Raw genomic sequence first — 132,928 nt, 5'->3', positions numbered from 1 at the left:
TGATTATCTGACAGCCGTTGGAAATGTGACATCACTCCCTATATCTGAAAGGTTGGAAGCAGCAAGACCAGAACAACAAATCTAAACCGATCAATATTGCGAATTGAGAGCTTAGTGTGAAAAACTGAGGCCCGAATTTACAAAGGAGGTTTGTCGACAAACCTTGGTTTTCGTGCGTCATATGACGCGCTTCGACGCGTTTTTACAAACCAGGTTTGTAAAAGAAAACGCGTCAAAACGCGTCATATGACGTACATAAACCTCGGTTTGTCGACAAACCTCCTTTGTGAATTCGGGCCTGAAGGTTTGTTTCCCTAGCTATGAATAACTGACGGTCCAGCGTGGTTGACGAGCAAGGAGATAAACTGTTTGCTCCCACATATGTTATTTTGTCTCTGATCTATTTTTTCCGTTTAATTTTTTCCCATATCGATTACTAGTATTTGTATGTTCTGTTGACGTAATTGCTCGACTTATCTGAAAAACAACTTTTTTCTTGCAAATGGCAGCGTAACCATACACACCACCCCTCCCCATTCAAACTTATCAGTTTAAAATATGTATAAATATATGATAAACATTTCATATATTATGCTAGTGCGTGGAAATGAATTAATGGACTTGGGTCATACAGCTTTATAGTCAAATATTGATACATCGCCATACAAGTGAGGTATAAAGCATGACAGCATTTTCAACTTTCAAAATCGTTATTTTTTACGCTTTTTACCCAAGGGAAAAAAGAAGGAAGCTCTAGCTGTAACCAATCAATTCGTATTTTGTCAGAGTGTTGAAAGCATTAGTTTGCACTTTCTTCCTATATTCGGGAGCAATGTTGACAACGTCCTGATGAAATTTCGAGCCTTGGAAACAAGGGTTATAATTTCTTCGAATGTTACACCCCTGTCATCAATGCACTATATCTTACATATTAAAGGGAAGGAGGGCAAAGTCTTGAAACAAACATTAAGTAAGGGAGCAAAGCGAACGAGTTATAGAATAGCTTCGCATTTTAAACCCTTGAAAACACTATTCTATCATGCATGTTGCACTGTATTGGGAATTCATATAATCTTTCAGGACTATGTTTTTCCCCTTTTTGCCTTATTCTTTCTCTTGTTTGCGATTGTTGTCATCCATTCAAGTGCCCCTAGGTGCAAATGCCCCCTACTCCTAGATATGCCACTTGACATAATTTTGTTCCTACAACATCTTTAATCTGCATTTTTATACAAAAGAATGTTACGTTCACAAAATCGTTCAAACATGGGGAGGGGGGGGGGGGGACTCAGATTTAGTTTGGACAAGGGTGTGTCGCTCAAGCCTCGGAACCACTACCCATTATTAGGGGTCATTTTTCTAGAAAAAATGACCCATTTTCAACAATTTTCGGGCGGGTGTTCTTCGGTTGTTTTTCGGGGGCATTGCATGTTTAACACCCGAAAAATGTTGACATTTAACAAAAAATGGACCCATTTTTAATGGTATTTTTGTTAAAAGTGGGACTCATGTTTCAGGATTTTTTTGTGAAAAAGTCACCCATGCGAGCGGCACACCTCCGTATGTCCTAATATATGAGTACCCCCCCCCCCCCCCGGAGAGTGGTGGCGGTGGTGGGGGGGGGGGGTTGACCCCTTCGCAGTGTGAACGGTCTCCACTCCTCTAGGGAGTATTCCTAACACAAATGGCTACCATGATGAGGGCATATGTCAATTACTAACACAAAGGCTTTCGTAATCATACCCAGGTCCCCATTTCACTTTCCTAGGTATGGATTGAAAAATAAAGGCGACAAAGTCAAGCTTGTGTATGACTAGGCTGTTCTTGATTATCATCTGCTAAAAGTGGTATTTTTCACAAGTTCAGTTCAAATGATATACCCCATATATGTGGGATTAAGCAAAATTTCACCTATGTAGGAATAATTCCTGAATAGATTTTACCTTCGAAAACATATATTTCACTGATATCATTTTCTTCTGGTACACTAAATTTAGTGGGAATATGTATGAAGCAGTCTGCTGTAAAAATGAGAAACAATCCGCTTTACAAGAACCAGGTCATAAAAATAACACCCAACTTGTTCGTGTCACAGATGACTGTAAACTGTGTTGAATTTGTCAGCTTTCTTTAGTTTGTTTGAATATTTCCGGAATTAAAGATATTGAGCAGATGTTTGATCGGATCTGTCACGTTCGAGTCTCCCAGTGCACGTATCTCTGAAGGCCTATCGGTTCAAGGGCTAGCTAATTAGGAGTGTGTCATGTATGTCCAATCTGTGAAATTTAAACGTTAGCAGTGGCGTAATATTGAAATTGTGTCAGGATCCCCGTCTACTAGCTAGACTTCACTGTCAGACAGTCTTGGTAATAGCATACATAACATGAGCTGTAAAGGGTACATGAGCATTTGTCTACATCAATAACCCATTTTTTGTTATGGCTAAAGTTAAAATGATTGAATCTTTGCACCGCACAAAACGTACTATCATTAGATACAAGCGTCTAAAAATCGAAATCAGGCCATTAATTAAAAATTTGCGCTTATATTCTCCTCGGTGTCTGTCTTGTTTCATAGTCTACCCCCAACGCCTCTTTTCCGGCCCAACACAGTCTCTCCCTCTTTCTTTCTATCTCTGACTCTGTTCTGTCTCTCTCCCTCTCGGCTCTGTCTATCTCTGTCACTCTCTCATTTACTCTCTCTCTCTCTCTCTCTCTCTCTCTCTCTCCCTCCCTTCCACCTTTACATCCTTTAATAGGAACCATAGAGCTCTGCCGCCTGTAGGCCTACCCGTATTTTGTCTGACTCGTTTACGCTGTCGATTCCACTTTACAACTTAAAGCCCCATTGCACTACTTATAGCTACTTGCGCCCTCTATATAGCTAAACAATGCCTAATCGGTGCCTGTTGGTCCCCCATGATTCTCTTTTTCTTATGTTCTTATGTTAATTGAGCGCTGATATGATGAGATAACCACCTGTCAGTGACCTTGTAGGGAGGTATAATCCCCCTGGCCAATCTAGTGCAGACGGGCTTAAGAAGTATATCTAAAAGTATATTGTGTAGACATATACATCTATTTATGTAAATGATATGTAATTTTTAACTCGAATTGTCATTGCCTTATCCTGTGCATATTTATGCATTGAGTCTTCCTTACTCTGAGCATTAATGAATGTTAAGATTAAAAGAAATATTACGAAAAACGTCAAACTCTATAAATAGTCTTCATTTTATGTCGCGTTTTGATTTTTTTCTTTCTTATCGTCCAAAATACTAGACCGTTTGGTTGGAATTCATTAAACGTGATTTAAACCTAAAGCGTGGTCTTAACCAAGCACCAATTAAACCATGGGCGGCCAAAAGGAGAAACATGGAGAAGAAGAAGAAGAAGAAGAAGAAGTAAAACAACCATCTCAGACATTTAAGATATGTTTTAAAATGAAGGATAAATCACTTTTTAGTACGTACTTTTCAGAAAACAAGATATTTTCTCAAAACACATTAATTTGCCTTTTTGCCGCTCAGAATAAATTGGTGGTTTACACCAGTAAGTCCAAGATTAGACCACGGTTTTGGATTAAATCATCTTTGTGTGTGAATTCAGCCTTTATTTCCCCCTGTCCCCCCTTCCTTATAATGTTGGGTTTATTTACCTTTCTTTCTCTTTCTTTCTCACTCTCTCTCTCTCTCTTTATATATATATATAGCTATTCCTCGCTTTCTCTCTTTCTCTCTCTTTCACTCTCTTTATCCCCCTCTCCCTCTCTTTCCTCCCTCGCTCTCTCCACACCTCACTATCTCTCTCAAGTTCTCTTTTTGTCTCTCCCTTTCTCTTTTGTTTCTCTCTCTCTCTCTCTCTCTCTTCTGCTCATCCTACCCTGTCATGTATATCTCCCTGTTTTCCTCCTCTACATCATACTGTAACACTCCTTACATCCTTCATTCCAAGCTGATTCATATCGCTCTGCTTCTCATATCCCCATCTATCTTTTTCCCTATATTTCTCATATGAAATAGATATTTGTTATTAAAATCCTTTTTTTACATAACAAATGGTACATCACATTTTGGTTTTCATACATTTATTAAATAATTTTTCTATGTAGGGGAACTCGGGGTAAAGTGGAACGCGGGGTATTGTGAAACACGCCCGGTAAATTTGTGTTTATGCTGCCATCTATCTAAGTTCATGTGCCAATAACACTGCAACGAGGATGCATCTTTTGTGACCGGTGTTGCGCGAACACATCATTTATGTGTACTTTTTTTAAAAGGAAAATATCCGTTTTTCATACAAAAAACTATAATTAATATAAGTTTATTATCTGCTAACATACTGTGTTTATGCCGATTTATCACGCAAGCCATAGTAATGATGGATGGGCTTAAGCTTAACTTTATACTTCGTAGCACCGCTAGTAATCATTGGACAACGTGAAGTAATGCATGTCTGTATTTCACTTGTTCGGGGTATAGTGGCATGTGTTATACAGCGGGGCAAAATGGATTTTTAATATTTTCCTAGCGTTACTCATTTGCCCCGGAATATTGTTTTCAAGTTCATAGCATTTAATAAAACTGATTATTTGAGAAACATTGTTAGTGTCATTTGTTAGTGGTAGTCCTAAGGTCAAAGTATAAACATAATGTTTTGCTTTACTTTGCTTTGTAATCCTGTTCTGGTTGTTCAATTTCTTTTGGTCCACTTTGCCCCGGGTTCCCCTACACGTTGTTTGAAGTTTCCTTTAATATATTGGTGCCCCTTTTTCCTTCTTCCAGAAATATAAGTGTAGAGACCGTCCTTCACTCTTCCAAACATAGTAAAAAAAAACATAGAAAATGTCTTGCTCTTTTACCTAGGATTCTTTTAAAGTGGATCTCCAAGACAATATATCCACAACTGAAAAACTAGTTAGTCGCCCTCTATAGATAGAAATGATGAACACAGCCAATAAATTCAGAGGTGCTTACACGCAGTGGGAAAACCCACTTCTATTTATAGGATGCACAAATTGCATTATATTAAAAGTCGACTACTTAAGTGTGAGTTTAGCATTGTAATCACATTACCATTGTTGTATACACTTGGATACAGACTCAGTACTTTTGATCAAAGTTATTCGCACTTCTTTCGACATATATTTAAAACCAACGTAAACAATTGGTACAGAACTGCATGCAGTTATAGGACGCACTCGTTACGTAGAATCAGGATATTGGTACAATCTACTACGTCATTGCATATATAATTCATGTTCCTGTGTGCTTGCATGAACCAGGAAGCTGTTATGAACTAACAGTTGACTTCTAGTACATATTAGCTGATCACACTTTAAAGTTTTATCTGACATTGCATATATGCGTATAATGAGCTCGTGGTTATGGCTGAGAAGACCGAGAAAGAAAAAGCTCCAAGCACTTTAGAGAACCTGACGTGTCCACTATGTCTTAATATCTTCGACGGGGCAGTGATCCTGACTTCATGCGGACACACCTTCTGTCGGAAATGTCTCAAGAACTATGACCTGTCCCACCAGGATCTCGATCACATGATCTGTTCTCTCTGCACGAAGATCACTAAGTTGTCTGCAAACCGTGTCGATGATTTCCTCACCAATGTGACTGTCAACGGACTTTTAGACAATCACCACGCCAAGTGTGGAGGGATGAACGATGTCCTTGAGATGCGTCCAAAATGCACTGCTTGCAAGTTTCATCAAGATGCTGTCTCATTCTGCAGAACGTGTAATAACTACATGTGCACTAATTGCGACTACAGCCATAAACAGCTGACATCATTCTTTGAAGGTCATGAGATTGTACCCTTACAGGATATCATCGAAGGGAAGGTCAGCATTGGTCACCTATCTGAGAAGTGCTGCATCCACAAACAAGAGAACAAAGATATGTTTTGTGAGGATTGTAAGGTCCACGTCTGTCTCAAGTGCGTGATAGTCGGTCATCAAAATCACAACATCAAGAATCAGACTGACTTCGAGCAAGAGCTACGGCTAAAGGTAAATGTTGTTCGATTTGACAAAAACAAAAAGGTTGTACTATATTTCAGACATGAGAAGGAACCATCATCGGTAGCAGGGGAGTGAGGAAGGGGGCAGGGAAGATGACGCCCCTGCAATGATTTAATTAGGGGGCAAAATTGATTTAAAAAAGGGAAATTTAAATATAAGTTCTTTGCATTTTTATCAACTTTCAAGTACGCTAAAATGTAATCTTTCAGTCCTAAAATTAACTTTTTCCCCACTCGGTCGCTACACTTCCTCGAATACTAATAGACCCTGTGTTTATTGTGTTTGCAAATATTACCTATCTATCAAACGTTTAGGGCAAAATGAGAGCCCCCCCCCCCTGGACAATAATTATTTTCAAGTTATAAGAAAACGTTTTTCGGTCACTAGGCTTCCTCTCTTTTCTTTGTTATCATTGTACAAACCCTGTCTACTATATAATGCTCTTGAAGCGGGTATGGTGTAAAGATCAATGCCTCTCTCTAGTAAAGGGGTGCCCATCCCTCTCACAAGACATGAAGCTCTTTATGTTGCTCGTATATGCTCACTCTTAAATCATTATTTCGAAGAAGGCTGGGATTTTCCGTGGTGTTTCACTCTATACTTGATAACACTTTTCAATTTCACAGAAGCAATTAAGGTCGCTACACCCCCTCGCATAATATAGGATTTCCCGGCCATATTCGCGAGTTTGTCATTCAAATTAATTTGTCTTGCGTTCAAATTCGACGGTTTTAGTGCAGTCAGGTATATCTCGGGTTTATATTCCTTTTTCTTGTTTTCAAATCTATGGAACTTTCGTTAAAATCTACGTATGTTTCATTCAAATTAATGAACAATGTGCTTCTTTCGCTATTTGGTCATTCGATTTGGCGCAACACGATTTTCTGACAACGCGACGATGTACTTCTAGCATTCTAATTCATTTGTAGCATTCAAATTAGCACTTTGTGCACTTAAATTGATGGTCAATATACATTTCTCGTTTATTACACACTTTTTATAGCTCATTCTTTTTCTTTCAAGATTGCTTTTCATGTGTATTTCATCTATTTTATTTTCTTGCATTTATACACTTATACTTATTAGATTTATCTGATATTCATCAGCATTTAGGTTTGATTGTTAAGAAGAAAAAAAACGACTTGCATCTACGGACCTGATGGTCTCAATATATTTGTAAATGTTCATGTAAGGAAGTTGTTTGTCTTATGTTTCATCATAAAGTTATCATAATTTCATTATGGAAGAAGGGTACAATATTGTGACTAGGGTAGGGACTAGAGTCAACAATTTGAACATGAGTCATTATTTAGCCAAGTCTTTAGCCATATACCTGCTGGCGGGCAAGTAAACTATGAAACTCTTTATACAGAGAGGTGTGCTGGGTATAAGAGACGATGTGAATTACTTTTGTAAAATTCCGAGTCTGTAGTAAAAAGGGGCGGTTGAGGGTACCCCCACCTTTCCCTGGAATATGAACATGTCCGTGCAAAAATGCCATATCCCTTGAGTTCGCCACTTATTTACTTTATGTCTGACTACACCAATCTGCATTGTCCTGAAAATGAATAAATGGAATAACAGCTTAGACCCCAATGGCAAATCATGCATTTTAACTGCATTATTTAAAAACTGTAAAAGTTTGTTGCAATTCTTCCACCTAACATTCCTAACTTGAATAAAAATATTACGAATACGAATGACAGGTGTTAATTTGAATGATAAAAATTACGCTTCGACAAGTGAATATTAATTTGAATGCTAGTTGAGCATTTTCTAAATTGAATGACAGATCTATGAAACCCTTCGACCAAAATCCTAAATTAAATACAAAAACTGGAAAATTGAATAATAATTGGCATGGCAAAGCCGATCTGCGCTAACTTAAATGCAAAGTAAATGAATTCGAATGACAAACACGCGAATTTGGCCGGGAAATCCCATAGTACAATTTCTGTCGAGCTATATGATACTTAGTATTTTATAGAAACACTTTTATATGATGTTTTTATGTCATTATTAAAATAATCATTTTAAGTATTCTTCAATTTGCAAATATCTTATATCTGCTGCTGTATTTTAAAACATGTGCTTATAAAGCTTATTTCCAATATTAATAAATGTTAGGTGGAAGAATTGCAAAACTTTTACAGTTTTTAAATAATGCAGTTAAAATGCATGCTTTGCCATTGGGGTCTAAGCTGTTATTCGATTTATTTATTTTCAGGACAATGCAGATGGGTGTAGTCAGACATAAAGTAAAGAAGGGGCGAAATCAAGGGATATGACATTTCTGCACGGACATATTCATATACCCGGGAAAGGTGGGGGTACCCTCAATCTCCCCTTTTTACTACAGACTCGGAATTTTACAAAAGTAATTCACATCGTCTCTTATACCCAGCACACCCATTTGTTTTTCTTAAAGATTTTCATAGTTTACTTGCCCGCCAGCTGATCGATGGCCAAAGACATGGCTAAATAATGAATCATGTTCAAATTGTTGAATCTAGTCCCTACCCCAGTCACAATATTGTATCCTTCTTCCATAATGAAATTATGATGAAATTATGATAAATTTATGATGAAACATAAGACAAACAACTTCCTTACATGAAAATTTACAAATATACTGAGACCACCAGGTCCGTAGATGCAAGTCGTTTTTTTCTTCTTAACCGCCAGAACTTTGCTGGAGCGTTCCTTGAACGGTAGGGAGAGGGGGCCGAATTTCGACAACGCTCGTCACCGCGCACAAAATGGGAAACAAATCGAAAACACGGGCGTTGCCTTAGCGGTGCACCGCTGAAGCCGGCGTTGCTTTAGCGTTGGTTTAACGGTAGCGAGCGTTGGTCCCGCTCCGACACCTCCATACCAACGCCAAACCAAAGTTCATCACCGCAATGGATCGCTGCTTCAACGCCCGTCACCGTTCCAGCAATCCCGTGTCCGCTCGTAAAACGCTTACAACCGCTCCACCAAAGTTTGTGCAACGTTTAATCACCGCCCGGGCAAAGCTGGCGAAGCAGCGGTGGTCCAGCGTTCAAGATTTCTGCGTTGGCCTAGCGGACCAAAGCGTCCACGAACTTGCGTCTAGCGGTGCCAAACTTTGGCTGGGCGTTGTTGGAGCGGTGGTGAACTTTGCCGGAGCGGAAAATTGCCCGCTCCTCACCGCTCGCAATATTTTGTGCAGCTCAAAACTTTCGGAGCGGTAGGAGGGACCATCAGCGGTGGCCGAGCGTATACGGCGTTGCCTTAACGGGGGCCAACTTCTGTTAAACGGTGGTGAACGGTTACGAGCGGGGATGAATTTTTTTCACCGCTCCAGGAACGCTCCAGCAAAGTTCTGGTGGTGAGACCGGGCCTTTAAATGCTGATGAACATCGTATAGGTGTATAAATGCAAGAAAATGAAATATGATGAAATACACATGAAAAAACAACCTTGAAAGAAAAAGAATGAGCTATAAAAAGTGTGTAATAAACGAGAAATGTATATTGACCATCAATTTCAGTGCACAAAGTGCTAATTTGAATGCTACAAATGAATTAGAATGCTAAAAGTACACCGTCGCGTTGTCAGAAAATCGTGTTGCGCCAAATCGAATGACCAAATAGCGAAAGAAGCACATTGTTCATTAATTTGAATGAAACATACGTAGATTCTAACGAAAATTCCATAGATTTGAAAACTAGAAAAGGGAATACAAATCCGAGATATACCCGACTGCACTAAAACCGTCGAATTTGAACGCGAGACAAATTAATTTGAATGACAAACTCGCGAATTTGGCCGGGAAATCCTATATTACTCCATTCTGCTTATATGATATAACTGCTTTCATACAAATGGACTTATTTACAAGAGCCAGATTCCCTTTTAAGAAGCTGAAAAACAGTGTATTTAATTCCTCTAGCTGTCCTCGTATGATTTATGATGAATTGGGGGGGGGGGATTTTTTTATTCTAAAACTTAAGGCTCGTGCAAAATCCGTGTTTCATGTAATTAGCATACTAATCAGTCAGACAATTTTCTTTTTACTTCTCTATTATTTGTTTTGTTTAGGTGAACGACTTTGTCAAGCGATGTGCCGCTAAGAAAACAGAACTGGAGAAGAACATTCAGAATGTTGAAGTACAACGCCATGAAGTATATACTGCCGTGCAGAAACTACTGGACGATGTCAGTCAAGCCTACAGCATCAAGACCAAAGAGCTTGTAGAAAATCATCTTAATCTCATCGAGCAAATCAATGTAGTAAAGCGGAGTTTCGATGACGACCTCAACGTCTTGAAATCCAACGATCGACAGAAGATCAAGAGTATTTGTAGTTCAATAACACTGGTATCTAATGACAGACTGGGTCGTCTTGAGACAGACAGTCTATCTGATCATACCTTGCTCTGTGAGGAGCTGGATGCCATGCTAAAGGAAGCTACTGATCACACTTCTGCGGCAGCCATTACGAAGAAAGCACAGGAGAAGAGGTTCAAGCCTGCAGATGATACTCGTCTTGACCTCGGGAGCATCTCAGAATCACATCCCAAGTTGCAAGTCATTCAGTGTGTATATCTACGGGCATCGGTGGCGGGAATGACCCCATACTCTAAGGACAGTGTAGCTATCGGATATTGGCATGTACAGGGTATAGATATCATTGATTCAGCTGGTAAACAACAGCAGTATGCACACAAACCAAGTAACATGGAGTGTTATGATATTGTGTTTCAAGAAGACAGGTCGGTATGCATAGCGAGGTATGGCAGAAAAGTACACATATATTCTCCCAATGGTTCCAGGAAATCAACCATCCACATGATAGGCAATGACTTTCTAACACTTAACAGAAGTCCATCAGATGAAATCCTCATCACTAACAAGGAGACGAAAGTCTATATCTATGACCCGACGGGATCCACTCTCAAACACACTGTTCCAACAAAACACAACGTGACGAGTCAGGTATCTGCGACCAGGTCAGGTTTGATCGTCACGAGTTCATGTGTCACCGATCCAAGCGTGGTGACGGTCTATGGCAGGAATGGGAATGCTGGTAAGTCTCTGCAAGCTCCAGACGATGTCTACCTGTATGCTGCCGTGGATAATCAGGACAGGGTGTATGTAGCGAGTGTTGATTTTAAGAAGGGTTACGTGGTGATTAGGCTCTATGACCTTGATGGTCTGAACCTGAAGGAGAGAGTTGAGTTCAATGTACTTAATCTGACGCTTGGTACTAGTTGGTGTTACTTGGCTTCCCTCTCACCAGACATGCTCGCGTTTGTTAGTGGCCAGATGTTGTATTTTATCAAAGTATCACTGTAATCCATCTCACACACTATATTACCATTATTCTTGATGTGTATACCTCTCTGCTCCAGCTCTACTCTAATATGGGCCTATATAATGTGTCATATTTTATTGTTTATTATTTGATATCTAACCAATTAGAAAATGCCTATTATTTCGATAGATTTTAATTGCCTGAATACCGTTGTCATTATCTAATAAACCGATTTGATGGCTCAGTCAGTAGAGCGTCCGCCTCACAACCAGGAGGTCGCGGGTTCGAACCCCGGCCGCGTCATACCAAAAGACGTTAAAAGAAAGTGCGACCTTTGTTTGACGTTCAACAAAAAGGGATAGAGCAACGTCGATCTGGCGCCGCCCAGTGGCTGCCGGGCTCACGATCAATTGGGCAAAAAGAATTTCCATGTTCGGTTTATCTAAATAAAATTTAGATTGGACTTTAAAAGAATATTTTTATTATTATTATTATTATTATTATTATCACTATTATTATCATAATTATAACTTTCCTCTCTTGAAATAGTATGTAACTTGTGTATAAATCGTTTATCCTTGATATTTACTGAAAGCCATGATATGATATTATAATGTACAACTTGAAAATTGGTAAGATATTACCTAACTTCTTATTAGTGTTATTTCGGTTATTTTCAAATATTCGTTTGATCGTAAGAAAGGTAACGTGGTGATCAGACTCTATGACCTTGATGGTCTGAACATTAATGAGAGAGTTGAGTTCAATGTACTTAATCTGACGCTTATACGTAGTTAGTGTTAACTTGTCTCTCCTCTCTTCAAACATGCTCGTGTTGCTATTCTCAAATATTTTGTTTGTTAAGTTTGTGCTCATATGTCTTGACTTTTGGGGTGATTATTTGTATCTTTTACATAATTAAAACTGACATTGTAAATAGGACCCCATTGAAAATAAGCTTTTCATATTTTCTGTATAAAACTTTTTAATTTATGAATGGGTTTGAAGAGATAAAATATCTCCGGATACATATTATATTTTTCATGGGCATTGGGAACACCTAAGGAATTGTCGTTAATTTGGATGATTATCTGACAGCCGATGGAAATGTGACATCACTCCCTATATCTGAAATTTTTGAAGCAGCAACACCAGAACAAAACAATCTAAACAGATCAATATTGCGAATTGGGAGCTTAGTGTGAGAACTGAATGTTTGTTTCCCTAGCTGTGAATAACTGACGGTCCAGTAAAGCAAACGAGCTATAGAATAACTTCGCATTACAAACCCTTGAAAACACTATTTGGATCACGGAAAGAAGGAATGCTCAGTCGAGTTTGTCCTGTTGAATCGGATAGTCCTCAATAAATCGAGTGTTTATTCAATCTGTATGAAAATAAAAGATGAAGAAATCCTTACAATCGTTGTCTGGCGATTGCTAATCACCAATACATCGTTCTATCAAACCATTAAATATTGACTTTGTGAAACAGGTATATCCTTAGTTTGCAAGTGTGCATTAAAATCCTCTTTTGTATTTAACAATTGTAAACATACCTAGCCATCATGTAAATGTACTTCTTATCATTCACTTTAAATATCAAATGAATATTTGCAATAAAGATTGAATATCCATTCTAATCTCATCTTGAGTAATGCCTTTTTAATACTTTGTTTTGAATAACACTTGTTCTTATATATTTCGACTACAATCAAGGAAATACAATCATGACCTCTCCAGTTCAAATATTATCACACTGTATCATCTATCAATGTAAAATTGATACAAACCAACATCTGTTTCATTTACCCACTTTCTAAATTAAAGTGTTTCTTACAACAAAAACAAGAATAAAAACTTCTCAAATCTTACTGTTAATGCCACCAAATAAATCATTATTCAGACAAGCACATCACCACACATATTTAAGGATTTGTTCTTATATTTGTTCTTATATATTTCGACTACAATCAAGGAAATACAATCATGACCTCTCCAGTTCAAATATTATCACACTGTATCATCTATCAATGTAAAATTGATACAAACCAACATCTGTTTCATTTACCCACTTTCTAAATTAAAGTGTTTCTTACAACAAAAACAAGAATAAAAACTTCTCAAATCTTACTGTTAATGCCACCAAATAAATCATTATTCAGACAAGCACATCACCACACATATTTAAGGACAATTAAGGTGATAACCAAACTGACCGCAAATACCTGGTCATACAAGTTGTGTACATTCCACGCTTTTAGTTACAAGATATTTTCACTCTAAATTTCAACATTATACATTTGCTTAATTGCATTTGAACCAATTGTCAATTAATACGTACATCTTTAGCAGGATCTACTCGAAACCGTTATACACAAATTACCCCCCGCGGAGGCATTTGTGACAAAAATGTTACATCAAAATGGTGGACAAACACGTCGGATAGCCACATCATCAAGTCAGAGAACGGAGTCCGACTCCGTTCTCTGACTTGATGATGTGGCTATGAACTTTACCGTGACCTACTTTTGCCACGTACAGGTCCCAGATATTCCAAGGTGTCCTTAAGGAAACACATGTGATCGTTTTAAGGGAAAATAAGAAAACTTCTTAAAACATGAAAAATCGTCATTCTTGCTAGACAAATAACAAGTGAAAAAAAAGACATTTTCACCGAAACACTATTCTATCGTGCATTTTGCACTGCATTGGTGCTCCATATAACTTTTCGGGACTTTAGTTATTTTTCCTTTTTGCCTTATTCTGTCTCTCTTTTGCGATTTGTGTGAACCATTCAAGTGCCGCCCGGTGCAAATACGTCTACCCCTAAATATACCACTGGAATAATTTCACCTCTGATGAGTGCGCCCTCTTAAATTCACACGTGCCCCCTTTCCTTCCTTATTAGTGTTTGTTCCTCTTAATAAATGCCCCCACTTTCTTTTATTAAGAGCTCCTTCCCCTTCTTATACATATTCCTTCTCACGCCTCTGATAACATCCTATATTAAAACCTGATAGGTGCCCCTTCCTAAGACAAGTGCCCAATTTATTTTGTAATAAGTGCCCCTTTCCATTCTCACAAGTGCACTTATTCATCTCAGGTGATTGCTTTTTTATTTAATAAATGCCCTTTCACCTTTTATAATTGCCTCCTTTCAAATCTGAGAGGTGCCCCTTATATTTTGACAAGTGCATCATCATCATCATCAGCACATTTTTCATGTTCATAATCATAACAATGATAATAATAACAAAAGTAATAATTATACTACTATTACTACTACTACTACTAGTAGTACTACTACTACTACTACTACTACTACTACTACTACTACTACTACTACTACTACTAGTACTACTACCACTACTACTACTACTACTACTTCTACTAGTACAACTACTACTAGTTATTACCATGTGAAGAAACAATAGTACCGCAATGTTGTTAATTGGTGTAAAGAAGATCGCGCGCTCGAACCTTGTAATTTAAAACAAGTCAGAAAAAAAAATCTTGGAACCAGCGGAGTCTACTGAGTGTAAGCCAGAAATTTCTTTACAACAATTTAAACCAAGATGCCCAACATTAAATATGTTGTTTATTTAAATCGCATTGCAGATACGATGAAAAAATAAGAATAATAATTATATTTTGTCTATAATCGTGAGAATTTCATGAGTCCCTAAAGAATAGATTGCTAGTTCGGTTTATTCTTCAGTTTCAGTTTTCGAATTTCATTTTAGTTTTATTTCATCTTTCACATTAACATTCATTACATAAATCATTAGCAATAAACGATTCGAATGAAAAGGGTTTTTCTTTCAATAGGTGGAAAATTACATTAAAATAATATCAGGTCATGAAAGTTATAATACAGTCGAATTAACGTTCGGAGATATAAATACAAGTGGATGGTATTTATACTGAAATTAGACAAAAATATGTGTAGTGAAATATGGGGAAATCTGGTAAAAAGCTAAGCTTGTAAATTGTTCATCTTCTTTTGTAAATAAGAGGAGTCTATTGAGCATGTAGATTTTGCTAATAATTTTTGTATTAATTTTTTGCTGAAAATGTTCGTTTAGTAGAAAACTCACTATTTCGCGTAGAACAGAAAACTAATATGTTGCATACTTTCATCAAATATTGGCCTTAAGATGTACATATTTTAAAAATCATTGCAGAAGGGTGTGTTAAATGGCATCTCCTTTCACATATGTGTGCAATTTAAGTGAAACATATTGCCATCAAATATTTGATTGTCCAAGCACTTTAGAGGGGCTTTAAGAAAAACGTATAAACTACCTAATTTCGAAATTCCAGCTTTCCAAAAGCTTTGAATTATCAAATCAAAGTGTGAAAACTCGTCTCAGGCTTGTAAACCAGTCCTATGTTTTCGTGTACGACCACACAGCCATAATTTAGGCGAAATAGGCAATTATGAATGTATTGCAATGTAAGGTAATGTATCCATTTTGCAGCCAATATCAAATTATGTAGATCTTTGCAGAAATTATGAATATGTCACGTATGTCATATCCGTGAAATTTAAACGTTATCAGTGTCTTAGTATTCAAATTGTGCAATACAAAGGTTTACTTTCTAGACTTCACTGTCAGACACTATTGAGTGATTGACTGATTTGTATTATTCTTTTCGTAATAACATACATAGAATGAGCTGTAAAAGGTACATGAGCAATTGTCTACATAAACCCACTTCTTGTTATGGCCAAAGTTAAACTGATTGAATCTTTTTACCGCATAAAACGTACGACCATTCGATACAAGGGTCTGAAAATCGAAAATCACACCACTTAATTAGAAATTCGATTCGACAACTAACGGTTGTTATTCTCCCACACAAATACATTTTCAAGCCCTTTCGTTTTGAGGGAAGTTCTAAATTAGTGTTATCTTTCAAATGCCTTTGGAAATTAACATTTTCATTTTGTTTAGCCTGACAATGGAATATAGTACCTCTAAATCCTGTACATTCATAATTTTAGGATGGAACTCGATCTAATAAAGAATTGGCTGTGGTGAAAAGGGGAAGTTCATTATTCTGTACAGTGACATAATTTTGTTTTGGTGTACAGTTCTCAATGTGATGCTAGCATTCATATGCATAAAACAGTTCATTTTGCTGTGTTATAATGAATTATTACGTTTGATAGTAGTTATATGTATAAATAGACATGGATAATTACTTAGTATCTAATTAGCTCCTAATAGTTGAGTCATTTTTGACTCAGGTTTGATTAATGAATGGATCCTTCATGAATAATTATCATTTATTAAATGCTCCTTCGAATAATTCCGTGTTTGATTAACCTTGTTCCTCTTTGATTTGATTTGATCAACGACAATGCTAAACACGCCTAGAGTCAGGATAATACCAGAGAATGACGCCACCAATGTTTTGCGCCAGGCCTGTTTTTCTCTTTCTCCGGTGGAGCAGAAGAAGCTCAAACCAATAACCCATATCTAAGCCTGTGAAACCCATTTAATTGATTTTGATTTATTATTAATTGTTGACATCAATCTCATTTGATGGGATAAATTTCTCCCTCGTAAAGTCCAATTAATCTCAATACAATGTCGGGAAGATGAATAAGTTATAATATTGTCAATAACATCATTTCAAGCTTATTCACAATTATGGCGTTTTCGTCAAATTGCTTTGTTGGATACGTTCTTTCCTCTCAGATCAACCACAATGTGTCTTGTTTGAAGGGGTAAAATCGGATTGGAACAAGTTCATTCCGGTGTGCCACAGGGTTCCATTTATTGACAAATCTTCTTTAATTATTTTCAACCGACTTACCTGACACTGTCTCACCCCCCCCCCACGATATGCTGATTACACAGTTTTGTATCGTGAAGTTTATACCGACAACGACTCTCATTTGTTGTTAACTGACTTGAGTAACAGGGGCGTAGACAACGGGGGGGATGAGGGGGATGCATCCCCCCCACCTCACAAGGTGGGGGGGATGGCATGTACAATCATCCCCCCCCCAGGTTTTGGGGAATGATATTTGCTTACTTAATAAGTCATAATGATGATAATAATAGTAGTGATAATAATGATAACAATTATAATATTAATAATAATAATAATTATGATGATGATAATAATAATCCTCATCATTATTGTAATTGTGTTTATTGTTATTAGCCGCATTCACACGGTGAAAGCCAATTCAGACGGTAAAAAAAAGAAAATCTTACAAGTATTTTGTGGTTATCTTGTGGTTTGGAAACCACAAGATAACCACAAGATTAAACAGGCGCGGATCTACGGGGGGGGGGGGGGGGGTGGGGTTAGGGGGTTTAAACCCCCCCCCCTTGGGCGGCCCAAAAAACAAACAAACAAAAAAGGGGAAAAAAAGAAGAAAAACAAAAGAAAGAAAAAAGAACGCACGCTGGAGAGAAACCCTTTCAAGTGCAAATATTGTGAGAAGATATTCAACTCATCTGGTAACTTAACCAAACACATGATAACTCTGGATATAACTGTGTATTTAACTGTTACTTGATTTAAAAAGACGTTATCATGCACTGCTTTTTATGGTCTCCATTGTGTTAATAGATGGCAGGAAAACATCACTTACGGGGTTCAAATAAACACCCCCAAAAAAATCGGCTCGCCGCTTCGCGGCTCGTGGACGATGCTCCGCATCGTCATTATTTTGGTCAACCCCCCCCCCCTTAGCAAAAAGCTAGGTCCGCCCCTCAGTCATCCCCCCCAGGTGTACGAACCTGTCTACGCCACTGTTGAGTAATATAATATGTGATGTATGGCATGGTCTTGAAATCATCTAAGTGTAAAGTAATGCACATAACTAGATCCCGTAAATTAATTACTACTGTTTACTCCATTGACGGAAATCCTTTAGATGTAATTAAGTCCTATAAATATCTAGGACTCACTTTTCCGCGAGATCTGAGTTGGAAGAACCATATTCGATGTGTTGTTAACAGATGTTCTTTGCTCTCTGGGTTTATCAGACGTACCGTAAAATCTAGAAACTTAGCTATTCTCACAAAACTCTTTTGTTTATTATGTCGACCTGTGATTGAGTAGGGCATACCAACATGTTCCCTCATCAAAAGAACCATATCGGAGCTATCGAAATTGTTCAAATGCGTTTTAACCGATTCTGTTTCCCTTACGAAGTTGCTAATTCCGTATCTTACACGGAACGCATACAGACTTGTGTACTTATCAATGTCATTTGTAATTAAGTGCTTAGAGAGACTTTATGACATGCCTGAATATATGCTACCAGTCCCAAGTCATAGAAGAACCCATACACTTGTTTTCAATCATGAATTAGCAAGATGCAATAGCTTGATATTTTCTTGTTTTTATATTTTCCCCAGATGTTGGGAGCACCTCTCAGAGGAGGACAGAGACTTGTGTCTTGGTACCAATGTCTTTCCTTTTCCGAATGTGCTCCGAAATTTCATCTTTGAATTGCCTCCCCTTGTAGAAGCAAAATAGTTTGAGTTCACACTTTTTTCTCTATCATGTAGAATAACTCACACTTCGTAATGCGTATGTTGTTTTATTGAGTTCGTATTCAATGTACGTTCTCGCTCTCTATCAAAGTGTTCTATCACATCCTTCTTACTTTTATTCCTATGTCTTTCAATTTTTTCTAGGAATCGATAATAATGATCACAAAGTTTGATAACTTCTAATCATATCGATAATAATGTTCCACAATTTTGATAACTTCCAATCATATTAATAATAATTGTTCGTAATTTTGATAACTTCCATGTATGTTAACAATGATGTTATACTGTGTTGCTAACTTCTAATATTACCGTATCCATATGACTGTATAAACAGACAATTTTCTGCATATAGCATGCATTTGTCATACATGCATAGTTTGAACAGGTCTTTTTCAATCCTTTTTTTTTAAAAATAACCTTACAGTAGTCAATCTACATTTGTATTACCCTATATTAACACACATTTTTCTGTATTTGTATGTATCATATACCAAATTTAGTCTGAATAGATAATTATTGTATTAACAAATAGTATTAGCTTCTGCTCTCCCTCTCATTTGCCTAATATGAGGGTTAATTTTAGTTTCACATTCATGTATAGTATATATCTTATCTTTATGTTTTGTTTTATGTATGCACCAGCCGATGTGGAGAGCCTCTCGGCCGAATTTTTAAATTACTTTAGGTGATCCCCAGGCATTGGCTGGTGCTAAATATTATACTGTTAATGTAATATCATTTTGTCAACCCTGTGATGATTTCTATGTAACGTTATCATCATCCCTAGAAATAAAAATTAAAAAATTAAAATCTTTTACCGTGTTCAAATGTTCTCTAGTATAGTTTCTTTATATTAAAAAAAAAAAAATTAGAAGGAAAACAAAAATCATTTTAGATAATTTCGCACGAATCTATAAATTTGCCTTTAAATTATTGATGGAAAAGTTATAAATGCCCTTAAACTAAATGTAGTATGTTCTGTAGGTGCACTGACGAGAAGAAATTTTGAATGATGTGTGGACATGAACAAATATGTGTATGATAAATTGCAAGCGACAATGAAAAACGCGTGTGGTTTGCTTTGTTATCATTTTTTCTCTTGCAGTGTGTTTCTTCTCGTGTTAACGCACAAAGGATTGCTAGCATTCAAGCAACAAAGGATTCCCACCCAGATGTCTATATTATCGGTTGATTGGGTGTTTTTCACTATTCAACGTGTGAAGATGGGCTCCGTTATTATATTCGTCCCATATATCAGATAGTCTGTAACTCTATTCTGACCAAGGGGCATTTTGCCCCCCGCCCCCCAACTGCCGCGAACTGCCTACTAAAGATCGCGACTTGAAGAACGAAAGTAAATTGTAATGGGTAAAATGGGGAGGGGGGAATTTTTCGATACAGACTCCTGGGCCCCGTCTTACAAAGAGTTACGAATGATCCGAATCCATCGCAAGTCCTCCAATCAATGTCTCCTATCTCTTATGTACATAGTTGCGATTGATATCAACTTTTTATAAGATAGGGCCCGGGTCTCCATACTGTTTTTGTACACATTTTGTAAAGTACCTTTAACAAATGTCTCAAATTTGGTATTTTCCTCATTTGTTTCTTTTTTTATTTAGAAAGTGGTTATAGTAAGTATGTATACGCTGTAAACCTAGCCTATGGCTCCTAGTGCATTATTTTGTTGTATGCACACTGTATTGTTGATTGACACTGGAAGAATCATGATGTGACAGTCCTTTACTCTATCGAATATAGTAGCGAAAGAAAATAAAATGACTTGCTCTATTACCTAGAATTCTACTAAAATGCATCTCTAAAACAATATATCCACAACTGAAAAACTAAATCAGCCCCCTCTATATAAAAAATGATGAATACCGCCCATTAGTTCAAAGGTGCTTTATACGCTGCGCGCGCTGTCTGTGGGAAAGCACAGACTGCATTATATTCACAGACGAACTACTAAAGTGTAAGTGTAGCATTGTAATCACAAGAGTATTGGTGTATACACTTGCATAGAGACTCAGTACTTTTGATCATAGTTATTCGCAATTCTTTCGACTCATAATATTTTTGTTATCAACGTGAGAAATTTGTACAGAACTGCATGCAGTTATAGGATGCACTTGTAGACTCAGGATATTGGTACAATCTCCTTCGTCACTGAATATAGGTTGTGTTCCTATGTCCTTGCATGAACTGACTGTTGACTTCTAGTACACATTAGCTGATCACACTTTTAAGTTTTATCTGACAATATATGCGTACAATAAGCTCGTGGTTATAATAAGCCAAAGATCCGATATTTGTAGAAATGACTGAGAAGGCAGGGAATGAGAAAGCTCCGAGCTCTTTAGAGAACCTGACGTGTCCACTATGTCTTGATATCTTCGACGAAGCAACCATCCTGACTTCATGCGGACACACCTTCTGTCGGAAATGTCTCGAGAACTATGACCTGTCCCACCAGGATCTCGATCACATGATATGTCCTCTCTGCAGGAAGATCACCGAGTTGTCTGTGAACCGTGTCGATGATTTCCTCACCAATGTGACTGTCAACGGACTTGTAGACAATTACCACGCCAAGTGTGGAGGGATGAACGCTGTCCTTGAAATGCGTCCACAATGCACTGCTTGCAAGTTTCATCAAGATGCTGTCTCATTCTGCAGAACGTGTAATAACTACATGTGCACTAATTGCGACTTCGGCCATAAGCAGCTGACATCATTCTTTGAAGGTCATGAGATTGTATCCTTACAGGATATCATCGACGGGAAGGTCAGCATTGGACGCCTGCCTGAGAAGTGCTGCATCCACAAACAAGAGAACAAAGATATGTTTTGTGGGGATTGTAAGGTCCACGTCTGTCTCAAGTGCGTGATAGTCGGTCATCAAAATCACAACATCAAGAATCAGGCTGACTTCGAGCAAGAGTTACGGCTAAAGGTAAATGTGGTTTCATTTGATAAAAATAAAGTAACATACTTGTAAGTTGTACACTTAAGACAAGTACCAGAGCACACGAAGCTGGGGGGGGGGGGAAGGAAGATGATGCCCCTGCAATGGTTCAAATGGGGACAAAATTGATTCCAACCCCTTACCACCGGCCCCTCGTAAGAAAATTGGTTTTAATTCCTTTGCATTTCGATAAGCATTCAAGTACGCTGAAATGTAAATTTTCAGCATGCTAAAATCATTATTTTCCCCACTCGGTCGCTACGTTTCATCGAATATTAATAGACCCTGTGTTTATTATGTTTGTAAACCTTGTCTACAATATATACCGCATAAACACCGCAAGCATGGGAGAAGATATTTCTTTGTATCAAATGGTGGGACAAAATGATACCCCTCTCCCCTGAATATAACATAAATCCTCTAAAATGTACAGTTTAACCATTTTAAAACCTAAATTTGATCAGTAATTGGTCGCTACCCTCCCTTACAAAATATAGACAGAAGTGTAGAAATCATGTCTCCAAGACGTACAACAAGAGAGGGGCATATTATTACCTGCTTCTGGGATGGAGCAATCCACCCCTGGCAAAAAAAGAGTAAAGTAAAACAAATTTAGTGCTCATAACCCCCCCCCCCCCCCCCCGCTTATGCGCCACTATATATTTTCTTACGATATGGGACCCCCTCGCCGCCAGTTGGATCCGCTCGTGGGAAGGGGGTGCTATTTGAAGGTAGTAAACGTAGCTACATTTTATAGCTATTTATTAGTAAACCAAAATAGAGAGGTCCACCCCCCCCCCCACAATGTTGGAACGGTCCAAAGGGGTTCATGGTATCATCATCTCAATTTAAATTCAGTTCAGCTCAGTTCATTATGTCAACCATTTAAAATCAAATATACAAAGCATGTAATATTTGTAAGATTACAAAATAAAAAGTGGAGCACTCAATACTATATTTCTTTCTTCTCTCCCTCTTTTTCTGCTTCTCTCAATCTCTCTGTCTCTTCGTTACCTCCTCTGTGTCGTGGTTTACGATTTATAGGGGTAAAAGTGGCACGTGCCTAGATTAAACATATGTAGATAAATTCGTAGCTACGCCTTTTTTCTGCACTGAAAAACAATATCCATAAAAAAAAAATCATTTAGATAAATCTAAGGAATCAGTAAAAGTTCATTATTTTGTATTTGTGCAAAAGGGCCGTATAGCAATTGCAATTTTTTGTAAATAATGTATTAAATTTTCTATTCTGTTTATATGATATAATTGCTTTAATACAAATGGACTTATTACAAGAGCTAGATTCCCTTTTAAGAAAGCAGAAACAAATGTATTCAGTTCCTCTGTCCTCGTATGATTTATGATAAATTGGAAGGGTGGTCCTGAAACTTCAGGCGCGTGCTAAATCCGTGTTTCATTTTCAAACCATCTCCATGTAATTAGCATACATCTTAGTTAGAAAATGTTCTTTTCACTTCTCCATTTGTTTATGTTTAGGTGAACGACCTTGTCCAGCGATGTGCCGCTAAGAAGACTGAACTGGAGAAGAACATTCAGAATGTTGAAGTACAACGCCATGAAGTATACACTGCCGTGCAGAAACTACTGGACGATGTCAGTCAAGCCTACAGCATCAAGGCCAAAGAGCTTGAAGAAAATCATCAAAATCTCATCGAGCAAATCAATGTACTAAAGCGGAGTTTCAATGAAGACCTCAACGTCTTGAAATCCAACGATCGACATAAGATCAAGAGTATTTATAGTTCAATAACACTGGTATCTAATGACAGAATGGGTTATCTTGAGACGGACAGTCTGTCCGCTCATACCTTACTCTGTGAGGAGCTAGATGCCATGCTGAAGGAGGCTACTAATCACACTTCAGCGACAGCCATTACGAAGAAAGCACAGGAGAAGAGGTTTAAGCCTGCAGACGATACTCGTCTTGAACTCGGGAGCATTTCAGAATCAGCTACTGATCTCACTTCTGCGGCAGCCATTACGATGAAAGCACAGAAGAAGACCTTCAAATCTGCAGATGATACTCTTCTTGACCTCGGGAGCATCTCAGAATCAGATCCCAAGTTACAAGTCATTCAGTGTGTAGATCTACGGGGATGGATGTCTGGTATGACCTTGAACTCTGAGAACAGTGTAGCTATCGGTTATTGTTTGGAGACATATGGTATAGATATCATTGATTCAGCTGGTAAACAGGAGCAGTATGCAGACATGCCAAGTAACATGGTATGCTATGATCTTGTGTTTCAACAAGACAGGTCGTTATGCATAGCGCCGAGTTTCAGAGAAGTACACATATATTCTCCCAATGGATCCAGGAAATCAACCATCCCCATGATAGACAATGGCTTTCTCACACTAAACAGAAGTTTATCAGATGAAATCCTCATCGCTAACAATGAGAAGAAAGTTTATATCTATTCCCCGACGGGATCCACACCCAAACATATTGTTCCAACAAAACACAACGTGACGGGTCAGGTATCTGCCACCAGGTCGGGTTTGGTCGTCACGAGTTCATGTAACACCAATCCAAGCGTGGTGACGGTCTATGACAGGGAAGGGAATGCTGGTAATTCTCTACAAGCTCCAAACGATGTCTACCTGTATGCTGCTGTGGATGAGCAGGACAGGGTGTATGTAGCGAGTGTTGATGGTAAGAATGGTAACGTGGTAATCAGGCTCTATGACATTGATGGTCTGAACCTGAAGGAGAGAGTTCAGTTCAATGTACTTAATCTGACGCTTGATTATGAATGGTGTTACTTGGTTTCCCTCTCTCCAGACACGCTCGCGTTTGCTAGTTACGATAAGTTGTGTTTTATCAAAGTATCACTGTAATCCATCTCACATTCTATATCGTCGGCCTTATGCCAAAAGGGCCTTAACAGCTTTTGGCCATTCCGGGATGATCGCGTATTTTTGTGGTCGTTTTTTTGTTTTTTGAAGTCAATTTCGATAAATGTGTTAAGTATTAAATAAAGTTTTACATGAAATGTGTTCATTTTTTTTTTGATATTCAGAAGTTTTCATGCTATGTGCAAAAACATGTTAAGGTCTTTTTGGCATATGGCTTGAATGTATCTGCCACTAGGTCGGGTTTGATCGTCACGAGTTCATGTGTCACCAGTCCAAGCCTGGTGATGGTCTATGACAGGAAAGGGAAAGCTGGTAAGTCTCTACAAACTTTAGACGATGTCTACCTGTATGCTGCCCTGGATGAGCAAGGCAGTGTGTTGTAGCGAGTGTTGATCTTAGAAACGTGGCAATCAGGCTCTATGACCTTGATGGTCTAAATCTGAAGGAAAGAATTGAGTTCAATGTACTTAATCTGACGCTTAACTGTGCTTGATGTTACTTGGTTTCCCTCTCTCCTCACATGCTCGTGTTAGCTTGTGACAAGAAGTCGTATTTTATTTAAGTATCACTGTAATCCGCCTCACACTCTCTATCACCATTATTGATGGTGTGTATACCTCTCTGTTCCAACTCTTCTCTCATATCGGCTTATAATGTGTCATATTCTATTGTTTGTTATGTGATAACTAACCTAATGAGAAGATGCCTATTCTCTTTCGAGAGATTTTAATTGCCTGAACACCGTTATCATTATCCAATATAATTATAACTTCTTTCTCGTGAAATAGTTCGTAAATTGTGTAATAGTTTATCCTAGATATTTACTGAAAGCCAGTGAAATGATTTCATAATGAATATACAACCTGAAAAATGGTAAGATATTGATTAACTTCTTACTAGTTGTTATTCTCAAATATATTATTTATGTTTGTGCCCATATTTCTTGACTTTAATGAGGATTATTGTACATCTTTAAATGACGAAATAATTGATATTGACATTATAAATAGAACCCCATTGTGAATAAGATTTTCAGCATTCACGGGTTATCTTGTCAAGTTATTGGTACTAATATTTGAATTTTATTATTTCACTCTTCGTATGGATGTTAAATTGAACTTGCCTAATACATCAAATCAAATTTTGGTTTAATTCTTGGAGGACCACGGTTGCTACTTTCCCTGAGAAATTCCTTCGTATTCACTGTGCACCCTGTCTAAAAAGCCATTACATTGAAAGCTCTGGGAACTGAAAATGTGACGGATTAGTTGGCTATGATGTGGAGGAGAACAATATATTAACAATAATTAGACCTAGTTTAACCGTCGGAAGTTCTGTTTCTTGACTTAACATCCAAAGTAATGTATTGTGATATCTTTGTAAACGTTTTCTGCATTTCTGTTATAATTGGTAATGTCACTTTCCATATTTCATGTGAATTCGGCAGTTTTCCTTTTCATGATAATAACCGTTTCAATTAGATTCAGTTTTATTAAATCTTACAGATATTCTGATAACCGCATCCGATGGAAAATGTTGTTACGTTAATTTTTTTGTGAAGAACGAAAGTAAATTCTTATGGGTAAACTGGGGCAACTGTTTCGATACAGAGTTGATATCCAGCGCATTTGTGTACATAAGAGATAGGAGATTGTTAACTTGCGATTAATTGGAGGACTTCGCAACTGTTTATAAGATGGGGCCCAGGGAATCTCTATTGTGTTTTTGTACACAGTTTGTAAAGTACCCTAAGCACATTTCTTAAATTTCGTATAGTGCATTTTTTTTCATTCGTTTCTTTTATAGAATTAGAAAATAGTTATAGTAAGTACATTGTATAAATACACTGTAAAAGGTAGCCTATAACCACATGTACATTTTTGTTGTTGTATGCACACGGTATTGTTGATTGACACTGGAAGAGTCCTTTAATGGTTGATAGAGAAAGAGAAAGAAAGAAGTGGACGGAGATAAAGAAATAATAGTGGAGATAAAGGGGCGTGATAAACAAGTGTAGTTTAATACCGTATTTTACTCTTCCAAATATAGTATAGAAAGCAAATAAAAAGTCTCGCTCTATTATCCAGGATTCTAATAAAGTGGATCTCCAACATGATGTATTCGTTATTAAAAGCCTAAATAAGTCGACCTCTATATAAAAGATAAAAAATGATGAATACCGTCAAGAAGTTCAAAGGTGTTTATGCGCTCTGTCGGAAAACTCAATTATATTCAAAGGATGCACAAACTGCATGATATTGACAGCCGATCAATTCAAGTGCTTAATTATGCGTTGAGTCTTTCTTGCTATGACTACTTCTTATTATCAATATTAAAAGAAATTATAAGAAAATAAGTAAAATAAATACAACTAATAGAGTCTCAAGTTTATGTCGTGTCTTGATTTTGTTTAATCTTTCTTTCTTATCGTCCAATACTAGACTATTTGGTTGGAATTCACAATCATGGTTTCACAATACACCATGATCTAACAACCAATTTACCATAAGGGGCCAAAATGGACAAAATAGAGAACATGAAAAAAGACACAGTTGTAAAAACAACAGCAAACCTTTAACAAAAATGTATAACAAAGAAAAAACAAATATCTTAAGGATTTATTTTTAAGAAAACGAGCTATTTTTCTCTGCACACATTCTTTGGCCTTTTTTCGCCGCCCAGAATAGGTTGGTGGTTGTTTCACGATTAAATCCGATTTGTTTATAAATTAAAGCCTTTTTGTTTTCCACTGCTCCCCCCCCTATCTTGGGCATCTTTCTCTCCCCCCTCTCTCTCTCTCTCTCTCTCCATCTCTCTTTTGCTCTCTTTATTCCACTCTTCCTCTCTTTCCTCCCTCATTTGCCCCGTCCCTCCCCATCCCCTTCTCTTTCCCTCTCTTTCCCTCTCTTTCTCCAACCACCCCTCCCCATCTTTCTCTCTACCTCTCTCTATTTCTCTCCTTCTCTCTCTCTCTCTCTCTCTCTCTCCCTGTTTTCTCCTAGACATTTTAAAATTATCTCCCTCTTCCTCTCATATATTTCTAAAGATTGTGGCAGATTTGTTTTGTTGACCAATATAATTATATAGGCAAGGTTCGCTCAAATTTTGCAAAAGCAGTGGGTGGGACGCAACGAAAATTCCAAGGTTCGTTTCCGGAAGCTGGAGAAGAATTTCACATCGTATATAGATTATAATTTAATGATTTACACATCTATCCAATTTTTCCATCTAGTGTCACAATAACAACCCAGATGTGACACTAATAAACGATGTGCATGGGACTAATTTGGTTTGGTATAATTTGCAAATAGGCCCTATGCGCTTGAAAAAGAAAAGGTAATTCCAAAATCAAAATTTTGACCGACAGTTCGTCTTCTGCTCACATGTATAACTTAATGGAGTGTTTTTAGCCAGATTCTGGCGACAAAAGTGTGTGATTTTCGTACATTATGGATTGTATTGTAATACCGACATGCTTCATGATGCCTCCGTTTTTATATTTATCCCTTTGCTCTTCTTTCCATATTTTTTTTGCTGAATTAGATTCTGAGGCAAATGTGCTCTCGTATTTAGCAGGGACCCTCAATATTTGCTTGGGGACTAAGGTGCTCATTGATATTAGTACATAAACACGAGGTTTAGGTATATAAACACTGTTTGTAGAACATGTATGTTTTACTTTGTTTACTATGTTCACAAAACAGTATGTACCAGTTGATTACCTACTATTTATATTGGATGTTCCACTTACAATTATGTAAAAGGAAACATTTTCAAAATTGTTTAAAATGTTCTATTATGACCAATAAAATCACTTAATACAAAAATAATAAAATCCGGTCTGTACAAATTAGTTACTACTTTAAGGTGTAAAAGGCAGGATTTAAAATCACATTTAATCATCATAACACATTTTCTGTATAAAACTTTTCAATTCATGAATGGGTTTGAAGAGATATATATCTCCAGATACATTTCATATTTTTCATGGGCATTGGGAACACCTAAAGAGGTCGTCAGTTTGGATGATTATCTGACAGCCGTTGGAAATGTGACATCACTCCCTATATCTGAAAGGTTGGAAGCAGCAAGACCAGAACAACAAATCTAAACCGATCAATATTGCGAATTGAGAGCTTAGTGTGAAAAACTGAGGCCCGAATTTACAAAGGAGGTTTGTCGACAAACCTTGGTTTTCGTGCGTCATATGACGCGCTTCGACGCGTTTTTACAAACCAGGTTTGTAAAAGAAAACGCGTCAAAACGCGTCATATGACGTACATAAACCTCGGTTTGTCGACAAACCTCCTTTGTGAATTCGGGCCTGAAGGTTTGTTTCCCTAGCTATGAATAACTGACGGTCCAGCGTGGTTGACGAGCAAGGAGATAAACTGTTTGCTCCCACATATGTTATTTTGTCTCTGATCTATTTTTTCCGTTTAATTTTTTCCCATATCGATTACTAGTATTTGTATGTTCTGTTGACGTAATTGCTCGACTTATCTGAAAAACAACTTTTTTTCTTGCAAATGGCAGCGTAACCATACACACCACCCCTCCCCATTCAAACTTATCAGTTTAAAATATGTATAAATATATGATAAACATTTCATATATTATGCTAGTGCGTGGAAATGAATTAATGGACTTGGGTCATACAGCTTTATAGTCAAATATTGATACATCGCCATACAAGTGAGGTATAAAGCATGACAGCATTTTCAACTTTCAAAATCGTTATTTTTTACGCTTTTTACCCAAGGGAAAAAAGAAGGAAGCTCTAGCTGTAACCAATCAATTCGTATTTTGTCAGAGTGTTGAAAGCATTAGTTTGCACTTTCTTCCTATATTCGGGAGCAATGTTGACAACGTCCTGATGAAATTTCGAGCCTTGGAAACAAGGGTTATAATTTCTTCGAATGTTACACCCCTGTCATCAATGCACTATATCTTACATATTAAAGGGAAGGAGGGCAAAGTCTTGAAACAAACATTAAGTAAGGGAGCAAAGCGAACGAGTTATAGAATAGCTTCGCATTTTAAACCCTTGAAAACACTATTCTATCATGCATGTTGCACTGTATTGGGAATTCATATAATCTTTCAGGACTATGTTTTTCCCCTTTTTGCCTTATTCTTTCTCTTGTTTGCGATTGTTGTCATCCATTCAAGTGCCCCTAGGTGCAAATGCCCCCTACTCCTAGATATGCCACTTGACATAATTTTGTTCCTACAACATCTTTAATCTGCATTTTTATACAAAAGAATGTTACGTTCACAAAATCGTTCAAACATGGGGAGGGGGGGGGGGGGACTCAGATTTAGTTTGGACAAGGGTGTGTCGCTCAAGCCTCGGAACCACTACCCATTATTAGGGGTCATTTTTCTAGAAAAAATGACCCATTTTCAACAATTTTCGGGCGGGTGTTCTTCGGTTGTTTTTCGGGGGCATTGCATGTTTAACACCCGAAAAATGTTGACATTTAACAAAAAATGGACCCATTTTTAATGGTATTTTTGTTAAAAGTGGGACTCATGTTTCAGGATTTTTTTGTGAAAAAGTCACCCATGCGAGCGGCACACCTCCGTATGTCCTAATATATGAGTACCCCCCCCCCCCCCGGAGAGTGGTGGCGGTGGTGGGGGGGGGGGGGTTGACCCCTTCGCAGTGTGAACGGTCTCCACTCCTCTAGGGAGTATTCCTAACACAAATGGCTACCATGATGAGGGCATATGTCAATTACTAACACAAAGGCTTTCGTAATCATACCCAGGTCCCCATTTCACTTTCCTAGGTATGGATTGAAAAATAAAGGCGACAAAGTCAAGCTTGTGTATGACTAGGCTGTTCTTGATTATCATCTGCTAAAAGTGGTATTTTTCACAAGTTCAGTTCAAATGATATACCCCATATATGTGGGATTAAGCAAAATTTCACCTATGTAGGAATAATTCCTGAATAGATTTTACCTTCGAAAACATATATTTCACTGATATCATTTTCTTCTGGTACACTAAATTTAGTGGGAATATGTATGAAGCAGTCTGCTGTAAAAATGAGAAACAATCCGCTTTACAAGAACCAGGTCATAAAAATAACACCCAACTTGTTCGTGTCACAGATGACTGTAAACTGTGTTGAATTTGTCAGCTTTCTTTAGTTTGTTTGAATATTTCCGGAATTAAAGATATTGAGCAGATGTTTGATCGGATCTGTCACGTTCGAGTCTCCCAGTGCACGTATCTCTGAAGGCCTATCGGTTCAAGGGCTAGCTAATTAGGAGTGTGTCATGTATGTCCAATCTGTGAAATTTAAACGTTAGCAGTGGCGTAATATTGAAATTGTGTCAGGATCCCCGTCTACTAGCTAGACTTCACTGTCAGACAGTCTTGGTAATAGCATACATAACATGAGCTGTAAAGGGTACATGAGCATTTGTCTACATCAATAACCCATTTTTTGTTATGGCTAAAGTTAAAATGATTGAATCTTTGCACCGCACAAAACGTACTATCATTAGATACAAGCGTCTAAAAATCGAAATCAGGCCATTAATTAAAGATTCGATTCGACAACTAACGGTCGTTATTCTCCCACACAAATACATTTTCAAGCCCTTTCGTTTTGAGGGAAGTTCTAAATTATTATTATGTTTCAAATGCCTTAGGAATTTAACCTTTTCATTTCATTTTCCTCTAAATCCTGTACATTCATAATTTTATTCTTAGGATGGAACTTGATCTAATGAAGAATTGGCTGTGGTGAAAAAGGGCAGTTCATTATTCAGTACAGTGACATAATCTGTTTTGGTGTACAGTTCTCAGAATGCTGCTAGCATTCAGATGTATAAAACAGTTAATCTTGCTGTGTTACCATGAATTATGACGTTTGATAGTAGTTAAAGTTGTCTAAGTAGACATTGATAATAAATTGGTACCTAATTAGCTCCTGATGATAAGTGAGTCATTCTTGACTCAGGTATGACCAATTAATGAATCCTTCATGAATAATTATCATTTATTAAATGCTCCTTCGACTAATTCTGTCTTTGATTCGCCTTGTTCCTCTTTGATTTGATTTGACCAACGACAATGCTAAACACGCCTAAGGTCAGGATGATACCAGAGAATGACGCCACCAATGTCTTGCGCCGGGCTTGTTTTTCTCTTTCTCCGGTGGAGCAGAAGAAGCTCAAACCAATAACCCATATCTAAGCCTGTGAAACCCATTTAATTGATTTTGATTTATTATTAATTGTTGACATCAATCTCATTTGATAGGATAAATTTCTCTCTCGTAAAGTCCAATGGATGTCAATACAATGTCGTGAAGATAAATAAGTTATAAGATTGGCAATAACATAATTTCAAGCTTATTCACAATTATGGCGTTTTCGGCAAATTGCTTTGTTGGATACGTTCTTTCCTCTCAGATCGACAACAGTGTGTCTTGTTTGAAGGGGTAAAATCGGATTGGAAACAAGTTCCTTCCGGTGTGCCACAGGGTTTCGTTATTTGACCGATCTCGTTTAATTATTTTCAACCGACTTCTCATCCCCCTCCCATGATATGCTGATGACACAGTTTTGTATCGTAAAGTTTATACTGACAACGACTCTCATGTGTTGTAAACTGACTTGAGTAATAGAATCTGTGTTGTATGGCATGGTCCTGAAATAAGTGCAATGTAATGCACATAACTAGATCCCGTAAATTAATTACTACTGTTTACTCGACTGACGGAAATCCCTTAGATGTAGTTAAGTCCTATACATATCTAGGACTCACTTTTTTTGAGAGATCTGAATTGGAAGAATCATATTTAATTTGTTGTAAATAGATGTTCTATGCTCTGTGGGTTTATCAGACGTACCGTATAAAATCTAGAACCTGAGCTATTCTCACAAAACTCTTTTGTTCATTATGTCGACCTGTGATTGAGTACGGCATACCAACATGTTCTCTCATCAAAAGAACCATATCAGAGCTATCGAAATTGTTCCAATGCGTTTTAGCCGATTCTGTTTCCCTTACGAAGTTGCTAATTCCGTATCTTACACGGAACGCATACCGACTTGTGTACTTATCAATGTTATTTGTAATTAAGTGCTTACAGAGACTTTATGACATGCCTGAATATATGCTACAAGTCATAACAGAACCCATACACTTGTTTTCAATCATGAATTAGCAAGATGCAATAGCTTGAGATTTTCTTGTTTTTATGTTTTCGCTTGATGTTGGGAGCACCTCTCATACGAAGACAGAGACTTGTGTCTTGGTACCAATGTCTTTCCTTTTCCTAATGTGCTTCGAAATTTACTCTTTGAATTGCATCCCCTTGTAAAAGAAAACTAGTTTGTGTTCACACTTTTATCTCTATCATAGAATAACTCACACTTTGATATGTATTATTGATTTCTAATGCGTATGTTGTAATTATTGAGTTTGTATGTAATGTACGTTTTCGTTCTCTATCAATGTGTTCTATCACATCCTTCTTACTTTTATTCCTATGTCTTTCAATTTTTTCTAGGAATCGATAATAATGATCCCAAATTTGGATAACTTTCAATCATATCAATAATAATGTTCCACAATTTTGATAACTTCCAATCATATCAATAATAATGTTCCACAATTTTGATAACTTTCAATCATATCAATAATAATGTTCCACAATTTTGATAACTTCCAATCATATCAATAATAATTTGTCATAACTGTGATAACTTCCATGTATGTTAATAATACTGTTAAACTGTGTTGCTAACTTCTAATATTACCGTATCTATATGACTGTATTAACAGACAATTTTCTGCATTTAACATGCATTTATCATACATGCATAGTTTGAACAGCTCTTTTTTCAATCCTTTAAAAAAAAAAATCCTAACAGTACTCGATCTACATTTGTATTACCCTATATTAACAGACATTTTGCTGTATTTGTATGTATCATAACCAAATTTAGTCTGAATAGATAATTATTTCATTACCTAATAGTATTAGCTTCTGCTCTCCGTCTCATGCGCCTAATATGAGGGTTAATTTTAGTTACACATTCATGTATATGTATACCTTATCTTTATGTTTTATTGTATGTATGTACCAGCCAATGTGGAGAGCCTCTCGACAGAATTTTTAAATTCTTTTAGGTGATCCCCAGGCATTGGCTTGTGCAAAATATCATACTGTATATGTAATGTCATTTTCTCAACCCTGTGATGTTTTCTATGTAACGTTATCATCTTGCCTGGAAATAAAAAAATTAAAATTAAAATCTTTTACCGTGTCCAAATGTCCAGGAAAGAGTATATGCAAGCGACTTGCATTTGGTTTTTCTCCAGTATAGTTTCTTTATACAGTGCGTCCCAGAAAAAACGAAACCGAGAAGTATCGATGTTCTATCATAACTTAATCACAACTATAATTAATGAATGATACATATTTGGAAAGCTTAGAGTCTCCTCTTTCATGTGATGCTACTCAGATGATGCATATTTCACGCATTAGTGATTAAAAGCAATTTGAAGGAAGGAAACCAAAAAGACATTTGGCGGGCGGTATCTGAATTTCGAAGAAAAATTCACATTTCTAGAAAGTTGAGTTTCTGCCCTTTCATATGACACCTCAATCAGGAAAAATGAGCGAGGAATAACAAAGTTCTGTTTGTTTAAAGTAGTGATTGCATTTCCATAATTTTATTAAACGAATTCGTTTTCACTGGCTGCCTGCCGTATCAATAAACGAAATTAACAAAAGACTTAACTCCGTTTCGTTGACAATCAGCCGTAGACGAGAGTTTTCATGCATGGCTGATTGTCAACGAAACGGAGTTAAGTCTTTTGTCAAATCTGCTTTTTGCTACGGCAGGCACCCAGTGAAAACGAATTCGTTTGTTAAAATTATGAAAATGTAAGGGCTACTTTAAACAAACAGAACTTTGTTATTCCTCGCTCATTTTTCCTGATTGAGGTGTCATATGAAAGGGCAGAAACTCAACTTTCTAGAAATGTGAATTTTTCTTCGAAATTCAGATACCGCCCGCCAAATGTCTTTTTGGTTTCCTTCCTTCAAATTGCTTTTAATCACTCATGCGTGAAATATGCATCATCTGAGTAGCATCAACTGAAAGAGGGGACTCTAAGCTTTCCAAATATGTATCATTCATTAATTATGGTTGTGATTAAGTTATGATAAAACATCGATACTTCTCGGTTTCGTTTTTTCTGGGACGCACTGTATAAAAAAATAATAATTAGAAGAAGAAAAAATAGGGAAAAAAAAAATCATTTTAGATAATTTCGCACGAATCTATAATTTTGCCTTTAAGTTATTGATGGAAAAGGTATAAATGCCCTTAAACTAAATGTAGTTTGTTCTGTAGGTGCACTAGCTGACGAGAAGAAATGTTGACTGATGTGTGGACGTGAACAAATATGTGTATGATAAATTGCAAGCGACAATAAAAAAACGCGAGTGGTTTGCTTTGTTATCAGTTTTTCTCTTGCAGTGTGTTTCTTCTCGTGTTATTCGCACAAAGGATTGCTAGCATTCAAGCAACAAAGGGTTCCCACCCAGATGTCTATATTATTGGTTGATTCGGTGTTTTCCACTATTCAACGTGTGAAGGTGGGCTCGGTTATTATATTCGTCCCTTATGGTGAAAAGACGCAAACCGCCAGATAGTCTCTAACTTTATTCTGACCAAGGGGCATTTACCCCCCCCCCCCCACTGCCGCGAACCTGCTAAAGATCGCGACTTGAAGAACGAAAGTAAATTCTTATGGGTAAAATGGGGGGGGGGGGGGCTTTTTCGATACAGACTTCTGGGCCCCTTCTTACAAAGAGTTCCGGATGATCCGAATCCATCGCAAGTCCTCCAATCAGTCGCAAGTTTGCAGTCTCCTATCTCTTATGTACATAGTTGCGATTGATATCAACTCTTTGTATTAGATAGGGCTTGGGTCTCCATACTGTTTTTGTACACATTTTGTAAAGTACCTTTAACAAATGTCTCAAACTTGATATTTTCCTCATTTGGTTCTTTTTTTTTATTTAGAAAGTGGTTATAGTAAGTATGTGTAAGCTGTAAACCTAAGTTATGGCTACTAGTAAATTATTGTGTTGTATGCACACTGTATTGTTGATTGACACTGGAAGAATCCTTTATTGATTGACAGAAAAAAAAAGAGAAAGAGAAAGAGAGTAATGGACGGAGAAAAAGAAAGAATAATGATGAAAGAGAGTTTGATAAACAACATTAGTGACAGTCCTTTTACTCTATCGAATATAGTAGTGAAAGAAAATAGAATGGCTCGCTCTATTACCTAGAATTCTACTAAATTGGATCTCTAAAACAAAATATCCACAACTGAAAAAGTAAATCAGCCCCCTCTATATAAAAATGATCAATACCGCCCATAAGTTCAAAGGTGCTTTATACGCTGCGCGCGCTGTCTGTGGGAAAGCACAGACTGCATTATATTCACAGACGAACTACTAAAGTGTGAGTTTAACATTGTAATCACGTTTGTATTGATGTATACACTCAAATAGAGACTCAGTACTTTTGATCAACGTTATTCGCACTTCTTTTGACACATATTTGTAATCAACGTGAGAAAGTGGTACAGAACTGCATGCAGTTGTAGGACGCACTTGTTACGGAGACTCAAGATATTAATGGTACAATCTACTACGATACTTCCTAGCTTGTGTGCTTGCATATGAACATACTGTGGACTTCTAGTACATATTAGCTGATCACGCTTTGAAGTTGTATTGGAAATTGTATTTTTGCGTAGAATGAGCTCGTGTCTGTAATAAGCCAAAACCCGATATTTGTAGAAATGGCTGAGAAGACGAAGGAGAAAGCTCCAAGCTCTTCAGAGAACCTGACGTGTCCACTATGTCTTGATATTTTCGACGAGGCAGCCATCTTGACTTCATGCGGACACACCTTTTGTCGGAAATGTCTCAAAAACTATGACCTGTCCCATCAGGATCTCGATCACATGATCTGTCCTCTCTGCAGGAAGATTACCAAGTTGTTTGCGAACCGTGTCGATGATTTGCTCACCAATGTGACTGTTAACGGACTTGTAGACAATCACCACGCCAAGTGTGGAGGGATGAATGCTGTCCTTGAGATGCGTCCAAAATGCACTGCTTGCAAGTTTCACCAAGATGCTGTCTCATTCTGCAGAACGTGTAATAACTACATGTGCAATAATTGCGACTACAGCCACACGCAACTGACATTATTCTTTGAAGGTCATGATATTGTGTCCTTACAGGATATCATCGACGGGAAGGTCAGCATTGGTCACCTATCCGAAAAGTGCTGCATCCACAGACAAGAGAATAGAGATATGTTTTGTGGGGAATGTAAGGTCCATGTCTGTCTCAAGTGCGTGATCGTCGGTCATCAAAATCATAACATCAAGAATCAGGCTGACTTCGAGCAAGAGCTACGGCTAAAGGTAAATGTGGTTTCATTTGACAAAAACAAAAAAGGTGTACTTGTACAATTCAGACATGGGAAGCTACCATGAGCCCCGGTAGCGGGGGAGGCGGGGGGGGGGGGGCAGAGGAAGATATGATGCCCCCTGCAATGATTACAAAATGGGCTAAATTTGTTTCATACCCCTTCCCTGCCCCTCGCAAAGAACACAATTTAGATGTAATTCCTTGCATTTTGTTAAGCTTTCATGTACGCTGAAATAGACCCGGACCCCGTCTTGCAAAAAGTTGATATCAATCGCAACTATGTACCTAAGACAAAGTTGTGATTGATTTGGATCAATCGTAACTCTTTGTGAGACGGGGCCCTCGTGTTTACCTGTCTACCTGTCTACATATACTTCATAGACACCGGAAGCATGTGAGAAGAAATTCCTATCTATCAAAGGGTTGGGGCAAAATGGGACCCCCCCCCCCCCCTGGCAACTAAGATTTTCCAGTTAAGCACAATCAGCAGATAAATCCTCTAAAATTTAAAGTTGAACCATTCCAAAACCTAAATGTTATCAGTTATTGGTCGTTACGCTCCCTTACAAACTACAGAGAGAAGTGTAAACCTATGTCCATACTGTAGAAACCATGTCTCCTAGAGGTACTAAAAAAGGGGCAAATTAATCTCACTATCTGAGATGGTGCAAAATTGTTTCTATCAGAAAGCCAAATATTTTTGACAAAAAAATGAGAATTAGCTTTTCCTTTCTCTCTTGCCGGAGGAAACTTTTGACATCAATAATGTTGCAGTAGAAGTAAAACCATACAAATGAGGTTCTCAAAAACAAAGTGTGACCGTTCAAAATTCTAGAATCATCTCTCGTCTAATAGCTAATATTACATATTATCATGTCAAAGAGACGTGGTTGCATTTGCCGCCCCACGGAAATTCACAATATCAGTGGTCATCCCACAGTCTAGCTGAACGAAATATCGGTCGGCCAAATTATTTCCGGGATCCCCCCCTCCCCCACAAAAAAAAATGTGCTCTTACCCCCCCCCCCTCCCTCGCTTATTCAGCGGTTGCCTGAGTTGTTGCAAACAAAATTGGCGCGATTTTCACATTTCTAAACCTCCACCCCCCCCCCCCCCCCCCCCCCCTGCGTACGCTCCTGAAAGGGGGTGTGACTACGCGTTTGCCCACCCCTCTTACAAGACATGAAGCTCTTTCTGTTGCTTGCATATGCTCTGTCTTATGTAAATCATTATTTCGAAGTATCGGCTGGGATTATCCGTGGTGTTTCAAACTATACTTGATTACACTTTTCAATTTCACAGAAGCATTTTTTTTCTCGATCGGTCCTTCTCCCTCGCGTAATAGTAAACTTTCTGATGAGCTATATGATCATTGATATTATTTAAGCACTTTAATATGAGGTTTTTTATGTCATAAATAATATAATAACTTTAAGTAAACTTCAATTTGTAAATATCTTAAATTTAATTCTGTGTTTTAAAAGATATTCCAATCCAATTCCACACAATAAGAGGAATGCAATGACCTTTTCTCTTTATTTTGTTAACTAAAACTATCAAGACAAATTCGTATGAAAGAAAAATGTTGTTTGTTACTGGGAGGGGAGGGGGGGGGGGGGGCTATTCGAAGGTAGTAAGCGTAGTCATTCATTAGTCAATATTTTTTGCCCTATCATCATCATTATCACCAAAATGTGTAATATAAGTAGTATTTTGATTATTATTCTTATGTTCATTATATTGTATTATTATTATTATTATATTTATTTAATAATTTCAATTTACCCTTATTATCATCATCATGATTATTGTTATCATGATAATACTACTATTACTATTTGGCCTATCCCCATTCTCTTTATATGATATTTCTGCTTCCATACAAATGGACTTATTACAAGAGTTGCATTGCCTTCTAAGAAAAGCAGAAAAAACAATGTATTACATTCCTCTGTCCTCTTATGATTAATGATAATGTGGGAAGGGAGGAGCCTTTTTTCTGAAACATCAGGCGCGTGCAAAATTTGTGTTTAATTTGCATAGCATCTTCATGTAATTAGCATACATCTCAATCAGAAAATGTTCTTTTAACTTCTCTATTATTTGTTTTGTTTAGGTGAACGATCTTGTCCAGCGATGTGCCGCTAAGAAGACAGAACTGGAGAAGAACATTCAGAATGTTGAAGTACAACGCCATGAAGTCTACACTGCCGCGCAGAAACTACTGGACGATGTCAGTCAAGCCTTCAGCATCAAGGCCAAAGAGCTTAAAGAAAATCATCGACATCTTATCGAGCAAATCAATGTAGTAAAGCAGAGTTTCGATGACGACCTCAACGTCTTGAAATCCAAGGATCGACAGAAGATCAAGAGTATTTGTAGTTCAATAACACTGATAGCAAATGACAGACTGGGTCGTCTTGAGAAAGACAGTCTGTCTGCTCATACCTTGCTTTGTGAGGAGCTGGATGCCATGCTGAAGGAGGCTTCTGATCACACTTCTGCGGCAGTCATTACGAAGAAAGCACAGGAGAAAAAGTTCAAGCCTGCAGATGACACTCGTCTTGAACTCGGGAGCATCTCAGAATCAGCTACTGATCTCACTTCTGCGGCAGCCATTATGAGGAAAACAGACAAGAAGACGTTCAAGCCTGCAGACGATACTCGTCTTGAAATCGGGAGCATCTCAGCATCAGCTACTGATCTCACTTTTGCGGCAGCCATTACGATAAAAGCACAGAAGAAGACGTTCAAGCCTGCAGATGATACTCATCTTGAACTCGGGAGCATCTCAGAATCAGCTACTGATCACACTTCTGCGGCAGCCATTATGAGGAAATCACAGACGAAGACGTTTAAGCCTGCAGATGATACTCGTCTTGAACTCGGGAGCATCTTAGAATCAGATCCCAAGTTGCAAGTCATTAAGTGTGTAGATCTACGGGGAATGATGTCGGGTATGACCCCGTACTCTGAGGACAGTGTTGCTATCGGATATCTGTATACACGTGGTATAGATATCATTGATTCAGCTGGTAAACAGGAGCAGTATGCATACATAGCAGGTAACATGATATGCTATGATCTTATGTTTCAACAAGACAGGTCGTTGTGCATAGCGACACCTGGCAGTAAAGCACACATATATTCTCCCAATGGATCAAGGAATTCAACCATCCCCAGGATAGGCTATGGCATTCTCAGTCTAAACAGAAGTCCATCAGATGAAATCCTCATCGCTAACAATGAGAAGAAAGTCTATATCTATGACCCGACGGGATCCACTCTCAAACACACTGTTCCAACGAAACAGAACAAGACGTGGCAGGTATCTGCCACTAGGTCGGGTTTGATCGTCACTAGTTCATGTGATTTCACCAGCCCAAGCGTGGTGACGGTCTATGACAGGGATGGGAATGCTGGTAAGTCTCTACAAGCTCCTCTCGGTGTCTGCCTGTTTGCTGCCATGGATGAGCAGGACAGGGTGTATGTAGCGAGTGTTGATCTTAAGAATGGTCACGTGGTGATCAAGCTATATGACCTTGATGGTCTGAACCTGAAGAAGAGAGTTGAGTTCAATGTACTTAATCTGACGATACACGATAATCGGTGTTACTTGGTTTCCCTCTCTCCATACATGCTCGCGTTTGCTTGGTGTATGAAGTTGTATTTTATCAAAGTATCACTATAATACATCTCACACTCTATGTTGGTGTGTATCTCTCCTCCAGATCCACTCTAATATGGGCCTATATAATGTGTCATATTCTATCGTTTTCTATGTGATAACTCACCGAATGGGAAGATGCCTTTTCTCTCGATTTATTTTAATTGCCTGAATACCGTTGTCATTATCTAATGTAATTATAATTTCCCTATCTCGAAATTGTGTTATCGTTCAACCTAGATATTTACTGAAAGCCAGTAATATGATATCATAATGTACAGCTTGAAAATATGTAAGATATTGATTAACTTCTTATTAGTGTTATTTCATTTATGTTGTTATTCTCAAATGTTTTTGTTAAAGTTTGTGCTCATATTTCTTGACTTTTTTGTGACTATTTTGTATCTTTAAACAAATTTCATACTGACATTGTAAATAGGACCCCATTGTAAATAAGCTTTTCAGCTTTCACGGATAATCATGTCAAGTAATTGGTTTAATTATATTGTTTTCATTTTATAATATCATTTTACTCTTCGTACATGGATGTTACATTGAACTTTCCAAATACATCAAGTCAATTTTGGTTTATTCCTTGGTGGACCATGGTTGTTACGTTCCCTAAAAAATTCCTTCGTATTCACTTTGCACCCTGTCTGAAAAGCCATATATATTGAAAGCTCTTGGAACTGATAATATGATAGATTAGTTTGCTATGATGTAGGGTACACAAATTAGGCCTAGTTTAACCGTCTTAAGTTCTGTTTCGTGACTGAACATCCTAAGTAATGTAAGAATATTATGATAGCTTTGTAAACGTTTACAGCATTTCTGTTATAATTGGTAATGTAATTTTGCATATTTCATGTGAATTTGGCAGTTTTCCTTTTCATAGTAATTACCGCTTCAATTCAATTCAGTTTAGTTAAATTATATTAAATTGAATTCAATCTATACAGATATTCTGATAGCCGCACCCGGTCGAGAATGTAGTTACTGGAAGTTTTATTGTGAAGAACGCGGAAAATCAATTTCTAGGAGTGAAATGAAGCGACTGTTTTGATACAGACTCCTGGTCTCCAAAAAGTTTTTTGTACACATTTTTATTTTCCTCATTTGTTTCTTTTTTTCTTAAATTAGAAAATAGTTAAAGTATGCATGTATACGCTGTAAACCTACCCTATAGAGTACCGAAGCTGTGACATCATAAAATTCTATTTTTAGAATTTTGTTTCCTTCCATTTTCCGAAAGAGCATCGAAATAATGTCCGAATGTCGAAAACCAATTGAATATAATGCCCTATTGGAACTCAGTGTTATAGTGCTCTGGTTCCTAATGTTGTGAACCAGAATACTATAACACTGAATTCCCATACGACATATTTTTATTCAGATTGTCATATCTCAGCCAATACTTAGCATATTCAATTGGTTTTCGACATTTGGACATTATTTGGTATGCTCTTTCGGCGAATAGGCAGGGGGGGGGGGGTTAGAGGACTATATTTTTGTTTGGAGGGCGCTTTAGTTTTTTGTTTCAAAAACTCAAAAGTGTACGTAGGCCTTACTATTCTTTACCTGTTTTGGGGGGCTAGAGGGGGGGGGGGCATTGTGGATCGGCGCCTGGTTTACTCTCTCTTGCTATGAATACTAATGATTATTAATATTAAAAGAATTTATAAGAAAGAAAACAAATATTAGAATCTCAATTGTATGTTTCCTATCGTCCAGTACACTAGACCGTTTGTGTGGAATTCATAAACCTGGTCTCACCCTTTATCGTGATCTTAACTATCTATTTACCATGGGCGGCCGAAATTGAAAAAAAATCGAGACCAAGAATAAAGAACTAGTGGTAAAACAACAAACTTGTACGTTTTTCTCTATAACAAAACAAAAATTACTTTTTAACATATGTTTTTGAGAAAACGGGTGATATTTCTCTGGACACATTCTTCGGCCGCCCAGAATAATCGGGTTTAGAATACGGTTTTAAGATTAAATCACATTTGTTTGTAAATTCCAGCCTTTATGTTTTCTACTTTCTTCCCCCGCCCCTTATCTTAGGTTTCTCTATCTCTATATCGCTCTCTGTATACCCCTCTCCCCTCTGTCCTCCCTCACCCTTTCCTCATATCTTTATCGCTCTCTCTTTCTCGTTTTGTCTCTCTTTATCTCTCTCTCTCTCTCTCGTTCTCTCTTCCTCTCCTCACCCCTCCCCATCTCTCTCTTCATCTCTGACATACCTGTCATGCATATCTCCTTGTTTTCCTCCTATCCATCATACCGTAACACTCCTTTCATCCTTCATTCCCAACTGATTCATTTCGCTCTGCTCCTCATATCTCCTCTTTAATTTTGTCCAGTATTTTTTTATATGACATAGATATTTGTTATTAAACTTCTTTTTACAAAACAAATGGTACATCACATATTGTTTTGTATAAATGTATTAAATAATGCTATTTACACGTTATTCATAACTTTTCTATGGCACCTATATGCCATCGGGTAAAGCGTAGCGAGCGGAGCGTTTATTGGCGTTGGGTCCAGGGGGCGGAGGCAGGAGTTTTGGGCATTTAATTAAGGTCAGATGAGCCTATTTTGATACCTTATTTGTGACACTGGTAGGTTACTATATTTTTGTTTAATGACGTAAATCATGGTCTGGAGCAATATTTTATCAAAATGAGACCCTTAACGTAGAACCTCTAATGTTATGAGTACATTTTATAGTTGAAAATAAATGTATGTTTAAAGATACTATGTCCCTTTTGCAGCCAACATCAAATTATGTAGAGCTTTGCAGGAATTATGAATATGTCGTGTATGTCCTATTTGTGAAATTGAAACGTTAGCAGTGTGCTAATAATATTATTCGAATTATGCAAGGAAACCCGTTTACTTGCTAGACTTCACTGTCAGACACTTTTGAGTGACTGACTGGCTTTTTTCTTCTTTGGTAGTAACACACATACATGGAGCTGTAAAGGGTACATGAGCATTTGTCTACAACAATAACCCACTTCTTGTACTGGCCAAAATTAAACTGATTGAATCTTTGCGCAGCATAAAACGTACGACCATTCGGTACAATGGTCTGAAAATCAGACTATTACTTTCTGGCTCTATAGCTCTTACATATGGAAACGTTGTATCATCCGCTCAATCTGAATTGCGTGCATAGAACAAATAAGCATTTTTCCATGAAAAGGTGAAGTTTTCTAAAATGTGCGTTTCTTTCCAGCATTGGGGCGCCCGGGAGTCGATCGGGTAACATTTCATAAAGTACGATATAAAAAGACCATATGCAAATTTTCTGTACTTTTGTCGGAAAAAATAGATTTATCCAGCACAATGTCGTCTCTTTTTTTTCAGATTTCAAGTTTTTTATTTCTGCATTTTCCATAAACAATAACAACAATAACAATGAATACATTTTAGCAATATAATGATAAGTAATACAAGTAGTAATTCATATAAATAAATAAATATAAATAATCAATAGTACAATTAATCGTATTTGAAAAGAAAGAAAAGGGGGAGAATGCAGAAGACCGATATCGTAAGCAGAGCTTGAAATGATACCGGCCTTACAAAAGGAGGAGAGGAGACAGGAAGAAAGAGCGGGTGAAGAGAGTGCTGTGCAAAGTGAAGAGTGCACTGCGCGAGCTCCTCAATCTATCAAATAATTTCCTTTTTTTATACAAATAAACAATGAATATTTATATTAAAACAAAGTACATGTAGTATATTATGACCAGAATCTAATTATCATACCTTATCAATAAATATTCTTTCATCTTCACTTTAAAGGAAACAAGTGTTGTACATAATTTTAATGTTATAAGCAAGGAGTTCCACACATCGGGTCCATTGCGTCTTATTGATTTGTGTGCCAAAACAATTTTAGGGTTAGTTAAATGAAAATCCATAGAGTGCCTCGTGGGGTACGAATGTACATTAACATTATGAATGTAAAAATCATGAAAGGACTTAGGAAGTAAGTTGGAGACATATTTATACATAAAAATAGCTGTTTGAAAAATGTGCATATCAGTTACTTTGAGAGTTTTCAATATTTTAAAAATAGGTGTAGTGTGTGCTAAATAATCAGATTGTGTACAAATTCGTAAAGTTTTCTTTTGTAAAAGTTCAAGTAAATTAATTTTAGTTTTACAACAGTTTCCCCATACGATATTACAATAATTAATATGCGAAAGTACAAAAGCATTATAAATCATAAAAAGAGATTTGGGAGTTAGTAATAATTTCAATTTATATAATATTCCAATGTTCCTAGAAACAGTGTTCAATATATTATGTATATGATCGGACCAAGTTAATTTAGAATCAATGGTTATCCCCAAAAATTTGACTGAATTTTTTTCTAAAAGCAAAATATCATTAATATATAATCTATAATTTACTTTTGGTGAATGAACATTTCTAAAGTATATAAAGTTTGTTTAAGTAAAATTTAAAGATATAACTTATTAGACTTAAACCAAACATATATTTTAGATAATTCAACATTTAAGATTGACGTAAGTGTGTCTAAATTGGTATGAGAATAAAATACATTAGTGTCGTCTGCATACAATATAAATGTTAAAAGTTTAGATGATTTTACAATATCATTAACGTATAACAAAAATAATAAAGGACCTAGAATCGATCCCTGAGGGACGCCACAAGTTATAGGTAATCTACTCGACTCTTTAGATTGAAAGTATACATACTGTTCTCTATTTAACAAATAATTGTTAAACCATGATAAAGCAATACCCCTTACTCCATAACATTGTAATTTATCAATCAATATTTTATGATCAATAGTATCAAATGCCTTACTCAGGTCCATAAAAATGCCTACACTGTGTTCCTTATTAGCCAATGCTGTAATCATTTTATCATAAAGTTGAATAATTGCATGATCTGTCGAATGATGCTTTCTAAAACCAAACTGATTAGGAACAAGTAAATCATTACTATTTAAAAAATCATGAAGTCGTTCATAAATAATTGTTTCAAGAATGTTTGAGATAGCCGGTAAAAGGGAAATAGGACGATAATTATTTACTAATGAAGAATCATCTTTTTTATATATTGGGATTATTTTAGAAATGTTCAATATATTTGGACAAAACACCAAGTGTGATCGATAAATTAAAAATATATGTTATTGGAGAGACAATATTATAAATAATTTTTTTCAAAAGATTCACACTTATCCCATTATAACCAGTACATTTAGTGGATTTTAAAGACTGTACAACTTTAATAATTTCGTGAGAGGATGTTGGTCGTAAAAATAAAGATTTATAAAATGGTTCATCCAAATATTGTTTATAACTATTTTGATCAACATTAAATTCTGATGCTAAATTTGGACCTATATCATTAAAATATGAATTAAACATATTTGCAATTTTTACTGGATTATTTATTTCCTGACCATCTTAAAAAAATTATCTAGGAGTATTATTTTTAGAACCAATCATATCTTTCACAATTTGCCATATTGAAGCATTACTTGTCTTATTCATGTCTATTTTATTTGAATAATGCAATTTCCGTGAAAGTCGAATTATTGAAGTTAATTTATTTCTATAAATTTTATACTTGCTACAATTCTCATCACTCATCTTTTTAAGACTTTTCTTATAAAGTTTATTTCTAGTTTTTATCGACTTTAAAATTCCTTTAGTGATCCATGGATTTTTAACTTTCTTATATTTTGTTCGAACAAGTGGAATATCTTTATCATAATACTTTTGTAGCTTATGATCAAATTTTTCGTAAGCCTTATCAACATCATTTTCCTCAAATACATCGAGCCATTGCTCTTGACTCAAATCAATATTTAAAGAATCAATATTAGAAGAATTTTCTTTTCTATGCATTTTTATTGTATTGTTCAATAATATATGAACATTAATTGTCTGCTTAATAATACTAAAAATAGGCAAGTGGTCAGATATATCATAATACAAAATACCATTTAAACATTCCTTATTAACATTATTTGAGAATATATTATCAATTAAGGTTGATGGTGTTTTCGAAATCCGTGTGGGTTCATTAATATGACGATGCAACGAGTAAGATAATAGAATGTTATTTAATTTCAAACTATTATTTTGAAGAGGAGGTAAAATGTTTATGTTATAATCTTCCATTAAATAAACATCTTTATTTTCACCAATAATTGTATTAAGAGATTCATCTAAATTATTTAAAAATGTCTCTATCTGATTATTAGGAGGTCTATAAACTACGCCTATTAAAATATTTTTACCAAAATCATTTATAACTTCAACAAAAATGTCCTCTGCACCTTCGATATGAATATCATGTCGTATTCGAATATTTAACTGATTACGTAAATAAATAGCTACACCGCCACCTCTACCTTCTTTGCGGTCAGCACGGACCATAGTATAATTATCAAGATTAAATACAGGAGGGGAGTTTGCGTTAAGCCACGTTTCAGTGACACCTATTACAGAAAAATTAAACCCAGGTATTACAGAAAAAAGTGGGTCTAAATCATCATAACTTCTATTCAAACTACGAGCATTAAAGTGAATTAAACTGAAATTATCAATATCATTATTACTACCTTTATTCAATTTATGATTAAATTGGTTTAGTGTAATCTTAATTTTCGCAATAAATTCATCAATAGTAAAATAGTCACTATCGTGTTCAATTAGAGACTGGTCATATAACAAATCATGATTATTCATTTAAATGTGAACCTAATATAATGTTTGAAAGAGAGAGGCTTTTGCGCGGAGTGCAAGTTAGTGGAGTGCAATAGAAAGAAGAATAGTGAAGGGGAAGAGAAAAAGGAAAGAATAAAATCTTCAACATATTTAGCGCCAAAATAAACAAAACAAATTTTGCAAGTCTCTTGCATTTTATTCAAAAGTAAAAAATTAAGGACAAAATATTATATTAACTGAACAATACGAGCATATGGCTTATAATGTACATCATAAAGTGATTTTACATGAGTGAGCGAGTCAATGAGCGGGTTTGAACCAGCAACAATAAAGAAAAAAAGTAGAAAAAACAAACAAAAGAACAAACAAAAACTCTAAACGCGTCGGGTTGCACACATGAAGATCATCAGGATCGTTCCTACCAGGTCTCCAAAAGAGGTAATGGAGCAATGGTCTTGGAATATAATGGACTTGAACGGTATTGTGTGCAACCCAACGTGTGCCTTGCTTGCATGCATGCATACATAATGTGTACAGTGTAGGTATAAAACACAAACAAAATCAGTGAACCGTGTTGACAATAACAAGCATTCATGCACCCACCCACACAAATTATGTTATCATAGTTCGTATAAGTAAGTACATGAACGCCAGTAATTGAGTTCAAGCGGAATACAAATTACAACAAGATGAATAATATAAATGTGTACAGTTGTTCAAACACAAGTCATATAATTTGAATTTGAATACATTATGGAGTGATATTACACGTAACTGAATATCACAAGAGTTTTATGAAAGCAGAGTAAAAGGCATAAAATCAAGGTAGCGTACAAATAAAGAGGTAGAATGTATGCGCACGGTTTTGCAAGCACGAAGACGAACCCCATTGTGTCTACCCATGCAGTCTCTAACAGTGAGGGTTCATCAATACCAACAGCTGTCGCAGTGTAATATAATGCAATTCTACAGTTTAATCGTCTTCATGCTTGGAGAAGAGCAAAAAGCGAGTTTCAATCATACTTTGGCCGCTCTCGCAAGCTCTCACTCGTTCCACTGTGGTCAAGCGACTTTGGAGCAAGCCATTAATGAAAATACTAATCGTTAGCTTTCTTCTGGTATCAAACTTGTTTTTATTGATTGTATAATTTTGTCGGAATAAAGGAAACAAAAAGGCTTGACCAATAACTTGTCAGCGTCTGAATTGACCTTTTGACCTTGAATTCCCTGATGCAAGCGCACATAAACAGGTTCTAATGACGTCATCTTCGCTCAATCAGTGTCTTTTATCGTAAAATGCTACACTTTCACAATGTTAATACATCTTTTTTTTTAATTATTAGTAAGATATAACATATTTTGTCTGATATCACTGCAGTTTTGGGTTTTATTTAATGAGTAATTTTAAAATAAGAGCCATTTTACTGTTTTAATTTACTGGATCTTACCATTAAAGTTGCAGGGTAGAAAGATGCATTTTCCAACCGCGCCAAATTTAATTTACGTTCCGACATTCTGTTGATACTTATAGGAAATAAAATCAATTAAATATAGTTTATTTTATAATTGAATGAGTTATTAAAGCAATTTATGCAGCTAACATGCCATGAAAGTGTGCAATTTAGTGTTTATAAAAATCAAATTTCACTAAATTGACTCTCTCCGGACCTATGCAAGCGGCTACAGGGAAGTGGCTTTGTGCGTGACGTCAGGACCGGGATATGCTTCACGCAGCTACAGAGACTTATTGCGATCTACACGCAATAGTTCATAGAGTGGATGTCAGTTCTACTCTCTCCAAATGATCTGATATTGCCTGAATAATCAATATCTGACATACAGTTAACCTCTCCCGTCCTGAAACATATCATAATGTCAATATTCATGTCATTATTGGCATTGAAAAAGTGACAATATCCGTAAAATAACTGCTTACAATTTAACTTTTTCACCGGCTTTAGCTTGCCAGCTGTGCTGTAAGTACGAGATAGTAATTATGAAGACAAAAAAACCTAGCTGTGTTTCAAAACAAAATTACCTTTAGTAGAATCATGTTCTTAGGTGGAATTTCCATGGACAAAACAATGAATAATGTCTCATCTCCATTTTCATTTGTCGATAACTATAGTTACATAGAATAGTGTATCTCTCTCCGATGTGTTTTGGTTTGGTTTAGTTTTGTAAGGGTTTCGTCTATCGCGAAATGCAAGCGATTACTGTGTGTGCAGTGCAGTGTTATTGAGAAAGTAGTTCCATCATTCGCGCTAAATTTGAAGCTTTCTACATACACAATCTTGTACTAGAATTAAGGCTGAAAGTTTGACATGAATGGAGAATTTGTACAAAACAGCCTTTTAATGGACTTCGAAGGATCCGTGGATGAGGATCTCAACTTACAATTAATTGTAATGAATAAATTTGGCCACAAATCCTAGCAAAATAATTGATCTCGATAGTAAGTAGTAGATCGTACGCGAACGCCAAGCGAAGGTACGTTTACGTTTGTTTTGATGTGGGCGCAGGTAATGTAAATCGGCCTGCGATACTACGACTACGTTCAATCAGTATAAGTAATGCGGCTGCCAAGACCCGCACTTCTCGCGGATGAATCGTAACAACAGCAGAATCGCTCGATTTTTCCAGCGAATCTATAGCCATGATATACGAACTACTAAATGAAATATTCTTCGATTAGTTTGATTTTATTTTATTCATAATAATGATTTAATTACCTTTTTTTTCAATAGTGAAAGAGGTAAAGCCTCCGTCTGATATGTCAAAGTGAAACTTCATTGTGCAATTGTGGTAAAAATCGCCGGCTCCCAAATTATGCAGGCTTACTGCACGACAGCTCTGTGCATGGATGGATGCGGATACAGCCGTAGTTTCACCTTCTTTTTCCCCTTTTTCAACGTTTTTTGTTCACTATAAACAATACATTTTTTAGTATATCAAGATGGAAATATTAATGAGAATTAAATTTCAAACGATGTTGTATTAAAATTTATTCTAGTAAGGGATAAATAACACAAAATTTGAAGCTTGTCTTCCAACCTTATAATGTTATACATGCATTTTACTAGATACCCGGAAGTGGCCCACAAGCCACGCCTCCCTTTTCCGACGTCACAGCTTAAGATCGATTCTGATGACAATAGGCCAAATTTGTCCCAGAGAATAGGGTGATGTTTTCACCCAAATTTCGCTTTTACGGAAGTGTTGTATTGTTTGAATGTCATTCAAGGTCATTGTATGGCTTATAAGCTTTCTATAGGTATGAATATCTTCCTATTTAGAGATCTCCTATGAATATCAACTTTTAAATGGTTCGTGTTGTTAAGAATCTACTGCTTTCTGCTCAAACAAACGTCCACATGCGGAATCGTTTATCAACTAAATTATTCAAATTTATGGATGCTTCCTTCCCAGGTGTTTGTGTTGTTGAAGCATGTCATTCACCTGCTATCATTCTTTGTACTCTAATTGCCAGAACGGAAATTACATTTTGGTTTTATAGTTTCATGCGGAGTCGTTTATCAACTATATGTATTCAAATTTATGAATGCTTCCTTCTCAGGGGTGGTGTTTATGCATTTCATTCACCTGTTATTATTCTTTGTACTCCAATTGTTAGAATACAAAATGCATTTTGTTTTTAAAGTTTCATTCAATATGTAAGTCAATAAAAGAGTATGTTCTGCACAATAAAAACAATGTGTATCCCCTCATTTTGTAATAGTTAATTTACCCATTAACTACCTGCCCAGTGAAGCCAGTGGCCCGTGACCCCTTAGCACTCAACACCGTGGGGGAGTCAGTTTGTGGTCGACTTCTTTTATGAGACAAATCAAAGCAAACGTTTCCATATGAGTCGATTTGAAAACTAATAGTCGTTATTTTCCCACTTAAAGACACTTTCAAACCCCCCTATTTTTAGGTAAGTTCTAAATTAGTAGCATCTTTCAAATGCCGTCGGAATTTAACCTTTTCATTTTGTTTGGCCTGCAAATGGGACATATAGTACCTTTAGAATATAATACAAGCGAGTACCGTATCTCTTCCTCTCTTCCTCTCTCAAATTTCTAAAGTTTGTGAAAGATTTGTTTCGTAGAGCAATATACGGTTAACAACTAAAATATCTATACTTCTTGTAAATTTGATGTTTTTGTGTTTTTTGTATTTCAAGAATGATAGGTGGACTACTTAAATAAGGGCCTTAGTTAAAAAGGTTATTGGGCAGATTAATAAAATATATGCAAATTATACCGAACAAAATTAGTCTCATGCACATCAGAGGCTGTTCACACCGCAATGAGATAGCGCGGTCTATCGTAGCACCCCCTTTTTTCTAGCGCGCGCTAGACCGCGCTATCTCTCGTGGACCACCCCCAAGAGGTGCTCCAGTGGCACGCCGTTTTGGCTCGCCGTGGCTCGCTGTTGGGCGGACCAAAACGACGTTGTACCTCCCACACCGTAGCCTATCCGATAGGCGTCGGGCTGTACAAGTATACTAATCGCGTTTATGTGGAGAGTGGCATCGGCGCGGGCATCAGCCCGAGCGCCTATCATCACTGGTCAACTCACACAGTTTTGTTTTCTTTGTTTTCATTGTTTCGTTCGTAGAAAATCTACGAACCCCCTGCAAAGCTCTTTCATGAATATTTATGAAGCATGGACCAAAATAGGCCAATGAGCGATGAGGAACCTGGAGATGATATTTGATTGGTTGAATCAAAGTGATCGATCACCAAATAAGGCTAGTCTTATGAATCATGCATGAGAATACGCTCGTCACACATACGATACACATATATGAATAATGATGAGTTGACCAGTGATGATAGGCGCTCGGGCTGTCGCCCGCGCCGATGTCAGTCTCCATGGGCGTGTTCACACCGCAAGGGGGGGACCGTGGATCGCGCTATCGTAGCGCGACCCACGGTCCGCCCATTGGCATTCGCCGGATCCACACCGCAGTGAGATAGCGCGGTCTATCGTAGCACCCCCTTTTTTGAGAGGTCCTGTTGTCATGACGCGTGACGTCATGAGGCCAGAGCGGTCAAAGATTTCGCGCGCTATTACGAACTAGGAGTGTTGAATAGGCCATTTTCGTAATGTGACCAAATTTAATGCATACGTCTTTGTGAAGTGCCTCAATACAAATTATTTTATTCACCTGATAAGAATAATAGTATTTCAATAGACAGAATCCAAACTGCATACATTAGTTGTTGTCAGGTTGGACAAGCATTATGGCTTGACCTACCTATATAGCAACACTTAATATATGCAGTTGCATTCTGACTTTTGAAATACTATTGTTCCTATCAGGTGAATGAAATAATTTGTATTGAGGCACCTCACAAACACTTATGTATTAAATTTGGTTACATTACGAAAATGGCCTATTGTACCGTTTCAGATTCAGATCGCACCAAAATAGAATGAGTATAAAATTCCCCGCGTGTAGAACGATGAAATCCGGCGTGCTATCGTAGCTCGGGTTCACACCGGTAGATATAGCGCGGTCTAGCGCGCGCTAGACCGCGCTCTCTCTCGTGGACCACCCCCAAGAGGTGCTCCAGTGTTGGCTCGCCTTGGCTCCCCGTGGCTCGCTGTTGGGCGGACTAAAACGACGTTGTACCTTCCACACCGCAGAGATAGCGCGGTCTAGCGCGCGCTAGACCGCGCTATCTCTGCGGTGTGGAAGGTACAACGTCGTTTCGGTCCGCCCAACAGCGAGCCACGGCGAGCCAACACTGGAGCACCTATTGGGGGTGGTCCACGAGAGATAGCGCGGTCTAGCGCGCGCTAGACCGCGCTATCTCTGCCGGTGTGAACCCGAGCTACGATAGCACGCCGGATTTCATCGTTCTACACGCGGGGAATTTTATACTCATTCTATTTTGGTGCGATCTGAATCTGAATCGGTACAATAGGCCATTTTCGTAATGTAACCAAGTTTAATGCATAAGTGTTTGTGAGGTGCCTCAATACAAATTATTTCATTCACCTGATAGGAACAATAGTATTTCAATAGTCAGAATGCAACTGCATATATTAAGTGTTGCTATATAGGTAGGTCAAGCCATAATGCTTGTCCAACCTGACAACAACTAATGTATGCAGTTTGGATTCTGTCTATTGAAATACTATTATTCTTATCAGGTGAATGAAATAATTTGTATTGAGGCACTTTACAAAGACGTATGCATTAAATTTGGTTACATTACGAAAATGGCCTATTCAGAACGTCACGCGTCATGACAACAGGACCTCTCAAAAAAGGGGGTGCAGTTAGACCGCGCTATCTCACTGCGGTGTGGATCCGGCGAATGCCAATGGGCGGACCGTGGGTCGCGCTACGAAAGCGCGATCCATGGTCCGCCCACGGTCCCCCCTTGCGGTGTGAACACGCCCCATAACGCGATTAGTACACTTGCCATTTAGCCCGACGCCTATCGGATAGGCTACCCACACCGCAGAGATGACGCGCGCTAGACCGCGCTATCTCTGCGGTTTGGAAGGTACAACGTCGTTTCGGTCCGCCCAACAGCGAGCCACGGCGAGCCAAAATGGCGTGGCACTGGAGCACCTCTTGGGGGTGGTCCACGAGAGAGAGCGCGGTCTAGCGCGCGCTAGAAAAAAGGGGGTGCTACGACAGACCGCGCTATCTCATTGCGGTGTGAACAGCCTCTGTCACGAATGGGTGGTTACTGTTACACTATACGGACAGGTTGGATAGATACATCATTGATGCCCATTGATGATCAGTACCTGAAACACGAAGTTTAAAGCACAATGTATTATTTTTTATTTAAATATTAATATATGTAACACAAAAAATCTCTTAATGTGAAACCAACAAACCCATTTAATTTAAAGCCGTCTTTCTGATGGTGACATTAAAGGTCAGTGCCCAGAGGTAAATAATCGATGCACGTTTGTAAAAACCCAATAACACACACATACACACGCACGCACACACACACACTCGCACACACGCACACACACACACACCCATACACACACACACACAATTTAATGCCAATCATGTTTGACCTTTTTTTTTTTTTTACCTTGTGTCTCTTCGGTAAATCCCTTTATGCCTAAGCCTTCTTACTATGTTCACATAAGAGTATGCACCAGCTGATTATCAACTAGTTAATATAGTATGTTCGAACAAAACTAAATTATTACAAATGTTTTGTTATGACCATTAGGATCACACAATACCAACAAAAATCATAACAGTCAGTCTGTCCAATTTACCTACCACTTTAGGGGGAAGGGCAAGATATTAAATCACATTGAATCGTATCATACCACATTTTCTGTATAAAACGTTGCACTTTATTAACGAGTTTTGACAAATGAATATTTCCAGATACAAATCATAATTTTGCATGGGCATTGAGAACAACTACAAAAATGTCGTAAATTTGAATGATTGTCTGACAGCCGATGGAAATGTGACATCAGTCACTATATCTGAAATTTTGGAAGCACCAAGACCAGAACGAAAAATCTAAACCAATCAATATTGCGAATTGGGAGCTTAGTGTGAAACACTTAAGGTTTGTTTTCCTAGCTGTGAATAATTGACGGTCCAGCGTGGTTGACGAGCAAGGAGATAAACTGTTTGCTCCCACATGTTTTTTTGTCTCTGATCTATTTTTTCCGTTTAATTTTTTTTCATATCGATTACTAGTATTTTTTATGTTCTGTTGACGTAATTGCTCCACGTATCTGCAAAAAAACATCTTGTTTCTTGCAGATAATGTGAATGGCAGCGTAACAATACACACCACCCTCCTCATCCAAACTTATCAGTTTAAAATATCTATAAATATATATATATATATATTAGAAAAAACATTAACATATTATGGTACTGCGTGGAAATGAATTCATGGACTTTGGTCATACAGCTTGATAGCCAAATATTGATACATCGCCATACAAGTGAGGTATAAAGCACGACAGCATTTTCGAATTTTACGCATTTTACCCAATGGGGAAGAAAAAAAGAAGGGAGCACAAGCTGTAACCAAGCAATTCGTAGTCTGTCAGAGTTTGGAACAATGCAAAACGCTATTCTGAACAATTATCTTTTATATATAATTTCAAATTTCTTTCAAAAGTTAAAAGCATTATTTTGCACTTTCTTCCTCTATTCGGGAGCGATGTTGACAACGTCCTGATGAAATTTCGATACTAGGGAGCCTAGGAAACAAGGGTTATAATTTCTTCAAATGTTACACCCTTGTCATCAATGCACTATATCTTACATACGGAAAGGAGGGCGAAATCTTGAAACAAACATTAAGTAAGGGAGCAAAGCGAACGAGCTATAGCATAGCATATCGTGCATTTTGCACTGTATTGGGCCCCATATAAGCTTAAAGACTATATTTTCCCCTTTTTACCTTATTCTTTCTCTTTTTTGCGATTTTTATCATCCATTCAAGTACCGCCTCGTGAAAACCCCCTCACTTTAAAAGACGATCCATCGCCCCTGGATATATGATTCCAGCAATGTTTAAGACTTATGTTTGCTATATTGCTGGTCCAAAACAACTCATTCATTTTACAATGAAACGAACAAATTGTGGACATTTTTCCAACAATGCCGTTTCATGTTATGTTTACCTCAATGCATTATCATTTTTTAATGAATCATATTTCCGTGCAGTAAGGTCTACATATTTTATTTTATATAATTTCTCTCATAGCCTCATAGCATTCCATACGTAAACAATTGAGATAAATCTTTAACAGAGAAAAGAGAAAAGAATGAGAGAAATGGAAGGAGATGAAGGAAAAATAGTGGATAAAATAAGAGGTGAAATATAAGTGTAGTTACCATCCTCTACCCTTCCAAACATAGTAATACAATCAAACTAAACTGCAATCGTATTAAACGATATGCATGCATTAACGCCCGCGTGATGTTCGTCGCGGATAAAAGAGCATCGGTTAGACTATGTAGAGCAATTTGTTAAAAGTCTGTAGCATCTGGGACGAGCCGAAAAAGGCCTGAAAAACGGCCTGAAACAGACAAAATGACACCCAGACGGTCACACATCATGAATGATTTCGGAAAACGAAGATTTCAGTGACTTTGATGAGATGCTAGAGTTTGAAAAGTTTGAAAAGAAAACTAATCGGATTGGGGTGAAAGGAGAACACGTTACGACGCGTGTTGAGGCCCAAATGGCCTTCCGTACTTATATAATCATGACGTCTAAAATGCCCCCTTTTGGTCACCCAGAATATGCTTGCAAAAATATCAAGATAGAATCAGGGTAACACAGCAAGATTAACTGTTAACTGTTTACTCCACTGACAGAAATCCTTTTGGTGTAGTTAAGTCGTATAAATATCTAGGACTCCCTTTTCCGCGACTGAGATCTGAGTTGGACGAACCGTATTAGATGTGTTGTTAACAGATGTTCTTTGCTATTTTGGTTTATCAGACATACCGTAAAATCTAGAAACTTAGCTATTCTCACAAAACTCTTTGTTCATTATGTCGACCTGTGATTGAGTACGACATACCAACATGGCTCCCTCATCAAAAGAACCATTTCAGAGCTATCGAAAGTGTTCAAATGCATTTTACCCGATTCTGTTTCCCTTACGAAGTTGCTTATTCCGTATCTTACACGGAACGCCTGTCTCGCCTTAAAGGTATATACCAGTATTGGTATATTTGGTAAATTATTATATTTATCTTGACCGGATAGATATCGCGCACGTGTCACGTAGTCCAATAAACATCTTTCTGTGTACAGTGCCTGTAACTTTTCCAAGAGTGGGCCAAATTTCCTATCATTTTGATGATTCCAGAACCTTGCAGTACACACCAATAACTAAATGCTAGATGATCAACTTTTTTCTGATCCATTCCACAACGTTTCTTTCACAATGCAATCGCATGACCAGAACTGGTCTTTACATTTAACATGCCCCCTCTGTATAACAGACTTGTGTACTTGTCATGTGTAATTAAGTGCTTTCACAGACTTAATGACATGTCTTAATATATTCTACCAGTCCCAAGTCATAAAAGAACCCAAACATTTGTTTTCAATCATGAATTAGCAAGATGCAATAGCATGTGATTTTCTTGTTTTTATGTTTTCCCCAGATGTCGAGAGCCCCTCTCATGGGAAGACAGAGACTTGTGACTTGGTACCAATGTCCTTCCTTTTCCGAATGTGCTCCGAAGTTTCATCTTTGAATTGCCTCCCCTTGTATAAGCAAACTAGTTTGTTTTCACACTTTTATCTTTATCATTTAATAACTCACACTTTGATATATATTATTGATTTCTTAATGCGTATGTTGTTATTATTGAGTTCGTATTTTACTTCCAATCATATCAATAATAATGTTCTACAATCTTGATACCTTCCATGTATGTTAATAATATTGTTATACTGTGTTGATAACCTGTTATATTACCGTATCCATATGACTGTATAAACAGACAATTTTCTGCATTTAGCATGCATTTATCAAACATGCATAGTTTAAACAGCTCTTTTTCGGTCCTCTAAAAAAAAATTCCTAACAGTAGTCGATCTACATTTGTATTACCCTATATTAAAAGACATTTTGCTGTATTTTTATGTATCATATACCAAATTTAGTCTGACGAGATAATTTTGTAATTATTGTATTACCAAATATTATTAGCTTCTGGTCTCCCTCTCATGTCCCTAATATGAGGATTACACATTCATGTATATGTATACTTTATCTTTATGTTGTGTTTTATGTATGCACCAGCCAATGTAGAGAGCCTCTCGACATAATTTGTATATTACTTTAGGTGATCCCCAGGCATTGGCTGGTGTTAAATATCATACTGTTAATGTAATGTCATTTTGTCAACCCTGTGATGTTTTCTATGTAACGTTATCATCTTCCCTGGAAATAAAAATTTAAAAATTAAAAATCTTTTACCGTGTTCAATTGTTCGGGAAAGAATATATGCAAGCGACTTGCATTTGTTTTTTCTCTAGTATAGTTTCTTTATTTAAAAAAAAATTATAATTAGAAGAAAAAAAAAAAATCATTTTAGGAAATTTCGCATGAATCTATAATTTTGCCTTTAAATTATTGATGGACAAGGTATAAATGCCCTTAAACTAAATGTAGTTTGTTCTGTAGGTGCACTAGCTGACGAGAAGAAATTTTGACTGATGTGTAGACGTGAACAAATATGTGTATGATAAATTGCAAACGACAATGAAAAACGCGCGTGGTTAGCTTTGTTATCATTTTTTCTCTTGCAGTGTTTTTTTTCTCGTGTTAACGTACAAAGGATTGCTAGCATTCAAGCAACAAAGGATTCCCACCCAGATGTCTATATTATCGGTTGATTGGGTGTTTTCCACTATTCAACGTGTGAAGATGGCCTCCGTTATTATATTCGTCCCATATGGTGATATGACGCAAACCGTCAAATAGTCTCTAACTCTATTCTGACCAAGGGACTCAGTACTTTTTATCAAAGTTCTTTTGACACATATTTATATGAAATTGGTACAGAACTGTATGTAGTTATAGGACGCACTCGTTACGGAGACTCAGGATATTGGTACAATCTACTACGTCACTGCAAAAAGTATGTGCTCCTGTGTGCTTGCATATGAACATATTGTTGACTCTTCTAGTTCACATTAGCTGATCACACTTTTAAGTTGCATTGGAAGTTTCATATTATGCGTAGAATGAGCTCGTGTCTGTAATAAGCCAACAATCAGATATTTGGAGAAATGGCTGAGAAGACAGAAGAAGAGAAAGCTCCAAGCTCTTCAGAGAACCTGACGTGTCCACTTTGTCTTGATATCTTCGACGAGGCAACCATCCTGACTTCATGCGGACACACCTTCTGTCGGAAATGTCTAAAAAACTATGACCTGTCCCACCAGGATCTCGATCACATGATATGTCCTCTCTGCAGGAAGATCACAAAATTGTCTGCGAACCGTGTCGATGATTTCCTCACCAATGTGACTGTCAACGGACTTGTAGACAATTACCATGTCAAGTGTGGAGGGATGAACGCTGTCCTTGAGATGCGTCCAAAATGCACTGCTTGCAAGTTTCATCAAGATGCTGTTTCATTCTGCAGAACGTGTAATAACTACATGTGTACTAATTGCGACTACAGCCATAAGCAGCTGACATCATTCTTTGAATGTCATGAGATTGTGTCCTTACAGGATATCATCGACGGGAAGGTCAGCATTGGTCATCTATCTGAGAAGTGCTGCATCCACAGACAAGAGAACAGAGATATGTTTTGTGGGGATTGTAAGGTCCATGTTTGTCTCAAGTGCGTGATCGTCGGTCATCAAAATCATAACATCAAGAATCAGGCTGACTTCGAGCAAGAGCTACGGCTAAAGGTAAATGTGGTTTCATTTGACAAAAACAAAAAAGGTGTACTTGTACAATTCAGACATGGGAAGCTAAAATGAGCCCCGGTAGCGGGGAAGGCAGGGGGGGGGGGGCAGAGGAAGATAAGATGCCCCCTGCAATGATTACAAAATGGGCTAAATTGGTTTCATACCCCTTCCCTGCCCCTCGAAAATAACACAATTTAGATGTACTTCCTTTGCATTTTGTTAAGCTATCAAGTACGCTGAAATTTATTTTTGTTAGCATTTTAAAACCAACATCTTCCATTCCTCTTTGTGAGACGGGGCCCTAGTGTTTACCTGTCTACCTATCTACAATAGGCACTAGATAACGGTCAGATGAGTACCAAGGGGCCCGCCTTAGGGCGCTATACTAATAGACCCGGACCCCGTCTTGCAAAAAGTTGATATCAATCGCAACTATGTACCTAAGAAAAACTTGTGATTGATTTGGATCAATCGTAACTCTTTGTGAGACGGGGCCCTGGTGTAAACCTGTCTACATGTCTACAATAGGGACTTTTAGATTTGCGTGGACTGAAACGTGTGACGTCCATTCAAGGCAGTGCATTCAAAGGACGTCGATCGTAGCAATCCCTATTGTCTTCGTGCGAATCTAAAAGTCCCTAATATGTACTTCATAGACACCGGAAGCATGTGAGAAGATATTCCTATCTATCAAAGGGTTGGGGGAAAATGTGACCCCCCCCCCCCCCCTGACAACTTATATTTTTCAGTTAAGCTCAATCAGCAGATAAATCCTCTAAAATGTAAAGCATAACCATTCCAAAACCTAAATGTTATCAGTTATTTGTCGCTACCCTCCCTTACAAAATATGGAAAGAGGTGTGAGCCTATGTTCATACTGTAGAATGCATGTCTCCTAGAGGTACTAAAAGAGGGGCATATTACTTACTATCTTGGACAGTGCAAAATTATTTCTGCCCTCTCCCTATCAAAAAGCCAAATATTTCTACAAACAAATGAGAATATGCTTTTTTTGTCCTCCCTTGCCAGAGGAAACTGTTGACATCATTAATGTTGCAGTAGAAGTAAAACCATACAAAAGAGGTTCTCAAAAACAAAGTGTACCGTTCAAAATTCTAGAATTATCTCTCGTCTAATAACTAATATTACATATTATCATGTCAGAGAAGCGTGGATGCATTTGCCGCCCCAATGAAATTCACAATTTCAGTGGTCATCCCACAGTCTAGCTGAACGAAGAAACGGTCGGCCAAATTATTTCCGGGATCCCCCCCCCCCACAAAAAAGTGCTCTTACCCCCCCCCCCCCCTCGCTCATTCAGCGGTTGCCTGAGTTGTAGCAAAACAAATTGGCGCGATTTTCACATTTCTAGAGCTCCCCCCCTCCCCTCGAAAAAATCCTTCGTACGCTACTGAAAGGGGATGTGACTACGCGTTTGTCCACCCCTCTCACAAGACATGAAGCTCTTTCTGTTGCTTGCATATGCTCAGTCTTATGTAAATCATTATTTCGAAGTATCAGCTGGGATTATCCGTGGTGTTTCAAACTATACTTGATTACACTTTTCAATTTCACAGAAGCATTTTTTTTCTCGATCGGTCGTCCTCCCTCGCGTAATAGTAAACTTTCTGATGAGCTATATGATCCTTGATATTATTTAAGCACTTTAATATGAGATATATTATGCCATGAATAATATAATAACTTTAAGTAAACTTCAATTTGTAAATATTTTAAATTTACTCTTATCCAATTCTACACAATACGAGGAAAGCAATGACCTTTTTTCTCTCTTTTGTTTACTAAAACTAACAAGACAAATTCGAATGAAAGAAAAATGTTGTTTGTTGCTGGGGGGGGGGGGGGGCTATTCGAAGGTAATAAGCGTAGTCATTCATTAGTCAATATTTTTTGCCCCATCATCATTATCACTATCACTAAAATTTGTAATATAAGTAGTATTTTGATTATTCTTTTTATATTCATTATATTGCTATCATTATTATTATTATTATTACATTTATTTAATGATTTCGATTTACCAATATTATCATCATGATGATTATTGTTATCATGATAATACTACTATTACCATTCTCTATATATAATATTACTGCTTCCATACCAATGGACTTATTACAAGAGTTGCATTGCCTTTTAAGAAAAGCAGACAAACAATGTAACTGTCCTCTTATGATAAATGATAATGTGGGAGGGGGAGGGGGGAGGTATTTTTTCTGAAACATCAGGCGCGTGCAAAATATGTGTTTAAATTGCATACCATCTTCATGTATTAGCATACATCTTAATCAGAAAATGTACTTTTCGCTTCTCTATTATTTGTTTTGTTTAGGTGAACGACCTTGTCCAGCGATGTGCCGCTAAGAAGACAGAACTGGAGAAGAACATTCAGAACGTTGAAGTACAACGCCATGAAGTATACACTGCCGCGCAGAAACTGATGGACGATGTCAGTCAAGCCTACAGCATCAAGGCCAAAGAGCTTGAAGAAAATCATCGAAATCTTATCGAGCAAATCAATGTAGTAAAGCGGAAATTCGATGACGACCTCAACGTCCTGAAATCCAACGATCGACAGAAGATCAAGAGCATTTGTAGTTCAATAACACTGGTAGCTAATGACAGACTGGGTAGACTTGAGACAGACAGTCTGTCTGCTCATACCTTGCTATGTGAGGAGCTGGATGCCATGCTGAAGGAGGCTACTGATCACACTTCTGCGGCAGCCATTACGAAGAAAGCTAGGAATAAGAGGTTCAAGCCTGCAGATGATACTCGTCTTGAACTCGGGAGCATCTCAGAATCAGCTACTGATCACACGTCTGCTGCAGCCATTAGGAGGAAAGCACAGAAGAAGACGTCTGCAGATGATACACGTTTTGACAGTGTGTAGATCTACGGGGAAGCAGGGATATGAGAGTTGGGGAAGCATGTCGGGTATGATCCCGTACTCAGTGTAGCAATCGGATATTGTAATGCACATGGTATAGATATCATTGATTCGGCTGGTAAACAGGATTATTTTGTATCTTTAAATGACGAAATAATTAATACTGACATTGTAAATAGGACCCTATTGTAAACAAGCTTTTAAGCTTTCAAGGGTTATCCAGTCAAGTTATTGGTATCATTATTTTATTTTTATTGTACAATATCACGATACTCTTCGTATGGATATAACATTATACTTGCCTTATACATCAAATCAAATTTAAAATAATCCTTGGAGGACCATGGTTACTACATTCCCTCAACAATTCCTTCGTATTCACTTTGCATTCTGTCTGTTAAGCCATAAAATTGAAAGCTCTGGGAACTGATAATGTGACTGATTAGTTTGCTTTGATATAGAAAAGAACAATGTACAGTGTTAGGCCTAGTTTAACCTTCGGAAGTTATGTTTCTTGACTTAACATCCTATGTAATGTAAGAATATTATGATATTTTTGTAAACTTTTACTACATTTTTGTTATAATGAATTGGTAATTTAATTTTGCATATTTCATGTCAATTTTTAGATACTATGTAATAGCAAAGTAAACATTTTCAATCTTATGTTTTTGGTTCAATTTTACAGTACGTCGCATTTATGTATAAGTACTACTACGTCATTTGTTTTAGGCATTCCATGTACCTCATTTACCTAGTTTATATAGCATGAGTTATAATTTATGTAGTCAATTACTATATTAGGTTTTATGTTTCTAAATATTCGGATGTATTATGTTACACTGTATTATGTACTTTATGCATTATATGTCATGTTATTACAAGAAGAAAAAAGAGTGCTTCCGCTGTATATAATTTCCCTTCTGTTTTTGCTATATACATTGCATTGTAAGTTGATGTATATGATATAAATGTTTACAAACAGAATATTGATTTGTTACATTACATTGTAAATTGATTTATATGTTTATAAACAGAACACTGAAATACATCAATGAAGTTTCATAAATACAATACAATACATGTACATTTCGATGTTTTCCTTTTCATAATAATTACCGCTTCAATTCAGTTCAGCTTGGTAAAATTAGATTAAATTGAATTAAATCTATACAGTTCTTCTGATAATGGCATCCGATGGAAAATGAAGTTACTTAAGTCGATTCTTATGGGTAAAACGATGCAACTATTTCAATATAGACTCCTGGTCTCCATACTGTTTTTGTACACAGTTTGCAAAGTACCTTTAGCATTTTCCTCATTTTTTCATTTTTATTCGAAAATAGTAATACTGTAATTTTGTACTGAATAATATTGTGTATTCGTGGTTCTGTCGTCCCGACTTTATTTCGTGTAAGGACATTGCTTCACTTAATGGCTGCTGGGACAACAGCACCACTGCGCCTAGAAACAATGTATTTATCGCGTTATAAATGTGATGTATTATTATTATTATTATTATGTATACGCTGTAAACCTAGCCTATAACTGCATACATATTATTTGCTGTATTGTACACGGTATTGTTGATTGACACTGGAAGAGTCCTTCAATGGTTGACAGAGAAAGAGGAAGAGAAAGAGAGAAATGGACGGAGATAAAGAAAGAATAGTTAAGAAAGAGGGGATAATAAACAAGTGTAGTTGCCGTCCATTGCTCTTCCAAATATAGTAGTGAAAGCAACTAAAATGTCTTTCTCTATCATCCAGGATTCTACTAAAGTGTAATTCCAACGTAATCATAATATATCCATTATTGAAAGCTTAAATAAGTCGCCCTCTATAGATAGAAATGATGATTACCGCCAATAAGTTCAAAGGTGCTTATATACTCTGGTGGAATACTCAATTCTATTCATAGGATGCGCAAACTGCATAATATTGACAGACGATCTACTCAAGTGCATAACTATGTGTAGAGTCTTCCGTGCTATGATTACTAAGTTATAGCAAGTTAAGACACTTAATACCCCTTTAAATTATGTTATCCTTGTATTTTACGCTTATTATTCCTTACTTGAACTACGGGCTTATCGCATGGGGCAGTGCAGCAACTTCCTAAATTAATAGACTCTTTATATTACAAAAAAGAGCGATTCTTATTATTATCAATAATGCAGATTTCCGGTCACACACGAATAATCTTGTTGTTAATAATAACATTTTGAAAATTAAAGACTTGTATACTTTTCAGCTTTGACAGTTAATGTACAAGCTGAACACTAAATAATTATCTTTGCCTTTTAATGGTATGTTCGTAAGAAATTATTCGATTCATAGTTACTTTACTCGCCAGGCGAGCTCTTTTCATCTACCATTGAATTGAACATCGTTTGCACAAAAGACATTTCTTTTTACAGGTAAAAAACTGTGGAATTCTCTTTCAAATGATATCATACAGTGTAATTCGATACAAATTTTCAAAAGGAGACTTAAAAGCTTTCTTCTGAATAGTGACTATTGCATTCCCCAATATCCTTCTCTTTCCTCTCTTACTGTCCCCACTCCTCTATCTTTCTCTTTTCTCTTTTTCTATATAATTATATCTCTCTGTCTCTCTCTCTCTCATTCTCTCCCTCTCACCACCCCTCCCCACCCCCTCTTTCCCTCCCTTTCTCTCTCTCTCTCTTCAGCTCATTCTACCCTGTCATGCATATTTCCTTGTTTTCCTCCTATACATCATACTCTAACACTCCTTTCATCCTTCATCCCAAACTGACTCATTTCGCTCTGCTCCTCATACCCCCTTCTACCTTTTTGTCCATATTTCATATGAAATAGATATTTGTTATTAAACTTCTTTTACTTCTATTTAGGTATTCATAGATGTATTAAATAATTATATTTACACGTTATTCATAACTTTTATAATGATACATTACGTAGTCACTATGGTGGTTAAGAATAATTGTATACAAGAAATAAAACATTTGAGAAACATTTTAGTCTTTAGTTTGCGACGAACAAGACCTCGTTGTGTCAGTTAAAGATGGTGAAAGGACTATCATAACCAGCCGTGCAATAGTAAGAACTATCGTATGGGTGTGACGCGTCGAGAGCACGGCCTAATTCAACACCAGCCTGGATCCAGTCATCTTGAGACGCGAAACCACTAAAGGATCTGAGATCGGAATGAAATATTGAATGAAAAATGAGTTTTAATATTCAACGAAATTCTTTGATTTCATTAGAGCACAACTGTTCCATGTCCCCTTGAACCCTCACTCCCAGAAATAGTACGATCGGAACTTCTAGTACATTCGAGAGAAGAAAAAATCAAATTAAGGCAATTTACCTTTTGAAATGTGCGAACATTACACTTGCAATGATCGCGTATTACGTAATCTGAACATGATTTCACCCAAATTTTATGGTTGGTATAATTTTGTATCTTATTAATGCTCTTTTCATTCTTTCATCATTAAATTGTGCTTAAAACCCATCAGGATTGTTTTTTCCTCTTTATAATCTGCAATTCTTTGCACTGCCTCACAAATTTTAAAATTTCTACCCGCTCGCTCGCAAATGGATATTCAGACCTTTACATTCAACTGCAAAGTATGATGCTTAAGCAGGATCTTTGACCATCTAAAGAGAGAAGAAAAAAAATCATCCCTGAAATGTAATCAGAGGGGTATTACCAATGTTTAAACATTGACATTTTTCGCTCTTAGTTTCTACCTTTGTGGGTGCCCCTTTTTCTTTCCAGAAAGTGCCCCTTTTTGTTGGAAAAGGAAAGAGAATGAGAGAAATGGAAGGAGATAAAGGAAGAATAGTGCAGATAGAAGGGTTGAAATATTACAAGTGTAGTCACCGTCCTTTACCCCTCCAAACATAGATAGGCTTATATAAAAGCAAATAAAATGTGTTGCTCGTTTACCTAGGAATCTACTAAAGTGGATCTCCAACACAATATATCCGTAACTGAAAACTAATTAGTCGCCCTCTATAGATGGAAATTATGACTACCGACAATAAGTTCAAAGGTGCTATACGCGACGCGAGCTCTTTGTGGGAAAACCCACTTCTAATATAGGATGCGCAAACTGCATGATATTCACAGACGAACAAATAAAGTGTGTGTTTAGTATTGTAATCACATTTGTATTGATTGATGATTAATTGATTGATTTGATTTATTCGTCCACAATGTGGAAATATGCTTTCCACCAGCATTACAATGATACGAGAAACAGAGTACAATAATATGAACATATGAACAATTAAGCAAACAGTTTCAGAACAGAAAAGGTCTCGTCATTTCACATAAATAATACAAAATTGTTTAAGTCATCCAGAATTGTTAAACTTGATTAGATGATTAAAAGTATCTTTGAAATACTTTTATGATGACAGTTTATAAATTCAATAACAGTTTATAAGTTCAAATAATTATGATCATTATTGCTATTGTTATTATTATTAATATTATTATTATTATTATTATTATTATTATTATTATTATTATTATTATTATTATTATTATTATTATTATTATCTCTTAACGAATTGGTTGAACATGTGGATAGAGTTTGGTACGAAGGATTGGCGGAAGCGTGCTCTGTTTGTGCGTGGGACGTTTAATCGAATTCCAGAACGGTTGAAAGAATACTGGGTGTTGAGAGGGTGACTTTGATCTTTCATGATTTTGTTTGTTTTGGACATGAGTCTCTGTTCGAACAAAGAGTTTATATCAGTCAGATCATGCCCTATCACTCTCTGTGCCACTCACCGTAAGCGAGTCCGGTTTTTCTGGGTCCCATTTCCGTAACAGCAAATCACGTTGTATGTTAAAATGCTTTGTATTAATGACTGATAGAACAAAACCAAAATTGTTCTGTCAACGTGAATATTGTTCATCATTCTCAGAAAGTAGAGTGTTTGGTTTCCCTTCTTACACAATGTTAGTGTGTTTTTAGTCCAGTCTAAAGTGTTGGTAACTATGCTTCCCAGGTACTTGTACTCCTTCACCTGTTCAACCTCCTTATTATGAAGAAATATAGGTGTGTAAACTTGCATAGCGACTCAGTACTTTTGATCAAAGTTATTCGCACTTCTTTTGACACATATTTGCAATCAACGTGAGAAATAGGTACAGAACTGCTTGCAGTACGTTATTGGACGCACTCGTTACGTAGAATCAGGATATTGGTACAATCTACTACGTCATTGCATATATAATTCATGTTCCGGTGTGCTTGCATGAACCAGGAAGCTGTTATGAACTAACAGTTGACTTCTAGTACACATTAGCTCATCACACTTTTAAGTTGCATTGGAAATTGCATATATGCGTAGAATGTGCTCGTGTCTGTAATAAGCCAAAAACTAGAAATGGCTGAGAAGGCCGGGGAAGAGAAAGCTCCAAGCTCTTCAGAGAACCTGACATGTCCACTATGTCTTGATATCTTCGACGAGGCAACCATCCTGACTTCATGCGGACACACCTTCTGTCGGAAATGTCTCAAGAACTATGATCTGTCCCACCAGGATCTCGATCACATGATCTGTCCTCTGTGCAGGAAGATCACCAAGTTGTCTGCGAACCGTGTCGATGATTTTCTTACCAATGTGACTGTCAACGGACTTGTAGACAATTACCACGCCAAGTGTGGAGGAATGAACGCTGTCCTTGAGATGCGTCTAAAATGTACTGCTTGCAAGTTTCATCAAGATGCTGTCTCATTCTGCAGAACGTGTAATAACTATATGTGCACTATAATTGCGACTCCGGCCATAAGCACCTGACATCATTCTTTGAAGGTCATGAGATTGTATCCTTACAGGATATCATCGACGGTAAGGTCAGCATTGGTCACCTGCCTGAGAAGTGCTGCATCCACAAACAAGAGAACAGAGATATGTTTTGTGAGGATTGTAAGGTCCATATCTGTCACAAGTGCGTGATAGTCGGTCATCAGAATCACAACATCAAGAATCGGGCTGACTTTGAGCAAGAGTAACGGCTAAAGGTAAATGTGGTTTCATATGACAAAAACAAGTGGCGAGGGGGGGGGGGGGGAGGGTGGCAGTTGAGTTCATACATGGAATTGGGTGGACAGGTGTTACACTCTATGTAAGGAGGGGGATTTTTTACGTTCCACAATCTTAGTTTCCGCTAACTATGTCGCTTAGATGCTCTCTCTCTCTCAATTTTAAAAAAATTATCCCGTAGAAACGATCTACGCCAAAATCCCGAAGTATTCGGTTAGAGCTTTCCTTTATAAAAGGGGAGCAGGCAAAGGCCCCGCCCGCCTCGCAAAGCAATAGCACAATTGTATTAGGCAATAATGATGAATAAAACAGCATTTAAGTGGTCTAAAGTACGGTTTCAACTTTCCATAAGGCTACCCTTTTCCTCTCAGTGACTAGGCTTCCTCAGTTCCTCGCATTTGAATAGCTGGAATGTTTCTTATCATTGTGCCAACCCCGTCTACTATAAATGCTCTTGAAACGGATAGGGTGTGAAGATCAACGCTTCTCTCTCTAGTAAATGGGGTGAGACAACACTTTGGCCCACCCCCTCTCTTTCTGTTGCCTGCATAAGCTCACTCTTATGTAAATCATTATTTCGAAGTAGGCTGGGATTTTCTGCGGTGTTTCACACTTTGCTTGATTACACTATTCAATTTCTCAGAAGCAATTGTTTCGCTCGGTCGCTATACTCCCTCGCGTAACAGTACATTTTCAGTCGAGCTTTACATTTCTTAATATTATTAAAAACCCTTTCAAATGAGGTATTTTATGTCATTATCAAAATAAAAAACTTAAGTATGTTTCAATTTGACAATATCTTAAATCTGTTTTTTTTTTATTTTTAAATAAGTGCCAAAATACTACCTTCTATGAAACCAAAACTACAAAAAAAAGAGAAATGCAATGTCCTTTCTTTTGTTGAATATTACTGCTTTCATACATGCAGACTAATTACAAGATATGGATTACCTTTTAAGAAAGCAGAAAAACAATGTATTTAATTCCTCTGTCCTCTGTCCTCGTATGATTATGATGATGTGGGGGTATTTTTCTAAAACTTCAGGCGCGTGCAAAATCGTGTTTCATTTTCCAACCATCGCCATGTAGTTTAAGCATACATCTATAGTTACAAAATGTTCTTTTCACTTCTCCATTTGTTTATATTTAGGTGAACGACCTTGTCCAGCGATGTGCCGCCAAGAAGACTGAACTGGAGAAAAACATTCAGAATGTTGAAGTACAACGCCATGAGGTTTACAATGCCGTGCAGAAACTACTGGACGATGTCAGTCAAGCCTACAGCATCAAGGCCAAAGAACTTGAAGAAAATCATCGTAATCTCATCGAGCAAATCAATGTAGTAAAGCGGAGTTTCGATCACGACCTCAACGTCTTGAAATCCAACGATCGACAGAAGATCAAGAGTATTCGTAGTTCACTGACACTGGTAGCTAATGACAGACTGGGTCGTCTTGAGAAAGACAGTCTGTCTGCTCATACCTTGTTATGTGAGGAGCTGGATGCCATGCTGAAGGAGGCTACTGATCACACTTCTGTGGCAGCCGTTGCGAAGAAAGCACAGGAGAAGAGGTTCAAGCCTGCAGATGATACTCGTCTTGAACTCGGGAGCATCTCAGGATCAGCTACTGATCATACTTCTGCGGCTGCCATGAGGAGGAAAACACAGACGAAGACGTTCAAGTCTGCAGATGATACTCGTCTTGACCTCGGGAGCGTCTTAGAATCAGAACCCAAGTTGCAAGTTATTCAGTGTGTAGATCTACGGGGAGCTATGTGGGATATGACCCCGTACTCTAAGGACAGTGTAGCTATCGGATATCTGTGTATACCTGGTATCGATATCATTGATTCAGCTGGTAAACAAGAGCAGTATACAAACATACCAAGTAACATGATATGCTATGGTCTTGTGTTTCAACAAAACAGGTCGTTATGCATAGCGACGAGTGACAAACAAGCGCACATATTTTCTCCCAATGGTTCCAGGAAATCAACTATGCCCATGATAGGCAGTGGCCTTCTCATACTAAACAGAAGTCCATCAGATGAAATCGTCATCGCTGACAATGAGAAGCAAGTCTATATCTATGACCCGACGGGATCCACACACAAACACATTGTTCCAACAAAACACAACAAGACGAAGCAGATATCTGCCACCAGGTCGGGTTTGTTCGTCACGAGTTCATGTAACACCAATCCAAGCGTGGTGACGGTGTATGACCGGAAAGGGAAAGCTGGCAAGTCTTTACAAGCTTCAAACAGGGTCTACCTGTATGCTGCCGTGGATGAGCAGGACAGGGTGTATGTAGCGAGTGTTGATGGTATGAATGGTAACGTGGTGATTAGGCTCTATGACCTTGATGGTCTGAACATGATTGAGAGAGTTGAGTTCAATGTACTTAATCTCAGGCTTGCTACTTCTTGTTGGTGTTACTTGGCTTCTCTCTCTCTCCAGATATGCTCGCGTTTGCTGCTGGCGGTAAGTTGTATGTTATCAAAGTATCACTGTAATCCATCTCACACTCTATATTACCATTATTGTTGGTGTGTATACCTCTCTGTTCCGGCTCCACTCTCATATGGGCCTATAATGTGTCATATTCCATTGTTTATTTTTTTGATAACTAACCAATTAGAAGATGCCTATTCTCTCGATAGATTTCATTTGCCTGAATACCGTTGTCCTTATCCAATACAATTATAACTTCCCTCTCTAAAAATAGTATGTAAAGTGTTTAATCGTTTATCTTAGATATTTTCTGAAAGCCAGTGATATGATATCATAATGAACAACTTGAAAATTGGTAAGATATTGATTAACTTCTTATCAGTGTTATTTCACTCATGTTGTTTTTGTTAATGTTGCGATCATTTTTTGCTGCATTTTATGGTGATTATTTGTGTATCTTTAAACGACGAAATAATTAATACTGACATTGTAGATGGGACCCTATTGTAAATAAGCTTTTAAGCTTTCACGGGTTCTCCTGTCAAGTTATTGGTATCATTATTTTGTTTTCATTGTATAATATCACTATAACTTTCGTGTGGATGTTACAGTAAACTTGCCTAATCCCACAAAAATTCCTTCGTATTCACTTTGTACCCTGTCTGAAAAGCCATTAAATTGAAAGCTCTGAGAACTGATAATGTGACTGATTAGTTTGCTTTGATATAGAAAAGAACAATGTACAGTATTTAAAACAAATTAGGCCTAGTTTAACCTTCGGAAGTTATATTTCTTGACTTAACATCCTATGTAAAGTAAGAATGTTATGATATTTTTGTAAACGTTTACTACATTTTTGTTATAATGAATTGGTAATGTAATTTTGCATATTTCATGTTAACTTATAGATACTATGTAATAACAAAGTAAAAATGTTCAGTCTTATGTTTTTGGTCCAATTTTACAGCACGTCGCATATATGTATAAGTGCTATTACGTCATTTGTTTTAGGCATTCCATGTACCTCATTTTCCTAGTTTATATAGCATGAGTTATAATTTATGTAGACAATTGCTATATTAGGTTTTATATATCTAAATCTTCGGATGTATTATGTCACACTTTATTATGTACTTTATGAATTATATGTCATGTTATTACAAGAAGAAAAAAAGAGTGCTTCTGCTGTATATAATTTCCCTTCTGTTTTGCTATATACATTGCATTGTAAATTGATTTATATGATATATATGTTTACAAACAGAATATTGATTTGTTACATTACATTTTTTGATTTATGTGTTTATAAACAGAATACTGAAATACATCAATGAAGTTTAATAAATACAATACAATACATGTAAATTTCGAAGGTTTCCTTTTCATAATAATTACCGCTTCAATTCAGTTCAGTTTGGTAAAATTACTTTAAATTGAATTAAATCTATACCGATCTTCTGATAACGACATCCGATGGAAAATGTTGTTACTTAAACTTGAGTTCTGGTAAAAAAAAAGAAGAAAAAAAGGAATCCTCACAGAATCAAACGAAACTTACACTGAATGTTCAAGATTACAAATAAATGTCTTTTGCAAAACAATTTTGGTAGAAAATATATACTGGCTGAGTTCGTTCGTTCGTGTCTCCTTAGATCAAGGTAGTTATGTAATGTTCCTTAATTAAAAAGTAAATTAATTAAATGAAGTTCTTTTTTTAATAATGAGCATAGAAAGATAAGATATCGAGGTTATAGTAGCCCCGACACGTTTTGTGTAGTCCCATATACATCTTTCTGTGTACAGTGCTTGTTACTTTACAAAAACTGGGGCAAATTGATTATGATTTTGATGACTCCAGACCCTTGCAGTACACATTTATACTTACATGCTACATGATCAACTGTTTCTGATCCATTCCACACCTTTTCTTTCACAATGCAATCGCATGACCAGAACTCAACTTCATTTTTAAGTCGATTCTTATAGGTAAAACGGTTCAACTATTTCAATATAGACTCCTGGTCTCCGTACTGTTTTTGTACACAGTTTGTAAAGTACCTTTAGCATTTTCCTCTTTTTAAAATATTTTTTATTAGAAAATAGTAAGTGTATCAACGCTGTAAACCTAGCCTATAACAACATACACGTTATTTTGTTGTATGCACACGGTATTGTTGATTGACACTGGAAGAGTCATTTAATGGTTGACAGAGAAAGAGGAAGAGAAAGAGAGAAATAGACGGAGATAAAGAAAGAATATTTAAGAAAGAGGGGGTAATAAACTAGTGTAGTTACCGTCCATTGCTCTTCCAAATATAGAAATGAATGCAAATAAAATGTCTTGCTCTATCATCCAGGATTCTAATAAAGTGTATCCACTATATCCACTATACTATACTATCCACTATATCCACTATTGAAAGCTTAAATAAGTCGCCCTCTATAGTTAAAAATGGTGAATTCCGCCAATACGTTCAAAGGTGTTCATTTACTCTTAGATGAAACGCCATTGATGTTATGTTGTTATTATGTTTTATAATCTGTTTAATTTTGTAAATTTTTTGTTACACACATGTACCAGTGAACAACGAATTTCCATTTGTTATGGACAATAAATCAATTCAATTCAATTCAATTCAACTGTGGGAAACCCCAGTTCTTTTCATAGGATGCGTAAACTTCCAGACTGCCAGCAAAATTGACAGATGAGCTACTCAAGTGCATAATTATGCGTTGAGTCTTCCTTGCTATGATTACTAATGATTATTAATATTAAAAGAAATTATAAGAAAAAAAAGTCAAAACTATTACAGTCTCAATTTTATGTTGTGTTTTGACAGTTTTGTTCTTTCTTTGTTATCGTCCAATACTAGACAGTTTGGTTGGAATTCACAATCATGGTTTCACCCTACACAGTGTTCGAAACCACCTATTTACAATGGGCGCCCACAAAAATGGAGAAGGAGAATAGAGAAATACTGGTTAAAACATTTTTTCTAAGACAGAGAAAAACGGGCTATTTTTTCTTGCACACATTCTTTGGCCGTTTTCGGTCGCCCAGAAAAAGTTGTTGGAAAGACCACGGTTTTAGGATTAAATCACATTGCTTTGTAAATTCCAGCCTTTATGTTTTCCACTTCTCTCCTTATCTTTGGTTTATCTCTCTCTCTCTCTCTCTCTCTATATATATAGATATATATTTATATACATTGTATAATATTATGATGTAAAGCTCGATCTTCCTCTCTATCTCTCTTTCACTCTGTTTATCCTCCTCTCCCTCTCTTTCTCTCCCTCTCCCTCTCACTACCCCTCCCCACCTCTCTCTCTCTTCAGCTCACCCGACCGAGTCATGCATATTGAACTGTTTCCCTCCTATGCATCATACTGTAACACTCCTTTCATCCTTCATTCCCAACTGACTCATTTCGCTCTGCTCCTCATATTTGTTTTTAAACATCTTTTTACAAAGCAAAGGGTACATCACATTTTGGTATTCATAGATTTATTATATAATTCTATTTACACGTTATTCATAACGTTTATATGGTACCCGATGTTCACTACGTAATCACTATGATGGTTGAGAATAACTGTATACAAGAAATAAAACAATAAACTAAGAACAGTTCTTTGATAAACATTTGACTGAAGTTAGTCTTTAGTTTGCGACGAACCAGACCTTGTTGTGTCGGTTAAAAATGGTGAAAGGACTGTCATAACCAGCCGTGTAATAGTAAGAACTATCGTATGAGTGTGACGCGTCGAGAGCACGGCCTAATTCAGCACCTGCCTGGATCCAGTCATCTTGAGACGCGAAACTACCAAAGGATCTGAGATTGGAATGAAATATTGAATGAAAAATGGGTTTTATCATTCAAGGTAATTCTTTGATTTCGTTGGAGCACAACTGATCCATGTCCACTTAACCCCCCTCCCCCCCAAAAAAAAAATTTAAAAAAAAATGGTACGATCTGAACTTCTAGTACATTCGAGAGAAGAGGAAAAAAAATTAAGGCAATTTTACCTTTTGAGAAGTGCGAACATTACACTTGCAATGATCGCAGCGTAATCTGAACATGATTTCTACTGGATATGCAATGGTGTACTGAAATTAATTGCCCCTGATCTGAGTTGATTTCTCAAAAGTGGTTGCGATCGTGTTCAAATATCTTCATTACATTAAAGAAGGTGCCCAGGTAATCGTGGTATGTGCCCCTTCAAATGTTAGACCTATTTCGTTGTCCTGTTCAGAAATCTGAGGAAAATTGATGGAACTGATTGTGAGAGGATTCAGGACAAAAACTTAAAATATTTAGGCCTAGGGTAAAGTATTGTTTCCTTTTTCCCCTTCGCTTACATCTCTCACTTACAAATCGGTTTGAAGTTATCCACAAGCACAAAGTTGAGTTTTTTCCACAGGCTTTTTGTCTCGCTAACACGTAATCATTTGCTAGTCTTTGCAATATGGGTAGAAATCGGAACGGAATGGAACGGACTAGATTTACACCAGATAATAATTTATTAAGATGTATGTCATCTTACTTGACGTAAGCACGATGAGCAGGGATGGTACTAAAGAAGACATCATAATCACTAGGAGCTGGAGGATTAGCGCTGTGTTCTGCTAGGATGAAGAACGATACGGTGAAGTTGCTCTCACATGCGGGGCCCTGGCCCGGGATCACTCGGGTAGCGACCAATGCAGTCATGGTAATCTTTTGCTCTGTAAGGAAATTGTGAGGCAAGATCGATATTGAATTATTTTTTTAATTGAAGAGCTGACTTTTAAATCATTTGAAAAGAGCTGTCTAAAGGGTTAATAGATGAAATAAAATTGTATAGAAGTTAAAGCAGACCCCTTCGAGTTGGGGGGGGGGGTATTTAAACGATTGATATCAGAAATATATATCGATTTCGACCTGCCAGGATTTGTTTCTATAGCAAAACGATAACAATCGTTAAACTATGAATACAATTTTTTTTTTCGCGACAAATTATGCAAATAAAAGAGAACTCTCCATAGATCCTCAGAGGAGGCTTTCACTTGAAGGCAAATGATAGACAGACCCCCCCCCCCCCCCCTTGCCTATTGTGCGGTCACTGAAGAGTGATATATATATTAAAATGTAGTAGTATTATGTACATTAAAAAGTCTAGAAAATAATATAAAATTCCTATAAAATACTATGCAAAATCATTGTGCATGTAAATTGTTATGTTGATTAGGTAATTTCATTGTACAATGATTGGTTCAGTTATATAACTTTGTATATATTATTCTGGCATAAAGAAATACATTTTATGATTCAATACTTTGATAAGTTTGAAGTTATTATTATTAAATGGAAGTCGTCAGAAACGGTGGACCAGGAGGGCGGGGGTACAGTGCCTCCTATGTTTTCGAATACCCTCAAAGTGAATCCTTTTTTAAATAAGTACTCCCATTCATTTCTTATAAGTGCTCCTTTTCATCTCTAGTTAGTGCCCCTAATCAGTTGCGAGAAGTGCCCCATTTTCACCTCAGATAGTTCCCCTTTTTATGTTGAAACGTGCTCCTTTTCTTTTCTAATAAGTGTCCTTTTCCCTTTGGATAAATGCCCCCTTTTCCTTTCATTAACAAATGTACTCCTAATCTAAAGCGACTAAGAGCAACTTTTTCTTAAATTTCATCCAAATTTTATAGATGGTATAATTTTGTTTCCATTTAAAGGTCTTTTCATTCTTTCATGATTAGATTGTGCTTAAAACCCCATCACGATTGTTTTTTCCTCTTTATAATCTGCAATTCTTTGCACTGCCTTACAAATCTTAAAATTTCAACTCGCTCGCTTCGCTCACTCCCAAATGGATATTCACACCATAACGCTCAACTGCAAAGTATGATGCTTAAGCGGGATCTTAAATCATCTAAAAATAGAAACAAAATCATCCCTGAAATGTATTCGGACAATAGGGGTATTACCAACGTCAACAAATTGTATATTTTTGCTTTAGATTCTACCTTTGTGGGTGCCCCTTTTTTCTCCCCAGAAAGTGCCCTTTTTTGTTGGAAAAGGGGGGAGAATGAGAGAAATGGAAGGAGATAAAGGAAGAATAGTGCAGATAGAAGGGGTGAAATATTACAAGTGTAGTCACCGTCCTTTACCCTTCCAAACATAGATATGCTTATATAAAAGCAAATAAAAGGTTTGCTCGTTTACCTAGAATTCTACTAAAGAGGATCTCCAAAACAATATATCCACAACTGAAAAACTAATTAGTCGCCCTCTATAGATAGAAATGATGACTACCGACAATAAGTTCATAGGTGCTATACGCGGCGTGACTTCAGCATTGTAAACACATTTGTATTTGATGTGTACACTTGAATAGCGGCTCAAAGTTCAAAGTTATTCGCACTTCTTTCGACACATATTTGTTATCAACGTTAGACATTGGAACTGAGCTGCATGCATACGTTATTGGACGCACTCGTTAGTAATACGTAGACTCATATATTATAGTGTGTGATCCAGTGTGCTTGCATGAACGTACTGTTGACTTCTTGTCCACATTAGCTGATCACACTCTTAAGTTTCATTGGAAATTGCATTTATGCGTAGAAGGAGATCTTGTTTGTAATAAGCCAAAAACTCGATATTTAAAGAAATGGCTGAGAAGACCGAGAGCGAGAAAGCTACAAGCTCTTCAGAAAACCTGACGTGTCCACTATGTCTTGATATCTTCGACGAGGCAACCATCCTGACTTCATGCGGACACACCTTCTGTCGGAAATGTCTCAAGAACTATGACCTGTCCCACCAGGATCTCGATCACATGATATGTCCTCTGTGCAGGAAGATCACCAAGTTGTCTGCGAACCGTGTCGATGATTTCCTCACCAATGTGACTGTCAATGGACTTGTAGACAATTACCACGCCAATTGTGGAGATGTGAACGCTGTCCTTGAGATGCGTCCAAAATGCACTGCTTGCAAGTTTCATCAAGATGCTGTCTCATTCTGCAGAACGTGTAATAACTACATGTGCACTAATTGCGACTTCGGCCATAAGCACCTGACATCATTCTTCGAAGGTCATGAGATTGTATCCTTACAGGATATCATCGACGGAAAGGTCAGCATTGGTGACCTACCTGAGAAGTGCTGCATCCACAAACAAGAGAACAGGGATATGTTTTGTGAAGATTGTAAGGTCCATGTCTGTTACAAGTGTGTGATCGTCGGTCATCAAAATCACAACATCAAGAATCAGACTGACTTCGAGCAAAACTTGCGGCTAAAGGTAAATGTGATTTCATCAAACAAAAAAGTGTACTTGTACAATTCAGACAGGGGAAGGTTCTATGAGCACCTTTAGCGAGATGTGAAGAAGAGGGGATGGGGCACAAACAGAAGATCCCCTGCAATGATTCAAATGGGGGACAAAATTGATTTCACATTTTTTCCCAACCTTTTAAAATCAAACTATCAAACTATGCAAACTAACACTTCCTCGGCGATCTGAATGTATACGCTATCTTTCCGCAGCTATTTCGCTTCAGAAAGATAGCTACATCCAGATCGCTTCGGAAGTGATAGTTTGTCCCATCACTTTCACCTACGCTACTTATTTGCTTATTATTATTATCATGATGATGATTGTTATTATGATGATAATAATATAATTATTTGTCATATCTATGTTCGGTTTATATGATATTACTGCTTTCATGCAAATTGACTTATTACAAGAGCTGGATTTCCTTTTAATAAAACAGAAATATCACGTATTCAATTTCTCTGTCCTCGTATATGATGTATAATAATATGTGTGTGTGTGTGTGGGGGGGGGGGGATTTCTGAAAATTCAGGCGCATGCAAATCCGTGTTCCATTTTCAAACCATCTCCATGTACTAAGCATACACTCAGTCAGAAAATGTTCTTTTCACTTCTCTATTATTTGTTTTGTTTAGGTGAACGACCTTGTCAAGAGATGTGCCGCTAAGAAGACAGAACTGGAGAACAACATTCAGAATGTTGAAGTACAACGTCAGGAAGTATACACTGCCGTGAAAAAGCTACTGAACGATATCAGTGAAGCCTACAGCATCAAGGCCAAAGGGCTTGAAGAAAATCATCGAAATCTCATCGAGCAAATCAATATAGTAAAGCGTAGTTTCGATGACGACCTCAACGTCTTGAAATCCAACGATCGACAGAAGATCAAGAGTATTTGTAGTTCAATAACACTGGTAGCTAATGAAAGACTTGGTGGTCTCGAGACGGACAGTCTTTCTGCTCATACCTTGCTCTGTGAGAAGCTGGTTGCCATGCTGAAGGAGGCTACTGATCACACTTCTGCGACAGCCATTACGAAGAGAGCACAGGAGAAGAGGTTCAAGCCTGCAGATGATACTCGTCTTGACCTCGGGAGCATCTTAGAATCAGATCCCAAGTTGCGAGTCATTCAGTGTGTAGATCTACGGGGATGCATGGTGGGTATGACCCCGTACTCTGAGAACAGTGTAGCTATCGGATATCTGTGTACACATGGTATACATAATCATTGATTTAGCTGGTAAACATGAGCAGTATGAAAACATATCATGTAACGCGATATGCTATGATCTTGAGTTTCAACAAGACAGGTCGTTATGCATAGCGACATTTGGCAGTCAAGCACACATATATTCTCCCATTGGATCCAGAAAATCAACCTTTTACGTGAACGCCAATGGATTTATTAGGCTTAACAGAAGTCCGTCAGATGAAATCCTCATCGCTAGCAGTGAGAAGAAAGTCTATATCTATGACCCGACGGGATCCACACCCAAACACATTGTTCCAACAAAACACAACGATACGAAGCAGGTATCTGGCACCAGGTCGGGTTTGATCGTCACGAGTTCATGTGATTACACCGATCCAAGCGTGGTGACGGTCTATGACAGGGATGGGAATGCTGGTAAGTCTCTACAAGCTCCAGACGGTGTCCACCTGTATGCTGCCGTGGATGAGCAAGACAGGGTGTATGTAGCGAGTGTTGATGTTCCGAATGGAAACGTGGTGATCAGGCTCTATGACCTTGATGGTCTGAACCTGAAGGAGAGAGTTGAGTTCAATATAATTAATATGACACTTGATCATTATTGGTGTTATTTGGTTTCCCTTTCACCAGACATGCTCGCGTTTGCTTGTTACAAGAAGTTGTATTTTATCAAAGTATCACTGTAATCCATCTAACACTCTTTATTACCATTATTCTTGATGTGTAAACCTCTCTGCTCCAGCTCCACTCTAATATGGGCTTATAATGTGTCATATTCTATAGTTTATTATGTGATAACCAACCAAATGAGAAGATGCCTATTCTCTCGATATATTTTGATTGCCTGAAGACCGTTGTCATTTTCTAATACAATTATAACTTCCCTCTCTCGAAATAGTATGTAACTTGTGTCATCGTTTATCCTAGATATGTAATGAAAGCCAGTGATATTATATCATATTGAACAACTTGAAAAACGGTAAGATATTGATTAACTTCTTATCAGTGTTATTTCACTTATGTTGTTGTTCTCAAATATGTTTGTTAATAATGTGCTCAATTTTGTTGCATTTTATGGTGATTATTTTGTATCTTTAAATGACGAAATAATTGAAAATGACATTGTAAATAGGACCCTATTGTAAACAAGCTTTTAAGCCTTCACGGGTTATCCTGTCAAGTTATTGGTATCATTATTTTGTTTTTATTTTATAATATCACGATACTCTTCGTATTTTTCAGTTTCAAGTTTTTTATTTCTGCATTTTCCATAAACAATAACAAAAATAACAATGAATACATTTTAGCAATATAATGATAAGTAATACAAGTAGTAATTCATATAAATAAATAAATATAAATAATCAATAGTACAATTAATCGTATTTGAAAAGAAAGAAAAGGGGGAGAATGCAGAAGACCGATATCGTAAGCAGAGCTTGAAATGATACCGGCCTGGATATTCCATTAAACTTGCCTAATACATCGAATTTGTTTTTTCAATCCTTGGAGGACCATGGTTACTACGTTCCCTCAAAAATTCCTTCGTATTCACTTTGCACCCTGTCTGAAAAGCCATTAAGTTCAAAGCTCCGGGAACTGATAATGTGATAGATTAGTTTGCTTTGATATAGATAGGAACAATGTTCAGTGTGAACAAAAATTAGGCCTAGTTTAACCTTCGGAAGTTATGTTTCTTGACTTAACATCCTATGTAATGTAAGAATATTATGATATTTTTTTTTAATTTTACTACATTTTTGTTATAATGAATTGGTAATGTAATTTTGCATATTTCATGTCAACCTTTAGATACTATGTAATAGCAAAGTAAACATTTTCAATCTTATGTTTTTGGCTCAATTTTACAGAATGTCGCATATATGTATAAGTACTATTACGTCATTTGTTTTAGGCATTCCATGTACATCATTTACCTAGTTTGTTTAGCATGAGTTAAAATTTATGTAGAAAATTGCTATATTAGGTTTTATATATCTAAATCTTCGGATGTATTATGGTACACTGTATTATGTACTTTATGCATTATATGTCATGTTATTACAAGATGAAAAAGGAGTGCTTCTGCTGTATATAATTTCCCTTCTGTTTTCCTATTTACACTGCATTGTAAATTGATTTATATGATATATATGTTTACAAACTAAATATTAATTTGTTACATTACATTGTAAATTGATTTATATGTTTATAAACAGAATACTGATATACATCAATGAAGTTTAATAAATACAATACAATACATGTAAATTTGGAAGTTTTCCTTTTCATAATAATTACCGCTTCAATTCTGTTCAGTTTGGTGAAATTAGATTAAATTGAATCAAATCTATACAGATCTTCTGAAAACGGCATCAGATAAAAAATGTTGTTACTTAAGTCGATTCTTATAGGTAAAACGGTGCAACTATTTTAATATAGACTCCTGGTCTCCATACTGTTTTTGTACACAGTTTGTAAAGTACCTTCAGCATTTTCCTCATTTGTTTCTTTTTTTATTAGAAAATAGTAAGTATGTATACGCTGTAAACCTAGCCTATAAGTACATACACATTATTTTGTTGTATGCACACGGTATTGTTGATTGACACTGGAAGAGTCCATTATTGGTTGACAGAGAAAGAGGAAGAGAAAGAGAGAAATGGACGGAGATAAAGGAAGAATAGTGGAGAAAGAGGGAGTGATAAACAACTGTAGTTACCGTCCTTTGCTCTTCCAAATATAGTAGTGAAAGCAATTAAAATGTCTTGCTCTATCATCCAGGATACTACTAAAGTGTGTCTCCAACATAATCACAATATATCCACTAATGTTTTATAATGTTCGGGGAAATTTAGTATTTATGACAGTTTATCATTTTGTTTTTTGAAAATAACGATTTATATATATGATTCATTGTCAGAAAAATACTTATTGTACTTTATATTGTTATTGTTATCGAAAAATTGTATAACTACATGAATGCAGAAGAAAATAGAATCAAATGAAATCAAATAAATAAGTCACCCTCTATAGATGAAAACGATGAATACCTCCAATAAGTTCGAATGTGCTTATACACTCTGGTGGAAAACCCAATTCTATTCATAGGATGCGCAAACTGCATGATATTGACAGACGATCTACTCCAGTGCATAACTGTGCGTTGAGTCTTCCTTGCTTTGATTACTAATGATTATTAATATTGAAAGAAGTTATAAGAAAAAAAGTAAAAACTATTGCAGTCTCAATTTTATATCGTGTTTTGAAAGTTTTGTTCTTTCTTTCTTATCGTCCAATACTAGACCGTTTGTTAAGAATTCACGAACATGGTTTCACCTGTAGCGACAAATGTTACAGTGCATTCATTTATAATTCACTGGTATACATATTGTGTTTTTAATCCAAAATGGCCGCTTTAGAAGTCATTGAGAGTTCGAGGATTTGGTATTACGCCATGTCCTCAGAACTGGTTTTAACTCGATTTATTATATAACGATGTTTATTCATTAGTATTTTGATCACATGACCAATTAACATAGATGTACGCGTATTTATTCATAAGTATTTAGATCACGTGCCTTATTAACATACATGTGCGCTTGTTTTGAACCAATCGCGCTGTAGTTGATTGGCGCTCTTCTGATTTTCCTGTGCGGGAATCAGTGAGCTGTTTTAATATTGGTATACACACATGCTGTTATTGTGTTGATATTTGTACCTAGAAAATTGTATCCAACGAGGATTGAACTGCTACGTCCCCGGACCATTCCCGGTGGACGTGCTCACCTATTTACATCTTGTACGTTTTGCAAGATATATTTTGACTCTTTAGAGATATGAGTGTGAGGTATTGTGAATGGATATTTGAAAGCGTGTTCACTCGTCACACAACATAACTCTTATTTTTTATTTAGCTACGAGGAAACAAGGTTGCACTAGCAATAAAATACATGAAAGAAAGTATTCCCTTTTCGTTATGTTTATTGGGTACTAATGAGGCTGGCCGTACACTTGCAAAGTGTAGCCAAGCACAAGCCGAAGAATCGGAATGAAAATGCATAAATGGTAAATGTGAATATTGCACGGAGATTACATAATGATCAATGATGATAATGAACATGAATAAATGCGATGTATTTAAATAGAGCTTACGACAATAGTAGAAATGAAGTCGAAAGTCCAATGAAGATGAAGAGAGTTGAGAACGAAGGAAGGGGCTCACGCGATGAAATGTGCGGAGGCTTGATGGCGGAAACGCGACTTCGTTGACGTGGTTGAAGAACCGTGAAGAACGCGATGTCGTCGCCGACGCTCGTGATGATGATGAATGTAGATGGAGCTCTCGGGCGAGAATAGAAGAGAAGAGAAGAGATGTGTGACGCTCGATGACGAAAGCAGTGAGTCGCTTGATGTCGGAGGCCAAAGTGGAAAATGCAGACATCAAAGCCGGTAGTGGTGCTGAGACGGTGAGTCGCTCGATTGATGAGCCGAACTTTGATGGTGAATGTTTAGATGAGCTGCGGTGAGTCGAGCTCATGTGAGTGAAAGACTACCGGTGAAGAAACTGGCAACTCCCAGCGGATAACCAAGCACCATATATGTCGGAACTAGATTTAACTGTTCCACTGGAAGACTGCAGCCCGATGAACACGGCAGAGAAAGTGAAGATGTGCCGATACGATAGAGGTGAAAGGCACGGTAGAATCAAGCCCGGAGAAGAAATCATGCAGAAACGTGTTGACTCAACTGAGATGTAAGCAGGAGTTGTTGACTCGACCGAGGTGTGTAAGCGGGAGTGGAGAAAACCTCGTGGTGATGAAAATACGCGGGTGAACGATGCGCGGAACCACGATGCTCGATTGGAGGAAAAACACACGTGGTCCGAATAATGAATATAAATAAATACCGTGATGGAAAAATACAGGAGACATGAATTAATGTACGGTGAAAGTAGGGCATGTTAGAGCCGCTACAACTCTCTCGATGTTCAACATGGACGACACTTTAATTCACCAGCAGTGAGAATAGAACATTTAATATGATCTAACGTTTTTCTCACCTGCATTATTGTTTGACAACCTTTTATCAGCGACTTCATATATATTGTCTCGACATTTGATTCTTCGACCTTCATCGCAAGTCACTGAAGTTGATCTATTGACATTGACTGCATCATCATTGTATTCATCTGTTAACTGATTCATCATCGTTGTCTTCATCACCGTTGTCTTCATCATCGCTGTCTTCACCAGCGTCGTCTTCATCGTCGACTTCATCATCGCTGTCTTCACCAGCGTCGTCTTCATCATTGTTGTCATCATCGTTGTCTTCAACATCGTCTTCATCATCGTGGTATTCACCTAGCGTCGATCATCGTCTGCATATCCTACGCGATCGACAACCAGCTCGTCGACCACTGTTTTCGACTAGCTAGTTTCTACATCTACCTAGAACTTGAAGAAGATCTACTTTGAATTCAACTCCAATGACTCACGTAACGTTAATTATATTGTGATTTATGCTTTGCATTGTTTATCATTGTGAGGCCTTATTTTGACTGACTGAGTGCCTGTTGTTGAGTGCGTACGCTTACTAACACATATTTTACATGTTTATAATTGCACTAGTTCTAGGCCTATGCCTGGTCTACTGATCTAGATCTGCTATAGTCTAGATCCACCGATATATTGTTGTATTCTCGTGTTGTGCATTCCGTACACATACACAAGTAGAGATTTGTTTAGCGGTTTCTTGAACCACAATATTTCGTGCCTATGTAAGTAAATCTAAACGCTGTCTAGCTTAGATTTGAGTAGTATTTTCTTGACTGTTATTATTCATGCAGTGTGAATGATATTTAACTGACTTGTTTTAATACTGTTTTAAGTTGTACTGAACAGCTAGACTCCTGGTATTTCGAGACTTGTATTCAGCGGTAATCATTAATACCATAGTGACTAAGTTGAGTCTCCTTTACATTAATGTGCTGTTGGAAGTTATCTATGTTTGATTATTAATAGTAACTACCAAGGGCCTAGTGATAGTTTAATTGTCTGTCACTGTTGAGATAGACAGAAGAGGTTTCTGATAATTCTGTAATCATTGTATCTTATGTGAAATTATAGAATATAGAACCAGTTTTTAACCATAATCAATTTGTCTGGATGTGATCATTTATTAAGTGTTTTCTTGTCTGGAGGGATACTGCTTTTTAGTAGTTTAATTAAAAAAGGGAATTATGTGGGATTACTAGTTAACACGCAACATAGTCCATACCCCATGTAAGTTTTCTAAATTGGTGACCCCGACGTGATCCCCCTGAGATAAGAAACATTTAGTTAGATTACCTTTGCTTATTAATATTTTTTTTTACCATTAGATAATCACATTTCTTACTGATACATTGAATTTAGTTGTGTGAACAGTGGGCGTGGCGCGGCGTCATGACTGAACCCAATACTCTTCAGCACCAAGTTGCTGCGCTCACGAAATTGGTCAAGGAATTGACCGCCACTATCGGTTGCATGCGGAGCCGAAGCAGCAGCATGAGAAGCATGAGCAGCAACAGGAAGCGCGACTCATCCGGCTATAAATCAGCGAGCACTTCTGAAGTTTGCTGGTATCATGAGAAGTGGGGTGACAAGGCTCACCAGTGCCGCCCGCCATGCACATATAGCAAGCCGGCGGAAAACAACTAGGCCAGGAGGTGGGCGCGACACCCCTCACTGGCCCTCTTCGTGACGGTCGCTTGTTCTATGTCACAGATAGAGATTCTGGGACACGATTTTTGGTCGATACGGGTGCCGCGGTAAGCGTAATTCCTGCCAACACCGCTGATAAGAGGCACCTTATGCCACTCGTTTTGCAGGCTGCAAACAAGACGCGCATATGCACATATGGGCAGCGTGAGCTCACAGTGTGTATTGGGCTGCGGCGTTCGTTTAAGTGGTCATTCATATTGGCCGATGTTTCGCAGCCTATCCTCGGCGCAGATTTTTTGAGGCATTACGGCTTACTGGTGGATTTGCGCACAAACCGACTTTGGGATGCCACCACTAGTCTGTCCGTACATGGCATCGCCTCCGACTTACCGTCGCTGAATCTCACAATAGTGCAAGTAGACTCCGATTCTGTCTACAAACGCTTACTTGCCGAGTTCACGGAAGTAACTCGGCCCATGTTTAAGAACTGTCCGTTGAAACATGACGTCACACATAGAATACTCACAACCGGCCCACCAGTTTCGGCACGACCTCGACGCTTAGCGCCGGACAAACACAAGATCGCTAAAGACGAGTTTGGCCGGTTACTCGATTTGGGCATTGTCGAGCCCTCAGACAGTTCATGGGCGTCGCCGCTCCACATGGTGCCAAAGAAGTCAGGCGGTTGGCGACCATGTGGCGATTACCGCGCTCTTAATCGCGTGACCGTCCCGGATCGCTATCCCATTCCGCACCTTCACGACTTTGCCGCACAGTTGCGAGACAAGTGCGTATTTTCCAAAGTTGACTTAGTGCGCGCATATCATCAGATCCCCGTACACCCTGATGATGTGAAGAAGACCGCGCTGACAACCCCTTTTGGGTTATTCCATTTCCGACGCATGCCATTCGGACTACGCAACGCGGCGCAAACCTTTCAAAGGTTTATTGATAGGGTCGTCCGTGACCTGCCATTTGTATTCGTGTATCTTGATGATATTCTTGTTGCCAGCGAGAATCCCGAACAGCACGAGACTCATTTGCGCCAGCTGTTCACAAGCCTCCGTGATTATGGAGTAGTAGTGCATCCTGACAAATGCCAGTTTCGAGTCGAAGCACTAGACTTTCTAGGGCACCATGTGACTGCCCAGGGCGTCTCCCCGATGGATGACAAGGTCGCGGTAATTCGCAAATTTCCGCGCCCTACCTCGCTACGCCAGCTGCGCCGGTTCTTAGGCATGGTTAATTTTTACCGCCGATTTATGCCTAAGTGCGCATCCTCGCTGGCCGCCTTGACTGATTTGCTGCGCAAGCAACCTAAGCGCTCTCGAAAGGCGTTAGATTGGTCCCCTGTGTGCGACTCTGCTTTCGCGGCTGTCAAAGAGGACCTCGCGAACGTCACGATGCTTACATACCCGTCTGTTGAGCTACCTACAAGCCTCGCGGTAGACGCTTCCGATCTCGCCGTAGGTGGTGTGTTACAGCAACTCCACGAAGGGGAGTGGCGACCGCTTGCGTTCTTTTCTCGCCGCCTCAAGCCTCCCGAGACTAGGTATAGTACCTTTGGTCGAGAGCTGCTAGCCATTTACCTCGGAATACGCCATTTCCGATACTTCTTAGAGGGGCGTGATTTTTTTGTTTTTACAGACCACAAGCCTCTTACCTTCGCACTCAAGACATCGCCCGATCGACATTCCCCTAGGGAAGCGCGGCAACTCGATTACGTGTCACAGTTTACCTCCGACATACGCCATATTCGAGGCGTTGATAATCAGGTAGCTGATGCACTTTCTCGCACCGAGATTGACTCAGTGCAATTATCGAACTCGATTAATCTGCGTGTAGTCGCGACCGACCAAGTCGATGACGTTGAGCTCGCTGCCCTGCGCTCAGACACGTCAACCTCGCTCAAATTTGAGAAGGTCCTCCTTCCGGAAGGGGACGCGCACATTTGGTGCGACATGTCCACAGGGCATCCGCGGCCGTATGTATCGGTAGCGCACCGTCGATCGTTGTTTGACAATCTGCACAATCTCGCGCATCCGGGCATTAAAGCTTCGCAAAAGCTTATAGCGGCCCGTTTTGTGTGGCGGGGTATGAACAAGGACATTTGTACATGGGCGCGTACTTGCATCCCATGTCAGCGCGCAAAGATCCAACGTCATACGCACTCACCGCTTGGCACTTTTGCCAACCCCGATGCCCGTTTTGCACACGTTCATATTGATCTTGTTGGGCCACTACCGCCCTCGAAAGGGCACATTTATCTGCTGACTTGTATCGACAGGTTCACCCGTTGGCCCGAAGCGATCCCGATAGCGGATGCCACTGCCGAGACAGTAGCCATAGCTCTAGTGGAGAACTGGGTAGCTCGCTTTGGAGCTCCAGCCACGATTACGCATGATCGAGGTCGTCAGTTTCAATCTGCGCTTTTCACTGCATTAGCTAATTTGCTAGGTTGTCGGACCATAGCCACCACGGCCTACCACCCGCAGGCCAACGGTATGGTGGAACGGTTCCATCGGCAACTTAAAGCCTCTCTCAAATCTCAACCCGAGCCAAACCGTTGGCAAGAATACCTTCCTCTGGTCATGTTGGGTATCCGCGCAGCTATTAAGGAAGACATCGGAGCTTCCGCTGCCGAACTAGTCTACGGGACGGCGTTGCGTCTTCCAGGCCAGCTGATAGTGCCTACGCGACACGATACTGTTGACCCCGCGGACTACGTCCAACGCTTGAAGGACCATATGTCTGTTTTAGCGCCTACAGCGACACGTAGGTCACCACAGACCAGTTTTGTACATAGGTCTCTCGATACTTGTACGCATATTTTCTTGCGTATCGATGCTGTCCGTAAGCCATTACAGCCTCCGTATTTGGGTCCGTTCAAGGTTCTCAAACGAAACCCGAAGTTTTTCGTTATTGAGCAAAAGGGCAAGCATGTTTCTGTAAGCATTGATCGACTGAAACCCGCATTTTTGGAAAGCGTTTCGGCTAGGACTACCGCGGCTGACGTGCCTCTAGAGGGAGCGCCTACCGTCTCCTCCCCTCTGCGCACAGCACTTCGCGCAACTTCTGCGCCTGCTCCTGCACCTGCTCCTACGCCTGCTCCTGCTCTGGTGAAATCGCAACCTGCTGCGCGTGTCACACGTTCAGGCCGCCACGTCCACTGGCCGCAAAGGTACGTTCAGGTTCACTACATTGAACGTGTCGCATAAATAGTGGTTATTTTCATGTATATTAATGTATTTTGTACATATGTTTCCTTTATATTTTTAATTGTGTATTTTCGCCCCTCGGAGCTTACGCAAGCTCGGGTCTAGTAGGGGGGTTAATGTAGCGACAAATGTTACAGTGCATTCATTTATAATTCACTGGTATACATATTGTGTTTTTAATCCAAAATGGCCGCTTTAGAAGTCATTGAGAGTTCGAGGATTTGGTATTACGCCATGTCCTCAGAACTGGTTTTAACTCGATTTATTATATAACGATGTTTATTCATTAGTATTTTGATCACATGACCAATTAACATAGATGTACGCGTATTTATTCATAAGTATTTAGATCACGTGCCTTATTAACATACATGTGCGCTTGTTTTGAACCAATCGCGCTGTAGTTGATTGGCGCTCTTCTGATTTTCCTGTGCGGGAATCAGTGAGCTGTTTTAATATTGGTATACACACATGCTGTTATTGTGTTGATATTTGTACCTAGAAAATTGTATCCAACGAGGATTGAACTGCTTCCTTCCCGGACCATTCCCGGTGGACGTGCTCACCTATTTACATCTTGTACGTTTTGCAAGATATATTTTGACTCTCTCGATGTTCAACATGGACGACACTTTAATTCACCAGCAGTGAGAATAGAACATTTAATATGATCTAACGTTTTTCTCACCTGCATTATTGTTTGACAACCTTTTATCAGCGACTTCATATATATTGTCTCGACATTTGATTCTTCGACCTGCATCGCAAGTCACTGAAGTTGATCTATTGACATTGACTGCATCATCATTGTATTCATCTGTTAACTGATTCATCATCGTTGTCTTCATCACCGTTGTCTTCATCATCGCTGTCTTCACCAGCGTCGTCTTCATCGTCGACTTCATCATCGCTGTCTTCACCAGCGTCGTCTTCATCATTGTTGTCATCATCGTTGTCTTCAACATCGTCTTCATCATCGTGGTATTCACCTAGCGTCGATCATCGTCTGCATATCCTACGCGATCGACAACCAGCTCGTCGACCACTGTTTTCGACTAGCTAGTTTCTACATCTACCTAGAACTTGAAGAAGATCTACTTTGAATTCAACTCCAATGACTCACGTAACGTTAATTATATTGTGATTTATGCTTTGCATTGTTTATCATTGTGAGGCCTTATTTTGACTGACTGAGTGCCTGTTGTTGAGTGCGTACGCTTACTAACACATATTTTACATGTTTATAATTGCACTAGTTCTAGGCCTATGCCTGGTCTACTGATCTAGATCTGCTATAGTCTAGATCCACCGATATATTGTTGTATTCTCGTGTTGTGCATTCCGTACACATACACAAGTAGAGATTTGTTTAGCGGTTTCTTGAACCACAATATTTCGTGCCTATGTAAGTAAATCTAAACGCTGTCTAGCTTAGATTTGAGTAGTATTTTCTTGACTGTTATTATTCATGCAGTGTGAATGATATTTAACTGACTTGTTTTAATACTGTTTTAAGTTGTACTGAACAGCTAGACTCCTGGTATTTCGAGACTTGTATTCAGCGGTAATCATTAATACCATAGTGACTAAGTTGAGTCTCCTTTACATTAATGTGCTGTTGGAAGTTATCTATGTTTGATTATTAATAGTAACTACCAAGGGCCTAGTGATAGTTTAATTGTCTGTCACTGTTGAGATAGACAGAAGAGGTTTCTGATAATTCTGTAATCATTGTATCTTATGTGAAATTATAGAATATAGAACCAGTTTTTAACCATAATCAATTTGTCTGGATGTGATCATTTATTAAGTGTTTTCTTGTCTGGAGGGATACTGCTTTTTAGTAGTTTAATTAAAAAAGGGAATTATGTGGGATTACTAGTTAACACGCAACATAGTCCATACCCCATGTAAGTTTTCTAAACACCCTACACCGTGTTCTAAACCACCGATTTACAATGGGCGGCAAAAAAAGAAAAAATGAAGAAAAAATAGAGAAATAGTGGAAAAATATTTTGTCTAAGACAAAGAAAAAAGAAAAAAAAAGAAAACCGGCTATATTGCCCCGCACACATTCTTTGGCCTTAACGTTTTCCACTAACCCCCCCCCCCTTATATTTGGTCTCTCTCCCTCTCTCTCTCTCTCTATATATATATATATATACTGTGTAATATTAGAATGTAAAGCTCTTCTTCTCTTTCCCCTCTTACTGTCTCCAAAACTCTTTTTTTTTTCCTTCTTTCTCTCTTTCTCTTTTTCTATCTCTCTCTCTTTCTCTCTCGTTCTTTCTCTTTTCCCACCCCTCCCCACCCCTCTCTCCCTCTCTGTCTCTCTCTCTCTCTTCAGCTCACCCGACCCTGTCGTGCATATCTCCTTGTTTCACTCCTCTACATCATACTCTAACACTTCTTTCATCCTTCATTCCCAACTGAATCTTTTCGCTCTGCTCCTCTTACCCCCTCCTTATTTTTTCTCCGTAGTTCTCATATGACATGAGAGAATAGTTATAGGAAGCATTTATGCGCTGTACACCTAGCTTATGGTATATGTACATTTTGTTGTTGTATGCACATGGTATTGTTGATTGACACTGGAAGAGTCCTGTAATGGTTGAAAGAGGGAGATTAAGGAAGAATAGTGGAGAAAGAGCGGGTGAGAAAACAGGTGTAGTTACCATCCTTTAATCTTCCGAATATAGCAGTGAAAGCAAATTAAATATCTTGCTCTATCATCCAGGATTCTAATAAAGTGGATCTCTAACATAATCATAATATATCCACTATTGATAGCCTCAATAAGTCGCCCTCTATAGATGAAAATAATGATTACCGCCAATAAGTTTAAAGGTGCTTATACACTCTGGTGGAAAACCCATTTCTATTCATAGGATGCGCAAACTGTATGATATTGACAGACGATCTACTCCAGTGCATACTTATGCATAGAGTCTTTCTTGCTATGATTATTAATGATTATTAATATTAAAAGAAATTATAAGAAAAAAGTCAAAATTATTGCAGTCTCAATTTTATGTCGTGTTTTGAAAGTTTTGTTCTTTCTTTCTTATCGTCCAATACTAGACAGTTTGGTTGGAATTCACAATCATGGTCTCACCCTAGACCGTGTTCGAAACCACCTATTTACAATGGGCGGCCAAAAAAATAGAGAAGGAGAATAGAGAAATAGTGGTTAAAAGATTTTTTCTAAGACAGAGATAAACGTTGTTTGGCCGTTTTCGGTCGCCCAGAAAAAGTTGTTGGTTAGACCATGGTTTTAGGATTAAATCACATTGCTTTGTAAATTACAGCCTTTATGTTTTCCACTTCCCCCCCTTATCTTTGGTTTCTCTCTCTCTATATATATATATATATATTTATATACACTGTATAATATTATGATGTAAAGCTCGATCTTCCTCTCTATCTCTCTTTCACTATGTTTATCCTCCTCTCCCTCTCCCCACCCCCTCTCTTTATCTCTCTCTCCTCAGCTCACCCGACCCAGTCATGCATATCTCACTGTTTCCCTCCTATACATCATACTCTAACACTCCTTTCATCCTTCATTCCCAACTGACTCATTTCACTCTGCTCCTCATATTTGTTATTAAACTTCTTTTTACATAGCAAAGAGTACATCGCATTTTAGTATTCATAGATTTATTAAATAATTCCATTTACACGTTATTCATAACATTTATATGGCACCTAATGATACACTACGTAATCACTATGATGGTTGGGAATAATTGTATACAAGAAATAAAACATTAAACTAGGAACAGTTCTTTGAGAAACATTTAAGTCTTTAGTTTGCGACGAACCAGACCTCGTTGTGTCGGTTGAAAATGGTAAAAGGGCTGTCATAACCAGCCGTGTAATGGTAAGAACTATCGTATGGGTGTGACGCGTCGAGAGCACGGCCTAATTCAGCACCAGCCTGGATCCAGTCATCTTGAGACGCGAAACCACCAAAGGATCTGATATCGGAATGAAATATTGAATGAAAAATGGGTTTTAATATTCAACGAAATTCTTTGATTTCGTTAGAGCACAACCGGTCCATATCTCCTTTACCCCCACCCCAGAAATGCTTCGATCGGAACTTGTAGTACATTCGAGAGAAGAAAAAATCAAATTAAGGCAATTTGACCTTTTGAAAAGTGCGAACATTAGACTTGCAATGATCGCGTATTACGTAATCTGAACATGATTTCTACTGGAAATGCAATGGGGTACTGACTTTAATTGCCCTTGATCTGAGTTGATTTTTCGAAAGTAGTTGCGATCGTGTTCAAATAACTTCATTACATTATAGAATGTGCCCAGCTAATCGTGTTATGTGCCCCCTTCAAATGTTAGACCTATTTTGTTGTCCTCTCTGCCTTGGGCAGGTGTAAGGCGGGCATTGTGTCAGTGCTTCCACTGTCAAAATAAATCTAAGGAAAATTGATGAAACTGATTGGGGGAATATCGATTCAGGACAAAAAGCGGAAAATTTGTAGGCCTAGGGACAAATATTGTTTACCCTTTTTTGCATCTCTCACTTAAAAATCGGTTTGAAAGAAATATCTATCCACATGCAAGCACAAAGTTGGGCTTATTCCACGGGCTTTTTCTCTCGCCAACACGTCATCGTGTGCTAGTCTTTGCAATATGGGTAGAAATCGGAACGGAGTGGAACGGACTCGATCTACACCTGGGGCCCGTTTCACAAAGCCTTTTTTTCAATGACAAATTACAAAAATCAGTGACAAATCTGTTGATAACCAATCAGAAGCAAGCACTTTGGTAGCTTATAACAAAAAACTGTAATTTGTCACTGATGACAGGTTTTGTGAAATACCCTCCAGATAAAAATTTAGTAAGATGTATGCCATCTTACTTGACGTAAGCACGATGTGCAGGGATGGTGCTAAAGAAGACATCAGAATCACTAGGAGCTGGAGGGTTAGCGCTGTGTTCTGCTGGGATGAAGAACGATACGGTGAAGTTGCTCTCACATGCGGGGCCCTGGCCCGGGATCACTCAGGTAGCGACCGGTGCAGTCATGGCAATCTTTTTGCTCTTTAAGAAGATTGAAAGGCAAGATCGTTATTGGATTATTGTTTTAATTGAAGAGCTGACTTTAAATCATTTGAAAGAGCTGTCTAAAGGGTTAATAGATGAAATAAAATTGTATAAAAGTTAAAGCAGACCCCTTCGAGTTGAGGGGGGGGGGTATTTAAACGATTGATATCAGAAATATATATCGATTTCGACCTGCCAGGATATGTTTCTATAGCAAAACGATAACAATCGTTAAACTATGAATACAATTTTTTTTTTCGCGACAAATTATGCAAATAAAAGAGAACTCTCCATAGATCCTCAGAGGAGGCTTTCACTTGAAGGCAAATGATAGACAGACCCCCCCCCCCCATCTTGCCTTTTGTGCGGTCACTGAAGAGTGATATATATATTAAAATGTAGTAGTATTATGTACATTAAAAAATCTAGAAAATAATATAAAATTCCTATAAAATACTATGCAAAATCATTGTGCATGTAAATTGTTATGTTGATTAGGTAATTTCATTGTACAATGATTGGTTCAGTTATATAACTTTGTATATATTATTCTGGCATAAAGAAATACATTTTATGATTCAATACTTTGATAAGTTTGAAGTTATTATTATTAAATGGAAGTCGTCAGAAACGGTGGACCAGGAGGGCGGGGGTACAGTGCCTCCTATGTTTTCGAATACCCTCAAAGTGAATCCTTTTTTAAATAAGTACTCCCATTCATTTCTTATAAGTGCTCCTTTTCATCTCTAGTTAGTGCCCCTAATCAGTTGCGAGAAGTGCCCCATTTTCACCTCAAATAGTTTCCCTTTTTATGTTGAAACGTGCTCCTTTTCTTTTCTAATAAGTGTCCTTTTCCCTTTGGATAAATGCCCCCTTTTCCTTTCATTAACAAATGTACTCCTAATCTAAAGCGACTAAGAGCAACTTTTTCTTAAATTTTATCCAAATTTTATAGATGGTATAATTTTGTTTCCATTTAAAGGTCTTTTCATTCTTTCATGATTAGATTGTGCTTAAAACCCCATCACGATTGTTTTTTCCTCTTTATAATCTGCAATTCTTTGCACTGCCTTACAAATCTTAAAATTTCAACTCGCTCGCTTCGCTCACTCCCAAATGGATATTCACACCATAACGCTCAACTGCAAAGTATGATGCTTAAGCGGGATCTTAAATCATCTAAAAATAGAAACAAAATCATCCCTGAAATGTATTCGGACAATAGGGGTATTACCAACGTCAAAAAATTGTATATTTTTGCTTTAGATTCTACCTTTGTGGGTGCCCCTTTTTTCTCCCCAGAAAGTGCCCTTTTTTGTTGGAAAAGGGGGGAGAATGAAAGAAATGGAAGGAGATAAAGGAAGAATAGTGCAGATAGAAGGGGTGAAATATTACAAGTGTAGTCACCGTCCTTTACCCTTCCAAACATAGATATGCTTATATAAAAGCAAATAAAAGGTTTGCTCGTTTACCTAGAATTCTACTAAAGAGGATCTCCAAAACAATATATCCACAACTGAAAAACTAATTAGTCGCCCTCTATAGATAGAAATGATGACTACCGACAATAAGTTCATAGGTGCTATACGCGGCGTGACTTCAGCATTGTAAACACATTTGTATTTGATGTGTACACTTGAATAGCGGCTCAAAGTTCAAAGTTATTCGCACTTCTTTCGACACATATTTGTTATCAACGTTAGACATTGGAACTGAGCTGCATGCATACGTTATTGGACGCACTCGTTAGTAATACGTAGACTCATATATTATAGTGTGTGATCCAGTGTGCTTGCATGAACGTACTGTTGACTTCTTGTCCACATTAGCTGATCACACTCTTAAGTTTCATTGGAAATTGCATTTATGCGTAGAAGGAGATCTTGTTTGTAATAAGCCAAAAACTCGATATTTAAAGAAATGGCTGAGAAGACCGAGAGCGAGAAAGCTACAAGCTCTTCAGAAAACCTGACGTGTCCACTATGTCTTGATATCTTCGACGAGGCAACCATCCTAACTTCATGCGGACACACCTTCTGTCGGAAATGTCTCAAGAACTATGACCTGTCCCACCAGGATCTCGATCACATGATCTGTCCTCTGTGCAGGAAGATCACCAAGTTGTCTGCGAACCGTGTCGATGATTTCCTCACCAATGTGACTGTCAACGGACTTGTAGACAATTACCACGCCAAGTGTGGAGGGATGAACGCTCTCCTTGAGATGCGTCCAAAATGCACTGCTTGCAAGTTTCATCAAGATGCTGTCTCATTCTGCAGACCGTGTAATAACTACATGTGCACTAATTGCGACTTGGGCCATAAGCACCTGACATCATTCTTTGAAGGTCATGAGATTCTGTCCTTACAGGATATCATCGACGGGAAGGTCAGCATTGGTCAACTATCTGAGAAGTGCTGCATCCACAAACAAGAGAACAGAGATATGTTTTGTGAGGATTGTAAGGTCCACGTCTGTCTCAAATGCGTGATAGTCGGTCATCAAAATCACAACATCAAGAATCAGGCTGACTTCGAGCAAGAGTTACGGCTAAAGGTAAATGCGATTTCATTTGACAAAAAAAAATACAATTCCGACGTGGAAAGGTAACATGAGCATCGGTAGCGGGGGAGGCAGGAATGGGGGGGGCAGTGGAAGATGGTGCCCCTGCAATGATTCAATGGGGGACAATATTGATTTCCCCCCCCCCCCCCGCCCCGTCCCCGGTCCCTCGCAAAGAACAAAAGAAAAATTAAATGCAATTCCGTTGCATATTAATCAGCTTTCAAGTACGCTGAAATGTAAATTTTCAGCATGCTAAAATCATTGTTCTCCCCCACTCGGTCGCTACACTTCCTCGAATATTGATATACCCTGTGTGTATTATGGTTGTATACCTTGTCTACAAGGATACTACATAAACACTGCAAACATGGGAGAAGATATTCCTATCTTAGTATCTACCAACGATTGCCCCCCCCCCCCCGATTTTTGCAGTTAAGCTCGATCAGGAGATAAATCCTCTAAAATGTAAAGTTTAACCAATTTAAAACCTACATTTGATCAGTTATTGGTCGCTACCCTCCCTTACAAAATATAGTAAGCCTCTGTCCATACTGTAGAAATCATGTCTCCTAGAGGTTCTAAGAGAACGGCATGTTATTAATTCTATCTGGGGTGGAGCAAATTGTTTCTGCCCTCTCCCCATCACAAAGCCAAATATCTTTACAAACAAATGAGGATTTGCTTTTCCTTCCTCCCTTGCCAGAGAAAAACGTTTGACATCATTAATGTTGCAGCATAATATAACCATACAAAAGAGGTTCTAAAAAAGCAAAGTGTTTCCATTTCAAGTTCTAGAATTCTCTCTCTTTTGTTAAGATCCCTTTACACAGAATTGTCAAAGCGAGGAGGCTGATGATTCTTTCTATCAAGGTGGCTGCTAAATATTTGTCTCCCCTTTAATTTACAAGACATAATTTCGCCTAATATCGAATAGCTTTTAGTAATTATGTAAATATACAAAATTGCAACATTGTAATGATCTGACTTTGCATGTTTTCAGTAATCCATGTTGGCTCCTGTAATAGGGTCCCTCGTAAGAAAAAGGAAAAATTAAAGAAAACTGCATGAAATAGCTGTGATGTATAACACTGCATAGTAATTTTCTATAAAATACAAATTAAAACTTTCCATTCTCAATTTTTTCTGGCTAAGTACAGCTCCCTCGCAAATCATTTGATGCAGTGTGTTCTGTACTTTAAAAAATCCGCTACCACAAGACCCTCGAAACCGCAAGGGATGGGGGGGGGGGAGTCAGGTGTTACACTCTACGAAAGAAGGGAGCGTTTGAACTTTCCAAAATCTTTTTTCCCCCTCAATATGTCGCTTATACGCTCTGTCGCATAGTAACATACGCATTTTTTGGTTAAATGTTCCGTAGAAACGATATACGCCAAGGCCCCGAAGTATTCGGTAATAGATTTCTTCCTTAAAAGGCGACCAGGCAAAGGCCCCGCCCGGATAGCGAGACTTTAACACGACTATATTAGGTAATATTGCAGAATAGAAAAGCATTTAACTGCTTCAAGTACGGTTTCAACTTTCCAAAACGCTATCTTTATCCTCTCGGTCACTATGCTTCCTCGCATTCTAATAGATGGAATGTTTTTTATCATTGTACAAACCCTGTCTATTATATATGCTCATGAAACGGGTAGGGTGTGAAGATCAATGCTTATCTCTAGTAAAGGGGGTGAAACAACACTTGTGCTTACCCCCTACCACAAGACATAAAGCTCTCTCTGGCGCTTGCATAAGCTCACTGCCTCACCACATCAATATTTTAAAGTAGGCTGAGACTTTCCGTGTTTCACACTTTGCTCGATTACACTTTTCAATTTCTCAGAAGCAATTGTTTCGCTCGGTCGCTTCGCTCCCTCGCATAACAGTAAATTTTCAGTCGAGCTATATAATTCCTCATATTATAAAACCCTTTTATATGAGGTATTTTATGTCTTTATTAAACAAATTATGCTTCAATTTGAAAACATCTTAAATCTGCTTCTGTGTTTTAAAATAAATGCCAAAATACTACATTCCGTGAAACCAAAACTACAACAACGAGAAATCCAATGTCTTTTTCTCTTTCTTTTGTTGAATATTACTGCTTTCATACAAGCGGAATAAATACAAGAGATGGATTACCTTTTAAGAAAGCAGAAAAACAAGAATGTATTCAATTCATCTGTGCTCGTATGATTTATGATGATGTGGGGGTATTTTTTTCTAAAACTTAAGGCGCGTGCAAAATCGTGTTTCATTTTCAAACCATCTCCATGTAATTAGCACACATCTCAGTTAGAAAAATGTTTCTTTTCACTTCACTATTATTTGGTTTGTTTAGGTGAACGACCTTGTCCAGCGATGTGCCGCTAAGAAGACAGAACTGGAGAAGAACATTCAGAACGTTGAAGTACAACGCCATAAAGTATACACTGCCGTGCAGAAACTACTGGACGATGTCAGTCAAGCCTACAGCATCAAGGCCAAAGAGCTTGAAGAAAATCATCGAAATCTCATCGAGCAAATCAATGTAGTAAAGGGGAGTTTCGGTGACGACCTCAACGTCTTGAAATCCAACGATCGACAGAGGATTAAGAGTATTCGTAGTTCAATGACCCTGGTATCTAATGACAGACTGGGCCGTCTTGAGACAGACAGTCTGTCTGCTCATACCTTGCTCTGTGAGGAGCTGGATGCCATGCTGAAGGAGGCTACTGATCACACTTCTGCGGCAGACATTACGAAGAAAGCACAGGAGAAGAGGTTCAAGCCTGCAGATGATACTCGTCTTGAACTCGGGAGCATCTCAGAATCAGCTACTGATTACACTTCTGCTGCAGCCATTAAGAGGAAAGCACAGAAGAAGACGTTCAAGCCTGCAGATGATACTTGTCTTGACCTCGGGAGCATCTCAAAATCACATCCCAAGTTGCAAGTCATTCAGTGTGTAGATCTACGGGAATTGACGGTGGGTATGAGCCCGTTCTCTGAGGACAGTGTAGCAATCGGATATTGTTATACAGAGGGTATAGATATCATTGATTCAGCTGGTAAACAGGAACAGTATGCACACATACCACGTGACATGATATGCTATGATCTTGTGTTTCAACAAGACAGGTCGTTATGCATAATGACAAATGATAATAAAGTACACATATATTCTCCCAATGGATCCAGGAAACCAAACATCCACATGATAGGCAATGGCCTTCACGGTCTAAACAGAAGTCCATCAGATGAAATCCTCATCTCTAGAAATAAGAAGAAAGTCAATATCTATGACCCGACGGGATCTACACTCAAACACACTGTTCCAACAAAACACAACGAGACAAGGCAGGTATCTTCCACCAGGCCGGGTTTGATCGTCACGAGTTCATGTAACACCAATCCAAGCGTGGTGACGGTCTATGACAGGGATGGGAATGCTGGTACGTCTCTACAAGCTCCATACGGGGTCTTCCTGTATGCTGCCGTGGATGAGCAGGACAGGGTGTATGTAGCGAGTGTTGATCCTATGAAGGGTAACGTGGTGATCAGGCTCTACGATCTTGATGGTCTGAACCTGAAGGAGAGAGTTGAGTTCAATGTACTTAATCTGTCACTTGCTATGAATTTGTGTTACTTGGTTTCCCTTTCTCCAGACATGCTCGCGTTTGCATGTCACAAGAAGTTATATTTTCTCAAAGTATCACTGTAATCCATCTCACACTCTACAGTATATTACCATTTTTCATGGTGCGTATATCTCTCTGTTTCAGATCCACTCTTAGTTGGGCCTATAATGTGTCATATTGTTTATTATGTGATAACTAGCCGAATGAGATAATACCTATCTATTTTCTCCATAAATTGTCATTGCCTGACTACCGTTACATTATCCAATATAATTATAACTTCCCTCCCTCGAAATATTATGTAAATTGTTTAATCGATTATTCTAGACATTTTCTGAAAGCCAGTGATATGATATCATAATGTACAACTTGAAAATTGGTAGATATTGATTAACTTCTTATAAGTTTTATCTCCCTTATATTGTTCTCAAATATTTATTTAACAAAAAATTGTGCTCATAATTTTGTTTACTTTTGTGTTGATTATTTTGCATCTTTGAAATAATTAATACTGCACTGCAAAAACCAGGGTGTTAGATTTCTAACACCAGCGCGGAATACAAAAAAAACACCCTTGGTGTTAATTTCACGTCCGTTCACGTCCGTTCAACACCAACAGAGTGTCGAAATATTTAATTACAGGTTGATGTTCTGAGTCTTGGTGTTATGGTGTTGAACTTGCGCATGCGCATAATTTAGTGGGGTTCGAATCCCGACACGGCACTAATATCCTTTGGCATTATTATCCTATTTCATCAGCGCAATCATGCCGTTAAGTGTGAACATTTGTTCTGCAGACAGAAAAGTTAGAAAATTGTTACCCTAAATCCAACAGACATCGCAGGATTCTTTTAATTGAGTGTTAAATCATTGGTATTGATTTTAACCAAAAAAATCTGGATTAAATTATGTTATGGTGTTGAACTTGCGCATGCGCATAAGTTAGTGGATTCGATCAAAATCATTGGACAACAGTTGTCATATGATCTGACGTCGTATCGTGCGCGCATGCGCGAGCTTGCTGTCAAGAATCTCTTCGGGATGTCGTGGTTATAGAATTGTTAGTCAAGTGTCGTGGTCGAGTGGTTTAAGGCGCTTGACTTGGAGATGCGAAGGGTCGAGGGTTCGAATCCCGACACGGCACTAATATCCTTTGGCATTATTATCCTATTTCATCAGCGCAATCATGCCGTTAAGTGTGAACATTTGTTCTGCAGACAGAAAAGTTAGAAAATTGTTACCCTAAATCCAACAGACATCGCAGGATTCTTTTAATTGAGTGTTAAATCATTGGTATTGATTTTAACAAAACAAATCTGGATTAAATTCTACACACCACTGGTGTTGAAAGAAATGGTGTTGGATTTTTTAACACCAAAACTAGTATTGAACTTTAACACCAAGTTGAAATAATGGTGTTAGATTTTAACACCAAAGGCGGAATTACTTCAACTCCAAGAGTGGAATTGAATTGTTTAATTCCAAACCCTGGTGTTAAATAACACCAGCTGGTGTTTTCCGATATAGATACCGGGATGGTGTTAAAATTAACACCCATGGTGTTAAATTTAACACCCTTGTTTTTGCAGTGTGACTGTAAATAAGAACCATTGTAAATAAGCTTTTCAGCCTTCTCGGGTTATCCTGTCAAGTTATTGGTATTATTTTGTTTTAATTTTCAAATATCATTTTACTCTTCGTCGTGGATGTTATATTGAACTTGTCTAATAAATCAAACAGTTTTCCTTAAATACTTGGAGGATTATGGTTGCTAAGTTCCCTGAAAAATTCCTTCGTATTCACTTTGCACCTAGTCTAAAAAAAACCATTAAATTGAATGCTCTGGGAACTGATAACGTGACAGATTAGTTTTTTATGATGTAGAGAAGAACAATTTATTAACAAAAATTAGGCCTAGTTTAACTGTCGGGAATTCTGTTTCTTGACTTAGCATTTTTATTATTTTTATTATTTATTAACATGTATTTCCTTCTCAACAGTACAATATGAAACACAATGTATATATACATGATATATGTAACAATTATTTCAACATAGAGTATACAGTAAATAATTCAGATACGTAATATCCATATAATATTGGATGGCTTTGAGTGTGAAACAATTGCTCGAGACGAGTAGGCGAGAGATTTATATTCTTGTATTACACGCAAACAAAGCCCTACAATATTATTATTATTGTCTATATCAGGCTGACTAGCGAAATACCAACATTTTAATTACCTCGGTAAATATGGCTTTTGTTTTCGTTTGATATAAATATCAATAGTTGAAGTTACCGGATGACTGAGCAATACAAAAATGATATTAAATAAACTGATTTATTGTACTACTTGGAAGCCTTATATAGATAATAACAATTTATATTTGTTAACGTTTACTGCATTTCTGTTATAATTGATATTTTCACTTTGCATATTTCATATGAATTCGGCAGTTTTCCTTTTCATAATAATCACGGCTTCAATTTAATTCAGTTTAGTTAAATTAGATTAGATTAAATTGAATTCAATCTAAACAGATATTCTAATAACCGCATCCGATGGAACATGTTGTTACGCTAAGTTTTTGTTGTGGGTAAAATGTGGCAACTATTTCAATACAGACTCCTGGGCCCCGTCTTATAAAGAGTGAATATTAATCGCAACTATGTACATAAGAGATAGGAGACTGTAAACTTGCGATTAACCCAAATCAATTGCAACTCTTTATAAGACGGGGCCTAGGTCTCCACACTTTTTTTGTTGACAGTTTGTGAAGTACTTTTAGCACATGTCTCAAATTTCGTATTTTGTATTCCCTAATTTTTTGTTATATATTTTTACATGAGAAAATAGTTATAGTAAGTATTTATACGCTGTAAACCTAGCTTATGACTACATGTACATTATTTTGTTGTATGCACATGATATTGTTGATTGACATAAAAAAGAGGAAGAGAAAGAGATAAATGGACGGAGATAAAGAAAGAATAGTGGAGAAAGAGGGGGTGATAAACAGGTGTACTTACCGTCTTTACTCTTTATATAGTACAGAAAGCAAATAAAACGTCTCGCTCTATTGTCCAGGATTCTTATGAAGTCGATCTCCAACATTATGTATCCACTATTAAAAGTTTAAATAAGTCGCCCTCTATAGATAACAATTATTGATTCCGCCAATAAGTTCAAAGGTGTTTATACACTCTGGTGGAAAACCCGATTCTATTCATAGGATTCGCAAACTGCATGATATGGACAGACGATCTACTCAAGTACTTAATTATTTATTGAGTCTTCCTTGCTATGATAACTAATGATTATTAATATTAAAAGAAGTTTTAAGGAAAAAGGTCAAAACTATTGGAGTCTCGATTTTATGTCGTGTTTTTAGAGTTGTTTTCTTTCTTTCTTATCGTCCGATACTAGACTATATGGTTGGAATTCACAAACATGGTTTCACCCTACGCCATAAAACCACCGATTTACAATGGGCGGCCAAAATTGAAAAAATGATGAACAAAATAGAGATATAGTGGTAAAAGATTTGTTCTAAGACAAAGAAAGAAAACAAAATCAGCATATATTTTTAAGAAAACGGGTTATTTTTCTCTGCACACATTCTTTGGCCGTTTTCGTTGGTTGTTGTTAAGACCACGGTTTTAGGATTAAATCACATTTCTTTGTAAATTCCAGCCTTTATGTTTTCCAATTCCCTCCTTATCTTTGGTCTCTCTCTCTCTCTCCTTCCATCTCGCTCTCTCTCTCTCTCTCTCTCTCTCTCACTCTCTCTCTCTCTCTACGTATTTATTTATATACACTGTATAATATTATGATGTAAAGCGTTTCCTTTCTATCTCTCTTTCACTCTGTTTATCTCCCTCTCCCTCCTTCTCTCCCTCTCCCCGCCCCTCTCTTTCTCTCTCTCTCTCTCTCTCTTCAGCTCACCCTACCCTGTCGTGCATATCTCCTGTTTTCCTCCTATACATCATACTGTAACACTCCTTTCATCCTTCATTCCAAACTGATTCATATCGCTATGCTCCTCATATCCCCCTTCCTTCTCCCCCCCCCGTATTTCTCATATGACATAGATATTTGTAATTAAACTTCTTTTTACTTCTATTTAGGTATTCATAGATTTATTAAATAATTATATTTACACGTTATTCATAACTTTTATAATGATACATTACGTAGTCACTATGGTGATTAAGAATGATTGTATACAAGAAATAAAACATTAAACTAGGAACAGTTCTTTGAGAAACATTTTAGTCTTTAGTTTGCGACGAACAAGACCTCATTGTGTCGGTTAAAGATGGTGAAAGGACTGTCATCACCAGCCGTGCAATAGTAAGAACTATCGTACGGGTGTGACGCGTCGAGAGCACGACCTAATTCAACACCAGCCTGGATCCAGTCATCTTGAGACGCGAAACCACCAAAGGATCTAAGATCGGAATGAAATATTGATTTCTTTGATTTCGTTGAAGCACAACTGATCCATGTCCCCTTTAACACCCACCCCCGGAAATAGTACGATCGGAACTTCTAGTACATTCGAGTGAATTAAAAAAAATCAAATTAAGGCAATTTCACCTATTGACCATTAGACTTGCAATGATCTCGTATTACGTAATCTGAACATGATTTTTACTTGATATTCAATGGGTTACTGACATTAATTGCCCCTGATCTGAGTTGATTCTTCGAAAGTAGTTGCGATCGTGTTCAAATAACTTCATTACATTAAAGAATGTGACCAGTTAATCGTGTTATGTGCCCCCTTTAAATGTTAGACCTATTTTGTTGTCCTTTCTGCCTTGGACAGGTGGGTGGAGGTGGGCATTGTGTCAGTGTTTCCACCATCAAAGGAAATCTAAGCAAAATTGATGGAACTGATTGTGAGAGGATTCAGGACAAAAACTTCAAACATGTAGGCCTATGGTAAAATATTGTTCCCCTTTTTTCCTTCTCTCACATCTCTCACTAACAAATCGGTTTGAAGTTATCCACAAGCACAAAGTTTGGCTTGTTCCACAGGCTTTTTCTCTAGCTAACACGTAATCGTTTGCTAGTCTTTGTAATTGGGAATAAATCGGAAAGGAATGGAACAATTTCAATCTACGCCAGAAAATGTTTGATGTCCTGAGACAAATTATAAGAATTTAATAACATGTATGTCATCTTACTTGAGCACGATGAGCAGGGATGGTACTAAAGAAGACATTAGAATCACTAGGAGCTGGAGGGTTAGCGCTGTGTTCTGCTGGGATGTAGAACGATACGGTGAAGTTGCTCTCACATGCGGGTCCCTGGCCCGGGATCACTCGGGTGGCGACCGATACAGTCATGGTAATCTTTTGATCTGTAAGGAGATTGTAAGCCAAGATCGTTATTTGATTATTTTTTTAATTGAAGAGCTGGCTTTTAATTCAATTAAAAAGAGGTGTCTAAAGGCATCAATACTTCTGTTTGTTGTGGTTTCGTGTCGAGGTGTGTGTGTGGAGGGTGGAATAGTTCTGCATTCTTCTATTTACTTTCAAAGTCATATACTGAAGGTGATTTCTCCCAATAGTTATCGAGTTTGTTTTTGAAGGCATTTACAGATGGGGGCATTAACCACTTCTTCAGATAGGCTATTCCATATGTCCACTACTCTATTCGAGAAAAAGAATTTCCTGATGTCGAGATGTGAAAATGTCTTCTCTAGTTTCAGGGTATGGCCTCGTGTTCTGTTTTCCTTGCATAAATGTAGTAGGTTTGTCTGAGTGGTGTATAGGCCATGAAGGTACTTGTAAACGTCAATCATATCTCCTCTCTTCCTGCGATGGGCAAGAGACGGTAGCTTCAGGTATCTCAGACGTGTTTTCCAATGGAAGATTCTTCAGACTAGGTACGATCTTTGTAGCTCTTCGTTGGACGCTTTCAAGTCTCTTCTGTTTATAAAAGAGAGACCTCTCCATAGATCCTCAGAGGACGCTTTCACTTGAAGGCAAATACTAGACAGACCCCCCCCCCCCTACCCCATCTTGCCCATTGTGCCGTCACTGAAGAATGGTATATATTAAAATGTATTATGTACATTAAAAAGTCTAGAAAAGTCAATAATATAACATTTCTATAAAATACTATGCAAAATCATTGTGCATGTAAATTGTTATGTTGATTAGGAAATTTCATTGTACAATGATTGGTTCAGTTATATAACTTGGTATATATTATTCTGGCATAAGGATATACATTTTATGATTCAATACTTTGATAAGTTTATTATTATTATTTAATGGAAGTCGTCAGAAACGGTGGATCAGGAAGGGGGGCACATTGCCCCCTATGTTTTTGGAATACCCTTAAAGTGAATCCTTTTTAATATGTGCCCCCTTTCATTTCTTATAAGTGCCCCTTTTCATCTCTGGTGAGTGCCCCTAATCAGTTGCGAGAAGTGCCCCATTTTCACATCAGATAGTTCCCCTCTTTATTTTGAACGTGCTCCTTTTCTTTTCTAATAAATATTCTTTTCCCTTTGGAAAAATGCACCCTTTTCCTATCATTAAAAATGTACTCCTAATCTAAAGCGACTAAGAGCTACTTTTTTCAAATTTCACCCAAATTTTATAGATGGTATAATTTTGTTTCTTATTAAAGGTCTTTTCATTCTTTCATGATTAAATTTTGCTTAAAACCCCCTCATTATAATCTGCAATTCTTTGCACTGCCTCACAAATCTTAAAATTTCGAATCGCTCGCTTCGCTCACTCGCAAATGGATATTCCGACCATCGCACTCAACTGCAAAGTATGATGCTTAAGCAGGATCTTGGACCATCTAAAGAGAGAAACAAAATTTAAAATCATCCCTGAAATGTAATCAGACTTTAGGGGTATTACCAATGTTTACAAATTGAATATTTTCGCTTTTAGTTTCTACCTTTGTGGGTGCCCTTTTTTCTTTCCATGAAGTGCCCCCTTTTTGTTTGAAAAGGGAAGAGAATGAGAGAAATGGAAGGAGATAAAGGAAGAATAGTGCAGATAGAAGGGTTGAAATATACAAGTGTAGTCACCGTCCTTTACCCTTCCAAACATAGATATAAAAGCAAATAAAATGTTTTGCTCGTTTACCTAGGATATACTAAAGTGGATCTCCAAAAACAATATATCCGTAACTGAAAACTAATAAGTCGCCCTCTATAGATAGAAAATATGACTACCGACAATAAGTTCAAAGGTGATATACGCGGCGCGAGCTCTTTGTGGGAAAACCTACTTCTATTTATACGATGCACAAACTGCATTATATTCACAGGCGAACATATAAAGAGTGTGTTTAGCATTGTAATGACATTTGTATTGATGTGTAAACTTGCATAGCGACTCAGTACTTTTGATCAAAGTCATTCGCACTTCTTTCGACACATATTTGTAATCAACGTGAGAAATTGGTACAGAACTGCATGCAGTACATTATTGGACGCACTCGTTACGTAGACTAATATATTATAGTGTGTACTTCAGTATGCTTGCAGTACGTTATTGGACGCACTCGTTACGTAGACTCATATTTTATAGTGTGTACTTCAGTATGCTTGCATGAACGTACTGTTGACTTAGCATATTAGCTGATCACACTCTTAAGTTGCATTGGAAATTACATACATGCGTATAGAATGAGCTCGTGTCTATAATAAGCCAAAAATCCGATATTTGTAGCAATGGCTGAGAAGGCCGAGGAAGAGAAAGCTCCAAGCACTTCAGAGAATCTGACGTGTCCACTATGTCTTGATATCTTCGACGAGGCAACCATCCTGACTTCATGCGGACACAGTTTCTGTCGCAAATGTCTCAAAAACTATGACCTGTCTCACCAGGATCTCGATCACATGATCTGTCCTCTCTGCAGGAAGATCACCAAGTTGTCTGCGAACCGTGTCGATGATTTCCTCACCAATGTGACTGTCAACGGACTGGTAGACAATTACCACGCCAAGTGTGGAGGGATGAACGCTCTCCTTGAGATGCGTCCAAAATGCACTGCTTGCAAGTTTCATCAAGATGCTGTCTCATTCTGCAGAACGTGTAATAACTACATGTGCACTAATTGCGACTTCGGCCATAAGCACCTGACATCATTCTTTGAAGGTCACGAGATTGTGTCCTTACAGGATATCATCGACGGGAAGGTCAGCATTGGTCACCTATCTGAGAAGTGCTGCATCCACAAACAAGAGAACAGAGATATGTTTTGTGAGGATTGTAAGGTCCACGTCTGTCTCAAGTGCGTGATAGTCGGCCACCAACATCACAACATCAAGAATCAGACTGACTTCGAGCAAGAGTTACGGCTAAAGGTAAATATGGTTTCTTTTACACTGTCGTTCATATAGTTGGAATATTTTTGTTTTACCCCAATTCATGGAATTATTTTTAAAATAATTCAAAAATAATAGATCTAGATAATAGTATACATTCTCAGATTTTATTGAATAATAATTTGCCAATATGTGTTTTGTATGCTACTATGCTTTTCAACTAATGAGGATTAATGCCCCACAAAAGGGCACTAATATAGCACATCGACACGGTTTTGATCATGGGGCCTCACAGTTACGAGGCCATTGCTTTGTCACTGAACCATGACTGTACGCAGCGGGGGCTAGGGTAGGGCGCAGTTTCCATAACTTAAATTAAAAAAATAAAATGCAATCAAGTTCAATAATTTATTGCATTTTACCCCGGTTCCCAACATAAGAAAATCCTTTGTGTGCCTATGCCTTGAGCCATAATGCATAGCCGTCCAGAGGATTTTTTTAATTTTAAAGTATAATGCAAATGTAAAATCCCACAATGAATTTCTATGTCATTATTGGACGAAATAAAATTGAATTGAATTGAATTGAAAACAATGTATTCAAGATCAATTTCTCTGTCATCTAATGATTTATGATGAAGTAGGAGGAGGGGGTCTGGAACTTTAGGCGCGTGCAAAATCCTTGTTCATTTTTAAACCATCTCTATGTAATGATCATACATCTCAGTTAGGAAACGTTCTTTTCACTTCTTGATTGTCGGCTTTATTTAGGTGAACGACCTTGTCCAGCGATGTGCCGCGAAGAAGATAGAACTGGAGAAGAACATTCAGAATGTTGAAGTACAACGCCAAGAAGTATACACTGCCGTGCAGAAACTACTGGATGATGTCAGTCAAGCCTACAGCATCAAGGCCAAAGAGCTTGAAGAAAATAATCGAAATCTCATCGAGCAAATCAATGTAGTAAAGCAGAGTTTCGATGACGACCTCAACGTCTTGAAATCCAACGATCGACAGAGGATCAAGAGTATTTATAGTTCAATAACACTGGTATCTAATGACAGACTGGGCCGTCTTGAGACAGACAGTCTGTCTGCTCATACCTTGCTCTGTGATGAGCTGGACGCCATGCTGAAGGAGGCTACTGATTACACTTCTGCGGCAGCCATTACGAAGAAAGCACAGGAGAAGAGGTTCAAGCCTGCAGATGATACTCATCTTGAGCTCGGGAGAATCTCAGAATCAGATCCCAAGTTGAAAGTAATTCAGTGTGTACATGTTCGGGGACGGATATCGAATATGACCCCGTACTCTGTGAACAGTGTAGCTATTATATATTGTAGTCCTGAATGCGGTATAGATATAATTGATTCAGCTGGTAAAAAGGAGAAGTATGCAAACATACCAAGTAACATGCAGTGTAATGATCGTGTGTTTCAACATGACAGATCGTCATGCGGCATAGCGCAGGCTTGGCTTGTGCAGGGTAGGACAGACGAAGTCACATTTTCTTCCTATGGATCTAGGAAATCAACCCTCGACGTAAAAGACAATATTATTATCATAGTCAACAGAAGTCCATCTGATGAAATCCTTATTGATCACCAAAACAAGATAGTCGATATCATTGACCCGACGGGATCCACACCCGAACACACTGTTTCAACAAAACACAACGTGACGAGGCAGGTATCTGCCACCAGGTCGGGTTTGATCGTCACGAGTTCATGTAACACCAATCCAAGCGTGGTGACGGTCTATGACAGGGATGGGAATGCTGGTAAGTCTCTACGAGCTCCAGACGGTGTCCACCTGTATGCTGCCGTGGATGAGCAAGACAGGGTGTATGTAGCGAGTGTTGATGTTCCGAATGGAAACGTGGTGATCAGGCTCTATGACCTTGACGGTCTGAACCTGAAGGAGAGAGTTCAGTTTAATGTACTTAATATGATACTTGGTCATCAATGGTGTTACTTGGTTTCCCTCTCGCCAGACATGCTCGCGTTCGCTTGTCATAAGAATGTATATTTTATCAAAGTATCACGGTAATCCATCTCATACTCTATATAACCATTATTTCTGGTGTTTATACCTCTCTGGTAAGGCTATACTCTAAAATGGGCCTATAATGTGTCATATTCCTTTGTTTGTTATGTGATAACTAACCGAATGAGAAGATGCCTATTCTATCGATAGATTTTAATTGCCTGAATACCGTGGTCATTATCTTATATATTTATAACTTCACTCTCTCGAAATAGTATGTAAATTGTGAAATCATTTATCCTAGATGTTTACTGAAAGCCAGTGATATGATCTTAAAAAGTACAACTTGAAAATTGGTAATAAATTGATTAACTCCGTATTAGTGTTTTTTCCCTTATGTTTTTATCCTCAAACATTTGTTTTAACTGTTGTGCTCATATTTCTTGAGTTTAATGGTGATTATTTTGTTTCTTTAAATTAATTAATACTGACATTGTACATATGACCCCATTGTAAATAAGCTTTTAAGCTTTCACAGGTTATCCTGTCATGTTATTGGTATCATTATTTTGTTTTCATTTTAGAATACCATTTTACTTTTTCGTATGGATGTTACATTGAACTTGCCCAATACATCAAATCTATTTTGGTTTAAAGATAAAGGTGAGTTCTGGTCATCCGATTGCATTGTGAAAAAAATGTGTAAAATTGAATCGGAAAAGTTGATCATGTAGCATCTAAGTATTGGTGTGTACTGCAAAGTTCTGGAGTCATCAAAATCATAATAAATTTGGCCAAGTCTTGGTAAAGTAACAAGCACTGTACACAGAAAGATGTATATAAGAACTACACAAATGGTGTCGGGACTACCAACCTTGATTTACTATTCTTTCTATGCTCATTACTCAGCCAGTATACATTTTGTACCAAAATTGTTTTTTTTGCAAATTACATTTATTTCTAATCTTGAACATTCAGTGTAATTTTCGTTTGATTCTGTGAGAACGATTTTTGTTTTAACCAGAACTCACCTTCATCTTTAATCCTTGTAGGACCATGGTTGCTACGTGCCTACGTTCACTTTGCACCCTGTCTAAAATGCCATAAAATGGAATGCTTTAGGAACTGAAAATGTTACAGATTAGTTTCCTATAATGTACAGAAAAACAATGTATTAACAAAATTTAGGTCTAGTTTAAGTAATGTAGGAATATTATTTGTACGCGTTTACTATATTTCTATTATAATTGTTAATGTCACTTTTCATATTTCATGTGAATTCGGCAGTTTTCCTTTTTCATAATAATTACCGCCTTAATTCAATTCGGTTCAGTTAAATCAGATTAAATTGAATTTAATCTTTACAGATATTCTGATAACAGCATCCGATAGAAAGTGTTGTCACTTTAAGATTTTTGTGAAGAACGAAATTCAATTATTATGGGTAAATTGGGGCAACTGTTTCGATGCAGCCTCCTTGGCCCCGTCTTATAAAGAGTTGATATCCAACGCATTTATGTACATAAGTGATAGGAGACTGTAAACTTGCGATTGATTGGATGACCTGCGATTGATCCAAATTAATCGCAACTCGTTATAAGATGGGGCCCAGGTCTCTATATTGTTTTGTACACTCTTTGTAAAGTACCCTAAGCACATGTCTTAAATTTCGTATTTTGCATTTTTCTTCATTTTTTTAAAAATATAATTAGAAAATAGTTATAGTTAGTATGTATACGCTTTAAACCTAGTCTATGATTTCATGTACATTGTGTTGTTGTATGTACACGGTATTGTTGATTGACACTGGAAGAGTCCTTTAATGGTTAACAGAGAAAGAGGAAGAGTAAAAGAGAAATGGACGGAGATTAAGAAAGAATAGTGGAGAAAGATGGGGTGATAAACAAGTGTAGGTACATAGTACAGAAAGCAAATAAAACGTCTCACTCTATTGTCCAGGATTCTTATCAAGTGGATCTCCAACATAATGCATCCATTATTGAAAGCCTAAATAAGTCGACCGCTATATAAAAGATAACAAATTATGAATACCGTCAATAAGTTCGAAGGGGCTTAAACACTCTGGTGGAAAACCCAATTCTATTCAAAGGATGCGCAAACTGCATGATATTGATAGACGAGCCCAAGTACTTAATTATGCGTTGAGTCTTTCTTGCTATGATTACTAATGATTATTAATATTAAAAGAAGTTTTAAGAAAAAAGGTCAAAACTATTGGAGTCTCAATTTTCTGTCGTGTTTTTAAAGTTGTTTTCTTTCTTTCTTATCGTCAGATACTAGACTATTTGGTTGGAATTCACAAACATGGATTCACCCTACACCGTGGTCTAAACCACCAATTTACAATGGGCGGCCAAAATGGAAAAAATGAAGAACAAAAATAGAGAAATAGAGGTTAAAGATTTGTTCTAAGACAAAGAAAAGAAAACACTTTTTAGCATATATTTTTAAGAAAACGGGTTATTTTTCTCTGCACACATTCTTTGGCCGTTTTCGGCCGCCCAGAAAAAGTTGTTGGTAAGACGACGGTTTTAGGATTAAATCAAATTTCTTTGAAAATTCCAGCCGTTATGTTTTCCACTTCCCTCCTTATCTTTGGTTTCTCTCTCTCTCTCTCTCTCTATATATATATATATATATAGATATATATTTATATACACTGTATAATATTATGATGTAAAGCTCGATCTTCCTCTCTATCTCTCTTTCACTCTGTTTATCCTCCTCTCCCTCTCTTTCTCTCCCTCTCCCTCTCCCCACCCCTCCCCACCCCTCCCCACCCCCTCTCTTCATCTCTCTCTCCTCAGCTCACCCGACCCAGTCATGCATATTGAACTGTTTCCCTCCTATACATCATACTGTAACACTCCTTTCATCCTTCTTTCCCAACTGACTCATTTCGGTCTGCTCCTCATATTTGTTATTAAACTTCTTTTTACATAGCAATGGGTACATCACATTTTGGTATTCATAGATTTATTATATAATTCTATTTACACGTTATTCATAACGTTTATATGATACCCGATGTTCACTACGTAATCACTATGATGGTTGAGAATAATTGTTTACAAGAAATAAAACAATAAACTAAGAACAGTTCTTTGATAAGTTCATTTGACTGAAGTTAGTCTTTAGTTTGCGATGAACCAGACCTCGTTGTGTCGGCTAAAGATGGTGAAAGGACTGTCATAACCAGCCGTGTAATAGTAAGAACTATCGTATGAGTGTAACGCGTCGAGAGCACGGCCTAATTCAGCACCAGCCTGGATCCAGTCATCTTGAGACGCGAAACCACCAAAGGATCTGAGATCAGAAAGAAATATTGAATGAAAAATGGGTTTTAACATTCAACGAAATTCTTTGATTTTATTGGAGCACAATTGATCCAAGTCCTCTTTACCCCCCCCCCCCCCCAAAAAAAAAAAACACAACAACAATGGTATGTTCGGAACTTCTAGTACATTCGAGAGAAGAAGAAAAAAAATCAAATTAAAGGCAATTTCATCTTTTGAAACGTGCAAACATTCCACAGGCAATCACCGTGTAATACGTCCTCCGAACATGATTTCTACGGGATATGCAATGGGGCGTATCCGGACATCCACCCCCTGGACATCCACCCCCGGATAACGCGTATACGCGTGTGAAGCCCAGAGCTTCACACCATTTTGAATTTCGCATCTTTAGCACGCCTAAAGCTTGTTATTGACAAGATGAGCTCTGATTAGCTGTATGCAAATAAGTTCATACTGGGGGTACGGAGTTCAAGTGGGAAAAAAATTACGCGCCCGGGGCCGCCAGGGCAGCGTCTTTTTTAAACCTAACCTTGCCACGCTGCCCTATATATCAATATTTGAATATATGAATATTTGCGTTGGTACGGTATGGTGGAGATCAAAATTAAACCGACCAGAGGCTGGACTTTCGTTTTAAGTGAAAATAGGTTTGCACTTGTAATTTTTGTATGAAATCTCATTATTTGATGAATTGATAAATTACCGCATCGGATCCTGTATGCGTACGTATCGTGAATATTTATGACTAATAAATGACGTATGGTTCCTATTGAGCCAATCAAAGCCGCTACGTCAAAGACTGCCGAGCGGTCGTTGCCCGGAAGCGTCATTTTTTTCTGAGGCACAGATTGGGGCTTTAAAAAAAAAAGAGGTCTTGATTTAACCCTAACCCTAAACCTTACCATAGGCTCAACACGCACCTAACCCCAATCAGTGCCGCAGAAAAAAATAACGCTGTCCGGAACGCCGCCCAGTTCAAAATCGCTCGACGGCAAACGCTCGATAAGGTCGGTGCCCGGGCGTCGACCGCCCGGGCACCGAACGTATTTTGGTGCCCTAACGATCACCGGCCGGCCGCCGGGCAATTTCTTTAAAATCTGCCGGTGGGAGACCGCTCGGGAATCGGTAGGTCATCAGTCGGTCACTGCCGGGACGCCTCACAGAGAAGCTCCCCGATTTCGCCCAGTTTTTACCTAAAATCGACTGGCGACCGACGGGAAATCGACAAGGCATCGCCCAGGCATCGCTAGGGCTTTGCAGCCTGCACGACTTCTCCAAAAATCGTTGGGCGATGCCTAAATTCCAGCGGCGACTGAGCAGGCTACACATGCCGTCGGTCGCCGCTCTGAGTTGTGACCATAGCTTAAGTCTTTGCAATATGGGTAGAAATCGAATCGAAAAGGAACGGACTCGATCTCAGCCAGAAAATGTTTTGATGCCTGTGAAAATCGAAAAGAACTGTCATCTTACTTGACGTAAGCACGATGAGCAGGGATGGTAGTAAAGAAGACATCAGAATCACTAGGAGCTGGAGGGTTAGCGCTGTGTTCTGCTGGGATGAAGAACGATACGGTGAAATTGCTCTCACATGCGGGGCCCTGGCCCGGGATCACTCGGGTAGCGACCGGTGCAGTCATGGCAATCTTTTGCTCTGTAAAATAATTGTAAGGCAAGATTGTTATTGGATCAATTTCTAGAATGAATTGACTTGTATTTCAATTGAAAAGAGGTGTCTCAAGGGGAAATAAATAAAATTAAAAAGTTGAAATTGTAAAACGATGAAAATCTTCAAGATTGAAATATCCTCTTTATTCGCAACGATATGTGTAACGAAAGAAAAAGTGTAATTTAATCATGCAAACAAAGAGACAGCCCTCCATAGTTCCCAGGGCGGATCTAGGGGTTGTTTCGGCGGTTAACCCCCCTCCCCCCCCCCCCCCCACCTTGGGCGGCCAAGTGAGAAAAAAGAGTAAAACAGTAAAACGGCGCGATTTTGGGAAAATCCCAGATCCGCCATTGGGTCAACCCCCACTCCCCTCTTGGCAAAAAGCTACATCCGCCCCTGGTTCCCCCTACGTCATCTGACAGAGGAGGCTTGCACCTGAAGGCGAATGCTAGACAACCCCTACCCCTATCTCACCCGTGATGATATGAATAATGATATTCATTGAAATGCATGAGTATTATGGACGATAAACCGATTTGATAAGCCAAGAAGATAAACTTCCAGTAAAAATACTATGCAAATCATCGAGCAGGTAAAATGCAATGTTGAACAGGTAACTTAACTCTATGCTGATTGGTTTACTTTTTGTACATTATACTGGGATATAAATATACACGTTACGATTCAATACTTTGATTATTATGAAGATGTTATTGTTGAAATGGAAGTCGTTAAAGAAACTTAAATCCCCATTGTACTACGTAAAGCTACTTCCGCCCTCTATAGAGCAAACAATGCATAATCGGTGACCATTGGTCCCCCATGATCCTCTTTTTCTTATGTTAATTGAGAGCTGATTTGATGAGATAGCCACCTGTCAGTGACCTTGCAGGGTGGTTTAATTCCTCCTGTAAACTAGTACATTTTGGCTTTAAAACAGAAAACAGAAGATTATTGAAGAGTAGAGAGGAACAGACAATGATAGAACATTGAGGGCGCACTTACTCTGTTCATTGTTTCCCTCGATGTAGTTGAAGAGACGTTCAAATCCTTGGCTGGAAGCCGAGTCATAACTCATGCTCATTATCTCAGTGCTTACCCATTTAGATTCACTGTACTGGCGCTCCTCGTATCCCTGTTATTAAAGAAAAGATGGTGGAAACAAATTTGCATAAAAATCCGGCTTTGCCCTAATGTTAAGCCTCGGTCACAAATGCCATTACGAACTGCTACGAATGCCGTACGAACGATTTTCAGACAATGGAAATTCGGCAAGACAATGGAAAACAGGGAGATTCGTACGAAATTATCGCTCGTACGAACCTTTGTGTAGCATTACATAGAGATGAAGCATATATAAAATTAAAATATGAAGAAAACGACTCCGAATAGAGAAATACATTTTACATACTGCATGGGTACGATATCGCATTTTCTATTTTTAATATTTGATCATCATCATTTTTCACTTTAATTATGTCAAATTTCTCTGTGGAAATTATGAAATATGACACTATCAACTATTTCATTTTCTGATTTGAGACAATCATGATTATGACTTTTTCTGTTGTTGTTGTTCTTGTGGCTTTTGTATGTGCTGTTGTCATGGTTAATATTAATCTCGCAATTTGTTTTTTAAGTTGTTTATTTTATTTACTTAATTTGATCTATTTCCTGGGGATGAGCGGAGTATGACCCATAATGCTCAGTTTTGTTTTCATTTCCAACAGAACAGTAATTTGTACAAGAAATCATATATACAATTCAACATTCAATAATATAATCCTTTTTACATGGTTTAAAGTTGTGAAATAGAAAGAATACATAAATATCTTGTATAATGTTTTTTAATATTTTAAAAAGATAAACCTGTGGAAATAGAGGGATCTACTGAAAAGCAGAGTTGTGATAATTGTACATGTTGCTCCTGATGTATGCAAACTGCCCAAGGCATAGACACTTTAATAGAGAGTTCTACTAATATTGTATAAATATATAAAACATATATATATTATTTTAGTTATTAATATATATTGAATTATTCATTAATAATAATAATAATAATAATAGCCTAATAGTCCACTCCAAATTTTATTAAACCGAAACGGAAATTCTTTTTGCCCAATTGATCGTGAGCCCGGCAGCCACTGAGCAGCGCCAGATCGACGTTGCTCTATCTCTTATTCTTGAACGCCAAACAAGGTAGCAACAACTCCAATCTTTTAACGTCTTTTGGTATGACGCGGCCGCCGGGGTTCGAACCCACGACCTCCCGGTTGTGAGGCGGACGCTCTACTGACTGAGCCAACACTCCGGTACCTGTTATGAATGAATGAAGTACAATACTCGGGATCTCTTCATACAATATTGTTGATATGTCAGACAAGCCCCGGGCAAGCTTTAATGTTTTCAAGAACAACCCTTGTTAACAAATATGCATACAATTCGAATATGGGAAATAATATCGCTAGTGATATTCGTTTGTTTCTCAATGTATGGTCAACAAGGGATCTAAAAGATCGCGACGCGGTTTCGTGTGCCGCTGCTACATCCGATACCACATCCGCAATGAGTAATACAATTAGCATTATTATTATTATTAAACCTACTTTTATATTTGTTAAGATCTCTTCAAATATGACTTAACATGTCGATTCAATTCAATTCAATTCATAAGACTTTATTTCTGTTCAAAAGCGAACAAATATATACATGTGATTCAGTACAGACAGTTTAAAATATACAAATCATGAGCATTATGTTAATTAATTTAAACAAACTGTGAAAAAGAGTAGAAGGAAAAGGTAGCACCTGTAGGAAGCTTATGTTAGCTTGTTTATTTAGGCGTCCAAATTAATAAAATACTTAAATGACTTAATGACTGAACATGTTAATGAAATAAATCTTGATCTAAAAAAAAAAAAAACTATCCAAGAAAGACAATGAAAACTTACCTCAGACGATTGGATTGTAGTGAATTCAGGACACTCTAGACCCTTGCAGAACTTTGGAGCGTCTTGGGTGAAAACATGAGCTGAGAGACACATGTGTGTGGAGATCAACAGTAGAACGGTACTTATAACCCTTGCCATGGTTGGTGTGGCCTTTGAACGCTGAGGATCAGATTGAATGCTGTCAAGTACTCGTTCCAATCTTAGGTTTCCCAATGGTGTCGAACAGACACATCGCTGGGCTTTTATAGATTTGTCCTACCTTAGCAGTTACAACATCACTTGTTTGTGTTTGCAGAAGGCTACGTAAATGTCTTCGTCTATATATTTGTTTTGTTTTAGGCGAAATAACGTGCGTAAATAAGAATTGTGTGCCAACTCTGGAATTTAAATATTTGTTTTGCGATTGAGATAACTGGATAACTATGAGGACTTGTGTCAAAAGGCACGCTTAGAGACAAGATCTTCATCAATTGTGAACTAAACTGTCAACATAAAAGATTAAAGAATTACCTCCCAAGGCTTACACAAATATTTGATAAGCATTTCATAAGGGTTGAACCTTGAGAACAGTATTACGTAAAAAGTGGCGTAGTTATTGTTCTAGCATGAGGGTCCTATGTCATGTGGGGGGGGGGGGGGGGAGGGCAGCGGATCGAATTATCGGTTATTAAAAATGAAATCCCTCAGAACAAGCATATCACATGACGGGGCGTGTGAAGGGAGTGGTCTTCTCTCTAAGTTGTATAACTCCATGTCTCTTTTCTTTTCTTTTCCTTTTCTTTTTCTGATTCGCAATTCAATTTGGAGCCAGAATCATAACGGAGTAAATGAGAAGTAATATCAACATAAAGGCATCACTTAGGGATATTAACAAACAAAAGTAATATTCTGCATGATTTAATCTATTTGAAAAATATATTTCGTAGTCGGCAGGTTTCGAACCTGGGCGGGGAGACCAAAACAGATTTTTAGTCTGTCGCCTTAACCACTCTTTTTTTTCCTCCCTCACTCTCTCCGCACGCCCCACCTCTCTCTCTCTCTCTCTCTCTCTTTTTCTCTTAGTGTCTCTCTTTCTCTTTTTACTCTCTCTCTCTCTCACTCTCTGTTCGTCTTCTCTCTCCCCACTCTTCTCCCCTCCTTTCCTCTCTCCCTCCTACCACCCCTCCCATCCCCCTCTCTCTTTCTCTCTCTCTCCCCCTCTCTCTCCAGCTCACCCGACCATGTTGTGCATATCGCACTGTTTTTGTACATCATACTGTTACACTCCTTCCATCCTTCATTCCCAACTGATTTATATCGCAATGCTCCTCATATCTCCCTCTTTCTTTTTCCGTATTTCTCATTATGACATAGATACTTTTATATTAAACTTCTTTTGACAAAACCAATGATATTTTTTTGGTTCTAATGTATTTATAAAACAATTAACACATTATTTATAATTTTCATGGCACTAATCCATCTTTTTATGTTATCACTGTCATGGATAAGAATAATTCTATACAAGAATAAAAACATTAAAATAGCAGCAGTCCAAAATTAGGCTCAAGTTAGTCTTTAGTTTGCGACGAACCAGACCTCGTTGCGTCGGTTGAAGAGGGTGTAAGGACCGTTATAACCAGCCGTGTAGTAGTAAGAACTATCGTATGGGTGTGACGCGTCGAGAGCACGACCTAATTCAACGCCAGCCTGGACCCAGTCATCTTGAGACGCGAAACCACCAAAGGATCTGAGATCGGAATGAAATGAATGGAAATGGGGTCAATAGTCAAAGAATTTCATTGGTTTAGTCTGGGCACACCTAATTCATGCACAAGTTCTTAAAATAAATATAAAAAACACGATTGCCACTTCTAGTACATTCGAAAAAAATCAAATTGAAGCAATTTGACATTTTTGAAACTTGCGAACATTACAGTGGCAATGACCGCATATTACGTAATCTGAACATGATTTCTACTGGATATCCAATGGGGTACTGAAATTAATTGCCCTTGATCTGAGTTGATATTTCGAAAATATAGAGCTTGTAACAAATTGGGCTTTTTCCACAGCTGTTGTTCTCGCTAACACGAAATCTTCGCAATACGGCTAGAAATCGAAACGGAAACGATCTCCGCCAGAAAATGCAGGTGCGTAGCCATGAGGGGGGGGGGGTGGCGGTGGGGCAATAGCCCCCAAACAAAAACGCCGGCCAAAGAGAGACAGAGAGAGACAGAGAGAAAAAAAAAAAGGAAGAAAAAGGAGCAGATAGAAAAACATGTTTGAAAATTCAGACAAACATTAAGAGTCGAGAATGGTGCAATGAGTCGTCATCCTTCTCCGATAATTCAATGAAACGTCAAAGCTTCCGCGCTTCGTGCGGGAGGGGGTGAAACTGAATTCAAACAAGGATTAAGAGTCGAGAACGGTACATAGAATCGTCTTGTTTCTCTGAAAATTTAATGTTACGTGGTCAAAGCTTCCGCGCTTCGCGGGGGGGGGGGAACTGAATTCAGACAACGATTGAGAGTCGAGAACAGTTCAACGAATCGTCTTCTTTCTCTAATAATTAAATGAAACGTCAAAGCTGCACCCATTCCCCTAAGGAGCGTGCTTCGCGTGCTCACTACCGCCCCCTAAAATAAAATCCTAGCTACGCGCTTGATAAAAATATGTTTGATATGTCTTGCAAAATCAAAAAGAATTTAGTACGATGTATGTGATCTTACCTGACGTAAGCACGATGAGCAGGGATGGTACTAAAGAAGACATGGGAATCATTGGGAGCTGGTGGGTTAGCGCTGTGTTCTGCTGGGATGAAGAACGATACGGTGAAGTTGCTCTCACATGCGGGGCCCTGGCCCGGGATCACTCGGGTAGCGACCGGTGCAGTCATGGCAATCTTTTGATCTGTAAGAAGATTGAATGGCAAGAGCGTTATTTGACTATTTCTTTTATTTGGAGAAATAACAGGTTGGTGTGAGCACGATATCTTTTGTTAAAAACTATTCTCATTGCTCTTTTTTGCAAGAGATGCATTATACCCCAGGCAAGAGTTCAGTATAGATATGATCAGAATGCAGTACAATGTATGAGGAGTCTTCACAGGGGGAAAATGCTTTAGTTTCTAATAATACCAATGTTTCTTGATACTTTTTTGGAAGGTATTGTGTTTGTCTTGTCCATGAATGTTTTGACCGTCGATTATGACACCCAAAAATTTAGTTGATTCAAACTTATTTATGACAAAATCATTCATAATTATATTTTCTGGTATTGTAGAACAGGTATTTAATACTGAATAGCTTAACATTGGTTTTGTCAAGATTCAAAGGAAGTCTATTGGCTTAAATTCATTTGGCTACATTGTTTCATTCGGTATTGACAATTGTTATTAGTTAATTTCATTTCATTTATTGACCATTAACAAAAAAATATATACACTGTCGCTCATAAAGGTGGAATATTTTAGTTTTACCCCAATTCATGGAATTATTAAAAAATTATTTAAAAATAATAGATCTAGATAATAGTATACATTCTCAGATTTTATTGAATAATAATTAGCCAATGTGTGTTTTGCGGGACTGCTAAAGCATGTGTATGCTACTATGCTTATTAACTAGGGGACCTACGCCCTCAAGTCATAAATGACAGTAATGAGGATTAATGCCCCACAAAAAGGCACTACTATACTACATAAATTTTTAAAAAACACAGAAAATGCAATAAATTTGCAATAATTTATTGCATTTTACCCCGGTCCCCGAAATAAACAAATCCACTGGACGGCCATGCATCATGGCTCAATGCATGGACACACAGGAAAAAAAATTATGTTGGGAACCGGGGTAAAATGCAATAAATTATTGAAAATGTATTGCATTTTCTGTTGTTTATTTTTATTTATGGAAACTGCCCCCTACCCTAGCTCCCGCTGCGTACAGTCATGGTTCAGTGACAAAGCAATGGCCTCGTAACTGTGAGGCCCCATGATCAAAACCATGTCGATGTGCTATATATTAGTGCCCTTTTGTGGGGCATTAATCCTCATTACTGTCGTTTAAGACTTAAGGGCATAGGTCCCCTAGTTGATAATCACAGTAGCATGCACATGCTTTAGCAGTCACGCAAAACACACATTGGCAAACTATTATTCAATAAAATCTGAGAATGTATACTATTATCTCGATCTATTAGTTTTAAATTATTTTTAAAATAATTCCATAAATTTGGATAAAACAAAATATTCCACCTTTATGAGCGACAGTGTATACAAAACATCAATACAATAGAAAAAGAATATCAAAGAATAACAACATAAACAAGTAATAATGGCCAGGGCCTCTGAAAAGCAAGACTGTTGGCAATCGGGACCCTACATACAAGTACATTATAATAGAAATATAAATTTAAATGCACACGCACATATACACACACACTCACACATACCCACACGACATAACGGAGAACAGATATAAGAGGAAGGAAAAATACAAGATAAAATAGCTACGACGAGAGATCGAGATTATTTAAGGATTTGAATAAATGTAAAGTGCACGATGCTTTGAATCTGGACAGTTTTGTGCTATTTCTTATGACACTACTCAACAAATTCCATTTGTGTACCCATATGAATCTGAATGAATTACGAACAAATTAAATCTAGAGAAGGTTTTATATAAATATTGATGTTGTCTACTTAAATCAGTATACGTTATTGAGTTTGTTTGAAACATATTAGACATAATTATATTTAAACATAAAACTCCAGGTATTCAATCTTCAGTTCAATAAAGGCATAATTTTATATTTAACAAAAAGTGGCGCGCTTCGAGTCATATAATTAGAATTAGTCAACAGACGTACTGCCTTTTTATATCAAATAAACAATTGTAAAGTTTAATTTGAAAGTATTGCCCCAAATTATTGTACAATAGTTCAGATGAGGAAATAAAATAAAATGATAAATATTAAGTGATATTCTGAGGGTTGAAAATCCTTAAGTCTATACAATACACCAATACATTTAAGCAATTGATTACGAACATGATCAATATGTTTTTTCCAATCTGACTTTTCTTGGATGGTTACACTTAACAAGTCCATGCAATCTTTCAGTGTCATCTGCTAACAGAGAAAACTTCAATAATTTTGATGAATTAATAACATAATTTACATATAAAATAAATAAAATTGGCCCCAAAACTTAACCCTGAGGGACACCGATATCTATATCCATGTGTTTGGATTCGACACATACTGTTTACGACTTAACAAATAACTGTGAAACCATTAAAGCGGTATACCATATTAATTAAATTTTTTTCAAGAGAATTTGGTGATCAATGGTGTCAAAAGTCTTACCTTGGGTAAAGCCATTAACACCGCATAACAAAACTAACCACTGTTTAATTCTTGTAAAATGTATTAACTACAATTTAATATACTAAGTGAAGTACTGAAACCTTTACGAAAGCCAAATTGGTCATTAATAAGGATTTTGCCTTCATTAAAAAAATCATACAGTCTTCTGTGCATTTTTTTGTCTAGAATTTTACAAAAATATGGGTAACAAAGCCATTGGTCTACAATTTTCAATATTATTTATGTCATTTTTTTATATATTGGTTTAATCTTTGCAATTTGTTAACTATCCGGCAAAATACCACTCATAAAAGATTTATTAAATACATTGCACAATGGATGAACAAAATAATAGATACATTGTCAAACAACTTTTGACGAAAAACCATCTGGTCCACAAGCTTTATTACATTTTAGAGTTGATGCTATTTCTATAATCTCATTGACAGAAGTTAGTTTGATACACACTGTTGGTCATAATGGTGGAATAATTGTTTTTACCCCAATTTATGGAATGATTTTGACAATGATTTATTCCTAATAGAGCTAGATAACAGTATACATTCTCAGATTTTATTGAATAATAATTTGTGAGTGTTTTTTTTTGCGTGACAGCTAAAGCATGTGTGTGCTACTATGGTAATCAACTAGGGACCTACGTCCTTAACTCATAACTGACAGTAATGAGGATTAATGCCTCACGATTGAAGCCTCACATTAATATAGCTGATCGACACGGTGTTTATTCTGGGGCCTCACAGTAACGAGGCCATTGCTTAGCCACTGAATCATGACTGTACGCAGCGGGCGCTAGGGTACGTCGCCGCCCCCACAAATACCCCCCCCCCCCCCCCACAAAAAAAAAATAATAATAAAATGAATAATAAATCAAAAAATAATAAAAAAATAATAATAAAAAAAAAATAAATAAAAATAAATAAATAAATAAATAAATAAATAAAAAATTAAAAAAATGCAATGAATTATCAATAATTCATTGCATTTTGCCCCGACCCCCAACAGGAAAAATTCCTCTGTAGGGCCATGCATCATGGTTCAAGGCATGTCCACATATAGGATATAAATATACAGGTTACGATTCAATATTTTGATTATTGTGAAGATTTTATTTTTTAAATGGAAGTCGTTAAATAGAGGACGATAGAATAATAGATCGGGGAACTGACAATGAAAGAACATTGAGGGCGCACTTACTCTGGTCATTGTTTCCACGGATGTAGCTGAATAGACTTCGAAATCCTTGACGTACAGCTGAACGCCTATCCATGCTCATAATCTCAGTGCTCACCCATTTAGATTCACTGTACTGTCGCTCTTCGTATTCCTGTTCAAAAGAAGATCGTGGAAAAGGTTTGCATAAAAATCATGCTATGCTCTCAAGTTACATAGACACAAATCAATCATACAACAATAATAATAATACAAAGAAGAAAATGGCACCGAATATACTTTAAAGTTCGAGATCAGATGTGTTCTTCAAATAGTTTTTTCTTCATTTTTATAAACTTTTCGATCATCATCATGCTTGTATTATGTGTCCTACACTGTAAAAATATAATAGTCGAAATAACTCAATAAAATTGAGGAAAAGAATTGCCTTATTTTTATTAAGTAAATATTACCTACGGCATCTTAAGTAGAATTTACTTATTATTTTGCTGAATAAATTTTTACTCAGTTAAATCGAGTTACATTAACGTAAATAATTTAAGTATTGTAATCATTTTAGATAATTAAAAAAAAAACTATGATAGGATTAGATATTGCACGATTTGGTACCCCATCTAATCTAACAAGTAACATCCACTAATCATTCACTACTTCTATTTATGATTTAACCGTATATATATATATACACCACCATCACAAACTATTACATACGCTTCAATTCGACACATATAGAAAGGCTCCAAATTTTATATATACTTGATCGTAGCATCTTAAAAGGAAAATTGGTTGACAATTTCCTGAAATATCAAGTTTTGATTTGTTTTGAACTGGGTAACATCTAAAAATTGTCTTGTGTTTGCTTAGCCATGTGAAATGAATTAGTAAATGTTTTAAAGTCCTTAAATTTTCATTTAACCAGAAAAAGAATTGTTTTATTTTAAAAAGAGTTTAATTTGGTCTTAATGAATATTCATAAATTATGTAAATATTTCTATTACGCACTGCATCGGTCCTTACTTTAAAAAGATAAGATTAATCAACATAAATTGTTTGAGTAATACGTATAAGTTCTGATTTTGAGTTAAAATTACTAAATTAATACAAGCTGAAATTACTTAAAGTTTTTATGTATTTGATTTTACTTAAATATTCCACGTATGTTCTACTAAATTGAAAGTTTGAGTTAGCAAGGCTTAAATTTAGTGCGTAAGTGGCAAAACTAATGTTTTCAAGTAAATTCTACATGGAAAAAATAGGTAAAAATTACCAATGAACACATTCTTTTTTACAGTGTATTCATTTGTGGAAATTAAGGAAAACGACACTATCAACCATTTTATTCTATGATTTGGGTTAACTATTCTAATGATTATTTATCTTATTGTTGGTACGTTGCTATTATCTATGTATACACGTACATTAAAGGTAAAGACCAGTTATGGTCATGCGATTGCATTGTGAAAAAAACGTTGTGGAATCGATCAGAAAGGTTGATCATCTAGCATCTAGCATCTGCAAGGTTCTGGAATCATCAAAATGATAAGAAATTTGGCCCATTCTTCGTTAAGTTACAAGCACTATACACAGAAAGATGTATATGGGACTACCCTATATCTCTCACAGTCCATGAGAGAAACAAATTTACCAAATGTATGAATTAGTAGGCGGTTTCCCGGCAAATTTTTTATCATCATGTATTAGTCAAAACATATTCTTTCACATGATTGGTAATGAGAGCTTCCATTTCATTTTTTGAAACTGGGGCGTTTCCAATACTGGTCTTTACCTTTAAGGCGGCATAACATGCGTCTAAAGTTGAATTGAGTAGGAACTCAGGGGGGTGTTTCGCAAAGACTAAGATTGACTTTAAGTTGGACTTAACCATGAAAGTCCATTTATGCCACTTGCTCCTATCACCATTATGATCTTAACATAATATTTTTCCCTTCAATAATGAATTATCAAACAACGTGAATTCTGTAGATTTGTGACCATGATTTGTACCTCCCTTGAGAGACCAATGCCAGTAAATGGTGACAGCAAACAGTGGCATTAATGGCCTGCCATAGTTAAGTCTAACTTAAAGTCTTTGTGGAACACCCTCCAGGTTGCGTTTGAAGGTGTTGTCGTCAGGTTAATATTGCATACAATTCAAATATGTTCGTAGACCTATGTCTTTCTCTCAACATGTTAACACAAACAATGTTAAGGTAAGACCAGTTTTGGAAACGCCCCCCTCTCAAAAAATGAAATGGAAGCTCTAATTACCAATCATGTGAAAGAATGTTTTGACTAATACGTGATCATACAAATTTTGCCGAGAAACCGCCTACTAATTGATATATTTGGTAAAGTATTATATCTATTTGGACCTGATAGATATAACACGTGTCGCGCACGTGTGCGTAGTCCCATATACATCTTTATGTGTACATTTATGCAGTGGCGGATCCAGGGGGGGGCCCGGGGGACCCGGCCCCCCCCCCCCTTGAGAAAGAAATCATGTTAAATTACGTGATTTTTACCTTTTTGGGGGGGGGGGGTGCAAATCGAAATTTTTTTGAGGATCAAAAAAAATGTGCTCACTACCCCCCCCCCCTCCCCCCCCCCCCCCCCCCCCCCCCCCCCTCCCCCCCCCCTCACTACCCCCCCTCCCCCCCCCCCCCCCCCCCACTGAACGAATTTTTGGCCGGCGCGTTTTTCAAATTTTCGGGAGCAAAAAAAAAAAAAAAAAAAAAATTGTGCTCTGTACCCCCCCCCCCCCCCCCCCCCCCCCCCCCACTGAGCGACTTTTCGGCCGGCGCGATTTTCAAATTTTCGGGAGCAAAAAAAAAAGAAGTTGGGCCCCCTCCCCTAAGAAATCCTGGATCCGCGCCTGCATTTATGTGTAACGTTACCAAGACTGAGCAAAATTTCTTATCATTTTGATGATTCCAGAACCTTGCAGTACACACCAATACTAATATGCTAGATGGTCAACCTTTTCTGACCGATTCCACAACGTTTCTTTCACAATGCGATCACACGACCATAACTGGTCTTTATCTTTAATCTCAAATATAATAAAATAGTCTCCAAGAAAGACGATGAGATCTTACCTCAGACGAATGGATTACGGTAAACGCTGGACAGGCTATACCGTTGCAGAACAATGGAGCTACTGGTGTGACAACATCAGCTGGTTCTGGAACTGCTATCTGAGCTGAAAGACACATGTGTGTGGAGACCAACAGTAGAACGGTACTTATAAACTTTGCCATGGTTGGTGTGGTCTTTGAGCGCTGAGGATCAGATTGATTGCTGTCAAGTACTCCTTCCAATCTCAGGTTTCCTAATGGTGTCGAATAGACACATCGCTGTGTCTTTATAGTTTTGTCTTATCTTAGCAGTTACAAAAATCAGTTGTTTGTGTTTGCAGAAGGTTAGGTAAGGTTTCTTGCCAACATATTTGGTTTGATTAAGGCAAAATATAAGGTGCGTTAAAAAAGATTGGTTTGTCAACTCTAGAATTTAAATATTTGTTTTGTGATTGAGATAACTGGAAACTGTGAGGACTTGTTTCAAAAGTCACGCTTTATAGAATCATGCCTCGTAACATCGTTATCGATTGTCAACTGAACTGACATGAAAAAAGATAGATAGGCGTACAACAATGTTTGATAAAAGCAATTCCATGCTTTTTTAACTTCACCCCAATTGTTACGTAACCAGTGGTGTAGTGATGGTCCTAGCTATTTTTCTTTCTTCGTGAGAGAGGGGACACAACGGATCTAATCATCATTCATTATAATTTAAATAAGTGAGAACAGCCTTTTTACCTTAGAGGGTGTGTACACTGTCTTGTAAAGGGTGTCTCTGTAAGTTGTAAAACTCCATTTTCGGGCATTTTCTTTTCCTTTTCTTTTCCTTATTCGCCATTCAATTGGAATACACTGGCCAGCCAGAATACAGAACAACTAAAAAATTGGTGACGACAGAAAGAGAGAGGACCACCTCCATTAGTAGTAGTGGTAATGCCATATACATTTGTATTATTATTAATATCGTATAGTTACACAAATCACAATTGTTTTCATTCTCTTATAAATAAGGGTTTCTTTTTCACCCGAGAATTTTATACACGTGCATAGTAATGTGACAATATTTACACTTAATGATTAGTAAGTTTACCGTGGTTGAGCTAATCAATTCAAATCTGGTTTCCGTATTTGTTTATATCTCGTGCTCACGTAACGCGCTGATTTTTGGTGAGATATGCCGCCGACTGGAGGTGATCATGAGATATCCCCGACGACTTTTTATCTATTTAATTATTTATTTCTAATGTTATGTCAGGGAAGCCCATTCACCAATCAGTAATGGTCTTCCATGGGGCTCTGAATAATCATGAACATATTTACGTCAACAATCACAACGTTTATACAGAACATTAACATAAAAATCCATCGTACATTTAGAAAGAAATTTAACACAGCAATAACAGACGTGGTATAAAAGAATACTCGTTTGCAAAATTACCATTGACCTAGTTCAACTGTAATGCCAATAGGAAATATGATTAAGTCATGCACGTAGTGTATTTTCGGCTGAGCTATTCATAAATTACAACTTTGTTTAAACAATCCCTTAAATTAATTGACAGAGGAAGCCGTAATTCTCATCGAATTATATGTAGCTTATTCCATTCAAATATAGAAAAACAATTGGGCTACACCTATAACAATCATTGTGAAATCTGGGCACACGTAAACATCCATACATACATTTTATATATACTTATATAGCGCCTTTACATAAATACGTAAATAAAAACGAACAAATCGCTTTACATTAGTAAATAAAAACGAAATAATTATTTTGCTCCCTAAGTGCATACACTGACAATTTGTTGTGTAAAGCTGTGTAGAGTTATTCGAAAAGTTGCGCACCAAATGAACCTAGCGATTCATTTCTGGTTCTTGATGGCTAATGTATGATCATTAGGATTGATTAAGCCTACCTGAAGGTAAGAAGGGGCTAAATTATGAACGCATTTCATCATGACGCGACTTAACTCAAACCGTGTGTCTAGTGTCATCCAGTTTAGACTTGTGAACCAATCAGCGGACGGTGTGTCATATGTCTTGTTCAATATCATTCATGCCAGTGGCGGATCCACCCCCCCCCCCCCCCTTGAAAAAAAAATCATGTAAAAACACGTGATTTTTACCTTTTTGGGGATTGGCCCCCCCCCCCACCTGGCGTTCAAAAAAAGGACCCCCCCCCAAAAAAAAAAAAAAATGTGCACACTACCCCCCCCCCCCCCCCCCCCCCCCCCCCCCCCCCCCCCCCCCCCCACTAAGCGACTTTTCGGCCGGCGCGATTTTCAAATTTCGGGAGCAAAAAAAAATAAATAATAACTTTAAGGATTGTTTAGGTAAATGTTGTTAAGGTAAGTTTACGTTTTCGATTTGTTTAGAGTCTAGGGTTAGGGTAGACCGATATTTTTTGTCTCTTTCGTTCGTTAGCCTCTGATTTGGATAGGGTCGCCTCCTCTCTTTAGAGACAGAAGCGAACCATAGGCGCTACAGTGTGGGTTCGGTGGACTGATCTCACGTACCACCAAACTTATGAACAAATACTCTATGTTACCGGATCTGCATATCCGATGCATTTAATTTTGAATATTAGGCCTAGGCTATATCGGTTCCACTTACCGTAAACTTGACTGAAATAATCTGTTTAATAATAATAATAATAATAATGGGTTCTCGTATAGCGCTAATGTCAGTCAGATTTGACCCTCCTGGCAGATCCAGGAATTTCTTACCGGGGGGGGGGGGGGGGGGGGGGGGCACAAAATCGCATGGGTGAGAACCGCCCCTCACTGAGTAGGAAGCATTTGCAATTTTAAACCACATTATGCGCATTTTCAGGCACTTCATTTAAGAACCACATTTGGCGCATTATTGACCAACACCCTAATGTCCACCGGCACTTCCTGGAAAAAAACGAGGCCATCTGATTGGTTAGAAGTTAGAGAAAAGTGACATGTCACGTCGCTAGATCGACGTTGTATAATTATGCTGCGTTGCGGACAATGCACAAAGACAGTGGTTTGGTACTTCCTTAGTAGTACTTGCAAAATTTGTATCTAGTGTATTAACTGTGTTGTTATTAGGGGCGTCGCTAGACCTCTTTCAGTGGGGGGGGGGGGGGTGTAGAGACAACCGATTTCACTTTGACACTTCATTAAAGTATTAGAGAAAGAAGACGATTCGTACGTTCCCGACTTTTAATTCTTCTTTCGCCCCTCCCGCGCGAAGCGCAGAAGCTATGACTTTTCATTAAATCATTATAGAAAGAAGACGATTCGTTGTACTGTTTTCGACTCTTAATCCTTGTCTGAATTCAGTTTTCCCCCACGTTTCATTAAGTTAATTGTTAGAAAGAAAGAAGACGATTCGATGTACCGTTCTCTACTGTAAATCCTTAGTTTCCCCCCTTTCCGCGCGAAGCGCGGAAGCTTTGACGTTATATAAAATTAATAGAGAAAGAAGACGATTCTTTGTACTAGCTGTTTTCATTTCTTAATCCTTGTCTGAACCCAGTTTCCGCGCGGAAGCTTTGCCATTTATTGGAGAAAGAAGACGATTCGTTGTACCGTTCTCTATTCTTAATCCTTGTCTGAATTCAGTTTCCCTTCGCGCGGAAGCTTTGACGTTTCATTAAATTATTATCATCCCCCTTTCTTTCTTTTCCCTTCTCATTATTCTCCTATATATCCCCCCTTTCGCTCCTCTGTCTTTCCCCCTTTCTTCCCTTTCCGCCTTTTCTCTCCTCTCTCTTCCCCTTTCTTCTTTCCCCCCTCCTTTTCTCCCTATAATTCCTCCTCCCCCTTTTCTTCTTCTTTCTCTCTCTCTCTCTCTCTCTCTCTCACCTTTTCTTTCTTTCCCCCTCCTTTGTTCTCCCTTTCTTCCCTATTCTTTTCCCCCGGCCTTTCGGCCTCCCCCTTTTTCAATATTTTTTTGAA

The 132,928-nt window shown here is 37.7% G+C and overlaps 10 protein-coding genes and 1 long non-coding RNA gene across 11 annotated transcripts; 7 read left to right on the top strand and 4 right to left on the bottom strand.

Annotated features, from left to right (window-relative positions):
• Positions 1–21,165: 21,165 nt before the first annotated feature.
• Positions 21,166–25,076, top strand: LOC100892231 (E3 ubiquitin-protein ligase TRIM71-like). Its single transcript, XM_030977710.1, has 3 exons — positions 21,166–21,801; positions 23,311–24,593; positions 24,929–25,076. The coding sequence occupies exons 1-3, from the start codon at positions 21,166–21,168 to the stop codon at positions 25,074–25,076; spliced, it is 2,067 nt and encodes a 688-aa protein (XP_030833570.1).
• An 11,473-nt stretch (positions 25,077–36,549) lies between these two features.
• Positions 36,550–57,780, top strand: LOC105438031. Its single transcript, XM_011665342.2, has 3 exons — positions 36,550–37,182; positions 39,306–40,798; positions 57,741–57,780. The coding sequence occupies exons 1-3, from the start codon at positions 36,550–36,552 to the stop codon at positions 57,778–57,780; spliced, it is 2,166 nt and encodes a 721-aa protein (XP_011663644.2).
• A 1,596-nt stretch (positions 57,781–59,376) lies between these two features.
• On the top strand, positions 59,377–62,926 carry LOC105438036 (probable E3 ubiquitin-protein ligase MID2). The gene is made up of 2 exons (XM_030977700.1): positions 59,377–60,012; positions 62,366–62,926. Exons 1-2 carry the CDS (start codon positions 59,377–59,379, stop codon positions 62,924–62,926), a joined length of 1,197 nt encoding a protein of 398 aa, XP_030833560.1.
• Positions 62,927–68,316: 5,390 nt separating this feature from the next.
• LOC105438035 lies at positions 68,317–73,495 on the top strand. Its single transcript, XM_030977696.1, has 3 exons — positions 68,317–68,661; positions 70,127–71,377; positions 73,478–73,495. The coding sequence occupies exons 1-3, from the start codon at positions 68,317–68,319 to the stop codon at positions 73,493–73,495; spliced, it is 1,614 nt and encodes a 537-aa protein (XP_030833556.1).
• A 1,424-nt stretch (positions 73,496–74,919) lies between these two features.
• Positions 74,920–76,127, bottom strand: LOC115920851. The gene is made up of 2 exons (XR_004062568.1): positions 75,977–76,127; positions 74,920–75,264 (listed from the first exon to the last, which is right to left on the bottom strand). It is a non-coding gene; the product is annotated as an uncharacterized LOC115920851 (long non-coding RNA).
• Positions 76,128–78,082: 1,955 nt separating this feature from the next.
• On the top strand, positions 78,083–80,650 carry LOC105446905 (E3 ubiquitin-protein ligase TRIM33-like). Its single transcript, XM_030977686.1, has 3 exons — positions 78,083–78,718; positions 79,390–79,958; positions 80,125–80,650. The coding sequence occupies exons 1-3, from the start codon at positions 78,083–78,085 to the stop codon at positions 80,648–80,650; spliced, it is 1,731 nt and encodes a 576-aa protein (XP_030833546.1).
• Positions 80,651–93,694: 13,044 nt separating this feature from the next.
• On the bottom strand, positions 93,695–106,497 carry LOC115920906 (heme-binding protein 2-like). Its single transcript, XM_030977659.1, has 3 exons — positions 106,347–106,497; positions 94,772–94,787; positions 93,695–93,866 (listed from the first exon to the last, which is right to left on the bottom strand). Exons 1-3 carry the CDS (start codon positions 106,495–106,497, stop codon positions 93,695–93,697), a joined length of 339 nt encoding a protein of 112 aa, XP_030833519.1.
• Positions 96,780–101,591, top strand: LOC105438034 (E3 ubiquitin-protein ligase TRIM71-like). The gene is made up of 2 exons (XM_011665348.2): positions 96,780–97,512; positions 99,863–101,591. The coding sequence occupies exons 1-2, from the start codon at positions 96,877–96,879 to the stop codon at positions 101,222–101,224; spliced, it is 1,998 nt and encodes a 665-aa protein (XP_011663650.2). The 5' UTR covers positions 96,780–96,876; the 3' UTR covers positions 101,225–101,591.
• A 1,907-nt stretch (positions 106,498–108,404) lies between the features above and the next one.
• Positions 108,405–112,129, top strand: LOC100892505 (tripartite motif-containing protein 45). Its single transcript, XM_030977494.1, has 2 exons — positions 108,405–109,490; positions 110,222–112,129. Exons 1-2 carry the CDS (start codon positions 108,855–108,857, stop codon positions 111,497–111,499), a joined length of 1,914 nt encoding a protein of 637 aa, XP_030833354.1. The 5' UTR covers positions 108,405–108,854; the 3' UTR covers positions 111,500–112,129.
• Positions 112,130–114,565: 2,436 nt separating this feature from the next.
• LOC592620 (heme-binding protein 2) lies at positions 114,566–119,737 on the bottom strand. The gene is made up of 4 exons (XM_792133.5): positions 119,377–119,737; positions 117,428–117,557; positions 116,227–116,407; positions 114,566–114,763 (listed from the first exon to the last, which is right to left on the bottom strand). The coding sequence occupies exons 1-4, from the start codon at positions 119,512–119,514 to the stop codon at positions 114,592–114,594; spliced, it is 621 nt and encodes a 206-aa protein (XP_797226.3). The 5' UTR covers positions 119,515–119,737; the 3' UTR covers positions 114,566–114,591.
• Positions 119,738–120,769: 1,032 nt separating this feature from the next.
• On the bottom strand, positions 120,770–129,265 carry LOC575858 (heme-binding protein 2). The gene is made up of 4 exons (XM_011676852.2): positions 129,015–129,265; positions 125,941–126,070; positions 122,088–122,268; positions 120,770–121,105 (listed from the first exon to the last, which is right to left on the bottom strand). Exons 1-4 carry the CDS (start codon positions 129,174–129,176, stop codon positions 120,934–120,936), a joined length of 645 nt encoding a protein of 214 aa, XP_011675154.2. The 5' UTR covers positions 129,177–129,265; the 3' UTR covers positions 120,770–120,933.
• Between the last annotated feature and the right edge of the window lie 3,663 nt (positions 129,266–132,928).

Source organism: Strongylocentrotus purpuratus, unplaced genomic scaffold (assembly GCF_000002235.5).
Source record: "Strongylocentrotus purpuratus isolate Spur 01 unplaced genomic scaffold, Spur_5.0 spur5_scaffold_1, whole genome shotgun sequence".
NCBI lineage: Eukaryota > Metazoa > Echinodermata > Echinoidea > Camarodonta > Strongylocentrotidae > Strongylocentrotus > Strongylocentrotus purpuratus.
Note: the sequence above shows the minus strand (reverse complement) of the source record. Positions and strands in the feature narration are given on the sequence as shown.

Excerpts from the sequence above, each read along its gene's own strand:
- LOC100892505 (XM_030977494.1), top strand. The coding sequence starts at position 108,855 with ATGGCTGAGAAGGCCGAGGAAGAGAAAGCTCCAAGCACTTCAGAGAAT. Across the intron at positions 109,491-110,221 it reads AGCAAGAGTTACGGCTAAAG|GTGAACGACCTTGTCCAGCG; the intron begins GTAAATATGGTT and ends GGCTTTATTTAG.
- LOC105438036 (XM_030977700.1), top strand. The coding sequence starts at position 59,377 with ATGGCTGAGAAGACAGAAGAAGAGAAAGCTCCAAGCTCTTCAGAGAAC. Across the intron at positions 60,013-62,365 it reads AGCAAGAGCTACGGCTAAAG|GTGAACGACCTTGTCCAGCG; the intron begins GTAAATGTGGTT and ends TGTTTTGTTTAG.
- LOC100892231 (XM_030977710.1), top strand. The coding sequence starts at position 21,166 with ATGACTGAGAAGGCAGGGAATGAGAAAGCTCCGAGCTCTTTAGAGAAC. Across the intron at positions 21,802-23,310 it reads AGCAAGAGTTACGGCTAAAG|GTGAACGACCTTGTCCAGCG; the intron begins GTAAATGTGGTT and ends GTTTATGTTTAG. Across the intron at positions 24,594-24,928 it reads CTGACGCTTGATTATGAATG|GTCGGGTTTGATCGTCACGA; the intron begins GTGTTACTTGGT and ends ATCTGCCACTAG.
- LOC115920906 (XM_030977659.1), bottom strand. The coding sequence starts at position 106,497 with ATGACTGTATCGGTCGCCACCCGAGTGATCCCGGGCCAGGGACCCGCA.
- LOC105446905 (XM_030977686.1), top strand. The coding sequence starts at position 78,083 with ATGGCTGAGAAGACCGAGAGCGAGAAAGCTACAAGCTCTTCAGAAAAC. Across the intron at positions 78,719-79,389 it reads AGCAAAACTTGCGGCTAAAG|GTGAACGACCTTGTCAAGAG; the intron begins GTAAATGTGATT and ends TGTTTTGTTTAG. Across the intron at positions 79,959-80,124 it reads AGTGTAGCTATCGGATATCT|AAAATCAACCTTTTACGTGA; the intron begins GTGTACACATGG and ends CATTGGATCCAG.
- LOC575858 (XM_011676852.2), bottom strand. The coding sequence starts at position 129,176 with ATGGCAAAGTTTATAAGTACCGTTCTACTGTTGGTCTCCACACACATG. Across the intron at positions 126,071-129,014 it reads CCGTAATCCATTCGTCTGAG|GAATACGAAGAGCGACAGTA; the intron begins GTAAGATCTCAT and ends TCTTTTGAACAG. Across the intron at positions 122,269-125,940 it reads CCGTGGAAACAATGACCAGA|ATCAAAAGATTGCCATGACT; the intron begins GTAAGTGCGCCC and ends ATCTTCTTACAG.
- LOC105438035 (XM_030977696.1), top strand. The coding sequence starts at position 68,317 with ATGGCTGAGAAGGCCGGGGAAGAGAAAGCTCCAAGCTCTTCAGAGAAC. Across the intron at positions 68,662-70,126 it reads GCAAGTTTCATCAAGATGCT|GTGAACGACCTTGTCCAGCG; the intron begins GTCTCATTCTGC and ends GTTTATATTTAG.
- LOC592620 (XM_792133.5), bottom strand. The coding sequence starts at position 119,514 with ATGGCAAGGGTTATAAGTACCGTTCTACTGTTGATCTCCACACACATG. Across the intron at positions 117,558-119,376 it reads CTACAATCCAATCGTCTGAG|GGATACGAGGAGCGCCAGTA; the intron begins GTAAGTTTTCAT and ends CTTTAATAACAG. Across the intron at positions 114,764-116,226 it reads GCTCATCGTGCTTACGTCAA|ATCCTTTGGTGGTTTCGCGT; the intron begins GTAAGATGACAG and ends TTCTGATCTCAG.
- LOC105438031 (XM_011665342.2), top strand. The coding sequence starts at position 36,550 with ATGGCTGAGAAGACGAAGGAGAAAGCTCCAAGCTCTTCAGAGAACCTG. Across the intron at positions 37,183-39,305 it reads AGCAAGAGCTACGGCTAAAG|GTGAACGATCTTGTCCAGCG; the intron begins GTAAATGTGGTT and ends TGTTTTGTTTAG. Across the intron at positions 40,799-57,740 it reads CTGACGATACACGATAATCG|ATGTCGAGAGCCCCTCTCAT; the intron begins GTGTTACTTGGT and ends TGTTTTCCCCAG.
- LOC105438034 (XM_011665348.2), top strand. The coding sequence starts at position 96,877 with ATGGCTGAGAAGACCGAGAGCGAGAAAGCTACAAGCTCTTCAGAAAAC. Across the intron at positions 97,513-99,862 it reads AGCAAGAGTTACGGCTAAAG|GTGAACGACCTTGTCCAGCG; the intron begins GTAAATGCGATT and ends TGGTTTGTTTAG.